The 144179-nt window shown below is 38.2% G+C and overlaps 1 pseudogene; it reads left to right on the top strand.

Moving 5' to 3' along the window:
* The first annotated feature begins 80334 nt into the window (after window positions 1–80334).
* Window positions 80335–134969, top strand: LOC116277557 (mitochondrial intermediate peptidase-like; annotated as a pseudogene).
* Window positions 134970–144179: the final 9210 nt, after the last annotated feature.

Genomic DNA, 144179 nt, shown 5'->3' with positions numbered 1-144179 from the left:
GGGAATGATACTCAAATTGTCAAATCAGTATTGTCGACATGAGAGTACTTAATGAAAACAAGGAAGGGGAAATACAGGGAAAATTATCTCTGTCAAGAGGGAAAAATGTAATTTTGCAATGTTCTAATGCATTAATCAAATAGATTTCACGTTTGCTTTTCATTTCCCGGTGGTATACTAGTTGGAGATAATTAGTGCTGTGTAAAATATATTATTTAAGTAATTGAAGGTTCTGGGAATATTTTTTACCTATTTCTATTACAGTCTGGATTTTGTATTAACACAGTGAAACATGGTTTCTAGGAATATAAAATTCTAATAAAAATTTTTTATTGTGTTGTCAGGTGTAAAGTAAAAATTAGTTGTTATTTTAAATAATACTTACTTAGAAATATATTTTTTCATTGTTTAGCTGAATGAAAAGTTATCTAATACAGGTTTTCCTCTTTCTTCTAATGTGTAAGAGAAATGGAATGACCAAGGTTTATAGTAACAGTCATTAAAAATGAGAATCGTTTAAAATGTAAAATTTCAAATTTTAAAAGGAATGAATGATTTCAGAAAAATCTGCATTCATTTTAGTATTACATCTATTTTTAGAAACACTTTCCCTGCTGTTTTAAGCAGAAATAATTCAGTGCCTTCTCAATATTAACCTTTCTTTACAGTTTTATTCAATCTGTTTTTTGATTTGAGATTGTGAATTGAGCAAATCACTTAACACAAAAAATTTGCATAAACTCAGAGCTGAGACATTGGAAGCGCTTTGTTATTTTGAAGCTTTTAATTGTCAGTGAACAGAAACGCTAGACCCAGTATTAACGGCTGGGTCATTGAATCAGTTCCATCAATGTTCACGTGCTGTTACATGGTAAGCACAGTGCTAGGTCTTAGGGGGTTGAACAAGGATAACTTCTTGACATCAGGAAACTCGCAGCCCAACTGCAAAGAGAATAAGAAAGAAATTCTCTATAGCACTATAATTATATGTAGCTAATGAAAGAAACTAAATCTGTTTACCTTTAACAGAAACAGTGTTCATGGGAATAGTGTTGGAGGGGACAGAGGCGGGAGCCGAGCTGGAGGACCTCGATTGGTAAAACCCAAAGGAGCCAAGGCGTGGTGGCCCTGGTGATGGGAATGGGGAGCTGTCGCTGGCTGGCAGGGTTACATGTGATAACTGGGTCCCCAAGGCTGGACTCCTGCTGGAGACACTTCTGCTGCTTGATGACCTCTCATCTTCCCCTGCAACGCTGTGTCCCTCGCTCAAGATTCAGACTCGAGTGGAGTACAAGTTTGACTGGATTCGGTGCTGTGTCCCACGCCCTGTCTGACACAGAGAAGGGAGAATTAACCTCCCCTCGTGGGCCCGCGGTGGGACCCCAGGCTGAAGTCCTCATCCTAGGGACCAGGAGGAGCCTGGGCTGACAGTGCAGCCTGAAGGAGCAGTGAAGTCTCTGGGAGTTCCTGCTGATTTGAGGTAAGCCCAGCTCCCGTGCATATTAGTTTGACAATAAAAGAAGAAAAATGTGACTTTTCAGTACCTACTTCAGCCCTGTCCCACCACTCATCCTTTGTAACAACTATTTTTTGTTTCTTCTGTGTCTGCCTAGAATTTCTTTTTCTATAATCAAATAAATATGAATATAGAGTCTTAATTCCAAAAACATATTAAAACACTGCTCCACACCTTGCTTTTTGTATTTAATGTATCTTGGCTCGCTCTTACCAGTGTATTTTTTCTTCCCCCCCTTTTTTTTTTCACAGTTCCGTATGTCATTATGGATTAGCATAATTTATCTTTACATTGCATAAAATTTAAAATAAACTGATGTAAATTATTGTAATTTAAATTATCACAAGATAAATCAATATATCACTAATGTCTATTTAAATTTTTCCTTCAACTTTTTGCCATCACAACTTTTGCAGTGAATATTGAAAAGTCGTTTTACAAGTGTGTGTATACATGTGTATCTGTATCAATGTAGATATGATGAACTGTCATATATGAAGCTCCTTGATTGGAAGATACATGTATTTGTTATTCAGAAAAACATTTACAAACTTTTCTCCATTTGGATTGAACTTTTGCTCCACCAGCAGTAAATGAGAGTACCCATTTTAAACCGGCAACTTCACAAAACAACATGACACGAGCTTCTGTACTTTTGCCCATCTATTGCAGTTTCAAATTTTTTCTTGACGTTTTTGTTTATGTTTGTCTGTCAAATTTTTCCAGTTTGAAGTTGGCGTTTTAAGTATTCGTGGTTGCTGCCTTTTAATGCAGTCTCATGTATTTTTCCCTTATCATTTCTAAATGGGGAGTCAGTAAGAAAGACATTCTGACCACACACACAATTATATAATGGACTCTCTCACATTATCTTCCAGAGACTTTACACTGTTAGTTTTACATTTAAATCTGATCCACTTGGTTATAATTTAGCATAACGTGTATGATGGAACTCCTGATCCATCTTTTTCATGTAAATACCCAGGCTCCATTTATTCAAGTCTATAATGTGCAAACTGTCTTCGGTGTCACTTTTATTCTACACTAAATGGCCATACAATTTTCGCTTGTTTCCAGATTTTTAATCATACTACATTGGTCCATTTGCCTGTCTTTCTGAAAAATGAATTTCTTACCCACCGGGGTTATGATTTACTTCTTAGAACGCAAAGGAAAACCTCAATGCAAACTGTTGCACTGTATTTAATTTTAGCAACTGAAAAATAACTGGTACTGTGAAAGCAGAAGGCTTGGGGAAAGGTAATAACGGTGAAAGTTTCTTTTTCTGCCAAAAATCTCTCCCCTTCCAGTCTTTCCGTAATTCTTGAAATTATCACACAATGCATTTTTAGGGTTACAGTGTGGGCAGCTCCTTTTCAAGTGAAGATATTAAACTGCTTAAAATATTTTTTAAACAAAATAATATGTATCTAGAAATAAACCTTAGATACTGCAGCCAAAATCCACGGTAAATTACATTATATCAGAGGCACTGGAAAAGTCTTCAAAGAAGTAATCCATTTTCAAAGATTTTATACGTTTCTGTTTGCTGTCCATTTATTTTCATAAAACCATATTAAATTAATCCTGTAGTCAGCTGTCTGCTGAGTACTGTGTCAGGAGTGTAGTAAAATCTCAATGTATGGTTCTAAAAGGAGGAATTTTTTAGCCAGAGTAAAGATTGATGTTTACTGCTGCCAGGGAGGGTTTGAAGATTGTTATGTTAGTATTTTCCCTTCATCATCCTTACATGTTACAGATGCAACCTGAACTTCATACCCCAAACTTGAAAAACATTCCGTAGAGCAGGGGCGCAAACTAGGTCCTTTTGATGGCAAAACATGAACTTCTTGATTGCAGCTGTTACAGGGACTTCTAAGTGTGCTGGGATATAGGAGCAGTGCACTTACTGCACGCTGCATCTCAAACGCAACAGACGCAAAAGACAAAGCCATCTGCTCATTGGTCACTTGTTATGATACAAACAGTATCTAAATCCTTACAAGAACAACTCAAGGGCATCCTTACTGAAAATAGATTGTTTTTTCTCTTTTTTTCTCCCTACCATTTATTATATTTTGCTATAGTTTTCTGCACACTTCCTATTGAGTTATAATTTACACAACAAAACACAACTACATTTTACTTTAAAGTTAGTTTTGTTAATATGTAATGTCATGAAATAAAATACACTCATTTTAAGAGCGCTTTGTAATGAGTTTTGACAAATACATACACCACGTAATTCTCCTCCCCCCAATACATGCACATTCAAAGCCAAGGAAGAGAATATTTCCACCCCCCTCAAAATAGTCTCCTGCTCCTTGGTCCTCCTGTAGCTGATTGTGCACTGCCCTCCAGGTCCCCAAGCCCAGGAAAGCACTAATCCGTCTGCCAGCATAGATCAGCTTTGCTTTACTTGAATCACATATTAATGGAAGTCAAGGAATATGCACTCTTCCGTGCCTTGCTTTTTTCTCTCAACAAAATGTTTTTGAAGTTCACCCATGTGGCTCATTGTCAACTTATAAATCTCTTGAAAGGTGCTTAGTTATATCTCTTGTGCATTCATATGTAAAATTGCTATCTTATTAAGTTGTAGCCATTGTATATTCTGGGCACCAATCCTTTGTCAGATATACGTACTGAAATATTTTCTCTAGTCCATAACATGCCTTTGCACCAGAAATCAGAAGTTTTCATTTTTGATAAAGTCCAGTTCATCATTTCTTCTTTTTATATGTCCCAAATAAGATATCTCTGCCTATCTTAAATTTAAAAAAAAATAATCATTTCTCTTATGTTTCCTGCTGGAAGTTTTACAGGTATAGTTTTTAGTTTCAGTGATCCACTTTTGGTTAATTTCTCTGGCAGTGGGGCTGAACGCAGGCTCAGTGACCCAAAAAGGGTGCTGAATGTTTGCTGCAGATGCATAAAAGTGCAGAGAGTAATGCTTAACCTAGGGGTTTACATGTAAATTCCCTGATCATTGAGCACACCCAAGTGAGAAAAGCACAAGACACAGAACTTGTACAGCTCATGTTTGGGTGAAACCATAATGAGCTTCCCCTGCCACGTGGAGGTGATCCACAGCAAAAAAGAGCAGACTGTTCCTAAACCAAAAGAGGAGGTTGCACAGAAGAAAGCTATCCCGGAAGAAACTGAAGAAATGAAAACTTATGGCCCGTGAATAAATTCAGCATAAAATAAATGCAAATAAAAGTAGACAACAACACCAAACTAACCTTTTATCCTATTTCCTTACTAAATTATTACTAGTAGTAGCATTTTATAGATCCCTTAGAATAATCAACGTATCTGGTGGGGTCGTCTACAAATAACTGTCTTGCTTCTTCCTTTTCAATTGATATGATTGTTATTTATTTTTCTGATTTGTTGTACTGGTTAGGATCTTAAGTATGATGCTGAAGAGCAGGGTTCAGAGGAGGCATCCTTAACTTGTAGTATCTTAGAGGAAAGCTTTCAGAAGTTCATCATTAAGACTACCAAGAGTATTCATTGATGGGTATTGAATCCCATCAAATTATTTTTTCAACTATTGATACAAGCATATGGTTTTACCTCTTTTTTTCTCTTAATTCACCTTTCCATCTTAAACCCAGTCTGGTCATGTTGTATTTACTCTGTATGTTTTGTTGCATTCTAATATTTTGTTAAGGCTCTCGCATTTATGTTTAGCAGTGTATTACTATACAGACTCAGGGGCTTTCCACCCCCACCCCATAGATATATAAAGTTTTATTTTGATTTGTTTTGGAAAATTGTATATACCCATGAAACAACTACTAAAGAAAAAATAGGACATTTCAGTTGCACCAGAAAGTTCTCTTACGCCTCATCGCCCCACGAGTAACCATTGTCTTGGTTTCAATCACCATAACTAGGTTTTGTTTGTTCCAGAACTTTGTATAAATAGAATCGTAGTGAATTCTTATACCTCTGTTACTCAACCTGATATTTTTGTGACTCATTCATGTATTTCCCATGCAGCAGATTTTTTCTCTTTACTGGTGAATAGTAGTTCATTTGGTGAATATACTGCAATTGTTTAAAAACATCCCCTTCTTGAAGGGCATTTGGCTTGGTTCCAGTTTTTGATAACTAGATAAGGCTCCTAGGAAGATGCCTGTAGAAGAATTTTGGGGACATACGTTTCTATTTTTCTTGGGAAAATACCTAGACGTAGAACTACTGGATAATAAGATATATGTATATTTAAATTTAAAAGAAACTGCCAGAGTGTTTCAAAGTGGTTATAAATTTTTTTCTTACTAGCAATGAATGAACATTCAAGTTACTCCACATCCTCATCAACATTTTGTATTTTCAGTTGTTGTGATTTAAGTCCCTTTACTGGGTGTTAGAAGGTGTTTTAATATTGTTTTAATTTGCATTTCCATGATAAGTGATGAAGTTAAAAATATTTCTGTACTTATTTGTTATTCACTTACATTTCTTTTTGTCAGTTTGTGTTCTTAACCCATTTTAGTTGTTTTCTTTTAATAGTTTAGTATTTCTTCACGTTTTATAAATATTAGGCTTTTTCCTGGCTTTGGTCTACTGATTCATTTTCTTAATTATAATTTTGATAAGCAGAAAATTTTACTTCTCATGAAGCCTGATCATTTTTCTCCTTTTTAATTAGGGATTTTTATGTCTTATACTGCAAAATCTTTGTACCCAGTTTGCAAAGGTACCATCTTATGTTTTTCTTAAAAACTGAAGATTAATTAAGTGTATAAGTGTGATTCTGTTCCTAGATGCTTGATTCTGTTCCAGTGGTTTGCTTAGCTAGCCAATGCTGCAACTGATCATTGAAGCTTTATAGTAGGTCTTGAATTCAGATACTAAGAGTCCTACAACTTTGTTTTTAGTCTTAAGCTTTTTTCTTTTTTGGAGACTCTAGATCCTTTACATTTCAATATTAATTTGAGAAACAACTTGCTAATATATTTTTAAACACCTGTAGGATTTTAATTGAAATTGCATTGAATCTGTAGATGACTTCCATGAACATTGTGTATGTTTCTATTTATTCAGGTTTCCTTTAATTTTTCCTCAGCAGCGTCTCATAGTATATCTTTTGTGAAGTTTACCCATAGGTACTTGATGGGATATATCTGATTATTTTAAAATTCATTTAATTTTAAATTTAATTTCAAATTGTTTCTTACCACTGTAGAGATATAAAATTCATTTTACATTGACCTTGATATATAATTTAATAATAACGATAGGTTTTTATAGATTTTATAGTGTGCCCTACATATATAATTGTGTTAGCTAAGAATAATGACATTTTTGCTGATTTCTTTACATGTCGTTTTTTCTTGCTAGTATCTTCAAGAACCACCATATTAAGCCCTCCAAATGTTATTTTTTAACTTCTGTTTTGATTAAAACAAATTTTTATCTTTTTAAAACAGCTTTAATAAGATATAATTGACTAAAACAAACTGTACATATTTAAATTAGACAGTTTGATGCCTTTTGACATGTCTCTGTGAGATCATTGCCACAATGAAGGAAGTTAACAAATTATTACCAAAAGTTCCCCCTTGCCCTTTGTAACTGCTCCATACTCATCCCCTAGTCCCTCCTTACAACCAGGCTGCTTTCTGTCACCCCCAATTAGTTAACATTTTCTAGAGCATTATATCAGCAGACATACATTACTCACTATTTTTCGTCTGACTTATTTTGCTCAGCATAATTAAGATTCATCCATATTGCTGTCTTTATAAATAGTTTATTCTTTTTATTGCTGAGTGCTGTCTCATTGTATAGATATGTGACAGTTTGTTTACCATTTACCTGTTGCTGGGCATTTGGATTGTTTTCAGCTTTTGGCTAATAGAATAGTGTTGCTGTGAACATGTGTATACAGTCTTGGTAAAGACCTGGTCTTTCTCCTGGGCAAATACACAGTAGTAGAATGGCTAGACCACATGGAAGATACAGAGTTCCAAACTGCTCTCCAGAGTTGACCTTTTATATTCCAGAAGTGTAGGAGAAATCGAGTTGTCTCAAATACTTATCATATTTGGTGTAGTTAGTCTTGTTGACCTAAAACAAACAGACTGCTGGATATGTCTCCAGCAAGATGGGTCTATTCAGGATCAGCAGAGACCTGCAACCCTGGAAGTCCTGTGCAAGTCCCCTCACAGCAAAGGAAGGTGAATTCTTTTAGGGAGACAGAAGGGAAGTCGGAGAGCTGAGTAAACAAAGGGTGCATGGCTTTTTGTTGGCTGCGTCCTTGCCAGGAAAAAAGAGGCGTCTTTCTTCTTCCTGTCGGGCTCTGCTATCTCCTAGGGCGTGAGAGCCTGCTGCTTCTGGTGTCCAGACTCTATTTAATTGAGGTTTCTGTTTATTAATATTTAATGGTCTTTTTAAAATGTTATATATTCTAATATATGTATAGTGGTTATTCATTCTAGTTTGAATTTGCATTTCTCAAATGGCTCATACTGCTCACATCTGTGTATATGTTTATGTATGTCATGAAAATAAAAATAAAACAGATAGTTAAAAATGACACACATTTGCAAGAAAAAGAAATAAAGTAACAAGAAAACACAGATTTACTTACGCTTTAACAGTTATGAGTAAAATAATTATTCTATAGGAATTATAATTGTAGTATCCTGGCACTGATATTATCTGATTTTTATACTGTCCCAAGCTTAAAATATATTTGGATATTAAAAACTAAGAATGATCATGTATTTTAAATACTTTTTTCACTAGAATATTTCTTTTTGAATATTCCTCTAGTTTTACAGTGCACACATGTGCATGCTTTGAAAAAATAAAATTAAGGTGCTATAAATAGAAAACAATATCATACTGAGACAAATTCTTAATGTACTATTCTTCTGATATGGCATCTGATGCAGCTCCCAGGTGACTTACTATGCTTAGTACATTTCTCATTAGTGAATAATTTCTGTTATTTCATGTGATCCATCCTATGACAAAAATCAACTTAGTTTAGTGGTACTGTTAAAAACCCTGTTGTGTATGGTCTATGAGAAGTCTTTAGAGAAATTAAATCCACAACTTTAACTAAGTTGTTGATAATTTCTAACCAAATGAGTTGACTTAATAGGACTAGATTCTGTACATGGTTGGATATATAGAATAATGGCAAATACTCATGAATTTTGGACTCAGATAACCTGAGTTTGATTTTGAGGTCTGGTATTTATTAAGTATATAATTTTGCTCAGATAATGTAATCTTACTGAGCCACCATTTCAGAATTTATATGATTGCATTAATTTTTTTATATGTCAGAAACAATAAATGTAAATTTATAGACATAAACTAACAAGAAATATCTCAATAGTTCTATCAATACTTATGTTTTTGATTGTCTCTAATGTGCCAGTCATAGAGTTAAAACCAGAGATTTCGATATGATTAAGTCACATGTGGTTCTTGCCTTCAAGGGAGTTATAGTAGAGAAGATAATGCTAAAGAAGTGATAATTCAATAAAAATAAGAATAAAAGAGTCAAACAGACAAATGAGGAAAGGAGATGATATACCAAGTAGAGAAACCTTCATAGGCAAAAGCCAGCAATCAAGAGAAAATGGTATTAAAATTTTATAGTATGGCTAATGTTGAGAAAGTAACAAGAGAGAATGATGCAGGTGATGCATCCTGAAGACAGCTGAACAATTAGATTGAACTATACTAAACTGCTAATTCCTGTAGATCAAAACAACTATTTGGTTCAAGCTCAATAAATAATAATAGACCATAAAACAGGGTTAATAATCATACCTAATGTGTAAGAAAAGAGATTTACATGGTCCAGTACATTTAAAGTGTTAAGAACAATGCTATACTGTATACATGTTAGCCAGACTTGAACAAGGGCGATGGCGACAGTGATGGGACAAGATGGCCAAGAAGAGATCACATTAGAAATGTGAGCTATTTGGAAACATATTGGTTATAAAGGAGATGGAATGGATTTGAGGTTTTAAGGATGATCTTCGGGTTCCTGGCTTGATGAAAAGATTGTACCACTTCTTGTGAGCATGGACAGTGTTAAGATTCCACATCTCGGAGCTCAGTTGTGGACCTGAGGAGCTGGGAGGGGCAAGGGAATGTGGGCAAAGAGGTGTTTGGTGCGAAGGCTGGGGGTGAGCGCTGTCAGGAAATAGCAGTGTAAGAGCCGTTAATGTGGGGATGGTTTTCGGAGGTATAGGAAGGATGAGCCAGGGACGTCCCGGGAGAGTGTGGGCAGCAGACAGACTGAGGGTGCTGTGCTGTAGTCCTGAAACACACTTTTAAAGGGTAGATGGGAAGAGGGAGAAACAGTGAGACTAAATGGAAGAAATTTGAAAGCTGGAGAGTGCATTGTCTTGGAAGTCAAAGGAGGAAGTACTTTGTGGAGAAATCATCCCATGTGGAAAGCAACCAGTTTAGTGGGGCCAGTTCTTGTACCCCGTGAGTGAGTATTGTGTATTGCTGCTTTTCCTCCATGCACATTTTATTTTCTTGCTTTTCTCTGCAAAATAATGTGCTGCTTGTGTCACTCAAAGGGAGCACGGGGTGCAGAAACCAAGGAAAGAAGACTGTTACTCGTAATATCCTTCTTGATAAAATCCAAGAATGACAGTTTCAATATATTCCAAAGTAGACACATGTAGTCAGACTACAGTACTGACTAAGATAAATGCATAAGAAAAGGAAGAAAGTTTGAAAATGAAAATTTAATGATTTGAAAACTTGAATTAAAGCCATTAACATTCATTGAGAATGAAGAGGGAAAGAATGTCAGTCTTTTAATTCACAACTAAACAAGTAAAAGAAATATCACAGTTCCTGGATTTAAAAAAGTGTTTTGTAAGGGGTTGGAACACTGCAGACTATGGATGGACTATAAGGACCATCCGTAGTATAAGGATATCGATCTGAACCTGACATTGGCCTGATTATGTGTTTATAATTGTATAATCCACAGATTATTTTTGGAGATTGTGTTATTCCTAATCGTTTTAATTAAGAAATAATTAATGAAATATTTTCAGTTTCATAAGTGATGCCTATCATGGAAGCTATTTATAATCTAGTTTTATAGACCTTTTAAGGCTATGAAATAGCAAATATATATTTGTCCCAGTAATTCTAATAAAATTAAGTGTAAGGGTAATAGAAAATTGACAGTGATGGAAACTTATATTACAAATTAATTTGTGCAACAGTCTGAACACTAATGATTCAATGTTATTTATGTTTGTAGGATGAGAGGGTTGAAGGAGGGGGTCATTGATGATATGCTAATAAAATCACTACTTATTCTTTAGCTTATATACCATTTAATTCTGACACCTAACATTGGAACATCAGTGTTATTGTACTTGGAGACCAGGAAGATGGTCTGAGATAATGTGTTTTCATCAATAAATGCAGATGAGCTGGGCAGGGGTTAGCAGGGCATGTCCTTGGAGTTTCCTTGCAGAGTCAGCCTGTTTCATTATTGACCGTTAAAAAATTGATGTCCTGGTTTAACAGGCTGACCAAGCACTTTATGTCTCCTGGATGACTTTAAAGAGGCTGCAGAGGATGGGAGGGGGTTAGGGCCATCCGTTGTTGGCAAAAAGCAGAGTACAGAGTACATAGCAGCAAGCTAAGTGGAGCAGCTGAAAGATAAAAACCATTAGAGACTTGCAGTTTATCAGGAGGTTAATTGGAGAAAGAAGAAAATAAATCACTAGCTTAGAGGAGGAAATTAACCAAGTAAGTGCAGAACACAAGAAACAGGGAAAATGTTATCCTGCTCACCTGGAGGTAGAGAATAGTGAATTTAGAAAAGCCCACCAGAACCGATGAAATTACCATTTCTGCATACAGACTCTTAATGATTTGTTTAAATATCTTATATAAGAGCAGCACATAGACGTGCAGGTGAAATAATGCTGAGCATTTGAAAGATCTACAGCTTTAATGAAATGAAAATAATGTTGGGGTGGGGATGTTTAAATACTCTATTAATTTATAGTTTTGTCTTATCCTGTGCAGTGATGTGAATGATTACTAATGTTAGTTATTATTTTCCAATTCACAGATTTCTACATTGCTTTCATTAAACTGTCATTGCAAATGTATCAGTGACATTTTTTTCTCCAAGATCTAGTTGGAATCTGTTTAAATAAGTGAGCTGATTGTCCTCTTAATTTTGGGTGATACTAAGATCAAATCAATACCTAAGGATGAGAATGCATTTTCATTAAGAAAAAATAACAATAAAAGAAAAAATCTAATACATTACTATCTTATTTGGTGGGCTTTAGGATGAAGCCTCTTTCTGTAGTTCTCTTTCAGTCAGAACAATATCATGTATTTTTTACTTCTCATGCAAACTCTTTTAAAGTAGCCTTCAGCACTTACCTAGATAACCTTACTACTAGCTGAAAACTTAATTTCTCTGAACCTTCTCAAATTCTGCTAAAGTAAACATTTCTATTATAATATTAAACTTTAAAAATATTCCTTAGAAAATCTAGGATAACTGGCAATTTTGATTTTTGTTGATTATTTCATCCTCCGTGGTACATCAAATATATTATTTCTGATGTTTGTGTTAGGAATTTTCCAGAAGATATACAGAAATTTGAAATAATTGTCCAACTTAGTGAAAAAAAGAAGAAGAAAAGAATTGGGACACTTGATAGGACAGCATAGGAAAGTGGTCAACTAATAGGTCAGATCTTGGGCATTTCATTCACCAGCTGTGTGATTCTGGACGGCTCCCTACTTCAGTTTCCTCCTGTGGAAATGGGAATGTATTAGTATGTAATTCATGGAGTTGTGAGGATTTGATAAGTACCATATGCAAAGTACATAGAACAGCACTCTTCCTATGTAAGTGCATATATGTGTTTTCTCATTATTGCCTAAGGTAAGCCAGGGATTGATGGCCAAATTATATCTATAAATGATAAAAAGCAAAAAAGACTAATTTGTAGTTCAGAGACCCATGGTAGGCTATTAACCAAATTTAGCATTGTCTTCTAGCTTAGGAATACAATTTTCCTGTTCTTTTTGGTCTGCTATAACAAAAATGCCATAGACCAGGTAGCTTAGAAACAACAGAAATGTATTGCTCACAGATCTTGAGGTCCAGGGTCCAGGTACCAGCACACTTGGTGTCTGTTCAAAGCCCGCTTCCTGGTCACAGGTGCCTATCTTTTCTCTAGGTCCTCCCACGACAGCAGGGGCTGGAGAACTCTATAAGGGCTATTTATAAGGGCACTGCCCACTCTTATGGTGTAGTCACCTTCCAAAGGTCCCACCTTTAAATATAATCACATTGGGAATTGGATTTCAACATAAGAACTATGGAGGGATGCATTCAGTCTACAGAGGCAATCCAGAAAATATGTCTGAATGCAAAGACTGTCTCCTACAACCGTGATCTGGAGATTGTTCGCTCAATGGGATGTCCTGTGATGACTGGCATGTCTAATCTCGGCTGTCCAGTGTGGCAGCCACTAGCCTCATGTGCTCTGAGCCCTTGCAAAGTGGCTAGTTTAAATGATGAACTAAACTTTTAGCTATATTTAAGTAGCCACATGTATATCATGGCTACCATACTGAACTTCATGGGTCTAGAAGCTATGATGGGGAACTTAGAAATCTATTTTTAATTGTATTTTATGTTGTTTACAGGTTATGAAAAGACTGTCACAGTCTTTTCAACAAATTTGCATGCTATATAAACGTAGTAAAGGAAAAATTACCTACAGCTTCAAAATGTATAAGAAGTAATCTCTTATAACACCTAAGTAGATTTTCTCACAGATTTAATAATGCAAACTAATAAAAATTCTTTTTTTAGTGTACTTTTGTACCTTATTTTTTGAATAGTTGGTAATAACGTGTAAAAATCAGGAAATTTTGAAAAATAGGTGCTTATCACATTCAATGTTTTTTGAGATCATTGGGCCCCTCTAAAAAAGGAGGCAAACTTGTTTTATATTTCAAAAAAATTATTACCAATATTAGACAAATTCAGATCGACAGACATCCCACATAATAATTGATCAGTACTCATCAGAATTGTTAAGGTCCTGAAGAGCTGGAGTGTGTGGAACACAATGTGGAATTCTAGATTGGGTCCTGGACCAGAAGGACAGAAAAAGTACAATAAGAGGGAAAAATGGCTTGTAGCTTAGTTCATAGCATTTTGGATGATAATTGTTCTGTTACATAAATTGCTAACATTAGGGGAAGCTGAGCAAGGGAAGTATGTGAATTCTGTAGTATTTAACAACTTCTTTTAAATCTAAAATTATTTTAAAATAAAAAAGTATCACCAAAATACATAGTTTTAAACATAGGCATTCAGTAAGTTTTCTTGAATTGAATCAAACTTTAGTGGCAGCAAGTACCTACATCCCTTGTGTTCCTCCTGCCCGTCCCCTTCAGCTTAAGGATAATGGGAACGTATCTTGCAAGTTGTGTGTACTCAGGAAAACTGCTAATCTGTCTGAGGTTTTGTTTCTTCACTAAAAGATCAAAATAAAACAGGTTGCCTATCTGACTCATAGAATGGTTGTCGGACTCAGATGAGGTTTGGGAAAGTAAACTTTAACCAACGCTTTTCCTTCCTTACTGGACCTGAAACTCTGAACTTCATTGATTTATTCTGTAAATATTTAATGAGTATCCAGTACAGCTTATAATATCATAGCTTTCAAAGTGTGCTAATCTAGTGGGGAAGACAAAGTTAGCAGATAAACAAATCCTTTAGGGACTTCTTGTTAGGAGAATCTAATGCCAAATTTCGGATATCACAAAGTTTTCTCAAAGGTGAACGTGATTTTGAGATCTAAATAATTAATAGATGTCAGATGGAATATGACTTTCCCAAGTAAAAGATGAAAACAATCCAAAGACACATAGTGAAACCTATTTAGGAAATAGACTTCAGCATGACTAGACAGTAGTGAAGTGAACAGTGGGAGCTTTAATTGTGACTGTTTAAGACAGAGATTATATCATGAAGCCTCTTGAACATTGTGCTGAAGGATTGTCATTTTATCTTTAAGGTTTTGGGGAGGAAAGAAGGATTTTAAGCAGAGGTTTTGGAGGCCTGGCATCATGATTACATTTTGGAAAAATCGTTCTATCAAAATGTGGAAAAAGATTAATGAACTTATATAATTTATCCAGGAAGACTGAAAAACAAGCTTTGGTAGGAAATTGTAAAAATAATTACAGGTGCTACTGCTATTGCTACAAGGAAGAGAGGATTCCTTAGGATTAAGGAAAGGTTATTGGCATGCTTTATGAATTGGCTGGATATTTGGAATGAGAGTAGTAATTGTGGACGAACTAAGGACAAACTACAAGGCTTCTGACTTGAATGAGCAATGGGGATGGTCATCGAAGAAGAAAGTTAAGCTGGTGATACAAAGGTTAGACCTGTCCGAATCAAGTGGCCATAAACTAAAAAAAAAAAAAAAAAATCCAGTGGTCAGTTAATTATGCAGGATTGCATACATCAGGAATAAGTTGTGTATGAAAATGGGGATTTCGAAGTCGTCAGTAAGTATACTGTCAGTGAAATGAAACAGCAGAAGAAAAGAATCGTTGTTGGAGCGTTTACACCCCAAAAGGAGAGCAGGACCGGAGGATGAAAGAAAACTGAGTACAGAGGAGCGCTAAGTCAGAGTAGGAGAGACTAAAGAAGCATCCAACAGGGAGGGGGATTCACCAGAAATTCGTTAATGACATCAGATACGGAAGAGTGGCCAAGACGCGGACATGGCACCCAGTAGTTCACTGGGGACCTGGAAAACGGATTTGGTAGAGCGGCAGGAGTCCAGAACACAGTGAGAGAGAGAGTACACGGGAAACAGTAAAACTGGAAAGGCAGCTGTGGTTAATCCTCACAGGAAGCCAGTCTGTGTCTCTAGTTACACAGAACTGTTGGATTCAACTATCTTGAGGAACTCTTAGCAGCTCTAAAGTGCCATGTGAGCAACGCTGGATGGAGGCAGTGCGTTCCCTTCTCTGCAAGCTGTCAATCTGGACTGGGTGATCGGAATACTTAGGTGGCATGATCTTATAAGAATCATGTTCTGTTCGAATTCTCTAATCAATGTATGTATTAATGATGGTACACAATCAAGGAGGCTATTAACATTCCATATTTTAGTTTTGTCTGTGAATTTGATAAATCGCTTTTTTTTGATAAAGAATAAAAATACAGCAGTTCCTCTTTTCTCTACCGAAATGGTAATGATCATACTTCTGAGCTTCCACTTGTTCCTGTGTTGAAATATAGATGAAATATAGTGTTAAGTTCTAGTCCCCTTGGTTTATATAATTTATTTTAATTTATCTTCAAAGTAAAAGTATTAAAGATTATTTTGAGAGCCTCAGATTTCTGCTGAAAGTTTTATCATAAAATAGTGTAAACTGTGCAGATCTCATGGCAGAAAATATTTCTCCAGCCCAAGTGAAAATTCTTCCCTGTGTGTTCCTTGGCATGTTAATCACTCATGAACATGAAGGAACAGCTGGTACCAACCAGTCTCATTGACAAGGATGTGCTAGCTTCCTGAAATAGATGCTCCAAGATTCCCTTATGTTGATTTCTTTAACCCTCTCTCTCCCCTGCCTCCCTTTTTTCCTCCCTATCCCCTTTACACACACACACACACACACACACACACACACACACACACACGGCAAAATGAACAGGCATTTTGATCAGCTAATTCATGTCGTCATGACTCTTGTAAAGAGTCATAGAGTTAAAAAACATAGCCTGGGAAACACTGGGATTTATTACTCTTGCTTATTACTAACGATGTGCTTATTTTCCTTCATTCTGAGTGAATTTTTTTTCAGAAACGAGATTATCTTACTCAAACACTTATTAATACAGGCCCCATTCTTGTGTCTACTTAAAAAAGTCCACTCTAAAGTCATAGACTTACTGCGCTGTACCTACATTTGAAAAATGATTGTTGCTTTTTATTTACTCAAGTATTTTTCTACAGGCTTAGACATCCTAGTTTATAAAGTACTGATGCTGATGATGACAGTGATGATGATGGTGATGCTGCTGCTGCTGCTGCTGCTGATGATGATGATGGTGGTGGTGGTGGTGGTTGTGGTGGTGATAGTGATGCTGATGGTGATGCTGCTGCTGCTGCTACTGATGGTGATGATGATGATTATGATGCTGATGCTGATGATAACAGTGACAAGTATTAGCACATTAGCCACAGGGGAAAAAACTCCCAGAAGTGCCTGAATTAAAAGGGACATAGACTAAGACCACATTTGAAGTATCTTTTAAAGCCACTTTCGTACTTGAAAAACATTGATAAACATTGACTGATGATCAGTCTTATGTGGAGTGGTCCAGGGACCACATGTGAAGATCCACTGCTTTCTATGTACTTCTCATTTCTTACTGTTACACTCTCTGCAAGAACCACACTGGGTTTCTTGAAGGTCTTCTATTATCCTACAGGTTTTTCCTCTGAGGCCTTCTCAGAGGCTGCTTGTTCTCCTTGAAGCACTGTTATCACCCACCCCTCTGTCACCTCCTTCCTAATCCCCATCCTTCAGTTCTTTGGTTTATTCTGTTTCCTCATTAGTGAATGTGCTGTCCTCCTCATATGCCCCCAACAGAACATTCTGTCTTTAATCTTAGCATTTATATTGCATTAAAATTACTTCTCTGTCTCCCCAACCGGACTGCAGATTCCACGAGGACAGGAGTCTGTGCTGGATGTCATCAACTACCCAGCCTAATGCTTGGTACTTAGTTTTGAGATCAGTGTATATTTACTGAGTGACTGTTTAAAAATCCCAAATTTACTCTTAATGAATAGTCATATTTTAAAATGTTATTCTGCACTTTTTATAATTTCTGTTAGGCCTTCAATTTTAGAGATGATTTTTAAATTTTATTATTGCCCTAACACATTGAACAAATATGATTATCAGTCTTGAGTATAATGTATGTGTTATTTCCTCTTGAATTCCTGATGCCATTTTTATTTCACTCCTTGTTATGCATACTACACATGAAAATCCTCAGCAAATATTTCAATATGCGTTTGGAAAAACTGGCACTAACTCTAGATTTGCAGGTTGCTGCATCACTCCATTCAAACTGGTGGACCCCAGTCATTTGTTTGAAAACTGTAATTGTATATTACAGTAAATTTGTTTTAGGTGCTGTTTTAGAATGAACTCAAGGGACGATATCTATTATAGTTCATAAAAAGTGCCTAACAAAATGTAAAATTCCTAGAACTAAATAAAAATTGTCTTAAAGAGACAGAAATTATCATAATGTCATAGTGAACTGGAAAATGAATATGTGTCATCTTGGCAAAACCACCTTTGTTCTTCTAAACAGGAGGGAAAAAATGGAGTGATAAATTATATGAAAAGTTTTCCACTATACGAAACATACATGAGGGGAAAAAATGGGTTTAAAGGGGAAAGGACCAGATTCTGTTCAGCTTAGAGATTTTGCCAATGAGGAAAATGAAGATGAGGGAGATTAAAATATTTGCTCTGAACCATAAAGCTGTTTACTTCATGGCACAGAAAGGAAAGCAGTAGCATTTTCTTTAACTCATAATTATAACTAGCTTTTCATTAAAATGCATTTCACTTGCATTATCATGCTTCCAAATTATGATTCTATTTATAATAATTCATCTTGTCTAAATAAATATACTTAGTTTAATCTGAATATTTTCAGGTGAAATAGGATTGTGATACTCTCGTTAGTTAGAGATTTAAATGTCATTTGTGTCTAACAAGCAACAAAACTAAAGTTTTAAGAAAACCCAGTAGGCTATTACTGCAAATAATTAATACACTGAGTAGATGCCAACTCCAGAGTAAATACACTGCATTGTTTTGTACTGTACAACTCTATGATCCTTTGAGTAGATGATCCTTGAAAGCATACTTACATTCACTGATATTTCAGAGTTTAAGCTTAATTTTCCCTTCTGTAAGATGGAGGCATTAGATTATTTGTCCTTTACGATTTCATCAGATTTTTAAAACTTTTCTCACAGTTACCTCTGGTAATAAATAGTGTCAATTTTATGACAAAGCATTAAGTAATGGAACAAAATGTCTTTACAGTAGGATTGTGGAACTAATTTCTTCCAGCTCTTGTCTCTCTCTCACTGGTTTCTACTTCTAGGACTACCTTCCACACTCTCAGATTTGTAATATTTTAGTAAGGAAACAAGAAGCACAACGCAAAATTCTCAATCAACCTTCCTTTAAAAAATGTACAGGAACCTAAAATGGGGGGAAGAAATGATATCAACACTTGAAAACTCATGCCTTGAGGTCCCAGGCATCTCCGAAGGCAGGGATGAGGCTTAGGTCTAAAAATGGAGGGATTGTTCAGACTTGCCCTGAGGGGGCAGCTGAACTCCTGCATCCCCTCCAGAAGCTCTCGGAATCAGCCAGATGGTGTCCCTTCTACCTACAGCACTCCTGGAGACTGCATTTCTTCTCCAAAGAATTAAACGCTGGGAAATTGCAGACTGAGGACTTCTGGGTACAGAGAAGTTAAGTGTTGCAGTTCAGGAATGCAAATGTTAAAGGAAAATCAAGACAGAAAGGAAGTACTCCAAGCCCTCTTGCTCCAGGAGAATCCTCTCCAGAGAGCGCGTTCCTCCAGGTGCTGACCTTTGGGGGTTCCCCGTAGTTAGCTCACTACGTGCCATCCCCCACGGAAGCACGGATGCTAGTAGAGTAAGTCCTGCCCCTGCGCACATACTTCCATTCAACCCCGTTAGTTCGTAAAAAGCTGAAGGAATTCTACTTGAGGGAATACAGCTAAGGTTCCTTCCACCGGAAACATAGACATTCTTGATTGAATATATTTCGTGTTAAATTTTACTACATTGTTCTTGCTAATACGTTTATATTTTATTAGAAAATCAACCAACGTCTTCAGCTTCAAATACAGAGAAAGGAAACATTTGTAGCATTAAGTTGGTGCTGATGTCAAGTAACCCAGATGGTTTGGGTTCTGCTTCCAACTTCTTGTGACCGTGGAGGCAGACATGGGACTTTATTCACAGATAGCATCACATACAGTGTAGTCCACTGTAAACATTTATTCATAATAAAAATATGTAACAATGAGCCTTCTTGACCTAGTATAGTACTGTGTTACTATAATTAACATGATCTTGACTCTAGTGATGTACCTAGGGAGTTACTTTCAGCAAAGAGTCATGTCTCATAACACTGTTTTTCTTCCATATCAAGGAAAAAAGTGAGAAATATCATCTCTGTATAAACTGTTATACTAACCTCTAGTTACTTCTTTGTTTAACTTTTAGCCTATCTGGTCAATTGTTTTGACAAACCTCTTGGTACAAGGCCTGTAAAGAATTTACCAGAGTAACACCAAATTATTGTAATTATGATGTAGAGAAAATAATTCTGTTTTTTTAACCTAGAAAAATATATTACCATAAATAAATATTTTGCAAACCATTAGAAGACTGAATTTAGAAATATTAAATTACTAATTTCAGGGAACTATAAGATTTAGTACTCTGAATCATCTATTATTTTTCTTGATGTAATCAGCTTGTTAAATGGCAGGACTCAAAGGGCATATAAATGCCTTAATTTTTCTCCAGCTGCTGACATCTGGAGATCAGCCAGTGTCAGACTCTCACATCCTCCCACTCTTGGTGACGTCTCCGGCACACACCCTATTTTTTCAGAAGTTGAGGAAATGAAGGAGTCAAGAGAGGAAAGGGACATGTTGTTTGTTTGTTTGTTCATGTTGTTGTTTATTCACATTTAATTGCCCTGCTGTCGCAGGTCTTTCTTGTTTGGCCATAAATGCTCAAGATGTAGCCATCATCCCAAGTCTTATTTGAGATACATGCATACGTTCTTCAAGGCGCCTTGGGAGAAGTACTAGCACATTTCATGATGTGGGCAGCACACATTCTAACTGTCTGCCACCTGTCCCTATTTTTGCTCCTTTGCAAGAAATAGAATCCATACCCTCTAAATAGTTGGGGTCCCCCAGGCTTGGCACTGTGCCTACTTTGGAGAAATACTTTCAAGATGCCTGAATTCAGCTATCATCCAAACATCCATGGACCAATGGATTCCCACGTCCTTGAACGTCATCCTGATGTTTCCTGGCTGCTGTCTCTACTCACTGTCTTGAGGAGTCCCTGCAGGTCATTTCATGTCTTCATAATAAGGCAGGGAGGTTGACTCTAGTTTCTGTGTTTTCATCTGTCTTCAGACTCCAGTGGATACGTCACCACCCCCAACAACTTTCTAACCACACTCCATTTACATGGTGGGCCTCGGAGTATACTTACGAGTCTCTAAACCTCAGTCTCCTCCACTGTCAGGCAGCTCAGTCTCTACAAAAGTTATCCGTGAAGCCCTGCTGACCTGGCATAACTGTGACATTATGTAAAGCCTGATAGTCTGTGAGCCAATCATCTTCATTACTTACCTTCCAAATTACTTTGTTATTTTTAGTAACTTGTTCTTCAGTGTGACTTTTATGAGAAATACCCCAGTGTCATTGTAAAACACTTCTGAGATTATTAGAATTACATTTAATTTGTACATTATTATGAAGAAAATTGGCATAAGATACTGAATTTATGAACATGGTTTCATTCTATAATTAGGTTCTCAGTTTATTTCAGTAGAAACTGTAATTTTTTTAAATCTCTTGTAAATTTGAATTTAATTATTCAGTATTTTGAGCAGTTGATGCCATAGCTTGTAAAAACTGTTTTTATTGTAGTAAACTATATATATCTTAAAACTGACCATTTAATAGATTTTTAAGTTTAGTGGCATTAAGTACATTCACACTGTTGTGCAACCATCACCACTATCCATCTCCGGAATTTTTCATAATCCCAAACTAAACTCAATCCTTCTTTTTTTTTAGTAGAACAAAAATCATTTAATCATTCACTAGACACACTGATGCAGACAAAAAAATTGACAGAACTCACCACCTAAACTATTCTTTTAAGTTAGAATTACCTAATTAATTTTTGCTTCTATAAAGAAAAACTATTAATTTTGTGTAGTTACTTCATATGTGAAAAACTATCAAGAGCCTATTATTTATCCTAATAGTTTATCTCTAGATTATTTTGGACTTGCTGTATAAAAATTCCTGTTGTTCTAAAACACCAACTGTGTTGTTACCCGATATTTTCATGTAAGATAATCTCTCATATTCACATCAGGCACCTCTCTCTATTCCAGATCTTGGGTATTTTCCTCACATCTTTCCTAAGTTTCTGCTGATTTCCTTTTCAGCTGGTTGCAATTAGATATTTAACTCATCGCTGAGGTTTTCAGTTCCAGACCTTGCTGCTTCTCGGATCTGCTTGATCTTTTGTTCATAGCATTGACTCTTTTCATTGTAGCTTCTTCTCTTCATAAATGGAGAGTCTGAATGGTTTTTACATCACTTTCAAATTGCTCTGTAGTATCTCTTGGTGTTAATCTTCACGTATGTCATTCTCGTGTTCTCTTCTTTATGGTGAAATGTTTACCGTTGAATTATTATTTTTTGCTACTAGTTCATCTTCAGTTCCTGCCTCCGACTCTGGGGTCTTCCCATAGGCTTTAATACTCCTGTTCCTCGAGAGTTATTTCAGGTTTGTCCCAGCAGGTGCTCAACGGATTTCAAAGGTGGCCTTGTTTGTTCCTTTATGTTAATTACTGGCTTATGGAATCTAAACAAAGGAACTTCGACAGTTTTGAGCTCAGTACTTGCCCTGGGTAGAGGCTATCGCTTTTTCCACATAGTGAGTTCAAGTTAAAGCCAGATTTCCTATTGCATCTTGAGGTGCAGGTGGTTCTTTTCCATCCCCTGTCCTGGGGGGACACCTGCCAGGCTTCCTGCACTGTGTAGACATCTCAGTTCCAGAGTCTGACTTTCCTTGGACCTGGGGAAGAGCCGTATACCCCTTATCGTGGGATAAACAGACACCCAGTCGTTACGTCCTGTTTCTGGACCTAGTTCTTTTCAGACTGCATACCGCTGTTGTGTCAAGTTCACTCTGGTTTTGCACACTGACAAATTTTTTTTTCAGTTTTTAAAAAAAAATTTTTTTGCTACATTTAAAAATTTATCCTGTTATTTTTAATCCAGGATTTCTATGGGTAGAAGGAAGGCTATTAGGTTTATTACATTTTGTTTCATGTTGCTAGCTCAGGAAAAAATTAAATGGTAAATATATGGCAATTTGGGCTCAGGGAGAAAGCATGATTCTGCAGCAATATGGAAATGAAGACCACCTGGTTTGGGAAGTTAGTTAGAAACATCAGTATGATAATTGCTGTGTAGTTCTCTGCACGAGAAGGCAAGGTGATTAAAAAACGAGGATCAGGGTCAGTCTAGCTCTCAGAGGCTGCCTGCACTCAAACATGCTGTCTAAAGCTGACGATAGAGAGACTGGTATTTCCATGAGCCAGTCAGGCCTCAGAGACTCCTATTTCTGTCTCTTCTCTTTTAGGGAGAATATTTTCCTGCATATCCACATGTGGAATTTTAACTGCACAACCAAAATCCAAATATGTCTGAACTTTCGGCAATTAACTTTCAAAATCCGCATTTTATCAAACGTCTTGGCAGAACTCCCTTTATAAGAGATAGTGTTGTAAGCTCTTTTGCCTTTCATGAATTATAACATTATAGACAATTGTAACATTATAAATAGTATCATTTGCCTATGAATTTCTCATAACTGTACAAGGAGATACTACTTTTATTTATTAAGAATATAGAGTATAATTTTAAAAGGTGTTCATCCCTTAATTCAAATCCTGAAAACAGTTGTTGAAAGTCCTGAATCGTGAAGTTTGATTATAACCACATTTTAATAAAAAGATAGATGCTGAAAGAAATTGAGAGATCTTCATTTTAGTGGGAATCTTATTTATGCAGATTTGGCTACTGGCCAAATTGAATGCCTCTTATCCCCTGCTTTTAAAAGGAACAAGTCTCAAAATAATTTGACTAAAGCATAATAACTTGATCTGCTTCTATTCTGCTTCAATACTAAACATTGCAGAATATATATATATATATTGAATTTTGAGTACTGATGCTTTACTAAGAAAGGCCAGAGTAGCAAAAAGGCAAGGAAGAAAGAGAAATGAAGAGGTAGCACGTTACACAGAGCTCCTTTCTTCTTGAAGAAACACACTCCGTCCCTCTGTGCCTGCAGCATCTGCAGACAGGCTGAGAGGAATCACCCTGCTCCAGAATGGACACAGATGGGGACACAAAGAGGGACTCAGGGTGTCTGCTTCCACCATCTGCCCTCGGTCAGTGTTGGGCCGTGGGGCGTCCCAGTTTCCATCTGGCCGGTCGCTTGGTGGAAGTGCCCAGACGTGCATGGGAAGTGGGTCTCCTCAGCCTCAGCTTGAGCTGAGCAAGGAGTCAAGGGCTCCAGAAACAGGTGACTGAGAATCTGAAACAGTGCCCGCGGGTGTCGAATGGTCCATCTGTGGCCCTCACATCTTTTTGCATCAGATTCACTTGAGAGTCAGGCGGCACCACGGTCCCTTTCTCCCCCCTTTAAGCTCTTACTGTTGGATTTTAGCAGATGTGGAGGATAGAGGACTCTCAGCAGCAGCAGCAGTAGCAGTGTCCATGCAGACTGTCCCAGTACGTTGTGAAGCGTGCAGCGCCAGGGACGCTGCACATCAGAATTAGGTGCTGGTCTTCCAGGCTAGCTGCCCAGGCTTGAGCTGGGCCCAGCTTCCCAGCTCTGGGCAGTGGGTTCCAGGCCGCACCCCTGGTAACACAGGGCTGTAGGCTCAGCCTGAACCTTCAAAAGATGTTTATGGTCAATAGAAATTGGATTTTTTTTTCTTTAGAGGCATTCTTTTTAGTTATGAAAATATCTTCTTAGAACACAGAGAACCTGGGGAGATAAATATTACAGACAGCTTAAGAAGTGGTTCTAATTACACAGTGAACTATTGGCTGGTCACTATTGAAGGCAGATAAGAATTCCTTTATGTTCGTTCTCTCTGTGAGTTGTCCTAATTGAGGATGTTCTCTGAACTGTAACTTAATTATTTTAATATGCTTTAAATGAATAGATTTCAGAAATCACCTGAAAATATGTTGAGTCATATTTGAGTCTCTCCTTGGATTTCTTTTAGGTTTTATCTATGTCTTACGAAAATAAACCTGGTTAAGTTTTAAATGTCCTTCCACAGTGTCTCAGAAGAGGAATCACAAACAGTTCCTCATACTTGCTGCTGACTTGCAGAAATAAACCCCATAAACCAGATGGAGCTCTTTGGATAAAATATGCTGGTGTATCTTGCATTTCAATTCTTGAGAAAGGATTACAGCTTCAAGAATTAGAGACAGAATTTCTTACTGTAATTTAAACTTTAAAGGTAATCACCTCAATTGTCTTTTTCTTTCATGTACAAGTCATGGTCTTCCAGTAGCGAAAGTAAAGCGCGTATCCTGTCACGCTTTCTGTGAGTGAAATGAAGCCGTGTGCCCTGCAGAGTCCTCGGGAGACTCTTTTCTCTATTTTTACTTCCAGTGCTTCTGTGCTTCTGAACCTCTTCCCTGTGATGGCACACACAGCAAGTGAAAGTATTCTGGAGAGCACTGAATATAGCAGATGGAGAAGGCGTTCGTGCCTGATGTTTCGGAATCATTATTCAGGATTGCAGTAGTCCTGTCTCTTCCAGTACGGTCTGGGCGATGTAGCATTTCAGGCACAACCAAGTGGCTGTCTTTGCCAACCCCACGGCCAGGAAAATGGACAGTTCTTAATGTTAGTCAATGTTTCTTTTACAAATCTGGGGCCACATTCTCTATGTTGGAATTATATTCTGGATAAATATATAACATTTCCAATATTTTTTTTATCTTAAGCAGTCTTTATAAATGAAGGTGAAAATATGATTTATTTTCCATAATGACCTTCCAGTACCTTCCCCGTGGAATCTTCAGTGTTTTACTTTGTACCTCAGTATTTATTATAGGCACTTCCACTGGAGTGGAAGTGGATTTTTCTTCTAAAAATCCTCCAATGAGTCTTCATTTTTATAGGCCAACAATAGTCATTTAAAATTACTTAATTGGGTTTGAAGAAATGCTTGGTTGGTTATCAGTAATACAGTGTGATCAACACATTCATTGACATGACCAGGCCAATGCCTGCGGGAGTCCCTACCACTGTTTGTGCTGCTGTCACAGGCATGAACAAGGAGGGCAAGCTCATGGGCCCGGAGAAGTACTCATATAGGAGAAGAGTTCCTGATGCTTACCATCCTGGAGAGGCGAAACCCTGAATGCACATCTTATTTTTACAAACAAATAAGAAAAAATAAAAATTTTAAAAGTTTCAGGTAGAGAGGTTATTGAGGACATAAACAATTAAGAATAAACAATGGATGGCTAACTCAGCTTTGAGGTTCCCAGGAAGGGTTTCTTCACCCTCTGGTGGGTTTGTGAAGGGTTGGAGGTTCACAGCCTGCAGTGTTCTGTAGTCTTCAAACCCTTTCAGTTTTCTCTGGATGGTGCTTTGGGTGTTTCTTGAGCCATTATTGCTGTTTCTTGGCTAGAATATGCCCTCAAGTATAGCGATCAGAACCTAAATAATATACATGACAAAATTCTAATTTTTTTGTTTGAAACTGGAGACCTACGGCCAGCCACAGGTTTCTTTACGAGATATACCGAGTTCTCCAGGGAGCTTTCAGAGCAGACGCACAAGAGGTCATCCACTGAGTGAGTGAGAGGTGACGGTCTTGGAAATGTTATGTCCTCTGTATCACTAAGTCCTGAAGGAAACATGAGTGACCTCTGTGGAGGCATTACCATCTCAGATTTTACCATCTGTCGGTCATTCCAACAGCAGTTAGTTTATAAAGCAAGCAGAACAAAATAAAAGCACAGTCATAAACAGGCTGATTTGTGAGAGCCTCAGTGTGCATACGCTCTCTGGGAGCCACAGGCGCATTTCCACAGTGCTCTGCTTGCTTTATTTCGTTATCTGCTTTGTATGGGCAGGTGTTTTATGCTGAAGTCAGTCTCTCCCTTGCCAGATTGCTGGAAGAATTTTTCACTGAATCTGGCATTTGACAGTGACACTAGCTGGCTGTTTCACTCTTTCTGCCTTTTGCTATTCTAGGAGTTGGTACCCCAAAAAGGATGCCCACATACACACCACTCTCAGAACACAGCACATGAACATGGGGCATAAGGTATCCTGTGGTGCTTTTACGCCCATGAACTCTTTCTCAAAGTGAGTCCTAATAGAGGAGAGGAGAGGGTGCACAAGGGGTGGAACTGGCTGAAGAGAAGAGACCGATGATACGACCCCTTTCCTTCCTCTGGTCCACCCAACCGTTGAGACTTCAGCCTTTCTCAGGAGCCTAATGCAGAAAGGGCATCTCACCGATGGCTTTACATGACTTCCGAATCAGTCAGGTTAAGCTAACTGCTGTAAAAAAATCAGCCACAAAATCAGATTGATTTATTCAGTGGAAGTTTGTTTCTTGTTTGCATGAAGTCCCAACGAGGGTGAAGGAAGGGAAAGGGCTCTGCTCCACACGGTCATCTGGGACCCATTCTGGATGTTGGTGCTCAGAGAAAAGGCCTCAGATGAGGGAGCAGAGAGTGCACAGAGCATCACAGGAGAGGCTTTTCACAGGGGCTGGTTCCCAGACCACACGCCGCTGCGTCTGCAGCACAGTCACAGCGACCTGCAAGGGCCGGGAAGCGGGCTCAGCTCCAGCCCAGGAGGAGGAGGGCGTGTGCTCTGCTGAGCGGAGACCTCTGCTCAAAGTTCTGTAGCATCGTACTTTCTTAAAGCTCCCTCCAGCTAATGGTCACTCCTCCCGCGTGTTCTCTGACGGCGGCTTCTTTTCACAACCTACTTCTCAACGTCATTGCCAGAGGACAGCCTGGACCCTCTGCTCTTCACTATAGCTTTTGTTTACTTTTTATAAAAAAAATTTTTGTTGTTGAAGCAGAGTTGATTTCCAGTGTTGTGTTGGTTTCTGGTATACAGCATAGTGATTCAGTTTACACACACACATACACATATATATTTCAGATTCTTTTTCATTGTAGGTTATTAGAAGATATTGAATATAGTTCCCACTATAGCTTTTAATTACAGTTTTGACATTTTCTTTTGAATCACCCATCCTGCCTTTTCCTCCTCCCTCCACTCCTCTCTCTACCTCTCCATTCCTCCCCCCCTTCCTTTCTCTCTTTCTTTTCTATTCTTTTTTTCAATCTCTGTCTTACTTGTACAAGGTTTCCTCAAATATTTGGTCATTTTTGTCTGCCAATTCATTCTTCAGGATGTTACCGAAGGCCAGCTGGATTCCGTATATGCATGGACTATCTGGGAGCCTGTCCTTAAGGTAGTCAGAAAACAAACAGTCGTGTGCGCATGCGTGTGTGCGTGTGTGTCTGTGTGCACACAGCATATGCACACGTGCATTTAGGAAAGAGGGTGTGTGGGCTTCCGTTGGACTTGGAAAAAGTGGAGCACATGCGGCAGGAACGGGCATGCCAGCATCCTTCACACAGACGTGCTCTAAACCTTCTCTCTCAAATGCGGCCTCCTCTCGTCGACTACCTCTGTAAGGAAAGCCACTCTGGCCATTTAACCTGGAGGAATTTAATACAAGTGGTTTTGTGTTTAGAGAACTACATTCAGATGGTTGGAGAAGTAGTTCCAGGTAGAATTTTCAAAATTATCCCCAGAAAAACACTCCAGAACTGGCCTGTGAATGGACCCACACTGTCGCTATCAAGAAAGTCAGGAACCAGGCAGTTGTCACTGGCTCCATTGCTGCCAGGAATATCCTCTCTTACCAGCATTGCTGGGATCAGGAAGCCAGAGCCCAGAATGTTTAACTCAAAGGATACATGGCATCATCGAGACGCTGGAATCAAGAGGCCACCTCACTGTTGACTCTAAAATCAGCCAAACCTGCTAAACAAACACGGCGGATATGAGTGCTCTGCCCCTTGTCTCTGGACGCTCGAATGACTCGTGATGGACATGGGACCTCGCTGGCAGTCGTGGAGACTCCCTGCCCCTCCTCGCCGACGGGTGTCGTCAGAGGTGAAGAGGAAATGCAAGCCTGGCTCTGCAAGGAAGCCCAGCAGGGGAAGCTTTGAGTTTCTGGCATGTGCAGGGCACTAACCAAACCCTTCTTCAGCTCTCCCTGGTTTGGACGGCGTCCTGCTTAATGTCCTCTGGAGCAGGCTGAGGAAGCGGATGTGGAGTTCTGCCTGCGCTCCTGCGTGGGAACCACCCGTCTTCCTAACCTTGGCTCCCTGCCTCGTCCGTACTGCTTGCACTAAAAATCCACCTGGTAGTGCAGCCATCCTAGAGTTTTATAGAGGAATAAATTGTTCTGACTGACCTCCCCCTCCAGGCACCTAGTAATCAGCTTCCAGCCCTCCTCACCCCTTCGTGTGCTTCCTATTTTTCAGAAGTGACTGACCACACTTGCACTTGCTGCTTGCTCTTTTAAGTCTGGGAGCTTTGTCCTAGCTGGGAGGGAGAGTTTTAATTACATTACACTCATTTAGTGGGTCTCCAAGAGGAAACAGAGATGAATGTGTTCAACAAAACAAGTTTAAGCTAAAATGTACTTGCACGTTTTTCTAACTCTAGTTTTTCCAAGGTGATCTATCCTGTCATTCCACTGGTCGGAAATACCATACCACATGCCAGTAACTCCTAAATTTGTATTTTCACCCTTGATTTCACTGCAGAATTCCAGATTCATGTAGCCCATTGCTTACTTGGCATGCCCTCTTGAATATTTAACAGACACCATGGGTATAACTGTGCAAAAACAGAATTTTTTACCATGTTCTCTTCTTGTCTGGGTTACTTCCCAGCATCTAAAAGACTCACAGACAGACAAATAAGGAGGTGCGAGTTCCAGGTTGTTTGATAAAACAAAAATGCACTCATTATTACAATAGGAATCTTCCTGTTTCCAGAGGGAGCAATTTTCATTGTCTTGGAACTTCAGCCATCGATTTTAGTGTTTCAAGGGTCCTCAAATTCACTCTTTTCAAAGCGAACACACACACACACACATACATACATGCACACACCATGAACATTTTGACTTTGCTTTTCTTAGGATAAAAGAAGTCTTCCATATTTATCAAAGAAGTCACTATCCTGTAGATAACTCAGTCTTTACAAGTTATTATTATGCTTTTTAAGTAAAGTCTAATTTTAAAATAAGTTTGTTTTTTATCTCCTGTTCAGTGTTGCAGAATGATCTCTAGATTTATAGTGAGTACATGTGTTTTATTGCTCCAATTTATTCTGGTTCTGATTTCCTTGGGAATGAGACTTTGTGTTACAAGCCTCAAGTAAATATTGCATAATTATTTTTTATCACATAAAGCCACACCATCATTAAACGATATTCACATTTTTAAAAGATGCCTGGATTCAGTAAAAAGAATCCAAAAAATATAAATTTTGGAGGTTGCGTATGCTTTCTGTAATCAAAGTAGGAATTTAATACTGTAAATATAATGTGGTGAATATATTAAGGAACATAACAAAGTCATATTTTAGAAAGAATATTTCAATCAGGTGTTAAAATTACCTACGTTTTAAGGATACTATATAAATAAGTCTGGTTAGAATTTCTTGATGCTATTATAAAACAAAATAAAGAGTACTAGAAATATGATAGGAAGAAAATCAAGTCAAATCAACAGTCAGGGTTATAACATGTTTAATATTTTATCCGAAAATGATGGCTATCTGGTTCAAATGGTGTGTGTTTAGCAGTGCCATATCCATTCTCCCTAAAATTCTAATTACAGTTCTTCTAAATACATGGGAGGAGGGAGAGAACATTTTGAAACTATGGAAAGTAAAGACTGGCAAAACGCCTACCGGTGAGATCTTGGGAGATTTGTCATTTGATGAGGCAGACAGATGTAGACGGAGAGTCGTCTTCCTAGACTTGAGCACAAAGTGCACCTTGAGTCTGCTTCACGAAACCAAGTCCACCTGAAACAGGTAGAAGGGTGTTGCGTACATCCTTCCTCATGTATTATCAGGCTTAGATATGCAGGGTGAGTACCCGCCTGTGTTTCTCACCTGTGGAAATATTAAGTCCAGGCAAAGAATACGGGACCCATTAGATAACTAAGGAGAGAGTCAAGTAAACTGGTGGTTTATTCTGGGAGCACAGCCTCTTGAGAAGAGGCAGGCACGTGCCTTCAGGAAAACCTGGATAGGACTGCATGCTGGGAAGTTGTAGGTGTTCATTTATTGCATCCGTGCAGAGGCCTGGGGTGCCATGCAGTGAGGCATGAGGCTCGTTGGAGGTGAGACCATCAGAAGTGCTGTTAGAGCAGGATCTGCCTTCGTCATCCTCACTGCTGCAACCCGCTGCCTCAAACGGTGCCTGGTGCATAGTGGTCACTGAATATATGGGCACGGAGAACCTTCAGGAAGTGTGGTCTGCAGCTTCATCCTGCTGTAACTCTTAGGGTAAATCTAGAGGGTATGGGGCAAACCACATGCTCATTGTCATCACTATTATAAGCAGCTTGATCTAGTATAATTATACCTGATATTTATAGAGCTCTGTACTTCATGCCAGACACTCTGCTCACATTATCTTATGTTATGTTATTCATACAACAACCCTGAGTTGTAGGCAACAGCATCAACCTCATTTGAAACAAACCTGCCAGAGGTCACTGGAAGCAGTAGATACAGGCTGTGAACTCAGGCATTGGCTCCACCACCTAGGGTCTAATTTGGGCAAAAAAAAAAAAAAAAAAGTCACCTGGTGGTAGACACTGCCCTTTGAATATTTTTCCTCCTCTTTGATAGTGTAATCACTACCCCTCCCCCAGCCTTTCTTCGGGCATTTGGCTGCCAAAAATAAAGCCACATTGGACAGGCTCTGTTCACAGTGGGAGTAGTCAGTATGTTCTCTCCAATGTAACGAAATGGAAGTGATTGTACAGCACTAGAAACCTGAAGGGAAGAGGCTGCAGAGAATGTTCCTGGCTCTTCTTTTCTTCCCAAGACCAAGTTAGTATGTTGTGTTTCTACCCAAGACTCTTTTCTTGGCAATAAATGATGTAGCTTCTTTGAAAATACAAAATGGGATGAGAAGAGTTTAGGAACCAGTATGTATAAGATCTAAGCTTAAAAACTGCCTAGGCAAAAATACTTGGCTGTGGTTTATTGTACGTGGAACCAAGCAGAAGCATCACAGGGCTTCTAAAAGGACATTGAAGTTAGCAAAGAATTACAGAGATTTGTGAAAATTAATCCTTTAAAGTCAGCCTCCCAAGTCTGTGCCACATGTAACTCTGGACACTCTAAGGACGTCCTGGGGTGGGACCATGGAAGGCAATGGACTGGGAACACTTCCCAAAGAGACTGTGACTACAGACAACAAAAGATTTTTTCCCAGAAAGTAGAATCTGGGACTGCCAGCTAGACAAACTTGAGAACTTAACTCCACCACCAGTCTGCTAATTGTTTATTATTTAGGAAATTTTATTATGATTCCTCTTACGATTTTCCACCATTTGTAAGTGACCAGTCCACCAGAAGTCATAGCTCAGATCGATGGAAAGAATGAACATCGCTAGGCATCCTGAACTTGAAGTTTAGGTGCAGGAATTGGATGCAGCTTCGCAACTGCCTGTTTGGGGGTGAAAACAGGTACGTTCCATGAGCAAGGATGCGTGTTCATGGATATATTGTGGCAGAGACTGATGGGTCCTCCCCAGTTCCTGTTTATTCTTCTTCACTAATAGGATCTTTGAATGTAAGTTGGGCACCTGATTACCTAGTATAAAGCTGGCATTTTCAAACATACCTTGAAGCTAAGTGTTGCAGTGTAGCAGTGGTTATGGTCACTGTCAGGTAAGTGCAGGAGGTGTGTGTACCTTCCGACAAGTCTTAACAAAGACAGTGTCCCAGTGTTGTCTTTTTGTTGGGTTGAATGCCAGTGTGGTAGTTGGAGTTAGCGCAGCGATGTTAGACTATGAAGTAGAAACCTGGTGTGGGAGTGTTAGGTCCCTGCTGACACTAAGGCCACCACACCTGTCCTAGCATGACCTGTCCTTATGTGAGAGAGAGAAACTTCTGTCTTTTTTTAAGTCTGTTAATACCACTGTTACTTGGATTTTTTTTTTCAATTTGTGCCTATACTTTATCCTTACCAGTTCTTGTTGAATGCCAGTTTAATTAAAGAGACTCATCTTGATAAATCCTGGGAAAATGTGAAGTAAATACTTAGGAAAAACATAAAAAGAAAAATATATGAGAGATTTTTGATACAAAGTTCTAAATTATTTTAAGATACTGTGTACTAAATGATAACAGAAACCTCTTTTAGGGACACACGCCTAGATATGCTAGTGGTGAAATAAAATTTTACCTTTCTAAATACAGGACCAGGCTGGTACAAAAGAAAGATTCTTCAGAAGTGACAAACTTTGTATCCATCAGGGCAAAGAGAATCTTGGGGTTATTGTTTGCCTGTAGCACATTTGCTCATTCCGGTTGACACAGAATCTAGATGTCAGGGGACAATTAATTAGAGAACTGGCGGGCAATTGGCAGATCTGTTTAATGATGTTGGAAGTACTGAAAGTCCACATTCACAGAGGGCTGGCAAGATAAAAAAAAAACTATTACAAAGGGCAAAGGTGTCATCTATAATTATCTTGGCCTTGAATAGAGAGGAAGAAAGTTTCACTTGAAAACTTCGAAACAGAAGTCTCCTCTTACTTAGATTTAGGGCAATTTATATAACCTATGTGGCCAGAAAAAGTCCAAACTAAAATGTATATTTTAATTGTTCTTGTGTTTAAATGCTTTTAGGAAATTAGCAAAAGAAAACTAACATCTTCTTCGGGGATGCATTTTAATTACAAACCTCAAACATTTTCCAAATAAAATGGTATAAAACATAAACTCACAATCAGAAATCATTAAATAGATAAGGGGAAAATGATCATTAACAAAACTAACGAAATATACAATCTCAGATAAGAAAATGTTTATGTAATGAATGTAAGTGACTTTTGTTGATAAAATAAACTCCATTAACAAAATAAAATCAAAAAATAAATATCTATCAATGTGGCCAGGCATATTTGATGAAAATCAAATAAAACTTTAAGAAATTAAAAATGTAAGAACTGATTTTTAAAAATCAATCAGTGGGATGGAGTAAGCAGAGCATAAGGAAGAGAGAGTGAACTGGATGACAAACTTGGAGAGAAAAAAATCGCAAAATAAGAGGCAGAGACAAGAGCTGGGAAGTGAGAAGGAGAGTAAATCTGGAAGAGAGCAAGAGATACCCTGATAGAAAATCCAAAATTTGCATGCATGTGTAAGAGATACTCAGAAGCCATGAGAGGACAGAGAGAATGGAAGAGGTGGAAGTTTGAAAATACAGAGCAGCTGATTCTGTCCCAGTGTTAATGAAAGGTCCAGGTCCTTATCGGAAGCCCAATGATTTCCAAACAGGAATAACATGCACAGATCTACACCAAGAGACGTAATAGTGAAACTCAGAAGATAGCCACATGAAAGAGAAGATGCTGAAAGTCGCCAAAAAAAGGGGCTAAACTGCCTACAAAGGAAAGGCAATGTGTGTGGTAATTTATTTCTTAGTAATAACAACAGTGATGGGAGGGTAACTGCATTGTGAGAGGAAGCTGTCCTCCACTTACCCAGGGAGACTCTCTCTCAGAAACAAATGAAGACTTTCATGAAAGAGTTTATTATTAAAAGATCAACCAATATCCTATATAAAGGATATTTGCTTAAAAAATGAGAAAATTTTAAAGAAGGAAAGTGTAGAATGAAAGCTGATGAAATGCTATTCTCTGTGTAAATCTAAAAATGCGATGGTTTCAGTTTTTGGTGAATCCATTTCTTAAAATTAGTAGAGGCACACTAATAAAGTTTAAAGAAAAAGAATAACATTCAAGGGTTTAATCACACTTTCATATATGAAGCAATAGAAAGGTCTTCTAATATACAACAGTTAATATCCTACCAAAAAAAAGTTTAGCAAGTATAAGAATGAGAAAGCCAGTATATAAAATCAAATCAATGCATGATGTTACATTATTGCTTTTATGAAACTGGGAACCTAGACTAAATTTAGTAGTCCAGTTCCTCTCATATAATTTACTCAAATAAATACTGGATGGACTAAATACTTACTAAATGTAAAGAGAGAAATTGTAAACGTGTAGAGAGACTTATAAGTGAGGTAGGGAAGAACTAATGAAACATGAACTCAAAGGCAGAAAACGTTGAAAATACTTGTGTACATTAGACTGCGCTAAGTGAAAAGCTTCAAAATTGTCACTCTTTTGCCACATACAAATTCAAATACGTGGTAAAATTAAGAAAATTCTAAAGCATTGTCTAATGAAAGGAAATTGATGTATTTCTTGAATACATAAAAAGCTTTAACAGACAGTAATAAAGAAAGCCACAAATGAAAAATAAGAAAGTAAATGATTCATAATTACATGGAGATGTTCCAATTCACAAGTAATCAAAGGGTAAATTTAAATCTTAAATGGGATTTTAGCAGAAATGGAAAATACTGATACTATCTGTATCTGAAATATATCTGAGAGAATATATAAAATCCTTTCAACTACATGTGTGTATATATATGCATATACAGATATATACTTTGAGGAAATTGTAATGTTTATATTTTAGCAATTTGATAATTAAAGTCAAAATACTTTGGCAGCAAATGTGATTTGACTTTTGATTGCCACTTTCTCTTACTAGCTGTAACTAGCCACACTTCTGTTGTCCATCACATGAGTAATGACTATTTTCCTTTTATATACTGTACTTAGTAACTTGTAAAATGAGAAAATATTACCTAATTGTGTATATACAGGTTCACATTTAGGTAGAGTAATCAATATGGAAAGTGGATGGAATATAAACAGAAGTTATCCCTGATGAATTTGATTACATGATTGTGTTTACTACAATGAACTCATTAATTGTGTAATTACATATAAAATGAAACCAAAAATTGCAGAAATATTTAAACAGAAATTGTACTTCCCCACTGTTAATTGAGTATTGAATGATGCCTTATGCTAATGAACTTCATAACACTTTCCTCATTTTATCTTTTCATTTTGAGATTACTCTCAGTCCCTTTTATGGCTGTAAGTGAATCCAGGCGTGGTGACATTTCTCCTTTTCTGTCTGCATGCTCCTCTGACCTGAGCTTTATTCTACTGGAGTTGATGTCCCCTGTAGTTTATTGGCCTTCAAGTGTGACGTGAACCCCAGTGATCACCTTCCAGAGAAGGTGTGACTTTCTCTGTTCATTTATTCTCCCTTTTCTAACTTCTCACCGATGCAGGAAAAGTGGATGTGGGGCACTAGGAGGGCTGTGTCCCAGCCTTCGGTTGAGCCCCGGGACATGCCCCACCAAGTGTGGGTCCTTTGCTTCACGCAGGAAAGAATTCAAGAGTGAGCCACAGTTGAGTAAAGGTAGATTTATTCAGAGAGATACATTGAAAGGCAAGAGAAAGGCCACGAGGTATGGGGGTTGGGTGCTCAGATTAAAAGTAGGTACACATTCCACAGACAGAGTGCAGGCTGTCTCTGAAGAGGGGGAGAGAGAGGGCGGCCTCAGGGTGCAGTTTTGCCAGTTTTTATGGGCTCAGTGGCTTCATATGCTAATAAGTGGAAGGACCAGTCTGACTACCCTGGGGAAGGGGCTGGCATTCCCAGCAAGTTGGCCATTTCCCACCCTTTGACCTTTTGTGGCTAGCTTTGGGACTGCCATGGTGCCTGTGGGCATGTTATTTACCATGTTAATAGACTACAGTGGGCGTTATCAAGGTTTACTAGAAGTCAGATCTCCCACCGTCTTGACCTCAAGGCCTTCAGGGAGCTGAATCTTCCACCATTTTGATGTAAATTGCTGTAGCATTCCTTGAGTGGCTGTGCCTGCCCCCTTCCTGTCTCATTACATGTTTTCACATTTCCCTGAACTCTTGGTTGTTCTCTGCTCAGACACTAATAAATTTAGTGGCAGCTTCCTTGTTCCAGCTCATCCATGAACAAACCAAACAACAGTCTCATATTAGAGGGTTTAGATGTCTTTCACCAGCTGGGTTGTCAGTGATAAAGGTGTTCAGACAGATAAAGAGAATTTTGGTGATCATGTCTTGAGTCTTTCTAGCTGCAGGATTTAAAATACCATGTCTCCTTGGTGAAAAACAATGTATTATGTGTTCAGGACAGTTGTAATATATGTGTGATATTGTCGGTTGCAATTCTATCCACATTACGTGTAAAAGAAAACAGTTATCAATTAAGAGTCTTGTCGAGTAGCTGCAACAGCTGTTACCTGTCATTCATTAAAAGTGTTTAATAAACGTGAAGCTTTACAACTGTAGTGAAACAATACATAGAACATAGAGCTAGTCAAGTTTTATATTGTGCATTATGTCTTAACATTTGACTTTCAACTATATAAAAATATATCTGTCATTTGATGTCTAATAAAACTTAGAATACTAATACTTAACAGAATTTCTATCAAGTTCCTTATGGTTAGATAGTCATATATTTCGTCAAAAATTTTTGTGCAGATGGCCTGATATTTGGGATAGTTTTTACGACAATGTAGGAATAACATTTTAAATATAAAACGTTGTTGCTTGAAAATTGGCAAGATAGGATCTAGGATTTTTTTCAACTAGAGAAGAAAAATGTAATAATGAAATCAGAGTACAGCCACAAAAGGAACTCAATTTTTTGACTATGTGGGGCAATCTCTTCAATTTCCGACTAGTAAAGTGAAAGAGTTGCAGCATGAACCATTATCAGAATGCTTGCTGAGATTTTTCTTTTTTAATGAACCCTTTGGATTCACGTTGCTGCGAAGGGTGAGAAAAATAAGTTGGGTTAAGCACATTTCAGCTTTCTGCTCCTATTTCTTTATAGATGCCTGCTTACATTCCTGGTTTGGGTCTCAAGGGATGATTCTACATTTACTTCTAAAGGAAGGTGTCACCAGCAATTCCACGTTTCTGAGCTGCACTGTCATTGCACCGAGACCTCGGCACCATTTTGTTAGTGTAGCCATTCAGTGTGCAAGGCAATGGCCTTAAAAGAAAAACTCCAAGTCCTCATTTAGCTACTGTGAATGGCAGTTAGGAAACATTTGACAAGAGGCAACCATCAAGTTTAAACTCCTAGACCACGGCCTACTAGGTCTTCATGTTTTGTCTGCCTAACTTTAGTAGAAATCCTTTCTGAAGATGGAAGTAATTTTGTAAAAATAATATTCTTTGGGAATAATTTAATTTTGAAGACAAAATTATATCTGTCCATTGAATTTCTTGTTGAGTTGATTTAATTCACAATTTATGAATTATCCACCTGTTTTAATTATTTCTTTTCTAAATAGTTTACCTACCTTAAAAACTCTAAGTTTAAAACCTTAAATTTTGCCTTACCAATGGGTATGTAGAGACTTAAAACTTTATGTTTGCTTCCTTACCTTTAACTAGAGCCTGTCTGAATTTAATATGGTAAAGATCTTCAAATTAATAGTAGATTCTCTAACAGAAATTATAATAGTAATTTCTAACTACCTGTATTTAATGTCAACCAAATATTATCCGTGGGTATTAAATGGATACCAAAATCTGCACACAATACAAAAAGCTCTTATTTTTAATATATTTGCATAATTTCTAGTTCATTGGCTCTCAAAGCTGTAAGAAAAGGGGAAATCCGTATTTTAGGCTCAATATTGTATATCATATTTTAATTCAGAAAGTGTGTCATCAGCTTATTTGTATCATCTGCATTCTAGAAGATAAAACACATAAAATGACTCTAATTTTATGTGAAGAAAAAAGTTCATTTTTTTCTTCATGTCAATATTGTCTGAATTTTCCACAATCAAGTTACATATAAAATAATATACCTATGTATATGTTTTTTAATTTGCATTTTGCTTTGTTTTTGTGTTTTTTTCTCAATAAATTATACCTGGCCAGCTTGTTTAGACAAATTTTCATAGTTTTTACTGTAAGTGTTGCACATTATTACTCAGTGATTCTATGACTCTGGAACAACGCATCAAGGGCACAGTCCCAGCCTTTCAAAGGCAAACACTCTAACTACACTGGAATAATGAAAAAAATGGAAACATCAAGAATGATAATGATATCTGACATTCATTGTGAAAAGATCTCCAGAGTCTTCAATTAGCTAAACGTGAGCTGTACTTTCAGTGAACTGTTTTATTGTGAGTCTAACATGTTCCAGTAACTATGCTAGGAACTTGAACTTTAGTAAGTACTTTAAACTTCATAGCAATGCCATGAGAAATATACTATTGTTATTCTCCTACACGGTTATTATTTTTTCCTGCTCTGGTGGCTGAAGGATCACTCCACTAAGCAACCCTTGTTGAAATCAGGCAGGCCCAGCAGGTCACCAAGATAGACATTTCCCTCCTGAGTAGCGGGCCACCCCGGCTGCCTTCTCCCTCCCTCCCTCCCTCCCTGTGTGTCCTCTTGTGTCTTCCCTCCTTCTTCTCTTTCTCTTTCCCATCTTTCCCCTCTTCTGTATCTTTTAGGAAGGTGAGTCTGAGCCGTTATGCCCTTCAGAAATACAGAAGTAGCCAAATTAGTGCTCAAGTTGACTTGGTCTCTCTCCAGAGTAGGTTTTCTTCTTGCCGTTTATGTCAGGGAGTACGCTGTCTGACATCGTGGAACAGAGCCATCCTCTCTGGTATCTTCTGTAAGCATTTCATTGTTGCCTTTGTTTTTCATGATGAGCAAATTTAGATTCTAGGCCAGATTGTACCATTAGCTGTGGATTATTTTTTCATTTGAATATTGTTTCAACTTACATTATGAGCACCTAATATTTTCTAAGCACAGCGCTGGTCTCTGCTCACTGGAGAGGCCACGGTGCAAAATGCAGTAACGTTGTTTCCTGCACAGGGAAACATCCTAGAACTGGGAGAAACAGTGGGAAGAAAGGAGCACCTAACAAAGCATGTTAACCCAGGCTAAGGAATTTAGGGGGCTCCTTGTTTTTGAGCTGAGATCTGATGAAGGAACTCAGAAAAGCTTTCCAGACAACTGGAAAAAGTATTTGCATTTTCAATACCTGCAACCTCTCTTAAAGTAAGTATTAATCCAGCCTTTCAGACCCCCCCAGGTTGCAAGTTAGTTCGTCAGAGCTAGTATGAATATGTGTGAAGCATGGTAGCATCAACTCTGTTCACAGCCATCTCTCAGACTTCAGCTCCAAAATCCTAGCGACTCAGCTCTGTAGGTGAAACACAAAATACACACATACACACACTCAAAGAAAATACTGGAGCTACTTCCAAGGGAGAAGTAAAGGGTGGGCTAAACAATCAGGTTACGACGCAGAACAAGCTGTTACTTCCTGTGTTCTGTTTTTATTGTTTTAAATCAAGAACTGTGGTTATTTTGGGGTAGAAATATTGAATTGTCTCATCGAGAATATAAATCCCCCAAGAGAAATAGATGCGACAGTTTTCTTAATAGCTATGTGTTATTAAATTGTAAGGTATTTATCACTCATGCTCGTTCTTTGTGTCTTTGCTGATTGCATTAATCGTGGATTTCAGCTTTTTCTTTTACATACTCTCTCTGTCATACTCTATACTTCTAAATCTGAGACATGAAAATCAGGATTTTGCAGGACAAAATCATTTCAGGAAAATAGATCCATAAACATATTAACAAAGAAAGGTTGTACTTTCTGTTGCTTAATCTCTGTCTCATACTCTGGAAGTGCAAAAATGGAATAGAAAAGAGACATTGTCTTCTCCCAAGGTGACCCCCGACAACCGCTCCATGAAACAGAGCCTTGTGAATGTCGACAGGTGAGGGTGAGCACACAGTGTATAAAAGCACTTCTCGCAATCAGTGGGCAAACCAGTTTTAAACTGGGACTGAAGCCAACACACATGTCTCTTTTTTCTTGCTCTTTAAATGTTTGACAAGTGAAGTGCTGTAATGTCATGAGAGAGTTGGTTCTTGTCATATTTCCAAATTGGCTATGTAGAGAAAGCACTTCTCGAAGTTTTAATTCTACCAAGATCCCGCTCTAAGTTCAAGACCGAGATGACCCAACTTGTCCCTCTGCTTTTCTGTTGTGTTGTTATTGGTTTTCGTTTTTATGTTGGCCAAAACATCCCTGACAGACTTGATAATTTGGGGAAAAAGCATTTTAAGTTGGCCATAAAAGCAGTTTGTGTCTTGCCCTTGGCATCAGCGACAAGCACCACCACATCTGACCTTAAACCCTGCATGCCCTTTGATAGGATTCGCACAGGTTTAAGTAAATGAGCTGTACACAGGGGTGTAAAAATAAGATGTTATCTTTCCTTAAAACAAAAAAAGCTGAGTTTTGAAAGAAAGAGAAAGATACGTGAATTGTGAAGAGAAGCAGAGAAATTTGGTATAAAGAATAAAGGCGGTAGGCAGATCTGGGCTCAGATGTTTTCTCTGCCACTTACGAGCTACGTGACTTAGAAACAATTTTAAAGTTTCTTGGGGCTTCAGCTTCCATGTTTAAACTGAGACTCAATAACATCGGCTTCTGCATGTTCTGTGCTGGAGAAGGTTAGACACGCACACACGCACCCATGACGTGCTGCCGATGTGGGCTTGGTTCGGGTCGTGTCCTTTTTGCTGCTGCTGCTCTTGTCACTCTCTGTGGGGCCACCCCAGGTTTAAGGTGCAAGTGTCACCTCCACTTTCTGAATAGCGATTATCCTGGAATGTCCAACATCTTTCTGTCAAATTGCATTTCAGATTGTGTGAACGTTAGGACAACAAAAGGAATGAGACACTAAAGAGCAGAAAACCATGGAACAGAGGACAGACCATGGCCAAATTTGTACTGCGTAGGGTCTGCCCTCATCAGAAGAGAATATGTTATATGCATCCTGTGGTCTCTGGGCCAAGGAGAGAAATACAACTTGTATTATTTTGACTACCTCCCCTGCAATATGAATTTTACTATTATGGATAAAAGCATTCCAAAATCGCCCTTAAATGAAGTCTAAGTTCATTTTGGCAGTATGTTTGACTAATAGAAAAGTAGGAATCAAACTCTTGGTTAAATTGGAAAAATGGACCCTCCTCATCTCCTGCCTGTATCTGTTAGGGTCTGGTAAGTGACATGGAATAAACAATTTACACAGCCTTGAGACCTTACACAGTCATGGTGGAAGTAGAGGAAATCAAGCCCTGAATGGAGTGGCTGGTGGATCAGAGAGCATTCATCAACCAGGGATGACAGAGGTAGCTGGGGACCGGCTGTGCTCTCTGCTTTTGCTGATGGGTAGCCCTGAATTAAATTCCTCAAGGCAGGCTATTTCCAGGCAGCACACAGGAGGAAATCAGGAACAAACTGAGACCTGCAAATGTAAACCATGATCTTCAGGACCATCAGGAGCCCACAGGCAGTAATTGGGACCCTTGTCTCTCACAGCATCTAAACCCAACCACATAGGTGACCTGCGGAAGAAGTGCGGCCTTCCTGGTAAGGCTGCGTGCACCTGGCCCAAGGCTCTGGAAAGCGTCATAAGGCTATCTAAAGGGAAGTAGAGGAATGAGGGCGTGGCTGTCCCGTGTCTCCGAGGGGAGCCAGCCCAGCAGGGACAGCCTGTGGGGCTTCCCTGGCAAAGTGTAAGACCCATGGCTTCACTCCTGCCTTCCACTCCTCCTGCTGATTTCTCTTGTGGGCAACACAGGCCCAGAACCACAGGTCGAAAGGAATCTGGAAAACGTAGCTTCAGCTTAGCAAAATTGACACAGTGAAAAACCACATCAGTGCCTTAAAATTAAAGCAGGTAAAGTCTGTTGACTTTGCTGTAGCAAATTGAGCAAATCAATTAAGAAAAGACACTTTCATCATAAGAGCTGTACTTGAATAAATCTGGCACATACTTCAGGTCCTTATGCGTTCTTGCTGATCATCCTTGTTTCTCCTGCACTGTCCTCATGTCAGACACTTCCTTAAGGCCTTCTTTTGGCTCTGTTCCATCAAATATAATCTCTTTTACTCCAGGCTGAGAGTGAAAGTCAGAGATACTGGGACATTAGAAGCACACAGGGCTGGAATCTCTGAGCTCACCTTTGTGTGTGTAACGTTAGGTGCATTGGTGGTTTCAGTGTCCTAATCTGTACAACAAAAATATAGTATCCCTTGGCTCTTCAAAATGTTGTGTGATGTTTACTTTCATCACCGCTGAGCAGATGCAATCTCTGCTTCCCGGACCCCACGCCCCGTCTCCTTCCTCATCCCTGTGCTGGAGCCAGCACTCCGTCCCCCACATCTCTCAGCTTCAGGTTGGATCGTTACATGTCTCACGAAACTACAAATTCTCGTGGGAAGAAACCCGCTTTGACGAGTCCGCGTCTGACCTTCTACGTATATGGAGACGGGCGGAATGTTCTCTTCACAGAGGCTTATGGAAGGAAGAAGAGGACTAGCAGGGGCCTCCGTGGGAATCTCTGTCTTGCGCTTCATTGGCAAATACACACATAGTTGGTTTCTGCTGTGATGCGTGCTTGCTTGCAGCTTTGCAAGTGTTTCAGAATCTTCTGCCAGGATGTCATTGTTTGTAAGGATCTTTGGGTCCTTCCAGTAGTGTCAGTAATTTCTTGAACTTTTGAACAGTGTCTTCTAATTTTATTTTCTGTTTCCATTTTGATTTCCTTTGATGTCACATTGATACAGAGTGAATGGTTGACAAACTTCAGTCTTTCTCTTTTTTTTACTTCAAATACTAGTTGTATGCAACCAAAGAGCTGATTTTCTAGGAGGATAGTGTCATATTTTTAACAATTCCCAGCACTTTCTCCATTTTACGAGTGTTCTTTGCTACGCAGTGTTCTCTGATTCTTTCACAGAAATAGACATAGAGAAATGTTTTTCAAGTTTTGCTCAAATTAGTCATGTTTATTTAAACTTGGCATTTAGAAAGACTATTAAGGACTTCTTTTCAATTATAAAAAGAATCAAATTTAAAATATTCAATGATTTAAAAATAATCCTTCAATTTGAGCAGTTGGTAGTAATGTCCCCTTGGTTATGTAGATCTTCTGAATGCTCATTTCAGCCTTTCGTTGGCATGTGTAGCATAGTCAGCAGTTCTTTTTGTCTCCAGACTAAACTAAATTGGAAGAAGAGTTAGAAGATAAAGCTATATGGTAAACCTGATGAAGTCAAGAAAGTCTTAATTTGTATTGATTTTACACCATTCCCTTTTATACTGCTTATTTTAGTAGCTTTAGCTCTTTTAAATGAATATTACAGAAATTGGTCCTTGATTTTATTTAGTTTTTTTTAAAGCACAGCTCCAAAGAAAAGTACTGTCTTGTTATTCTCAGTAGTAATCTGACAATATAAAAAAAAGAATATTTGAAACAAAACTACAGCGTAAATTACTTGATGATTCAACTATCATATGATATATACTTAGAATAAAATTTTCCATTGCTGAATCTCACAGGGCAAAGAAAGAAGGTTTGCTTAAAATGGAATTTCAAAAGATACGAAATTATGTAGTTCATACATTTTAAACTAACCAATCCTATAGTTGGGAAAATATACCTCTCAGAATAGACTAAAGAATTTCTCTAAGGCACTTATGATCAGGGCCTTAAATAAAATACAAAATCTGAAACATGAGTGATTTTTTCCAGTTATAATTAAATTGACCTTAACAGTGCCACTATGACTCTTTATTTAAATTAATCAGAATTTAGTATGTACATCTCTACATTAATGACCCTTTATGAATAATACTTAAAACTTCTCATCTGCATCCTATGATTAAAATGGTTTAATCTCTAGGGATACATTCTACTTTATTTGATTCATTTTCTCCCCTTTCTCAACTCTTATTCACCAAAAATCAAAAGTTTGGAGTCTTAGTGGTTATAGGAAAAAAAAAAGTTAAAGTAAATGAAGTAGCAGAATGAATGATGATGTGTGTGAAGATCTTTCTCTCACATCCCTCTGCTGCTTCATTAAAAACCACATTTATGCCCATGGCTTGAACCGTGATCTCTATGTGAGTGAACCAACCTCAGACACCTGCCTGTGACTGTGGGTGTCTCTGCCTCGATCTGTACCTGAGTGATCATGAGCTTTACTATCTGATGGAGCTGCAGACACTGCGTCCTTGTTCCCACAACAAAGCCCCTCCCAGGTGTCTCTGGGAGGCCCCACAGACTGTCACATGTGGTTTCGGACGAGCCTCCTCCTGGTCATCAGTGCCCCTCAGACTCGCCATCAGACTGTCTCATCCCTCTGGTGCCAGTGCCAGCTTCTCCTTAAGACACTCAGCCAAGTGATACAGGAAAGTGGGGTGAGAGGATGGCCATGTCCCAGGTCCCAGGCAAGTCCCTGGGACACGCCTCACGAAGTGAGGGTCCTTGGCTTCACGCAGGAAAGAATTCAAGAGTGAGCCACAGTTGAGGAGGGTAGATTTATTCAGGGACATACACACTCCATAGACAAGTGTGGGCCATCTCAGAAGGCAGGAGAGAAGTGTGGGGTTGTTAGTTTTTACGGCCTCAGTAACTTCACGTGCTAATAAGTAGGTGGGTTGTTCTAACTACTTTGGGGCAGGGGCGAGGATTCCCAGAAGCGGGGGCGCACCCTCTCTTTGACCGTTTACGGTCAGCCTGGGAACTGTCATGGCACCTGTGGGAGTGTCACTCACCAGGCTAGCACATTACAGTGCGTGTAGCAAAGCTCAGGGTCCACTGGAGGGTGAATCTCCCGCCATCTTGGGCTTCCAGGTGTATTGGGAGTTGAGTTTTCTGCTACTTTGGTGCCAACTGCTGTGTCATTCCTTTAATGCTGTGCCCTGCCCTCTTCCCTCCTGTCTCACAAGCACTCCTGCTCTGCCTTTGGGGTGCCTCACTGCACTGTGGCTCCAGGGCAAGGGACAGCGGCGGGAGGAAGGGACTCCAGTCAATCCATGTGCTGCTTATGCCCAGAAGAGCTGTGGTATCTGGATGTTCAGACGCACATGGAAACGGCTCCTGTGGTTTTGATGGTTTTTTGTTAAGCAAATTCATCAGTCTTGTAATTAATCTTCTTATACCTCTCTCATTCTACACAAAAAATTAATTTCTTGCATCTAAACAATAATAACATAAAAAGAAACCAATGACTTAGGAAAAACTGATCCCACAGATTTTACCAGGAGGCAAAAATCCGCCTCTCCCATGGACTCAGATTTTGGATTCTCCTGCTTGTTGTGTTAATGTCCTTGCAGTCTCTTGGCCTTAAATTCTGAGGTCTTTGACTCCTTTTCAAATCAGCTGTCAGTGCAGTGAGTCGTTTTCATTGCAGGGCCTTCTTCTGGCCCCCTCTCATCAAGGTGCCGCCCTGTGCAAGTCTAGCTTCCTGCCGACTAATACGTTCCTTCTCTGGAGTGTCTCTGTGTGACGCTATGGCAGTGGTTTAAAAGCAGAGGAGGAGGCGACAGATAGAGAAGATGTTAACAGGTCTAGAGAGGAAACAGCCTGAGGGGTGGGGAAGGAGGCCTCTGAAGAACTAGCGCGTGGAGCTAGTCTAATGTACAGTTTCTCACAGACCCAGGTAGATGAAAACAAAATGATGCCAAAGTGTCGCCTTGTGTAAAGGATAACGTGAGGAATGGTGTAGCTTATACCACAAGGCAAAATAAGCCTGTGCAGTTCTCAGAACAGTCCACCTGAAAGAGTGGATTCGCTTAATGCAGTCAGGTGTTACTGCTTTATGCAGACGGTTGGAAATAAGAGATCATTCGTTCATGTGTTCAGAGCTGAATAGAATTTTAACATTAAGCTTAGGGTATCACTGTACGGCAGTGATTTACAGAGTAGGGGTCAGGAAGGTTGATGCGATGTGGAAGCAAACATTAGAACTCCTGTTAATACTTGTTTCAATCTGAAGGATAAAGAAATCAAGGTCCACTCATATTTAAATGCATCTTTAATTTACAAATCAACCTCACCCCACTCTCCTGGTCTGAAGCCAGGTGGTCTCACCTCATATGTTAAAAGACGATATTGTCCCAACATGGAGATGAGAGACTCTCTCCTTCCTTCATGTATATTTTCTAGACTCAGCTAATTTAAATTTCACACATAAAAATTCAAAGATTTTCTTCGCACAAAGAGCTTCCTCACACATAAATCCAGTTCACACATATTCTTACATTTTACAGTACTTTATCAGCTTTTCTGATGGGATACTACTGTTACTTAAAAGTTCAGCCTGTGTGTTAAATGATTAACATGCACGTCTATGCCAAATATATTTTGAAGATAAAGCACTAAAGAAGAATTTTTAAGAAATGGATAAACAATATTTTGAACTAGCTTGATCACTGCAGTGACTTCATGCTTTTATTAGCTTATATCTTAAAGGCAAACTGTTCATCCTTAAGAGGAATGGTTGCAAATCAAAATTTCAAGTAGTTTGGGAAATGTCCAGATGTTTTATGGTAATTTATTGCCATGTCGTATTAGATCCCCATTGTGTTTTCCTCCTACAAGCGTGGGGAGGTGTCAGGTCTGCCTTTATGTCCTGGGCAGGCTTCATCATTGTCATAATGTTCAGCCCATGGTACATTCAGAGAAAGTGTGTTTAAGGTCCTAGTGTGAGGCGTAAGTTAGCTAATATATGATAACGTGACCCGTGAAGCTCCTAGATCTCACTCTGGAAATATTTGGCACTTTATAACAACTTCTTGATTTAAAAAAATTGTCAAATTAAAATTCATAGTTTTCTACCAGATTTATAAAGAAGCCCTCGACCTGGCGTCTGGGCCTTGGGTAGCTCCATCATTGGTGCAACACTGTAACTTGGCCGCTCAGCACCGTCCTTCAGGCCCTCTGCCTCACCTGCAGCAGATCTCATCGTTCCTTGCCTGCCTTTCTGCTTCGACTCCTGTTCAAAGAATTCTTTATCCCTCGAAGGCCTTCCCCACACTCAGAACCCTGAGTGCTGAAATCCTGTTATCTTTCTAGACTCCCTCAGACTGACCGTGTCAGGCCTTCTTTGATCACACCAGTGAGGAGTGAGCTCCCTGTCCTCCCACCACACTCAGTGTGTCTTGCACAGCAGCTATGACTGTCTGCTAGAAGTTGTGCTGCATTTGAAGATTCTCTAACTCGCGCATACCCTTCCTCTCTGCAGAATCCTCTCTCAGTGAAGGAGTGTTAGCAAAATGAATAAATAAAACAAGTATCCATGTTATCATTTAAAAATGATGATTTAAAAGCAAAATTTCTTTTTTTTTGAAGTATAATCAGTTACAATGTGTCAATTTCTGGTATGCAGCACAATGTCCCAGTCATGAATATGTATACATATATTCATTTTCATTTTCTTTTTCATTAAATGTTACTACAAGATTTTGAGTATAGTTCCCTGTGCTATACAGAAGAAATTTTTTAATCTATTTATATATATATTTATATATAATCTATTTATATATATCTATATCTATATATATATATATAGGCTAACATTAACAAATCTCGAACTGCCGAATTTATCCCTTCCCACCCCCTTTCCCTGGTAACCATAAGATTGTTTACTATGTCTGTGAGTCTGTTTCTGTCTTGTAGATGACTTCATTAATATCCTTATTTTTACTTTCTTTTTTTAGATTCCACATATGAGTGATATCATATGGTATTTTTCTTTCTCTTTCTGTCTTATTCCACTTAGAATGATGATCTCCACGTCCGTCCTTGTTGCTGCAAATGGCATTATTTTATTCTTTTTATGGCTGAGTAGTACTCCATTATATAAATATACCACAACTTCTTTATCAAGTCATCTGTCAATGGACATTTAGGTTGCTTCCATGTCTTGGCTGTTGTAAATAGTGTTGCTGTGAACATTGGAGTGTAGGTGTCTTTTTGAGTTAGAGTTCCCTCCAGATATATGCCCAAGAGTGGGATTGCTAGGTCATATAGTATGTCTGTTTTCAGTCTTTTGAGGAATCTCCATACTGTTCTCCACAATGGCTGCACCAAACTGCATTCCTACCAGCAGTGGAGGAGGGCTCCCTTTTCTCCACAGCCTCTCCAGCATTTGTCATTTGTGGACTTTTGAATGATGGCCATTCTGACTGGTGTGATACCTCATCGTAGTTTTGATTTGCATTTTTCTGATATTCATGATATTGAGCATTTTTTCATGTGCTTGTTGGCCATTTATATGTCTTCATCGGAGAATTGCTTGTTTTAGTCTTTTGTCCATTTTTGTTTGGGTTGTTCATTTTTTTGTTGTAGTTGTTATTAAGTTGTATGAGATATATATAGAGGTTGGATCTAAAACATCTTAATAAGATCAAATGTAACCAATACCCTTTTGGAGAGGAATAATTTGGAGAATAGGTACCTGCCCTTTGTCATACAAAGAATTCTTTTCTGTCGGTTTTTTGGGGGGAGGTAATTAGGCTTGTTTATTTATTATTTATTAATAGAGGTCCTGGGGATTGAACTCAGGACATCGTGCATACTGAGCACACACTCTACCGTTGCACTGTACCCTCCTCCCAAAGAATTATATTTAAATCCATGGTAATTAAAGTAGTGTAACAAGGATAGTGAATGACCAGGCAGACAGAATAGAGGCCCCAAATAGATCCAGTAACATAATATATAAAATAGGGTATCCCTTTTTGGTTGGAAAAGGTTAGACTGCTCAGTAAATGCACCAAGACAACTGATTTACATATAGAAATGATGACTTCTATTATTTTTGGAAAAAATATACTAATTGATTAAATCATGCTTTTATTAAGTGTGTATTAATTGTATACAATGGTCCAAGTTCTGTGAGTAGTTCCAGAGATTCCTCAAAGATGAAGGAATGAGGAGAGGATGGAGAAATACATGCAGTGACACATAAAATTATTTACTAATTCTCTGTGTGAGAATTACAGGACGCCGAGGTTTCACACCTACTTGTGGCATTTTAACAAAAAACTTGCTTAATCTCATGGTAAATACAGGTAGAACCTGTGTTCTTCTCCAAGAATCATTTTCTCCTACTCTTGGTTTTGCAAGTCGACTGTGTTTTAAGATCCTGGGCAGCTGGGTGTGGCCATTTGACTCTGTTATGGCCAGCGGGACATGAGTGTTCTGAGGTGTTCCACTGTCGTGCCTGGTCTGCTGGGCCCCTCTTCTGTCTCTTCCCTCCTTGGTATGGGAGAGGCAGACGACGGTGATGTCCTGGAGGATGGAGACCCAGGTCTCTGCAGGACCATGGATGGAGCTCCCCAACAGACCTAGCACCCTCCGGGACTCTAACAGTAACCACATGTACACTTGTATGTTACTACGCCACTGAAGTTTTGGCGTCTGAATCAGCAGATCCAGTCCACATGGTCTGGGTTTTTCAGATGTAAGCATACTAAGCTGGTATCAGAAGAGAGTGTGAATTTGGATAATTAGAAGAAAAGGAGACAAACAAAACCTCTATATCCTTCACAAAATAAAAGGATAAGGACAGAACACAAGATTGATTAATGGCCCATGGACAGGGAGAGATTGCGCACATTATCTATTGTTGTATGATAAACTATTTGAAACTTGGAAACTTAAAGCAATAATGATTTTGTTCTGTGTCCTTATAGCTTAAGATTTTTGAGGGTCAGGAATTCAGGGCCAGCTTAGCTGAGTGATTTTTCTGCCCCGTGTGCCGTTGAGAGACTGTTGGTAGATGAGTGGGTCTGGACCACCCAAGATTCCTTCCTTCCTACCTTGCGCGTTGGTGGGAACAGCCAGATGGCTGAGCTTACCTGGGGCAATGGACCAGGGGCCAGCATGTGATTTCTTTCCAGTCTCAGGGTAATCTAACCTCTTACGTAAGTGCCTCAGGCCTCCCAGAAGGAATGTTCTAAGAAACTTCGTGTGAATCTGTCGGCAGCATGCGATCTGGTCATAACAGCATAAAACTGCGATTCTACCACTCGCTGAAAAATGTAGCAAATGATTTGTAGTCATCTTTAACCCAAGGGAGAAGATCGGCTCTTTTTTTAATCATCTGGAGGAAAGAACTAATTGATAAGAATGTAAGTTTTCTTTGAGCATCTATGGAGAAAAAGTTACTGTCTGTTGACTCTGTCAGGTTAGACAGTGAGACAGCATTTTTGAGAGTTTTTGGAAAGGGCATTGTTCGCTAGACATGCTGTTTCAAGTCCTCCTGGAAGCAGACACCAGGACGGAACTGGATGTGCAAAAGGTTTATTTGGCGCAGAGTCGATGAAGGACAGAGGGCAGATGGAACAGCAGTAAGCAGGGGGAGTTTTTAGACCAAGCGCAGGTCTGACAGCTATTAAGGAGACAGGAAAAGAAGGACGAGTGAACAAGAGGAGTCCCAGACTGCAGTGCCCTCTGGGAAACTCTGTCTGATGGGGGTCCCAGAGCAAAGAGTGCACACTTGAAGAATCCTTAGTCAGACGGAAACAGTGGTCTCTTCCCTCTTCCAGGCACAGTCTTTGGCTGGGAGCAGCCCCGGGAGAAACAGATCCTGTGTGTGAACGCTGTGATGGATCCAAAGTTTTGGAATCTGGGGTTGGTAAACCAGCCACGTTGATCCCAGTGGATCTCTCTTGAGGGGCGATCTGAGTAATACATACTCCGGGCTGCTACATCAGGCTTGAGAAGCATTGAGAAGGTGTGGAAAATCGTTGTGGAGAATGAGAGTTGGTTCAGGAAACATAGTAATGGAGTCTATAAATGATAAAGGTTAGCTCATTGTTCACGGATTCTGAGCACAATAGACTTCCTGGGAATTTCTGTCAAGTTTCAACATTAAACTCGTGTTCCTTATTTTTCTCCATCCGTTAGGGCTCTGTCTTTTGTGAATTATTACACCATCCACACAACTGACCTGATCTATAAGAGAAATCTGAATTATTTTAAAGCACACATTCAGATGATTTTTAAAAAGCACTTTCTAGTTTTGCAGACCAATCAGATTGATTCTGCTAAAAGTATTCATACACATGTCCCTTGAAACAAATGGCCACCAGGTGAAGATACACCTATGAGTGAAATTTTTCAGGTCACAGAAAATGTGTGTGGTCAAGTTTGGAAGATCAAGGAAAGTATTTTCTAAAATATTGTACTAATTCCCAACCCTGGCTGCAGAGTCTAAAACGCCTAAACGTTGCTAACCTTGTTGGCTAATTCTTGCTGTTGTCATTTGTTTCTTTTTTTTTTTTTCCTTGCCATTCTGGGGAATATAATGTATAATGGAATTAAATTATGTTTTAATGGGTATTTTTCTGATTACTGATAATGAAAATAATCTTGATGGGTTTTTATTGGAGACTTGGGTGTCTTCCATTGTACAGCACTTGTAGGTCTCTGTCATTTTATTATTTGGTTATCTGTCATTATTTATTGAATTCTAGGAATTCTTTATGTATTCTGGATGTGAGATCTCAGTCAATTTTATGTATTTCAAATACCTTCCGTGGTTTGTGGCTTGCATTTTCACATGTTTGATGATACCATTTAATACATGTGGCTCAATATTAAAATTGATAAATAAATGGTGGTAGGTTCATATAAGAGAATTCTATACAGCAAAAAAAAAGTGAATAATTAGTAGCTACTTACAAAAACTTACGGATTTTAGAAACACTGCATGTAAAGAAAATGGTCTAATAATAATATATCTGTCATGAGTCCACTGATGACAAGTTTCAAAACAAGCAGAGCTGATCTGTGCTGTTGGAGGCGGGGCTGCAGCCAGGCAGAGGCCTGGAGCGGGCTTCCCGAGTTCTGAAATCTGCTGGTCCTGGGCGTGTGTCGTGTCTGCGTCACCACTGCTTTGTCGGCCGTGGGTTGTATGAGTGTCCTCCCCGCCCCCTTTAGCACAGGATATGCTCTACACCACACCTTGAGGAAATGGTTGGAAATGGGAAATGTTAATTTTACCGAGAAAATGTGGAAATTACCAAGAAAAGAGAGAGTGTTCCTAACGCATGATGGATTTCAAAAGAGTCAGAGACAACGGATGTGAAAAAGCACAGATACTCAGAGAATGACGGAATGAGGCTTCGTAAGTGTTATCCTCTGTAATAATGCTGCAAAATTGTTTTCTAGCCAATAGGATTCTTCCAGTTACATGTGAAAGACTGAGATCAAACTTGTTTGAATGACAAAGAAACCTAGGGTCTCTACAAAGGAGCCCAGGGTTAGGGGAGCTCCTGACCACGTTGAATCCGTGTGTATGGACTGCGTGTTCACTTCCCTGGAATCCACACCTTGAAACCCCAGTTCCCAGTGGAACAGTATGTGGAGATGGGGACCTTGGGAGGGAATTAGTTCAGGAGACTGTAGCCCCCTTGATGGGATTTTTAGGAAGTGCCCTTTTTGGGAAGAGACAGGAAAACATTTGTTTCATTCTCTCTCTCTCTGTGCCATGGAAAGATACACAGGAAGGTGACTGTCTCCAAACCAGGAAGAGGGCCCTCCCCAGACTTGACTTGTAGCCTCCAGAACTCTGAGAAATAAATGTTTGTCATCACCCAGACTATGGTGTCTGTGAGAGCAGCCCAACCCGACTGAGATGTCATGGTTCAGTAATGGCTTCAGGAGCCCAGCTTTTCGACATCTTTTTCTTCGGTAGCTTATGTTAAATTATCCTAGGTGGGTTCAGATATCTCACTTACTGTGTCAAAATACCTCACTTAGTCCCTACAACATCCAGGGTTATAAAAGGGACTCTCCCAGCTCAGTAAGAGCAAGGACACATTACTTTTTTCTTTTCTTTTTTTTTTAGAAGTTTCGCTTTGTCTCATGAGCCAGAATCGTGACCTAGAGCATGCTTTAAACCAGCACTAATAAGGGGAACGGGATCCTTGTGATTGACTTAAGTCAGTCACAGCCCATTCCTGGACTCGGGTGGGCGTAGCTACTGTGAGCTGTAAAGGCCAAAGGAGGCAGGAAACCAGGTTTCATTCAGAAAAAGAGAGATTAAAAAAAGAAAAGAAAGAAAGAAAAAAATCAGTGGTTGTAAAGTGGAAGGAAAGGAGGAGGGAAAGGGAAGGTAAGACCATGGACACAATGCATCAGATACATGTTGTGAATTTCACAATCCAAGAAGAGGACATAAGACATTTTTTAAAGGACGGAAATAGGGTAAATACACCGTTTGTATTTCTTACATCGTGCTGAATTGGGGCAATAAACGTCATTATCAGACAGACTACGTGGAGAGCATCTCATGGTGTACTGTGAGTGCAGAGTGTCTCCCCGAGAGCTCCGTCATGGCTTTGTAGCTTGCTTCTGCCTTATGCATACTGTGTCTTAGTCTCCCTTTGAAATATGGGTTTCTTTTCTAGCTACTTGTATTTTATTTATAAAATTTAAAATTCAATCAGAATACATTAAGCCGCTATCTTGTTGTCTTTAAAATATTGGCTGTATTATCAACCATTACACAGATTTATGGCTGTTTTTCTTTTTCAAAGAAAAGCTTTTCTCATTTTTCATAACATGACAGTCAGATATTTTTAAATTTCCATTATTCAGTTTCAGAAAGTAAAATTACACTATATTTTTATTATAGTATGTATAATAGCAACATCACTCAAATGCTGCATAATTTTCAACATATATTTTATAATAGTTTGCTGAATTTATGTAAATTTAACTCTTTGAAGATGGAACCCAAAGGAATCATTCTTGAGAGTTTTTAAACATAGGTCATGTATAATCATGTAATAAAACAATGCTGAACAATGTAATAAACAGCAGAAGATAATGTAGTAAATTTAGAAAAAATTATAACCATTTATAATAGTAAAAAAGACTCTAAGAAGTCTAAGTTACATATTAATATTTCTTTCAACAGAGCTACTGTGTATTAGTTCTCTAATAGGTGTTTAGCACATTTGAAGCCCAAAGAATACAAAAATGAAGAGGCAATTAGTATTAAAGAACCCCAGTCTAACGGAGAGACAGCCAACCCCGCTGCAGTACCCCAGAATGCAGGCTTTATTTAGGAAGAGCAAGGGACACACGAGGAGGAAGCAATTCTATTTTGAGGCTTAGGAGAAAGGCTTGATTGGGTTCCTGGCCATTGGCCCTATGTGGTAAGATTTTGTAGGTATAAATAATAGTGTAAACATCTTAAAGATGTAGAAGTTTATAGTTTCCTATTACAACTACTTTTTCCGTTATTTAAAATAATCTATACTACATTGCAAAGGTACCTGGAATTCCTTCCAGTTAGTATGCATGCACGCATATATTTTGATATCAGAATTTTACAGTTTTTAAAAATTGCTTTCAAATTTTCCTAATGTTTGCCAAAGCAAAGATGTATAATTTGATGACTTACCTATGTAGAATACATTCTGCACAATGTACTTTATGACTCATAAAGTCAGACCGTGAAAGACATATACTTCTATGAATTAATAAAAGCAGTAATTTAAGGTAGCATTACTCACAGAGGAAATCAAAAAGCAACTTACTTTTGTCTTCCATGTTTCTTTAAAACACATTCAGTAGAACTCAAGTGGTGTCAGGATTTTTCTAATCACATGTCATATTTTTTACATTATAAATTAAGACGTCATCTCATTTTACAAATTAAATTGTCTGGCACCATACTATAATGAAAGCGTTCAAATTAATTTTGAGTATATCTGCCATCCCCAGGTAGGTACTGCAGGAAAGGAGTATTTGATCAGCAAAGGTCTCCTCTTTGACTTCTGGCTGTGTCTTTCTTTCCTTGTTTTTTCCTCTCCAGCTTGTTAACTGTAGTTTCTGAGAAAGTGAGGGAAGGGAGAAATAAAGGAGGGAATGGGAAAGCTCTACCTTGCACTGGTGTTTAATTGCCACTGTGGACTTTAATTTACTTGCTTTTTAAAGGCATTCTGAAGCCTCTGACATCCTCATTTATTTTATAGCAGAACCCTTTACTAAAAGTTCTTACACGTCCACCAGTGTGACTGATAATTCCCTCGGTCTTTTCCAAATCAGCCATAACATTAGTGTAAAGTTATCAGTTGTGTCTCTCTCTTCCATTCTATTTACATCTCTTTTTTTTAATGTCTTAGAGTGTAATGTAAGAACTGCAGGCAAATGTTGAATATTACAGAAGATACTGAGCAGCCGTGTGTTGTTCTTGACTTTGCTATAAATGTTTCTGACCTTTTATTATTTGGCATCATGTTTGCTATTATTTGGTATAAAGTTTGCTGTACTTTTTGAAGATTTCTGAAGCTATCTCTTCGTCTCTTCTCCAATTATATAAAAAATATAAAAATTATATATATATAAATAATTTTTGAAATAAGTTCTGATTTGTCTTCTCTTATTAGTGTGAAAGCTTATCAGGGGAAATGGAATCAGGAAGGAAGAGGAGGTTGTCAGGGGCGGTCCCTGTAAAATTGGGAGGAGGTGAGCGTTGTCCCTCTGCAGCCCAGGCGGGGATGTGTAGGAGGGACCTGGCCGTATGACAGTGAGTAATATGCCAGGATCTGATTTCCTCTGCCTGCTCCTTCAGACCAGTCACTGCTGAGGATGGCTTTAAACACTCCTGAACAGATGAAGAACATTGCAGAGCCTGGAGGCAAACTCCTGACCGCACTGACCTTCCCTGATGTAGGGGATTCCAAAGTCTCTGTGGACCCCAGTGGGAAATGCACAAGGTCTGAGAGGGCCTGTGTCACCCAGAGGGCCAGTCAGAGAGAAGAGGACTGGCCAGGGCGTTCACCCCGAGACTGTATCCTAAGGTAACTCAAATTTCCCAGTGGAATCTATCACACTTGAGAGCTGCCAACCCAGGTAACAGGCCAGATGGGAGCGGCAGCAGAAAGTGAATTTGTAAGACACCATACAGATCCCCTTCTCTGCTTTCATAAAAACAGAGTGGACATCCTCGCACCCCAGACGCTCCTAGGAAAGGAGAAAGGAGAAGTGGCATTCTGAGAACACTCAACTCAGGAGAGAGACTCTCTGAAAAGACTTCAAAGCTCAGCAATCCGTAGGAATCTGAACCTTGGATACTACATATATTGACTATTTGAATGAAGGAAAAGACCATTAAACTTGAAAGGATCAAATCATTTTTGATTTGAAAGTGTGAACTTTCAGATTATTCAGTCAGGTAAAAACTTTTCCTTTACACATCTGAGTATAGTTTGAATAAATCTGTGATTATTATTGAGTCTTTCCTGTTTATTTCTTTACTGGAAAAATCTGTTTAATTTTATAAGATGAATTTAATTTTAGTAGATGCATCATCTATTGAGAAGATTAATTTCTCAGTTTAAATCTGTTACAGTAAAATGATACTCCATTTTTTTTTGACTCATGACTCCTTTACAGTCTTATTTGTTATTGAGCACTTCAAAGAGGATTTGTTTATATGGGTTATTTCTACTAGTATTTACCACATTACAAGTTAAAACTGAAAGAAATTTTAAGTATTTATTAATTCACTTAAGGTAGCAGTAATACATCCATTATATGTTAGCATATTTTTTAAATAACTATTTTAAGATGGCTAACAGACCCATGAGAAGACACCCCACCTCACTAATCATCAGGGAAACGCAGATCTAAACCACAGTGAGGTGTCACCTCACACATGTCGGAGCGGCTGTTTTCAAAAAGACAACAGATAACAAATGCTGGAAAAGATGTCAAGAAAAGGGAACCCTCATGCACTGTTGGTGGGATTGTAAATTGGTGCAGCCACTATGGAAAACAGCATCAAAGTTCCTCAAAAATTAAAAACAGAACTACTATACCATCCAGCAGTTCCACTGCTGGATATTTATCTGAAGAAAATGAAAGCACTAATCAGAAAAGATACATGCACCGCTGTGTTCATTGCAGCACTATTTACAGCAGTCAAGATATGGAAGCAACCTAAGTGTCTATCGAATGGATAAAGAAGATGTGGTATATATACAATGGAATATTACTCCACCGTGAAAAAGAATGAAACCCTGCCATTTGCAACAACATAGATGGACCTAGAGTGTACTTTATGCTAAGTGAAGTAAGTCAGACAGAGAAAGACAAATATATAATGTCACTTATATGTGAAATCTAAAAAACAGGTGAATAAGCACAATAAAACAGAAACACAGTCAGTGATACAGAGGAAAAACAGGTGGTTGCCTGAAGCAGGGAGAGACTGGGAGGAGAAAAATAGGTGAAGCAGATGAATAAGTACAAAATAAATGTCACTGGTGTAAAATGTTCAGGGTGGGGAATCTTGTTGATAATTATGGAATACCTTTGCATAGTGGTAGATGGTAACTAGACATCATGGTGATCATCTCGGAATGTTTAGGAATATTGTCACTCTGTTGTGTAATGGGAACTAACATTGAATTGTAGGTCAATTATGCTTCAAAAACAAACTCACAGAAAAAGAAATCAGAGTTGTGGTTACCAGTGGCAGGGGATAGGGGGCCATGGTAATGGGAGGAAGGTGATCAAAAAGTACAAACTTCCAGTTATGAGATAAATAAGTACTAGGGATGCAATGTACAACACGATAAATAAAATTAATGCTGCTGTATGTTTTTATATGAAAGTCATTTAGAGAATAAATCCTAAGCGTTCTCGTCCCAAGAAAAATTTTTTTCTGTTTCTTTAATGTTGTGTCTGTGTGAGACAATGGATACAATCTAAACTTACTCTGATAACCTTTTCACAGTGTATGTCAATCAAATCACTCTGCACACCTTAGCCTTGTACAGTGCTATTCCGTTATATCTAAATAAAGCCGGAAGGAAAAATAAACGTTAACGAATTAAAAATTGACAGCTGTATTGGAAAAGAAGAATAACTGTGAGAAGAATGGCACTGTTTTACATTGTTGCAAATGTCTGTAATATCTGGCTAAATTTTTGTATTTGCTCCTAAATTCATGCATCACACTATGTATTTCATTTATTTATTTATCATTTTTTACACTTCATACAGCCTCTGGAAACTCCACTCTACACTTACAAGAGAATGGCAATGAAAAAAAATACAAAATCTTGGTATTATTAGGAAAATAATTTTGATGTCTCTGAGCCGCTGAAATGGTCTGAATTCATGACGTATGGTCAGGGTTTATGGCTTTGCTGTAGAGATTTTTAAATATCAAAAAAATCTCTGAGGTTTGGAACATATCCACTGTCCTGATTCTCTTGGTATCCGCCTCATTTTCTAGACCAGGCTGTTGTCTCTGGACTCCCGTTACTCATGGGTGCTGCACCAGCGAGGGTGTCTCCTGGCCGCCGCTCTTAGGGCTCCACCCCGGCCCAGCCAGGACAGTGCCCCTCTGAGACCCTGAGGCATGAGACTCAGCCGGCGCCCTGCACGTGCCACCACTTATGTGGCCGCCGGCTGCTTCCCTCCAGTCCTGCTATAACTGGGGCCATCGTTACATTACGGGACTAACTGAGAAAATCAAATATCCAATGATTTACTAATAAACACAGTATCTGCTGTTCAGATTTTTGAAATAATTGAGCTGAGCTTTGACTGTTTTGTTGTGTTGACATAGACATGAGAGGAAATAGGACTATGAATTTTATTTTCAAAAGTGGTTCAGTTTCTCTAAAATTATGGGCCATTTTCTGTTTCAGGGTTGTGTGTTGAGACCATACTATGTTTGGGGATAAATTTGTGAACTGAGTGCTTCCCAGTCGAATCTGGCTCCTGCAATAGGAAAGTCACTGTTTCACGTCCTAAATCTGCAGAGGCAGGGCAGGAAGTTGTTTTATTTTTATAGACCTAAGGCATGTTTTGCTCTGTCTTAGCTTATGTGCCTGAAGTTAATGATGCCTGAGAACACCAAAAAGGAAGTTTTCTTTGGATAAAATTTGATGACTGCCATCATATGAATAATTTAACTGAATTTTGCCAACTTCGACATAACAACTACTCTTCCACTGCCAGTAGCAGATACTCAGAATGTGTCAGTTATGATTTAAACCATATAAAGTTGCTATAATTTTCAGCTTCAGAAAGCAGCCCCTGACCTCTGCACCCCTGGCCCGGAGGATTTCCTCTCCCTCAGTATTTCCAGTTAGTTTCTTAAAACTCAGAAACAAAACAAAACAAAATTTAGAGCAGACTAAACTGAAGAAATTTACACACAGTCTTTGTGTCAGCCAAAAAGAAGTCACAGTACTGGAAAGAAATTAAACTAGCTCTCATGTAGGAAATCAGACGTTTTTATCTTGAGCCCTTCAGGAGACTGATGAAGTCTTTGACTTCTCTCCTTAGGAAAGAAAAATGAACCAATCCACAAAATGTTCCTTAACATTTCGCTGAATTCATGATCTCCATCTATAAACTTTGAAAGTTTTTATGGATCTCAGACAGTTTAAGAAAATTTACAAAGGAAAACACGTATAAATTTTAATGAAATGGAAATTACCAGCTGTACTAATTTTGATAAATGTTTCAGTCTTTTACATTTAATGATTATTATTGGTGTAGCCAGAACTGAAAATTCCAAAAAATTATTATTCCCGACAACTCTCATGCATGCTGCTTTGGAATTAAAAATTTGACAGGCTCACAACGGTGCTTCCTGACTTGTCTCTTCTCAGTGCCAAAACTCAAAGAAAAATTCAGTTTGTTGGAAAAAAAATCAGTTGAATGATGTCCTTAAGCTAAAAAATGTGTATTTCAGTGAATTTATCACATAAGTCGTTAGATGAACCATTACCATAGTACTGATAAAAGTGGGGCTGACCAGGAGTTTTGTGCTGTTTTCTTCCAGAGAAGCTGTCCAGAATAGATACAAGAAGAGCCACGTATGCAGTCTTCAGTGCTTGCTGTCTTCCTTCATAGTTTTGCCTTTTCCAGAATGTCATTTAGTCGGAATCATACAGTATGCAGCCTTTCCAGATCGGCATCTTTCACTTAGAAACACGCATTTAAGGTCGTATAAGTCTTTTCGTGGCTTAATAGCTCATTTCCTCTTAGTGTTAAAAACATTTCACTGCCTGTACGTACCTCAGTTTATTTATCCGTTCACCTATTGAAGGCATCCAAGTTCTGGCCATTAAGAACAAAGTATTATAAATATCTGAGTGTAGGTTTCTATGTGAAATTCAGTTTTCAACTAAATTACTGGATTGCATAGTAAAAGAATGTTTAGATTGTAAGAAACTGCCAAACCTTCTTCCAAAGGGCTGTACCATTTTGCATCCCCACCAGCAATGAATGAGAGTTTCCCCTTCTCCACATCTCGTTAGCATTTGGTGGTGTCAGTGTGTTAGATTTTAGCCAATCTATTACTTATATAGTGATATCTTATTGTTTAATTGCAATTTCCTAATGACATATGATGTAGAGCATCTTTTCATGTGCTTATTTGCCATCTGTGTATCTTCTTCGATGAAGTGCTCAGGTCTTTGGCCTATTTTTATGGAGTTTGGTTTCTTTATTGTTGAGTTTTAAGAGTTCTTTTTATATTTTGGTTAACAGTTCTTTTTCAGCTATGTTTTTTGCCAGTATTTTCTCCTAGTCGATGGCTTTTCTTCTCATTCTCTTGACACTGTCTTTTGCAGAACAGAAGTGTTTACTTTTGAAGAAGCCAGCTTACCCGTTCTTGCATGGATCACGCCTTTGGTGCTGTGTTTAAGAAGCCCTCACATACCTGAGGGCATCTCGGTTTCTCATATGCTGTCTTCTAGCAGTTGTACAGTTCTGCCTTTTACTTTTAGGCCTGTGATCCATTTTGTGTCAGTTTTTGTGAATGGTGTAAGGTCTGTGTCTATATTCATTGTTTTGCATGAGAATGTCCAATTGTCCCAGTACCCTTTGTTGAAAACACTGTCTTTTCTATTGTATTGCCTTTGTTCCTTGACAAAGGTCAGCTGACTACACATACGTGTGCCTATTTCTGGGCTGTCTATTCTGTTCCGTTAATCCGCTTATGTATATTTTTCACCAGTAGCGCACTGTCTTGATGACTGTAGTTTTACTGTAAGTCTTGAAGTCAGGTATTGTCAGCCCCCAGCTTTGTTCTTTGCAATACAGTTTTGGTCTTTTGGATCGTCTGCCTAATTTTTAACCTGTCTGAATCTTATATTTAAAGTGTTGGGTTCTTATTTTTGTTTCTGTAGACAAAGTATAGTTGAGTCTTGCTTTTCTACCCATTTGAAAATTTCTTTTATAATTGATATTTTTAGATCATTTTCAGTTAAAGTGTTGATTCACAAAATTGGGCTAGTGTTTACCATGTTTGTTGCTCATTTTATTGGTTGCCTTTGTTCTTTTTTTCCCTCCCTTTTTTTCCCCAGCAGCTCATGTTAACTGAGCATTTCCTGTGATTCTATTTTACCTTCTCTTATGCATATATACTTTGTATGAATAGAATATATATTTATAACCTGTATGTTTTTAAAAAACCCTTTATTTTATTTCTATTTATTCCTTTTCCAGCACTCTTATTTTCCTTATATAGACCCAAATGTCTTTCCTAAATTGTTTTCCTTTTTTTCTGAAAACTTTTAAGATTTCTTGAAGAGTAGTGCTCCTAGCAGTGCACTGTTTTAATTTATTTGTTTTTGAAATTATTTATATATCCTGCATTTTGAAGGATAATTTCATGGGATATAGGATTCCATGTTGGTAAAATTTTCTTTCTACATTCTAAATACATCACTCTATTGTCTTTTGTTTGCATGGTTTCTGACTGGAAGTCCACTGTACTTCTGACTCTTGTTCCACTATAGGTAACAGATTTTTGTCCCTCTGTCTTCTTCCATCATTTTGTTTGTCTTTGGTTTCTGCATTTGGAACATAATACAGCTAGATACGGCATTTTTGGTATTTGTCTTACTTTGAATTCTTTGAGCTTCCTGTATTTCTGATTTTGCGTCTGTCATTAATTTTGAAACATTCTTGGCCATTTTTATTTCTAATGTTGTCTGCACCGTCTTGCTTACATCTTCTCCTAACATTCCAGTCACGTGTGGTAACACCTTTGAAATAGCCCTTTTGTTTGGGATGCTTTGCTCTGTTTTCACTCAGTTTGAGGAGAATCTGTTTCCTAGTATTTAAGTGAACAGTTCTTTCATTAATCGTGTTCAGTCTGTTGTTGAGCCAATAGGAGATATTCTTCATTTCCGTTACCATTCATTGGTATCTCAGATTTCACTTGATTTGTTTTCTTAGACTTTACGTTTCTCAACTGACATTACCCAACATCTCTTGAATGTTTCTACCTTTTTTCTTCAGAGCCCTTTACCTATAAATCATAGTTCTTTTCCATTCTCTCCTGACAGTTGCAGTCGTGTCATATCTGAATCTGGTTTGCATGCTTGCTTTGTCTCTTCAGACTGTGATTACTCTTGCCTTTCATAAACCTTGTAATTTTTGTTGAAAACCTATGGCAATGTACTGAGAAATAGGAAATGAGGAAAATAGAATTTCTGTGAGATTTTATGTAAATTTGGATAGACATTGTGCTGTGTTTTATATTCTCTCTAACTGTAAGTCCCAGAGGCTTCGTATTCCTCTAATGCCCTTGTTTTTATTCCCCTATTGTCTTCAAACTTCCTCATTAAGTAGGCTTTTTGCCTGGCCATCCCTTCAGCTGTAATCCACAGTTACGAGGCTGTCGTCTTATTGCTGTGATGTTAAGGTGTGAGGGAGGGGAAGCAGCCTGTCATCCTATGGTTAGACCTCAGGACTCACTGGCCCTTTGTGCCTGTGCTGTGACCGTCACAAGCACTTCCTCTGCCTCCTGAGCTTAGGCAGGAAGGCTGCACGGGCGAGCGTCAGGCTGATAACCTTCTGCTGGGTGTGATGAAGCTTTGCGGAAGTCTTCCTTCTTGGAGAGTAGGCTTCTACTTTAAGAAATGTGCTGGTTAATTCAGGGGGTTAATTTTTTCCTCCTCTGTCAGAGCTATGAGGTAATCTTTTAGGATTTTCATTATAAGAACCTGGTGGTTCCCTTGAGGCAAAATTCATAAAATTGTGGGGAACCCCTAAGACTGTGGCTCCCAGAACTTTCTCTCTTGAACTAGCTCCCACGCAGCCTCGAGCAATCTTCAGAATTACCATTTAAGTGTTCCCACCTGCATCCTGCTCCTGTGCCTTCTCCTCTGAGTAAGCCAATCACAGCTGTAACTCTCGAGATTCACTTATGTCTCCAGATTTGGGGAGGGCAGATTTTCATGTTTCTTCAGTTATCTGATGGGTTCGAGAAAGTTTACTAAATTTTAGTTTGTTCAGCTTTTTTCTTACTGGAATGATGAGGATGGTTGAATTCAAATGCTTTACCTGTCAGAGCTGAAACCATCACTCCCTAACTCTCAGTCACATTTTTGTGGTAAATCACGTAAATGGAGGTAAAGAATAAAATATGCACAGAATTTTGCATAACATGTATTTTTATTTGTACGTCCGCTTTAAGGTTGTTGATGACACAAGACATGCACTCCTCCATGGGAGCACATCCACGTCTGTGTGGTGCCGGCCATTTGGTCTTGAAAGAAACTGAAGCTCCTGTACCTCTCAGGAATTTCAGTCCCATCCTTGTAATCACTGTGCTGTTAAAAGCATTCAGCAACCATGATTTGAGAATGTAGTCTCGCTGCTGATGAGATGAAATGTCATGAGTAGACCAAGTTAACATAAAATTCAAAGGCATTTAGTCACTGGCTTCTACTAAAATCATTCTTTGAACAAGCATATTCTTGAAAATTGCCAAGAAATTTGGGGATTTCAGCTGCTTCATAATTACTGTACCATGGTCAGCTTTACCAAGCATATTTTTTTGTGATTGACGGAAATCTTGTTGAGATTACATAGCCCATTTGTTAAAAAATGTTCAAATTATCAGGGGCATTGGGTATACTAGCCAAAGCTTTCTCTCTCTCTCTCTGTCTCTTTAACATCAATGATTTAATTACAGACAGACTTTGTGGTGTATAATATTTTAATATGAAAGAGGAACTACTGAATAAGAAATACTTAATGTCTGGTATAGCTGATGCATAGATGAAAAATAACTAATAAAATAATGCATTGTACGTGTGTGTGTGTGTGTGCGCAGTGTGGCATAGGGAATGAGAAATTTTATGTCTGGACCTCAAAAGCAAAACTTCGTGGCAAGAACTAAGAGAAAGTCAGACTGTTTTCTTTGAAAAATGTGTCTTGTATAACCAAGCACATTTATTACTTGAGAGACACATGGCAATATCATTTTCACCCTTTGAAAATGAGAAAAAGAACTGTGTATTGCAGAACATTTAAAAATTTGTGCCATTACCCCCTACCCTATTTTCATTATAAAGATAGCATCTGAAAGGAACTCCATATTCAGATTACCTCAATATTTTAGATTCAGAGAAAGTTTGGAATTCTGAACAATTCTGGCAAGAGGCAATGACTTGACAAGCCTATGTGTTTTAATCATATTAAAATTTCTGAGAAAGCCTATCTAAATAACATGAAGAGCATTTACAAGGTCTAATTTAAATAAATGTATAATTTCAGATTAGTGGATGTAGAAAAGTCCATTTTTAATATTTATGCCAATCAGTACATTTTCTCCACACATACACTGCTTTATGAAAATAAAAGCTATAAATTGCCATTAGAAAAATAAATTTTATTTCTCATATATTAGAGGAATTTATGCTACACTTTAATAATTTGGACTAAGCATTTCACAGTATATGGGCTCTGAAGGGTCTCCTCAAAAGCTATGATAAGCTTGCCCTTGATGAATGGACAATCAGAATGATTTAATGTTACATTAGACCTTTTGCAGCACTTAGATAAAAGGCTCATTTTGTAAGATGTTATGTATTAGAAAACATTCTTTACACATCCTGAATGCAAAAAATTCATTTCAGTTACACATGGCTTTACTGGTGCATTCTACAAAACATTTTTAAAAAATTTATCTTATCAAAATACAGAAACAGGAGTACTGTACAATTAGTTTCATGAAGCATCATAATCCTAAAACCAAAACCTGACAAAAGCATTAATAAGATGAAAAATCATCAATATTGCTAACAGTAAACTATAGTAAAGTATGAGTGACTCAAATCCAACACCATGTAAAAGCAATTGTTCACTATGACCCAGTGCGATTTATTCCAACAACACAATGTCAGTTCAACAGTCAGATATCACGAGTGCAATTCTCCATATTTTAAAACAAAATAAATAAAAGCAAAAAACACCTTATGATCATGTCAGGAGGAGATGAAAAATGATTTGTCAAGAGTCAACATTTTTTCACTGTATAAATTCTCAAGAAACTAGCAATTAAAGGTAACTTCTTCTTCCTGATAAAGGGCATCTATAAAAACAAGACAAACAAACAAAACCTAATAAAAATGTATGTCCTATAAAAAGTTAGCACTTTTCCCCAAAGACTGAGAACAAATCAGGGATGCCCATTCTCACATCTCTGTCCAACTTCATACCGACTGTCCTAGTTACTACAAGGAAAAGGCAGATGGCATGGTTGTCTACATAGAAAAACCTAAGAAACTGGTAAAACAACTGCTAGAACTGATAGACGAACTTAATAAGCTTGTAAGATACAAATTTAGGATATGACATCAAGTGTAACTTAAAAGTTTTCAATAAATGATGCCTACTGTATATTTTTTTCTGTTCTAAAATAAAAATATCTTCCCAGATGGCCTCACAGTTTGTTGAAATAACGAAATGATATAAGAAATATGAAATGGCTTTTTGTATTATGAAAGGCTAGTTAAATAAAGAGTGTTATTTGTCAACAATTTCCAAATAATATTCAATTACTAATAACCGTAACTGAAGATGAAATTTTAAGAAACATTTTATAATTGTGGCAAAAATCATGGAATACTTAGGGATAAATAGTGTGCAAGACCTCTTCACTAAAACCACTGAAAATTACTGAGAGATATAAAAGAAGACTAAATAAATGATGAAATTTGTTGTGCTTATGAATCGGAAGACTTAATATTTTCAAGATGTCATTTAATTCCAAATTTATCTGTAAATTCCAAACATTTCCCACAGTAATTCCAACAGGAATCTTTTAGAAATTGTTAGATTTATTATAAAATTTATATAGAAATATTAATCATACAGAAAAGTCAAACTAAACAAAGTTGGAGAAAAATACCATTGATTTAACACTTAAATTCCAATGCTAGCCAGAGGAGTAATTGGAAGAGATTTACCCTCCAGCCTTAAAAACTGATTAAAAAAAAAAGAAATAAAGAAGAAAAGAGAAAGGAAAAGGAGGAGGGGGAGAAGGGAGAGAAGAAGGGAGGGAGAAAGAAAGAAAAGAAAAAGAAAAAATACGTGGCTTCAGATTTTCATTATATCTTATTCTATCACGTTTTACACTGGTTCACGTACTGTCTCCCAAAGTAAACTATTTACACCTTGCGAGACAGAACCATGTCTTACAGTCTCCCTCTTGCACACACTCAGCCCTCTATCTGCAGGCTCCACAGCTGCAGATTGAGGCAACTATGGTTAGAAAATATTCAAAAAAAAATTCCACAAAGTTCCAAAAAGCAAAACTTAAATTTGTCATGCACTGGCAACTATTTGTATAGCGTTTGCATTGCGTTGGGAACTGACCCCACATGGACATCAAGGGCTGACTGTACTTTGACATCCATAGAACCTATAAACCACCTGTGAACTTGAACGAGCTGATGTAGAGCAAGTTGAAAGTACAAGTTGGAAGATGGCTGTTATAAAACCACATGAGGTACAGAGACTCTTAGGAAAAACTGTGTTTTGAAGTTATTCAGACTTGGCTTTGAATTCAGCTCTGCCACTGGCTAACTGATTATCCTTATGCAAGTCTACAATACTTTATTTTCTTACTAAAATGGCCTTTGAAATGCCTGCCCTTAATTTGTTGTGAGGATTCAATGGATCCTACAAGTAAATCCCTTTGCACGGAGTGGACACACACTGCCCACTGTAGGTGAGTTTTCTGGTTTCCTCTTCCTCTACCTCCATATTTTACCTAGAGAAAACCATGGTACAAAAAGTGTCCGGACTTTCCTGCACATTGTTGCTGCTGCATAGGAATTTGAAAGGCTGAGAGGGGAGGGAAAGTCCTCAGGGGCCCCTGGACACACACACTTATTTTCTCTGATATGGAGTCACTGGTAGTTCTTAGGCTCAAGCTCTGTAATTCCTGCCTTCATTCTCCCCTCAGACAGGGGTGATTTAGGACAAAACCCAGGGGAGAATGAAAAAGAAATAGGTAATCAAAACAAAGTAACTTCCCTTAAGGGGAAAGAAAGAGGACACTCTAGGAATCTAGATATCATTCCAAATCCTGAGAGAGAGAAATCACTTTTAGGGAACAGATGGTCGCAATCAAATAAATGATCACCAGTCTTTACACTGAGTCAGATACCATATCATTGGAGATAAGACAAAATATAAGCTTTCATGAGTGAAGAATCAACCAAGGACTCACACAGTATATATTATCGTCTTTTCCAAAAAAGGTGACTCATTTGAAATTGCTGCTGCATTTAACATTTTTACTACATGTAATACTATGTTTTTTTCCCCATAATTAAGACGTATGATACTAGAGATGTTGGAAAAGATACAGCAAATACATGGGATTTTTTCAATAATAACTGATTGTAAGAATAGTCGTCTTGTTTTCTTTTTTCCCATACATACTTGTTTCATATATTTTATAGTTGCAGCCATCTTGACTTTTTCTTAAAACATTGTTAGAAATGAGTGCCTATACTTCAAGTATAGTGGGTACTTTATTTTTGAATTCATGTAGTAAATGTAGTAAGTGTGAACTGATATGCCATGTATTAATTGGATATTTACTAAATGCTTGTTAAGAGACTGCTAGGTTTTTTCTGGTCCTTTCAGGCTGCTGTGACAAAACGCCACCGACTGGGTGGCTGATAAACAACAGAAATGTGCTCATCACAGTTCTGTCAATATTATGGAAGACGTCTAGTCTAAATGGAGTTTTGAAAAATACATAGGAGCCAGGTTTGGCAGGGAAAATTACAAAGAATTTAAAGAGCAAAAAACCAAATGTACAGATTATTAGAAGCCAAAGAGGACAAAATGTTTTAGTAAGTGCAAAAAACTCCATTTACTTTGTGAGAGAGAAAGAGAGCAAGAGAAAAAAATATGTTGGAGAGGAGGCCATATGCAGAGAAAAATGACTGGATAATGAAACCATGAGTGGTGGTAAGGATTTTATTCCGAAGAATGAAACCACCAACATGTTTTAAGCAGAAGATAGACTTGGCTAAGTTGTGCTTCAGAAAAACTATTCTAACTGCATTGTTGAAATTGATTTCAAAAATTTCAAGACTGGAGCTGTGGATATTATCTAAGGGAATTTCCATACATTCATCTGTAAACTGAGTAAGCGTGGAGCTACGTTGTGGCTCCATCTTGAGCCAGTGTAGCATTTAAAGACGTACTCGAATGGCATCCAAAAATAACTACTAAGCAATTTAACATCCTTCCAGTACTTTCTAAGGACACGCCAATCAGTTGAATGACAGAGTTAAATTTATAATTAGGAACAAAACTCAAATCTCTTCTCCCTTTCTCCCAGTTCTCACTATCTTGCTGTTTCTCAGTTCTTCCCAATGTCCTCTCTCAGCTCTGAAACTTGGTCCCTAAATTCTCTAGAAAGGCTCTTTAGCCCTTTTCTCCCTTTTAAAACCTTATCTGTTAAACATAGCTATCTTTCAGCCATTTCTAATATAAATTAAGCTAGACTCTAAGCCCTAGGGAACCTCTGGTCCTAGCTTAATCCATTACCTTGATCTACAAAATAAAGCCTAAGATTAGATTAGATAAAACAGAATTTATTCTGTTATTCGTTCATTCAGCAAAAATCATGAAGCATAGCTCCATGCTGGATGCTGTTAAAATCCAGTGAAGTCATTGTAATTCAGAGAGAGGTAATGATGATGATAAAATTAAAATATGAATTCCAGAAATAAACATCGTTTTTATCCATTCATCTATCAATGGGCATTTAGGTTATTTCCACATCTTGGCTATTGTAAATAGTGCCACCATGAACACAAGGGTTTATGTATCTTTTCTTATTAGTGTTTTCATTTTGGAGGGTAAGTACTCAGAAGTGGGGTAACTGGATCATACGCTAGATCTATTTTTAAGTTTTTGAAATACCTTCATAATGTTTCCCACAGTGGTTGCACCGGTTTATATTCCAGCCAACAGTGCATGAGGGTTCCCTTTTCCACACATTCTTGCCAACACATTTTATTTCTTGTCTTTTTGATGATAACCATTCTGACAAGTGTGAGGTGATACCTCATTGTGGTTTGAATCTACACTTCCCTGATAATTAGTGATACTAAGCGTCTTTTGATGTGCCTGTCGGCCATCTGCATGTCCTCTTCGGAATGAAATGTCTACTCAGGTTCTCTGCCCATTTTTGAATTGGATTGTTTGGGGTTTTTTATATTGGGTTGTATGATTTTGTTATATAATTTGGGTATTAGCTCCTATTGAATATTTCATTTCCAAATATCTTCTGTCACTTAAAAAAGTTGACTTTTCTTTTATGATGGTTTCCTTCACTGTGCAAAAGCTTTTTAGTTTGATGTAGTCCTATTTGTTTTGTATTTATTTTTGTTTTTGTTGACCTTGCCTGAGGAGACAGATCCAAAACAATGTTAAGACAGTGTCAAAGGGCACAATATGTTTTTTTCTATGAATTTTATGTTTTCAGGTTTTACATTTAATTCTTGAATACATTTTGAACTTATTTTTGTATATGATGTAAGAAAATGGTTCCGTTTCATTCTATCTGTACAGTTCTCCCAATACCATTTATTGAAGAGCCTGTCTTTCCCTCATTATATATTCTTGCCTCCTTTGTCAAAAATTAATTGACCATATATGCATGGATTTATTTTGGGGCTCTCAATTCTGTTCCATTAATCTATATGTCTGCTTGTCCACCAGTACCATACTGTTTGATTCCTGTAGCTTTGAGGTATAGTTTGAAATCAGGGCGCATTGTACCTCCAGCTTTGTTCTTTCTCAAGGTTGCTTGGGCTGTTTAAGGTTTTTGTGGTTCTACACAAATTCTAAGATACTTCTTTCTAGTTCTGTGAAAAATTCTATGGGTGTTTTGATACAGTTTGCATTGAATCTTTAGATTGTTTCAGGTGAGATGGGCACTTTAACAATATTACTTATTCCAATTCATGAGCAAGATATATTTTTCCACTTATTTGTTTCATTTTCAATTTTTAAAGTAGTTTTCAGGGCACAAGTCTTATACCTACTTGGTAAAATTTATTCCCAGGTGTTTTATAATTTTTGATGCACTTGTAAATGGAAATGTTTTCTTAATTTCTTTTTCTGATAGTTAATTATTAGTGTATAGAAATACTACAGAGTTTTGTATATTTTGTGTACTGCAGCTTTACTGAATTAATTTAATATTTCTAATAGTTTTTTGGTGTGGTCTATAGGATTTTCTAGATATAATATGTCATTTACAAATAGTGACAGTTTTATTTCTTCCTTTCCAATCTGGATGCTTTCATTTCTTTTACTTCTCTGATTTTGGGGGCTAGGACTTCCAGCACTATGTTGAATAAAAGTGGTGAGAGTGGGCATCCTTGTCCTGTATTGCTGTAAACTTCTCTCTTAGCATTGTCTTTGCTAAGTCCCATAGATTTTGGAGCATTGTGTTTTCATTTTCATTTGTTTCCAGGTATTTTTTATTTCCTCTTTGATTTCTTCAATGACCCATTGTTTGTTTAGTAATATGTTGTTTTGACTCCATTTTGTGGGGTTTTTTCTGTTTTTTTTTTTTTCTGATACCTGATACCCAGTTTTACACCATTATGGTGAAAAAAGAAGCTTGATATGATTTCAGTATTCTTCAGTGTGTTGAGTCTTGTTTTGTGACCTAGCATATGATCCATCCTGGAGAGTATTCCATTTGCACTTGAAAAGACTATATATTCTGCCATTTTGGGGTGGAATATCCTGCACACGTTTATTAAGTCTATCTGTTCCATTGTGTCCTTTAAGGCCAGAGTTTCCTGAACGATTTTCTGTCTGGACAATCTACCCATTCATGTTAATGTGATGTTAAAGTCCCCTGCTGTTACTGTGGCGTCCAGTTCTCTGTGTGTCAGGGCCAGGCTCTAGGATTGTCTTCCTGTTAAGGCTGGGCTGTGCTTGCTGCAGGCACACTAGTGTGCAGGGGTGGCCCCTGGTGCAACTGGCTGTAAGGCTTGGCTTCTGCTGTTACGGGCACTCTGTTGTGTGGGGCCAGTGCCTAGGGAGGAGCCACTTTGGGCGGATTCTGGTGCTGGCCAAGGTGACTCACTGGGATTGGCAGAACACTGGTGGAGCTCTGACTGTGTCAGGTCCGCAAGTGAGCCTGGTGAGGTGAGCGGTGCTCATGGTCGGATGGAGAGTCAGGAAGGATGGCACCTGCCAGCACTGGTAGAAGGGGTGTCACAAACAGAAATGGCAACAAAAAGGCAGTGCTCACCTGCTCTCCGTCCCAGAGAAGGACCCAAATTTCCTTAAATCAGTCAGTGAAGCTCCATGTGTGATCCAGGCACTTTTGAGGCTGCTGCCTCCGTGCCAGGACTCAAGGAGAGCGAATTTTGTGTGCACTGTTCCAGCGTGGACTCTCAGTTACCTACAGCCCTCTGGCTCTCCCAGACGTAAGCCCTGCTGGTTTTCAAAGTCAGACGTGATGTCATCTTCCTGGTGCAGACCCCCTAGTTGGGGGGCCTCGACCCTCAGGGGAAACATCTGTGGCTGTGACACCCCTGCCTCTCAGGGCTCCCGACACTGGAGGTGTGAGTCCAGCCAGACTGCACCTCTGCCCCCCACCTGTCTCACTGCAGCTTTTCCTTTTCACCTGTAGGCGTGGGCGGTCCCTTCTGCTAGTCTTCAGATCCCTCTCAGAGACGGTTCCTCTATGCATAGTTGTAATTTTGGTTTGTCCATGGGAGGAGGTGATCCCAGGGTCTTTCTACTGTTCCATCTTATCCCATCAGTTAACTTCCTATTATAACATGTGATTTTTGCAGCCTATGTAATAAATCTTGGCCAAACCCTAAAACCTCTAAAATTTTCTCTCATATTTTCTTCTAGAAGTTTTGTAAGCTTACAAACTACATTCAGGACTTTTGACAGTCATTTTTGTATATGGTTAAAGGTAAGAGCCAAGGATTATTATTTTTTTGTGGCATATGAATATCCAACAGCAGCAACAAAATGTGTTGAAAACATTGTATTTTTTTCTCCACTCAGTTCTCTGGGACTTCTGTCAAAAATCAAGTGATTGGAGTGGCTCTTTTTCCAGACTCGATATTCAGGACCATTTATCTATGTATTCATTTGTATGCAAATTCCACACTTGCTTGATTATTGTAACTTTAAAATAATCTTAAATTCAAGTGGTAATGGTGTCCTACTCTTTTTTTTCTTTTCAAATTTGTTTTTGGCTGTTTTAGGTCTTGACTTCCCATACTATTTTTAAATGAGCCTGTTTCTTTCTACCCTTTCTACCGAAAGCAGTCTGAGATTGAGACTGTCATTGCGTTGAACCTGTAACTCAGTTAGGGCAAGAACAGACATGTTAACAGTACTGACTTTCTAAGTCCGTGAATGGGATCTGTCTCTCCACTTACTATTTTATTCTTCAATCTCTCTGCAATATTTAGAGTTTTCAGTGTGTAGATCTTGTGCATATTTTGATAAACCTACTTGTGAATATTTTATACTTTTTGATGCTATTGTAAATAATACGTTTTAGATTTAAATTTTACATTTCCCTTTTCTAGTATATAGACATCCAATTGACTTTTGTATATTGACTTTACAGTCTGCAAATATTGAAAATTCAAGTATTAATTTCAGTAGCTTTTTTGTAGAGTCTTTCAGATTTTCTGCAGATGGGACCACATCAGGTATGAATGAGGGCTGTTTTAATTTTTTCCCTCCAGTCTCTATAGACTTGACTGTTGTGAGCAGCGTATTTGTGTTGATCTGGCTAAGATTACTGGTGCATAAATGGATAAGTATCTTTAACTCAGGCATTTAATATATTTTACAAAATCTTATTATCACATACAGAGCAGGAAAAGCTCTCCTTCACTTCTGTAAGGATATATATATCCACATTTCCTATGACCATAAATCGACGTGCATGGAATGTCAGAGAATAGGTCTGAGAGTTGAACAGAGAGTGTTCTGACAGCGTTTGAGTCTCTGGATCCAACTAGTCCGGCCTCTGGCTACTCTCACCATTCCAGTACGGAAGACAGTATATTCCTCTTCCCTTTTCGTTTTTGCTCAACTTGGTTTAGTTTGGCTTTACATCATTTGCAAGTGAAATGAACTTGAATAATACAATAACAATGAATTGTGAGGCATAGAACCCTTGCAGAAGCAATATGAATGCCAAAAACAGCTGATGGGGGAATGATTGACAGCCGCAAAGGTAAGTGCGCATTTAGGCACCGGCAACAACCACCCATCGTGAGGGGTTTTGTTCTGGGTAAGCTAAATATAAACACAGGCACATTCCACATAAGCCACATTATTAACAAATTAGAAAGCAGAGCTATGTAGCTCAATAAAAAATAATGTAGCAGAACCTCTGTCAGGATGTGTTAGAATAATGAAACACATGAGCACAAATTCACTCCTAATTGAGAATCATAACAGGATAGAATCTGCTCTGTAAGCAGGTGTATAACAAAACACTTTTCTTAATCGTGAAGAAATAATGATTTTTCTAGGCAAAAATAATTTACTGAAAAAAAATCAAATGCTGGTTTCCAGTTTCACATGTAAGGAACTTGGAAGTTGCTCCTCTGTCCTAACAAAAAGTAGAAAGTGGAACAGACTGAGACGTGTACAATTCTTGGATCTACAAGAGAGGTGGGTACAAAGGGCAAATCCTGCGGCCAAGACTAGAGAAACAGACAGGTAGGCACAGGGAGTCACGCCTTATGCAGCAGAGACTCAGGAGTGGAACCCACTGCAGGGACTAGGGCCAGAACAGGACAACGCGAACTGTCATGGATGAATTTCTGGATGCTCAGCGTGGACAAGTCTGAGAGTGAAACACAGGGGCACCCAGTCAGAGTGGAACCCCAGCCAGGTTGGCATAGTAAATACTAGAGAAAAATCCCCTCATAATTCCAGCAAGGCGGGGGTGGGGAAAGGAAACATCTTTGAATACGCCAGGGCACTCTGTTCTTCTTATCAAGGCCTGCCCTCTGATAAGCTAGGTAACTAGCGTCTAACCTGCAAAAGGTGTTACAAAAGTCTAACTGACATCGGAGAAGGGAGTACCCACTCCAGCCCACGCAAGCCCTCCTGTCCCGCGCAAGGGGGAGAAAACCAGAGAAATATTCGTGAAGTTCATGGTCCAGAGGTGTAGGCTCCCTAAAAGACCAACCTACTCATCCGACACCAGAGCGCTTCTCTTCCCCTGCACCTCACCTTCACAGTACTAAATTTCCGTGTCCTGCAGTTCTCTTCACCTCATTGTGCTGGCTCTAAGAAAAAAGTACAAGGCACACCGAACAGCAAGAAACACACTTTGAAGTGGTAGAGCCATCGTCAGAACCAGACATAGGTGGGGTAGGGGAATTATCAAACAGGGAATTTAAAGCAACTGTGGTTGATATGCTAAATGTTGTAAGTGTTAAAGTGGACAGCATGCAGAACAGGTAGGTCATGTAAACAGAGAGACTGAAACCCTAAGAAAGAGTGGAAAAGAAATGCTAGAGACGGAAACAACAGTAATAGAAGTGAAGAATGACTTTCATGGGCTATTAGTACACTGGACGCAGGCAGGAAAGAGTACCTGAACTTGAAGATGTATTGATAGAATCCTTGAAATCCGAAAAGCAGAGAGAACAAAGGCTGGGGGTGGGGGGGAGGGGGAATGCTGAATAACCAAGGACTGTGGGGTAAGGGAAAAAAACGTGTAAAACCACATAATGAGCATACCAGAAGGAAAAGAAAGAAAGAACAGAACTAGTATTTGAAACAGTAAGGGAGAATTTGCCCCTAATAATGTCAGACACCAAACCATATATTCAGGAAGCTCAGAGAACACCAAGCAAGCTAAATGCCAAAACTTGTACCTCAGTATATCATTTTCAAACTCCAAAAAAGTCCAAGGGGGAAAACACCTTACCTATAGGAACAAAAATAAGAATCACATTGACTTCTCCCCAGAAATCCTGCGAGCATGATGAGAGTGGGATGAAATATTTAAAGTGTTGAGAGAAAAAAAAAATCACCAAACTATAATTCTGTACCCTGTGAAATTATTTTTCAAAAGTGAGGGCAAAATAAAGATCCTCCAGGGAAACAAAAATTGAGGAAACTTTTTAAAGAAGTTCCTTTAAAGAAGGAAAATGATATGGATAAGAAACTCAGAAGGAAAGGCGTTTAAAAAGCATATGTGAAGGTAAAATAAAAACTTTTTTGCTTACTCTTATTGATCTAACAGATATCATATGTTGTTCATAGTAATAATAGCAATCATATATTCGATCATGCATGCATATATATTCGTATATCCTTATGGATGCTTATATGTAAGTGAAACAGATGTCAGAAATGATAGAAGGGACAGGAGGGGGGAATTAGATTTTATGTGTGTTGTTATAAGGTAGCATAATTGTCCATGTAATGCACGAATATGCATATTAGTTTTCTCAATTTATTTGAAGAAGATAAAATAGCTCTAAAAATACAACGCAGAGAGATCCCATTTACAGAACATGATTGTTACCCCCCAAAGCCTTGCTCCTCTGTCAGGGAGCAACTTTCTGTGCTGAGTCCATCTGCATGCCATCTGATAGAATTCCTCGCAAGTTATGTGTTTTGACTATTTTGGCTGCTCTGTCCTTTAGTGTTCACTATTCACGTTTGCTTTTCCTCGTTTTTATATTTCTCCGCTTATTTTAGAATCTTGGTAAGAAATGAAAGTTTGCCACTAAGCTTCCATTACTCATGTATAAACACTCTAGCTTGTCAAAGCACAGAATTAGGGGAAACTCATAGATTGTTGAGATGATAAAGGAGGTGGGAAGTAATGATCAATTTATTCCCCTGGCATCTGTTTAGTTCCCATTTCAATATCTGGTACTGCAGTTGCCCCGATTAACTTGAAATTTTCTGTTGAGAGGAACTTCCTAACTTTTTAGATGATCCATTTTGCTTTGAAGTAGCTCCAATCATAAGAAATAAAGGAAAGAGAAAATGTATGTTAAGCAGTCAGCCTTTTTATTTGTAGGCTTATTTGGATGCGCGGGTATTATGTGTGGGAATTGAGGTTTGGATCCGAGTTTGCAGCCTGTTAAAACCACGGATTGCTATTGGGCTGTGTTTTTTCACAACGTTCCTTTTACATATGTGAATTTCAAGATGGGGCTCTGTGCCAAGCGTGTCCCTTAAAAGCAGGTGTGAAGAAGTCTGAGGAGAAGCCAAGGAAATGAGTATGTCCCCAACATATCAGTTGGCTCTAAAGAACCACTGTTAAAGTTTTGTATTCTTTTAATATCTAACTACTTACCCTGATGTGGCAAAATTCTTCTTTCTGACTTTGATTCAATCGATATTATAGAGGTGATCTTGGAAATGTTCTCAATTCTCTCTGCAACGTGAGAATACTAGCAATATCAGTGACAATATTAATAAAAACATTAACGTTGTGAATGTACTGTATGCTGTTAAATGGTAAGAAATTTCTATTCAAAGTGAAAAACCAAAGACCAGTTATTCGTTATGCAAATTAGCAGCAGCAGTCGTCCTTCATATGTATTCACGGGTAGTCACCGCTCGGTTGTGGCTCCGTCTTCCTCTCAGCCAGCTTTTCGTCCTGACACTTTGTTTTAAAATGGAGCAACATGTTTTTCTCTCCATTTTCTCTTGCATGAACACGTATGAAGCAACCGGTCTATAATTATCCATTCACAAACAAGAGCTAATTGATCTTTGTAATTTTCTACTCTGTCATCTACCTGCAGAGAAAATTAAGCACAAATGAGGAAATTATGTGCTCACTTTTGGTGCAGTGAAGCCTATAGCTTCATTTTCCCTTTGGAAATGCTGATTAGAATTTTGGCTTGTGAGTTGGACTCTAAGAATTTGTTTGCCTAGGCTAAGGTGCTTATAAAAGAGGGCTAATTTAATGCAACACGGCCTCAGATCTTGCAGTAAAGCAAAATAGGCCTATACAGTAAATATAAAATGATAAAAGTTACACCTGTTTAAAGACAAAATATTAAGAGTTGATTTTGTAGAGCATCTCTGTCAATTCTTAGTTTATACCATCTGAAGATGGACAGGTGGAGTAAGCTTTTCTGTGGGATAAGTGACAAAGCGACCGAAAAGTACTGTTTGCATCTCTTTTTTTCCTTTGGGGTCTGTGGCAACTTGGGTTCCACGTATGCCAGAATCTTTCTCTGTCTCTGTAAATGGAAGACTTGTGGCAAATCCTTCTTTTGGACAATTTGAGGAAGTTGGTTTTTTTCGATCTCTGAGAGAGTTTTTAATTAGAAATGCAAATCAGTATTTTAAAATGAAATATATCTCATAGTATCATTTTCTGGTCCAAAGGCCCTAGAAACTGGGTTAGCATCTGTATCAGTGGAGCATTGTTCTGTAATTAGTCTCCAGACTAATTACATCATGTCACATTATCGCATTGCTCAAGAATGACACATTAGAAGTTTCTTTTCATAGCCTCAATGGTTCTTGATATTTTCAGACTTTTAAAATTTTTTATATCTATTGCTGAGGAATGGGATCCTACTTTAATTTGCATTTCCCTGAATATTACAAAGTTTTAGCATCTTTTCAGATATTAACCATTCAGTTTCTTTTTCTGTGAATTGGCCCTTTTCTCTATTGAGTTATCTTTCTTCTCTTCATTTTCAACGAGAATGCATCTGGGTATTTATTTCAATCCTTAATATGCTCCCTTGATTGTTCATTCATATTTTAAAAATCATTTCTTTTTCTGTGGCTTGTCTTTTAACTCTCCTTAAGTTGTCATTCTAGGAGCAGAAGTTTTACATTTTAGTGTAGTCAAATTTATTAAACTTTACTTTTATGGTTTGTACATTTTCTACCTATATAAATTCTAACCTACCAAGGCTAATGACAAGTTCTCTGACATCTTTTCCTAAATGATGTAAAAAATGGCTTATTTGTATATTTACGCTAAGTTGAGTTTACATTTGTTTTTGTAGGAGGTAATTGTTTTTTAAATGAACAACCAATTGCTCAAAACCAAATATGAAGAGTTTATAGTGTCATTATTGTCCTGTGGAGCCACCTGTGTCATATGTCAGGTCTCTGTGTGGCTTGTTCTGTACAGATCTTCTTGCTCTGCTTAGGTTGCATGATGGCTGAACAACTTTGCTGATAGTGACAGGTGTAAAAGACATTGTAGTTACCTTAGTCCCTTTGGCCCGCTATAACAAAATACCATAGACTGGGTGGTTTATAAACAAAAGGAATTGATCTTTTACAGTTCTGGAGGCTAGAAAGGTCCAGATACTGGCACCACTTATTCTACAATATGAAGACACTGGCGAGAAACCCGTAGCATCCTGTAGTGCAGACCCTGAGAGTTGTTCTGTCTTCCTCTTGTCGGACAGGTGCCTGACCTGAGCTGTGCTTGCAGAGGCACCATGTCAAAAGGGCTGCCCCGAGCAGATGAGCATCCAGCCGCAGAACTGGATGAAGAGCCAGGGCCTCCCGCTGAAGCTCCTTTGTTTTAGAGACCTTGGTTGGTTTTTATAACTGACCATTTGGGCCACTTGTGTTTTCTCTTCTCTTGGTTTAAATGCCCCTTCTTATGCTTTAAACTTACCAGTATGAGGCCCCTAAATCCAAGGCTGCACCCTCAGCACCAGTAAAAGCCAGGGCACTCTCTCTTTCTCCCTACAGCCTCGCAGTGTGGCCCCAGGTGTGCTGCGTAATTTCCAGTCTAGGGGTTAATAAAGGATTTTCTTTCAAAGTTTCCTAATGGTTATTGGTGTCTTGGAATCATGACAACCACAGGGGCCAGTTCAGTCATGACACTGGTTACTGATAGGCTGAGACCAGCACAGAATAAATTTTCTAATACAACCATGGTTTCTTACCTACATTTATAATCGAAGTTTATAATTTTTCTTGGTGAAAATCAAGATACATGTTAGCTTGTCTTTCCCCCATTCCAAGTTTATGAGCTGTGTGAATGCTACCACGGACATCGGGGTGCCAGGTTGAAGCTCCTATGGATAGGAGACTGGATGCTTAGTTCATCTCTAGCAACAGGCAGGGAGTCTGAATAGCCTGTGTGGATGCCCGTGTTTGCAGGTGCATGGATGCGGAGCTGGAAGTCTTCATACTATGATTTTAATCTTCTCAGTTGGAAAGAAAGCGAAGTCTTTCAGACTGAAGATGTGGATGAGGTGCTGGAAATAGGAAGATAGAAGAAAAACTGTGGAATAGGTATTTCAGGTCTTCAAGAGTGAATAAACTAGGGAAGCAGGCTTAAGTATCCGATTCTCACTGGTCATGAATTCAAAGTGCATCCGGGTATCTATCTGCAGCCATGTTTACCAGCTCATCTGCTCGTTCAGAAATCCGAATTCACCCAGTGTTGGGGTTTTGCTGCGGGAGCACAGTGAGTATGCAAGTGAGCGAGGTCTATCAGGAGTGCTCACGACGTAAGTATAATCATTGGAAGGACATTTAGTAAGTTTCATAATACATAATCATAGGGTTATATAAAACACACAGTGGCATGTGGTATTGTCTTTGTTTGGGTGGCTGTAACAAAATATTATGGACTAAGTGGTTTATAAGAAATAGAAATTTATTTCTCATGGTTCTAGGGGCTAGAAAGTCCAAAATCCAAGCCTCAAGGAGGTGGAAGACTTGGTGTCTGGTGAGATTCAGTCTTTTCACTGTCACCGCACATGGAGGGAGGGTGGGGGGGTCCCCATGGGGTCTCTTTTATAAGGGCACTACTCCCACTCATGAGGGCTTTGCCCTCCTGACGTCATCACCTCCCAGAGGCCCCACCTCCAAACAGCATCACACTCGGGACTAGGTTTCCACGTATGAAGTTGACCCGATCTGTCCGTAGCAAATGTATGATGTTGATGTACAATTTAATGGCACATGCACATTATACAGTGCATGAAATGACAACATTTAACCATGATGTAATGGTTATAAGGGTGACAATAATAATACTACACTCTGAACACAACCAGCCAGTGTGCTGCTGGGCGGCTGAAGTTTTCCTTTGTCTTCTGCCTCTTCACAGTGATGACGTCACATGGTGAGCGGTGAGGTAGCGGTGTTGTTTTCCCACTTGACTGAAACATAGATGCTTATAACCTCCTCAGTAGCACCACTAAAGGTGGCACCAGGCTGCTCCTCTGTCATAACTTTACAGCCCTTTTCAGGAGCTTTGCTGATATATGGAGCCATGAGCACACTGAATTTTATTTAAGAAAGCGTGTCCCACAACATGGAAAAAATATGCCCTGTATTTCTACCTTCCTTTTTCCCCACTGTATTTCATATTTGTCAAAAATGCAAAATTTAGAAATAATTTTTCTTTCAGCACAAAAGACATTAAGATCTTCCAAATGGTTCTGTCTTCTTCTCCCTGTATCACACACAAATAACTTTTCCCCCCAAATTCAAAATAGCCAGGGAGATGGATCAGATTTTATAATTCCTGTTTATCTGTATGTATATTACAAATTTATTTTCAGTAAGCAGAATTATCATATTATGTTTAATTTTCTTGTTAGCCAAAGTTTTAAAATAAAATTTGGAGAGCTAAAGTCTAATTTAAAATATATGCTAACCCGTTGAATACATATACAGATGATCATGTGACTCTTCAATCAAGCCATACATTTTATAGCACAGTGAAGCCTCTTAATAATCCTGTGAAAAAAAATTTAAATTTATATAGTAAATATACTGGAAACTGGTGGTTTTAGAAAGACTTAAAGATCACTCTTCTATTATGTTACACTAATATCAAAAATGGCATTTTATGGCCCCATACAGTTAGATTATAATTATCTTATTTTGTCTCTAATGTGAGCAGGTTTGTGCTATCACAGTAAATGTTAAGAGATGATGTAAAAAAAAAAAGTATGTACACTTTTTGAAGAAGCTCACAGTAGTTGAAACTCTTATCTTTTTTTTTTTCCCCACAACCACAGAGATAGAAAGTTTAAAAAGTGGTTAGGTATGTGGGACAAATTTCAGAGCAACTCATATAAACCCCACATGGGTCAATTTATGGGACACTTCTATTTAAATAAACATTTAGATTAAATACTGACTTTGTACAGAGAAGCCATCAGCCATTAGCCATTATTTTAAGTCAGAGCAATTGCACTTCACTAAATAAAACAGGCCACTTTGAAAGCAAAATCTATTTAATTCTGATGGTTTTAGCATATTTTAAGGAAATATATCAAATATAATAATATTTTGAAACAGAGAATCACTGTGCAAAGTAACTTCATAAATCTGAAATTATTCAGTATTGCACACATGTTGTAGGTAATTCCATTACTCTCCTAATTAACATCTAGTCTTAATTTAATTGGTGTGTTTGCTTCTTGTTACTGTTCATTTGTTGTTTTTTAAAAAATACATTTACTGGGCCACATAATATGTCAGACTGTATTAAGCACTCATGGAAATTATAATTTCGTAAGGGAGTAAAAAGTAATAAAGTAAGCAGGACATGAATACATAATTGCCAGTTGTGAGCAGTCCCAGAATACGGAAGCAAAAACAGGCTCTGCAAACAGAGCTTGTCCTGATCACAAAGCTTCAGGAGGGCGGCTCAATGTGGGGGAAGGTGGAAGGCAGGTGTGGGACCCCTGGGCTGTGACAGGCTCTCAGATTTTATCCCGAGTGGTTGCAAGTCACTGAAATGTTTGAAGGCTGAGGCAGTCCTGCATTGTTGACATTTGAAGTCCCTGATTACAGCTACTAAAGCAACAGCTAAACCCAAATTCAGCTCAGCAGCTTATGAGACTGATTCAATCCACAGTCACATTGTAGGAGACAGGGAAGAGGTGTGCTCATTTCAGGGCAGGAAAACTATCTTGGACTCTCATGTCCAGAAATCATTAAAAAATTTATGAGACACAAAGAAGCAGTAGAACCAACTGACTGATGAAAGAAGAAACAGTCACGTGAGGAAAACCCAGATACAGGTGTGTGAGGTACCTGAGTAGCATCTTCAAGGTTCTGGAAGAAAAGGCAGGCAATTTGAAAACAATAAAATAAGGAGGTTTAACTCATAAGCAGGTAGTGGGGATAAACTGAAATAGAATGAATAGTCTAAACAGTTGGAAGGAAGGGAGATAAAGAAGGAAAATCAAAGATTATATGGGAGAAATGAAAAACAGCAGGATATTTATATACAACCATATTCATCACTGCATTAAACTTCGGTGGTCTATATACTCCAGTTAAAGTAGAAATAGATTGAGTTTAGTAATAAGACTGAATTGAGTGCTATGTATAAGAAAGTCACATTAAATGCAAAGACATAAATAAGTTAAAGGTAAAGAGACAAACACTTAAAAAAAGAAAGCTGGAGTGGCTATTTTAATTTCAGATAAAGGAGATGTCAGACTTGGGAGACAATTCAGCGGGAAAACATGACAATTCTAAATGCATACACATCCAACAACAGAGATTCAAGGTTCAGGAAGCAAAACCCGACTGAATTGAAATGGCGAAAACCAAAAAATCCAAAACTGTAGTTGGAAACTCTATGCTCTTCTCTCAGTAAGTGATGGAACAAGTGGAGACAAATGAGCACAGTTACAGAAGACTGAAACAGCTCTGGCTGTCAACTTGCCCCAAATCAAATGCATAGAGTAATCTATTCATAAAGGGCAGAACCAACATTCTGGGGGTCTTAAACTATTCTTTACTTCAATTTGGAGGACTTTTTTTTCTGATTATAAAATTAATATATGTTTATTATAGAAAATTAGGAAAATACAAAAAATATATAAAGAAAAGCATTTTAAAACTTCCTTCCTTAGAACCACTACTTTGATTTTGATATACGTATTGTTAAAGAAGAAAACGTTCGGTGACACTTGTGAAAGATGGTAAGGCTGACTTTATTCAGAAACATGGCCATACATGTGAGCATCAGGACCACTGCTGTCAATTCTACATTGTGGATGAGAGATTGGGTTCAACTCTGGATATAGAATAGGCAAGTGGGGATTTATAGCCACGGAGGAGGGTCAGTAAATGGAAAGTGACAAGGAGGAAACATCAGGGGTAAACGGGGTTCTGGCTAGATCCACCTAACAGGATCTTTGGCTGAGACAGACCAGGGTGATCAGACATCATCTGTGGGAGGTCGTGGGGGAGTTGGTGGAGGATGAGGAACCTGATCAGACAGTGAAGGTGATCAGATATCGAGAGTAGGAGTTCTGGTTAATGCTGACTTAACAGGGTTCTTACTAAAACTGGATTTTATAAGGAAGTGCACTACGGGCAGAGGAGAAGCTTCGGGAACCTGACTTTACACTGTTAGAAAAGACATTAATCAGTACACACGTATCTGTTGTTGATACAAAATTAAAATTATCGAGTAGATACAGTCTTACAACTTGCTTTACACACTTGTTTCTTACACCATTCAAATATATGCATATGTTTATTCCATAAAAAGAGTTTATTTTGCTAGCTGTCTATATTTGCGCATTTATGTGGCTTCCTTTTTGTAGTTTTGCGCACATAAATCTCATTAGCTCATTTTATTTTCTAACAATGGAAATGTTAAACATACCGTAACATGATTATATTTGGTGTCAAATCTCTAGAAACAAATGCATGCATAGAAGGGTAGGAAGGCTGTTAAAAACACTCTTGCTATAAAGTGTCAAAATGTTCTCCAGAAGATTTGTTTGTTTTGTTTTGTTTTTTTTGCATTGGAATTAAGTTTATTTTTTTAACATTTTTTATTGATTTATAATCATTTTACAATGTTGTGTCAAATTCCAGTGTTCAGCATAATTTTTCAGTTATACATAACATATATATATTCATTGTCACATTTTTTTCTCTGTGAGCTACCAAAAGATTTTGTGTATATTTCCCTGTGCTATACAGTATAATCTTGTTTATCTGTTCTACAATTTTGAAATCCCGTCTAACCCTTCCCACCCTCCGCCCCCTTGGCAACCACAAGTTTGTATCCTATGTCTGTGAGTCTTTCTGTTTTGTATTTTTTTGTTTTTTGTTTTTTTTTTAGATTCCACATATAAGCGATCTCATATGGTATTTTACTTTCTCTTTCTGGCTTGCTGCACTTAGAATGACATTCTCCAGGAGCATCCATGTTGCTGCAAATGGCGTTATGTTGTCGGTTTTTATGGCTGAGTAGTATTCCATTGTATAAATATACCACATCTTCTTTATCCAGTCACCTGTTGATGGACATTTAGGCTGTTTCCATGTCTTGGCTATTGTAAATAGTGCTGCTATGAACATTGGGGTGCAGGTGTCATCCTGAAGTAGGGTTCCTTCTGGATATAAGCCCAGGAGTGGGATTCCTGGGTCATATGGTAAGTCTATTCCTAGTCTTTTGAATTTGTTTTAATGTATAATGACATTATCAGTTTAGGAGGATCTATTTCCTGCACATTAATACTTTAAAAAACTAAACTGTTATTTTAAAAAATTTAGATAACTGTACATTCACATACAGTGGTGTGATATAAGGTGGAGAAAGCCTAGGTACTGTTGACTCAGTATCAAACAGTGGTAACATCTTGTCCTGCCAGAGTAAAAGATCACTCCCAGCATACGGCATTCACATAGTCAAGACACAGAACGCTGCATTCACCACACGGTCACCTCATTATTAACCCCCTTTTATAGTTACAGCCCAGCTCTCCTCTGCCTCCACTTCTCATCACTGGGCAACCACTAATCAGTCCTCCATTTCTAAAATTTTTGTCACTGCAAGAATGTTATTTTGCCTTATGTAACCTCTCTGGATTGGAACTTTTTCATTAGACATAATTCTCTGGAGAGTCGTCCAGGTTATTATGTGTATTAACAGCCTTTTCCACTTTTTTTTTCTGAGTAATATTTCATGATTTGGATGTACCAGTTTGTTCAACCACTAACCAACCCATTGGAAGACATTTGGGTTGTTCCCAGTGTTTGGCTATTACAAATAAAGATACTGTAACAACCATGCAGAGATTTTTACATAAACATAAATTGTCATAATTCTGGGATGTGTTGCCCAGAGGGCAGGTGCTGGGTCCCGCAGTAGGTGCAGGTTAGACACTGCCACATTGTCTTCCGAAGTGGCTGTACCATCTTACCTTCCCATGAGCAACGTACGAGTGGTCCAGTTTCTCTGACTCTTTGTCTGTGTTTAGCATTACCATTATTTTTTTCTCATTTTAGCCATTCTGATAGACAAGCAGTGATATCTCTTTGTGGTTTTAATTTGTGTTTCTTAATAGCCTTTAATGTGCTTATTTGTCATCAGTATACCCTCTATGGTGAAATGTCTGTTCATTGCTTTTGCCCATTTTCTATTTGGATTTTTTTTAATGTTGAATTTTGACAACTTTTTGAAAAATGATATATTCTGGATTCTGTCTCTTTGTCAGATATATGGCATATGTGTGGTTTGAAAATGTATTCTTTCAATGCATAAATTTTATTTTCATTCTTGTCACAGGGTCTTTCATAGAACAAACATTTTTAATTTTGATGATGTCCAATCCACCAGTTTTTCCTTTAATGCATCCCAGTTTGGTGTCAAGTCTAAGAACGCTTTGCCTCTTCCTAGATTCTGAAGATTTTCTCCTATTTTTTACATAAAAATTTCATTTTGCATTTAAGTCTGTGATACATTCTGATTTACTTGTTGTGTAAGTTGAGAAATGTAGGTTGAGTGTCAGTGTCTCGCCTCGGGATGTATAATTGATCCAGCACCACTTGCTGAAAGGCTGTCTTTCCCCCACTCAATTGTTTTCGAATTTTTGTCAGAACTGAGTTGGGCATAATTGCGTGGGTCTGTTTCTGAGTTCTCTGTCCTGCTGTATTGATCTGTGTGTCTGTCCCCCACCAGTATCACAAATTCTTGATTACTATAGCTCCATGATCAGTCTTTAATCAGGTGGGTTATTCCATCCCTCTTAATTCTTATTTTTCACAATTTTTGAAACTGTTCTAATTCCTTTGCCTTTCCATATAAATTTTTTGAATTAGCTTGTCTATCTTTACCAAAAGCCTTGCTGGCATCTTGTCAGGAATTGCATTAAAACTTTGTATTACAGTGTGAAGAACTGAGGTCCTTACCATGTTGAACCTCGTAACAATGAACACAGTGCGCCTCTCCATTTATTTAGCTCTCCTTTGATTTCTTCTGTCAGCATTTTGTAGATTTCAGCATACAGGTTCTATATGTGTTTCATTAGATCTAGACCTATGTATTTCATATTTTTTTCTGAGTGATTTTAAAAGGTATTTGTGTTTGCTGTGGCTCTCCAGAAAAGCACAACCGATGTAACACTTCACTTTATAAAATGAATTTTAAAATCAAAAGAGTGTTCCCTTCTCTTCCCACTTCTGGAAGAGATTGTGTGGAATTTATACTCATTCTTTTCCAATGGTTTGGTAAAACTCCAGTGAAACTATCTGGGTCTGAAAATTACTCTGGGGGCAGTTTTTAAATTATGAATTTGTTTTTCTGAATAATTATAGGACTCTGCAGATTATCTGTTCTGTATTCAGTGAGTTGTGGTAGTTTGTGGTTTTGAAGGGATTGGTGCATTCTGTGTGAGCTGTCGAGTACATGTGTGCACAGTGGTTCTTAGTAGTCCCCCACTATCCTCCAAGTGTTTGCAGGGTCTGTGGTGACACCTGCTTCATTCTTGACATTGGTAATTTGTGTCATCTCTCCTTGTTTCTTTGTCACTATTGCTAGAAGTCTGACGATTTTACTGATATTTTTAAAGGACCAGAAAATATATTCTTTTAAATTTGCGGGTAAAATTTCATCCAAGTAGATCATATTCTGGATCAGAACAAGAACCTCAACAACTTCAAAATGTTTAAAATCAAGTGTGTTTTCTGACCACAACACGATCAATATCAGATATTTCAAAAATACCAGCATATCTGAAAATTAAACACCATACCTTAGAATAACCAATGAGTCAGAGGAAAGAGTCTAGAGCAACTAGGAAATATTTTGAAGTTGATGAAGAATGAAACTGAGCATGTAAACTTTGTGGAGTGCAGCTACAAAGGTGCTTAGGTAGAAGTTTTTTAAAGTGATGTTTTATATTAGAATATATTACAAAGAAAAAAAAGGTTTTAGCCAAATGATCCTAACTTGCACTTTAAGAAGGTAGAAGTATAGTGGCAAATTATAACCAAAGCTAGCAGGAGAAAGAAAAGAATAAAGAGTGGAATTCCAGGCTGGGGCTGCAGCGCTGAGGCCAGGGCCCTTGCAGCTGGGGGAGGGTCTGCTCGGACAGGATGCTGAGCTCCTGAGGGCTTGGTAGCCTTGAAGCCAGGGTCCCAGCCAGATGGGTCAGCCCAGCTCGTCCCTGGTGGGCACTGTCTTCAACATCTAGCTCCAGGGTCGCTGCCTGGGCCTGCTTGGGAAGCACCAGTATCTTGTGGAGCCCCTGAGCTCAGTGCCCCAGAAGGATTTCACATCGCACACAGAAGACAGAGCTGCTGGGGAACATGTGTTTCCTGTGTGCTACTCTGGGACCCACTCTTGGAGTCCTTGTGCAGAGTGACTGAATTTGTGAAAACTGCTCTCCCAAAGCACAGGGACCTTGTAGATGTCCTGGTGCCACGGTAGAAAAGTTGTCGACAGATGTAGAATTCTGTCCAAGTTGGTGAAAACTAATAGCTGATTTAAAAACTTGTGGATTCCTTTGATCCAAGTGCACGGCCAAACTATGTCTTTGAAATCAGCGGAATTCATAGACAAGGAAAGACATATAAGAGCAGTGGATCTTAATGTTAAAATGTTGGATTTGAGTGGTGCATTTCTTATGGGGAACAGTGTCCCCAAGGTTGATAAGGATTCCTTATCAGAACACATTTGTCATGACTTCAGACCTGATGGAGTTCGTGTAATAACTGACTTTCCACATGCAGAAGCACCAGATGCCTTGTGTGAGAAGCTGCTTTATCCCAATGCAGGCCAATTGAAATGTTCAAAAAAGCTGCTCTTTTTTGGCAGAGATCTTACAGCAAAGCTAGTGGGATATTTTACACTTTGTCACACGGGCATCCAAAGGACACCAACTAACATTTCAGACACCGATGTGCGATTCCTTGAGCAGCAGTCTGACAATTTTCTGAATCATAAAAGGTTTTTGGAAGATATGAGGAATAAAAATAAATCTAAATCCTCAAGACTCTGACTTGATGCCTTGGGATTCGCCTGCCTCAGTGGTGTGATTCGTGCAAAGGTGAAACAGGAAGCCCAGGTTACGTTGCCCGTTTTTCTCCCTTGGAGCACGAACAGCGGGTCTGAATATTTTGTTCAACAAACTTACACATTTTGTTATGTGCAGAGCTGCCTGAGAAAGGTGAGACGTAGTGTGAAGATGTTAAAAAAAAAAAAGGCTATGGTTCATAAATCCACAGGATTGTTGGGGTACATTTACTGTGAATTTTTTTTTCAGCAAATAAACAAACTACATTAAAATTGCTGTTTTACAATCTGCGGAGGCTGATTAAAAGGAGATGGAGGCTATTAACTCCCAGCTGTAGGCCTGAAGCTGAATCTCCCCCATTTCTCAAGGAATTCAGCGATTTTATTAACTCCTGGAATGATGGACGTCTTCTCCGTGAAATGAGACGTACCATGCCTTCTCTGCTGGGAGTTATCCATTACCACCGTGTTAGTGGGACCAGACGTCCCACGGACTCTGCTGAGGTTTCTTCTTTACCGATGGAGTATTTTGAAAATGATTATCCAGTGGTTAAGTCATTTGCCAGACGTTATCAAACTGGGCAGCAAATGCCAAAGATATGTCTCGTCTTTGTGAGTTGAAAAAGATACGCGCCTTCAGGTCTTTGATGCCACCCTGGATCCAGTCGACCAGGGGACGTATCCCCTGATGAGGTCAACCCTCAAGGAAACCCAGAATAAACTGTACAGCTCACAGGTATTGCAAATACCGCCTGGCTGCTACGATCCAGCCTCCTTGTGGGCCACAGTGCCTAATGTTACCCTTACCTGATGTCCAGGGTGCTGTACTAGCTTCCGTAGTTTAGAAGGAGTGCTTTCTGCGGACTCCTGTAAACAGGGTACAGGTGAGCACATTTACACGGAGATGCTGGCACGTGGTAGCATCAAAGAGCCCATACTCATGGTTCCATGAACTCCAAAGGGGTCTGTTGTTCAGTGTGTTTGGGAAATGCCAAGTAAGCCTTGAAGGTTCCCGTGCCCATTAGAAAACCTACAATCACAAAGCGTATGTAGTTTTGAATATGTAACTCGATATTTCATAAAACCATTCGACAGCAGGACCCACTCCCTCTTTTGGAGTACCTGTTGATGACATTTTCAGAACACTGGGAAATAAATGCTGTAAGCATTCAGATATTAACAACAGGCTTACACATGAAGGGTTAAAAATTAATGTGATCACAGAAAACAACTGTTCCTCACCATCAAAAGCCGAAGACAATGAAAAAAAAGGAACTTGACTGATAAAGGCTGAGATGCAAAAGGATGTTGCCAGATCTGCAAAGTACACAGAAAACGTCTCAACTTTGTACTTTTCTTTAAATGCTTAAAAAAATAAGTAATTTTGACCAACACTCAAAGTAAAGGAAATATTTAAGGAACTTCTGAGAATTGGAGGTCGCTTTCTCTTTCATAATAACATCTGGATAAGCTATCAGAGCAAATTACTTAATTATGAATGTTTTCCTCCTGATTGGAACAAGCAGATAAGCACACAAGCAATTTCTCCAGGAAAAAGTCTCTCCTGAGAGGGTATAATCACCAGCATCCAAAGATCCAATTTGAAGGACTTATGATTACATAAACACTAACAGGTTACCTGAGGAAGAGCTGGAGGAAAAGAAACAAAGTGTCACTGCAGCTACCAGAGAAGTCAAGGGAGTCCAGGACACATAGGGTGGTGGGACCAGAAACTGGTTCTTTGAAAAGACCAATAAAACTGATACAGCTTTACAGCCAGACTGACAGAAAAAAATTAGAAAAGACAAAAAATTACAACATAAAGAACAAAGAAAGGAGAGAAAGGGAACACTCACTACAGATTCCATACACATTACAAGTACAATAAAAAATATGCAAAGGTTTATGCCATAAATTCTGTAACTTAAGTGAAATGGTCGTATTTCCTAAAGTACCTGAACTAACAAAGATCACGAAGATCAGTACTGAAGAAGCGCGCTACCTGAAGCAGTGCCTACACCACATGTGTGTGTGTTTGTGTGTGATATCATACATAGTATAACATGTGTGGTAATTCCAGGGTCCGAGCCAGATGGCTCACTGGCACGGTTATTACCACCGTTTAAGGAAGAAATCATACCAACTGTGTACGATTCAAGCAGAAAGTTGAGGGAAACCTCCCACCCCATTTTACCAGGCCAGCTTCCCTCAGCACCCAAACCAAAGGTATCACGAGGACAGAAAGCTGTCAGCCAGCACCCACGATGAATAGACAAAAGCTTTCTTAAGAAATTAGCAAATCAAGCCTACCAGTATTCTCAAAGAATGCTAAATTGTCACCCAGTAAAGATGTTTCTAGAAATCAGTGTTAGAATATTTAAAACTCAGTCAATGCAATTCATTATGTCTACACAGAAGCTTATTTTAAAATGTATGCAAATGCAAAGGCCCTAGAATGGCCAAATAATTCTGGAAAAGAACTAATTATGTGAATAACAGATACTTAATGCACTTAACTACATGCTTAATATGAAGCTGTAATAATCAAAATAATGTGGTTTGGGGGAAGGGTAGCTATATAGGTAAACTGAACGGAATAAATAGTCCGGAGGTGGACCACACATGCCCACATTCCAGCCATTGTTCCAGAGAGAAAGACAGATCAACTGAGTAAAAATAAGTCATTTCAACAATTGATGCTGGGCAAACTGGAGGTCCTTAAACCAGTAAGAAGAAAAAGAAGAAGAAGAATTATTCCTAATTTGACTACTACCACATACCATGTAAAAATTAACTTAAAATGGATAATAAACATAAGTGTAAGTTAAAACCACACTCTTATAGAAGAAAGCATAAAAGGATATTTCTGTGATCCTGGAATAAGCAAATATGTGCTAATTAAGACCCACAAAAAACAAATAAAAAAATGCTAAGTTGAGCTTCATCAAAATTAAAATCTTCTGTTTTTTGAAATATGTTGTTAAGAAAACAAATAGGCAGACTGCATACTGGGAGAAAATATTTGCAAAATGTACATTTTATAACATACTTGTATTGGAAGTATACAAAGAACCCCTTATAATTCAATAATAAGAGATAAAGAAGCCACTTTACAAAATGAGGGAAAGGTTTGACCAAACATTTCATTGAAGCAGAAGTACAAATGGCCAGTAAGTACAGGAAAAGATTCTCAGCATTATTAGTCATTGGGAAAATGCAAATTAAAACCACAATATTATGGCAATCCATACTCAGTAAAATGGCAAAAATTAAAAGACTAACAAGCCCTCATCCTGGCAAAAATTGGAGCAACATGATGCATCGTATATTACTAGCGGGAGTGCAAAATTGTATAGCCACTTTGTAAAATTCCTTAGCAATTTCTTAGAAAGTTTGTTACGCGCTTGCCACACTCTGAGTCACATGCCTAGGTGTAAAATGGGACACGACCTGAAACAAAGAGTGAACTACAGATAAACGCAGACACATGAGTGAGCGTGAAGTGACTAATGCTAAATGAAAGAAGGCAGACGCAACGTGCTGCGTGAGGTACGGTCCCATTTAAGTGCCTTCGGCACAGGACTGGCGGAGCCGAAGCTGTGGTGGCTTTGGCTGATTGCCAAATGCCGTGAGGGAACTTAAGAAGCTGAAGAAATAGCCTGTGTCTTGACTGTTTTGGCGGTTACACGGCTTGGTTATTTATCCAAATTCATGGAACTATACAAGCTTTAAAAAAGTAAATTTCACTGTGTGTAAATTAAACGTCAGTACAACTCACTTAAAAATCTACCCTTAGGAGGAGGGTACAGCTCAGTGGCAGAGCCCATGCTTGGCGCGCAGGAGGTCCTATGTTCAATCCCCAGTCCCTCGGTTAGAAATTAAATAAATAAAAATAAATAAACCTAATCACTTCCCAGCCCCCAAAACAAAGCAAAACAAAACAAACAAACAAACAAAAACTACCCTTTTTTCTACTGTCTGGTCTACCTGCAGAACAAGCCACTGAAGCTGGAGGCCACTGTGGTTACTGCCACCTTGAATTTATTTGGTGATGGCTTTGGAGAGCTGAGGGTAGGGGTCGAAGGTCAGCAGCGTGGATGAAAACGGTGTGAACTATGTTGAATAACTGTTGCTTTGGGAGCTTTTAATTAAAATTGCAGGCCAAGAGTCTCTACTTAACTATACTGTAACCCTTGTTAAGAGATGAGCTGTTGTTTTGTTTGCTTGCTTTCAGACTTTTTTTGGTCCTTTAAAAAATATTCCTGTGGACTAATGGAGTAGCAAGTGCTTCATAAACTTTCCTTAAATGAATGAAGGAGTGTGAATGAATGCATCTAAGAATCACAAGCACAGGTGAATCGAGACTGTTAGAAATGAACGTTTCAGAAGACTGGTATGGCCTACGAGAGAAAGTCTGGATACTTTAATGACTGCATTTCCGTAGTTTTCCAGTGCTGGGATACAGGGAGATGGCCATTCCACGCCTCACTGCAGATATTTTGCAAATGTCTGAGGACAGTTTAGGTCGTGGCGCTGATTAAGGAATGCCGCTGACATCCGTGGGTGTGGGCCAGGTACGAAGCACCCCCGCAGTGCCTGTGACAGCTGTGTGCAAGTAAATGCCATTCTGTGTGTCACGACTTTAGAATGTCGTGTAGGTGAAACACCTCTTTGTAATTACCTGAGCCTAGAAGTAACTCCATTTTATACATAAACAGACAACCTTTGTGCCTAGTTCTAGGTACCATAAACTTTCCAAGAATGCAAACGCCATGTAAATTGAGAGAAAAGTGTAATTTATTTCATTTGAACTTGAGAAGCATTCACCACTTAGAAAAATAATTTAATGCCATGACTGCTGAGTTGCCATCAAGATGTGTCTGTGTAAGAATGCATGTGCAGTTGCTGTGACGTGTTCTGTAAGTGCAAGCGTCTGTGATCTTCGTCATAATTTCTTGTGTGGTACGTGTGTCCAGCACGTACATATTGAAAATACAATCCTTTTATAAATTATTCTTCTTCTTTTCTCCTTCATACTACAATTTGGGCATTATATTGATTATCTTAAAATTACAAATATAAACGCATTTCATTCTATATACATTTTCTTTTGGCCAAAGGAGCATTAAGTCTGATGGAGCTGAGAGCAACTTATAGGCGATCCCTGAGCTGCTTAATATTTCTCTCCCGTTTATAAATATGGCACAATTCCACTCATCCCACATTTTATTCTCTTGTTTTGGTTTTATTATGCTTTTAAGATATTTTTCCAGCTGTACTGAGGTATAATGGAGAAATACAACTGTAGCTATTTAAAGTGTACAACATGGTGATTTGATATATGTAGACATTGTGAAAAAAATCCGCACATCAAGTTAATTGACACACCCGTCACCTCACATATTTCCTTTTTTGTTTTTTCTGTGAGAACATGTAAAGTCCACTGTCTTAGCAGATTTCACGTACACAGTTCAGTTCTGCCCACAGAGTCTCCACGTTCTACGGTACATCTTCTGACCTGAGTCATGTTAAAACTGGAAGTCCGTGTTCTTTTATCTCCCATTTTAGTTTTTAATTTGAAGTAGTCTCCATCCACATCAAACGTTTTATTCGTCGTATTTACCTGTAAAAATGGTTAATAGAAAGAATGCAACCTTTCCAAAGGGAATAAGCCACACGTTTCAGATAATTATGATTTATACTTCAGGTGACTTTAAATATATTAGAATATCTTATGTCTTAAGTTCAACAGTAGAAAAGTCATTTCAACCATGTAATAAGAGAAAAAAATAATAACAAAGGAAAATATGGACAACAGATTTGGAGAAGAAGAAATTAAGTCGACTAATAATTAACCTAGTAATGTTAGGTTAACATAGTGTTAATAGACATGGTAAATAATGGGGGCAAACCTAAGACAAATTTCAAACGTTCTACTAAAAATAAAAGTCCTTTTTTTTCACCTTTCTAATCTTCTTTGCTACCTGTTATGGACTGAATTGCGTCTCCCCAGAATTCACATGTTGAAATCCTAGCCTCCAGTGTGACTGTCTTTGGGGCTCAGGGCCCTAGAGGGTAATTAAGGTTGTACGAGTTTATACAAGGACGGGGTCCTTATCCCACAGGACTGGTGTCTTCATAAGAAGAGGCAGACGCTCCAGATCTCTCCCCCTCCTCTCTCTCTGTCTGTCTCATTCTCTCTGTGCTCACAGAGAAAAGACCCTGTAGGATCACAGAAGGAAGAGCCCTCTTGGAAGACAAGCTCCCCAGCACCTTGTCTGGCCGTCTAGCCTGCAGAGAAACAAATTTCTGCTGCTTGAGCCACCCAGGCGGTGGCCGACCGAGACACGACCTGCTGTCCCCACGAACCATTTCTAGCCCCCAGAGCAGGGCACACTGCCCCTGTTACCTACTCAGAGATCCCCAGATGTGTTCTGTTTGTAGGGCGTCGTCTCGGGTACTAGGGATGTAGCTTTGTACTAAACCTAAAACTAGAACTGAAATTCTAGGAGGACAGAGGAAGGAAAAGAGATCGGTACTTCCGTCACCAATACAGGATCAATCAGATGCGAGGCCAGTGACGGTAAAGAGTAAGAAGGAAATGGTGGTGGGTGTTGCTACCGAGAAGAGTCAAGGGAGCCTTTTCAGAGAAGGAGGTCAGACAGAAACACGAAAGAAAGGAGTGAGGGGCCACAAGATGTGGGTGGCAGACAGACCCACAGCAAGTTCAAGAGCCTAGAGCAGTGACATGCTTGGTACATCTGAAGCATCACCCAGGGGCTGGAGTCTGGAGCTGCTTGAGCAGGTAAGAGCGTGAGAACCACAGTTAGGAGACTGTCGGGCTTTGGAAGGAACTTTGGAGACAGTATTGGAAGAGGGTTGACCATGATCTGATACAGTTTTAAAGGGCTATTTGGGCAACAGTTTGAATACCTGAAGTTAAGGAGGGGGAAAGGGGGAATGAAGAAAACAGCCAGGGTATCATTAAAAAGAAACACTCATCCTATATTTTCTCATTTTTAATCTTTCAACCCCCACTCCACCCCCAGCCAATGGAGGCTGGCCCCTCAAAGGCTGCAGCTGAAGAATAGGAAGGAAATGAAGCAGCATGAGTTAATTCTCAGGTTAATATAAACTGTTCTCAGGGAGTCTGACGAGGTGAATTGTCTCATAAGCAAGTTTACTCTAATCCCTCAAAGATTTAGTGAGGGCAGCATCAAAAGTTTGCCTAAATTAAATCCTTGATCTACTAAGAAACTGTGATTCTGAAATGAGTAGCTGCACATATGCATTTTAAAAATACACATGCATACTTTAGTAGCCTTTGGTTGTTCATGGAAAAAAGCCAATTATCTAAGATTATTAGCAAGTTTAACAGTCATATGAAGTACAGTCACCTGAGTTCTGCCTAACATCAAAAAAGAAATTCCACCTTGCAAAAGGAATGAAACAGCATCCTGTTCTTCAAACAACTGGGAAGAAGCAGTGTCTTTAATATAACATAAACATTACGTTTTTATGTGTATGTGTTGTATGTATGTCTGAGTTGAAAGGAATTTCTTTCATATACTGAAAAGAAATTTTTGCAGTCAAGTAACCTAGAATGTACACTTCTGAAGTAACTGTTAGGGAATGAAATGTCGTGAATCATGGTCATTTTTGTAGCTATCTTGTATTAAGTGATTAAACAATTAAGTGTCTAAATGGTACAATTGCACCTGTATTTCCAAAACCAATTTCATTGCCTTTTCTTAAAAATGCTTCATTAAGTGTCCTTGATAGCTCATATTTTGCCAAACCAAAAATTATGAGAGATACAGTATTTTGTTTTTTCTTTTTTTTTTTTTTGAGAGATACAGTATTTTCTTAATAATAATAGTCAACATTCTTTCTGGCTTTGCCTGAATCTACCAGATTTCCTGAAGAATTTCCAACCTCTGAGCACTGTTCGCATATAGTGCCATCTGTAATTGCATTTCTTTCCTTTCTTCCTATCAGCAGCGATCACGTGGATCTCTCGTTTCTGATGCAAAACTTTTCCTTTGTTATCCAGTAGGTTTCAGCAGTGTCTGCACTGGAAAATACTGCCCATCAAAACCCTTTTGACGCTTTAATTCATTCTCTCAGTGTTGTCAGTGCCCAGAGTCTTAAAGACACTGGTGTTTGGACCCTTTTCTTTCAGAGGCCTCCTGTGTTTTGAGAAAACTGTGCTAATGCATTCTCCACCTCAATATGTACTCTGTGTATCCAGATGCACACTCTTCCCTCAGGGTGTTTAAACATGACGTGCCAAGCCTCTGCACATCACTTCTCTGTTAGAACGGTTTTCTTACCGTGCAAATCCTCAGCCTTCATATCTCTGAATGAGTCAAAACGATTGGATTGTAACTCAGAGTGGGTCCGTTTGGTTGCACCTCAAGCACCCCAAGTTATAAATCTAAGCACCCAGGTCACCCAGGTAAACCATGAGTGAGTGGATTCGTGATGTGGATATGACAGAATCCTGACCGATTAGACATGAACATCAATCTAAGGAGGAGATTCTGGAAAACTGTATTTCTTTCCAAAATGAAACAAATAGCTCCTCTTCTGTGGATTTATCAAGTCAGTATAATTCCTGAAACTGCTGCACCCACCTGTGACCACAGGGAACCCACAAGGGAGACACTTCCCTGAAGACGGTCGAGGTGGGGGTGAGGGCAGCGAGAAATGGGAAATACTGGTGGCAGCAGTAAGCAAGCTGGCTATTAAAGCTCAGAACCAGTGTTACCCTTACCTCTCCCAGCACGATCATGAAATGGGAACATATAATTATAAGAGAAGCAGGTAATGTTTACCAAAAAAGCTATTTTTATTTATTAATAGTTATTGAAGAATCATTAATTGAGCATAAATTCCATGATACAATAGCTAGTCTCAAAGAGCTTTGCATAGAGTAGAATGTGTTAATAATGTTTATCTTCAAGGAACTCAGCAGCTAAGAAACCAAGAACATTGGCAATTTTAGTGATAAGTGTTTAAGGACAAAATCTATTCAAGACTGAAGACATTGTAATATAAACACATTTTTCTCCCCAGATGGAAAGAGTCTAATATTTCTATGTAGTTTGTTCAGCTCTCTGTCTTCCATATTGGTTTCTGAAAATTCCCACAGTTAGACTCTTAGTATTCTTTGAATTCTGAGTAGCCCCCCAATATTTGATCTAAAATAGGCATTAATAAATCCCTGATAAATGAGGAGTGAATAAAGCTCTTGAACATGAATTAGTAGAAAGAAAACAAAACATAGCTACTACAACCTAATTCAATACTTTAATTGGTGATAAAATTGATTATTTCTGTTCATTTATTAATAAGGTGCTTATGGGATCAGGATAAAGTATATCTTATATTGCTTTTGAGCTTTTTTAAAAATAGCCACATTTTATTTTCATTACCAAAAAAAAATTTGTTTAGAGATCTATCTAAAAATGAAGTAGTAGCTTTCTTGTTTGCAACAAAATCATTATTTCATATCTGTTCTTATATTGTCCTAGGGTTATGCCTATTTAAACTGACATTTGATTTGTTAAATTGGTCATCCTATGTTTTTGTTTCCTAAAATGAGCTTGCTAAAAATTTAATGATACATACATTAATGTCAACTTTTTTTTAGCAAATCAATATATGGTTGAGTTTTTTTTAATTTTGTGGGTGATAGTGATTTGCAAATTTCAATTAGTAGGCACAGTCAGGTGTCCCTTGATAGTTAAATCAGATTTCAGCGGTAACATTCTACCTGGCATCTATGCAGAGATTCTTGGCATTGACATACAGTCCGCCGTGGCAATCTAGACATTCTTCCTTTGTTTTCTCTGGGAATTGGCTCTGCTCTTATTGTCTGCTACCATCCCAGTGAGACATTCAGAGAAACAGCCAGATGGCTCCTCCTGTGAAGAACTCCATGTAATCAGGAAGAATTTTGAAATAAAGCAAACCTTGGCAGAAACCAGTGAGCAGAAATCATCATTATCGCTGTTTGAGGATCTGTTGTCCTGTTCTGAAGGTGAAAGAGCAGTAGCTGGAGACCCCAATTTCCACAGCGTTAGACACACCCTAAGTATTTCATTTCACAGGAAGCTTTACTAATGATCCTGTATACAAGGTTGGTCCCTCGCACATACAGAGAAGAAACGTCCAGTTCAAACTGTCGGCTGAAATAAACACACAACCTAAAAGCTAAGAGTCACGTTTTATTCGGTGGACAATTCTGAGGACTCAGCCCGGGATGACAGCCCCTCAGGTGGCTCTGAGGGACGGCTCCGAAGAGGCAGGGGAGGAGCCAGGCCACACAGGAGCTTTACAACAAAGACCAGGTAGTTGGAACATTAAAAGCTTACTTGTTAACTTAAGAGAACCAGGCATCTCAAGTTAAAGAATTTTGCTCTTTTCTATGTATTGGGAGGAAGCAAACATTTGGGCTCATTGAATTCATTCCTTTGACAAGCGCCTAGCCCTCTAGGGCCAGTGTCCTGTCCTTTCTTGTTCTGAGTCCCCTCAAATGGCACCACTGTGAGGGGCTGCAGGCTGGTCTTCACTCGGGGGTGGGTGGCAGCCGCTGATGACTTGATGACTTTAGGATTCTTTGTTTATTGATATGGTTTGCAGTATTTTTTGTTCACAAAACCAAAGAAGGAAGCTTTCAACTGGTCTCTGTGTTCAATACTTAATTTATGAAGGCAGTCAATCATCAGAAACTCTGATAATTAAACAGGTACCGTAATTTTTGTTTCATTTTGTGTCATATCATTTTGTCTATAAGGACCTGTATTTTGCTTAATTAGTTATTTACCACGTCAGATATAAACTCTGAAACTTGAGCTGCTTCTTATTCTTTATTCATCCTGGTTTCAACTCCTAACACACCCCTGTGGCTACTATCAACTCAACAAAGCTTCTGGGTTCCCATGCCCTGTTTCTTCCGTTATTGGAATATACTTTCTCCTTAATGCTCAGATCCTATGCTTACTTCATAATTAATTTTTCCAGTAAGACTTTCAAGTACACAACCACCAAAAATGACTATTGTTTTGAAGTCTGAATTCCTTACATAACTGTGTAAATGCTGCTCAATATTTGCTGAAATTCTCCCTTGAAATAATCCTTAACAATTCTTAAACAGAGCAGAAGAGTCACAAGCTCCGCCCTACCCGTCTCCCCCATGTTTTTATTTATTCTCTCAACCAAACACCCACGTTATTAACAGTCCAGAAGCAACCAAGACTGTGGATCTTTCTTCCTCTAAATCATTCCCTCATTCTTCAAAGTGTGTAGAAAAAATCCCAGAGTTCTGAGTTGAGGATCTCTAGGTCTGCTTTTTAAAATAATTACTCACGTGTATACTGTAGGGGATGAAATTTGTCACCCCAAAATGTCACTTTGGTGTATGGATTATTTCAAGCTGAAAACAATCAAGGTCCAGAAGACTCAGGAAGAATTTTGACCTTCCCCCTAACTGCTTAAAAACATGTAGACGTAGGACCTGTTTCAGGAAGCACACAGCGCCACAGGTAACTGTGGTGTGAGCCAGGTGTGCGGACAGGGAGGGACCTGCAGAGTGCTGGTTAAAATTGCTGCGTCCCATTGTCTCTACAAGCCCAGCAAACGTTTGCCTGCCAAACGTTAGCCTTTCCCTCTGCATGTGAATTGCCCTTCTCCCCTCTGAAGCCCCAGACCACTCCCCCTGACACCCTCTTTCATCTTCAGCTGAAGATGATGTTTAAGGTGAGGGTTTCGGCCATTTTGGTGAGTTACCGTCTTCTCCTGGGTCACTCCCATACGTACATGTTATTCAGCTTCTGTTTGATGTTCTCTCGTGAATCTGTCTCGTGTCAGGCAGTTTAATTCTTAGACCAGCCAGAAGAACCTAGTGTTACTGAACCAGGTCCATTTGTCTTACGTGCAGGAAGCCAAATGCCGAGAGGCTGAGCTTTACAGCCAATGTACAGTTTATTCACCAGGCAGCCAAGTGAGGAGACTGGAGAACGATTCTCAGATCTCCTTCCCAAAGGCAAGGGCTGGGCTATTTAGAGGAAGTGGCGGGAAAGGTGATTGGAAGTAGGGAAACAGGAGAGGAATCGGTGTTCTGCACAGGGGCATCTGGGTCACATGCTTCTGCATGTTTCTTCCTCCCTGACACCTGCTAAGAGGGTCACTTTGAAGCAAATGAAATATTTTGCTTTTTGTTACTTTGTTTTCATTTTTGTTTCTGGAAAAACTTTAAGTCCTTGAATTAATTAATTTCAATGTCAGCGATTGCACTGTTATAAGAGTAAATTTTAAAAAAAAACCCACATAATGATATGAAAAAAATATTTAAAAATATAATGACCTCTTTGGGAAGTTATTAATTTGGAAATTATACTAAATAGATTTTTTAAAGGCATACAGCTTTGCCAGGTATAAAACTATACAGTAGTAATGTTCAACATTTTTATATTTTCAAATATGTGAACCACTTATTTAATGTGTTAGATCTCTGTCATTCCTTTTAAGTAATTCCCTTGCCAGATCAGAGAGCTTTAGCAAGGTCATCTACAAAACAATTAGTAATTGAAATAACTACATGCATAATTTTTGAAGTTAAATTCAGAAAAATATACTGAGCTATAAAGCTATACTTTTATTTTTAATGTTTTATTTGATCTCACCTAGACACCTTCAATTCATTTTTTTCTGTGAAAAATAACTTTATCGTCTCAAGGATTTTGGGAACATTTTGTTTGTGTGAAGCTAAGCATTTTATATGTCTATTTTGCATAAAACAATTTACATTAAATATAACCTATCAAAGTGATATTTGTATTGATTTCCTATAAATATACATCCCTTAGAACAATGTATTCTGATGAAAAGTAAATCAGTCACATTTTTATTTCTAATTGCTGAATTTTACTCCGTCATATAGTAGAAAGAAAAAAGAACTCTTTGTAGCACTATCACATAAATGTATAAGCATCATGTTAAAATAGGAAGAACATATTTTTATCTGTATTGTTTTGAATCATTTCAAAATATCCATGAATGATAGACCTAGAATTTGTTTCTCCTCTGTTAGTGCCAACTTGTTTAATTCAATGTCCTTTAGATAAGAGGTCACTTACACTTAGTTTACTCATTCTTTTCCCAGCTGGGCACACACCTGACTTGCCGCACTGTGGGAGGTACGTGTCACGTTGTGTGGGGATGTACTGCAACAGGGTATTAGGTATTATTATTATATTAGAGATCTACAGTATGGACTGTGGCTTCAAATTATTACCCACAGTTTCTACACTTACTAAGTGAAAATGTGTTGATAACTTTGTATCTTGTTTGCCGTGCTTTTCCTGGTAACCCTCCATAGCTGACTCTCCCCAGCCCCAGACCCTGCTGTCCTTAGTGGAAGGTGGTGTTCAAGGTGAGGGTTTCCAGCATTCGGGGGGTTACTCAGGTTTTCTAGGTCTCTCCCATGTATACACGTTATTAAACTTTTGATTGATTTTCTCCAGTTAATCTGTCTCATGTCAATTTAATTCTTAGACCAAGCAGAAGACCCTGGAAAGGTAGAGGAAAATGCCTTCCCCCCTGACAAGATTTATAGAAGAACTAACTCACACAGTCCTTAACATTTGTCGCAGATTTAACTTCCTATGTGTGTTGCATAATCTAAAGAGAAACTTGCGTTGTTTGCAACTACTACATGTCTTAGTTTATGTGTTCAGGCAGTCTGCCCTAACCTAACAAATACACGAATGAACACTAATACTGTGGCAAACTTACCTTCTGTTGCTGAGAGCTTTGGTGACGCCCTCAGGGTCTTCACTCAACAGTGAGTTCAAACACATTCTAGGATTTCTTACTCAAATACAAATTGTAAAAGCTAAAGGCTGCCATTAGGATTTCTGCCTATGCTCTTGTGGCCAGGGCCCCTGATTATTCTGGGGTGCCCAGATCCAAGTCTGTCCTTTGCAAGTGAACCACACAGAAGAAGAGCACAGCACATGGCCTTCATTTAATTCGGTCTTGGATCCTGGCCACGGCAGAGTTGTTCTAGGTCTGGCAGGTGGTTTCCTAGGTCAGTGCCTTTCTGATCGTAGGAGAGGCGCTACCGCTGTGTGGGTATCGCCTGTTACCTACAGCCTCCTTTGAAATCCGTGTCGTAGGCTGGATTTCAACAATCGTGCCCTGAGATTTAGCTTAGAAACAGTTTTCAGCCTACTCCTTATGTCCTAACTGATCTCCTTCTGCTCAGTACAGTGGATTACCTTCTAAAATAAGAGCTCTCACCAATGCAGGGACCTGTATTCCTAGACGCACTGTTCAGCTCAGTCTCTTCCATGATCTCCAGCACTGTCTGTACCTTCTCTGCTTCATCTGTTCTCATTGAATGTCACAGTTGGCAGTGGTGGAAATGCAACGGACTTGGCTGGGAAGGAAATTACCGGTGTAGAAGACATTGACCCCTAAGCCAGTGTTTACTGAACATCCATGTTTTGCTCTATTTTGTTCAGAATGTAATTGTGCCTCCAGACTTTGCCTCTATTTCCTATTGCACTAGCTTTTCTTTATGGGGGTCATAGACTTTTAGAACCAGTCAAATATTCTCTGGCTCTTAATTTATTGTAACGTCATGGAGCCATTTGTTTTGATAAGACAGATGTAGTTCAAAATTAGAGAAAATATACAATCTTTTAAAAAAAGGAAAATAACTTCACCTGGATATTTTAATTTATATTTTTATTTAAAAATGAGTAAACTTTACTGGGATAATTTACAAATAAAAAGCAACCATTTAAAGTGTATATTTTGATGAGTTTTTTCAGTGAATTTGCCCACATAACTACCATCACCATCAAGACAGAGAACATTTTCATCATAAAAGAGTGATTTCCACTCATCCACTGGCCAAGACAAAAACAGATCACCTTTTTCCCTCCAGTTATTAGATAAGTCCTTATCAGAGTTTCACACAAATCTATTATTCACTCTCCCTGTTTTTCTATTTCTTTGAGTTTTTCTTTAGTGTTTATTTTTCCCTTTCTTATACTTATTTTAAATTTAATTTTCCCTCCAATTTCCAGTTTATTAAAGTGAAAGCTTAGATCATTTATTTGAGACCTTTATTCTTTCCTAGAATAAGGATATGATGCCACAAATTTCCCTCTAAGTATTGTTTTGGTTGGTTGCATCCCCCAAATTTTAATATATTGTGTTTTCATTATCATCCAGTTCATTTCCTAATATCCTTGTGATTTCTTCTTTGACACATGCATAATTTAGAATTGAGTTTTTAAATTCCCAGTTACCTGTAGATTGTTTTCTAGAAATCTTTGTGCTGTTGACTTCCAATTTAATGCTTTTGGGATCAGAGAACTGCTGTGAATGAGTTCCATTTTTTAAAGTTTACTGAGCACATTTTCATGTCATAGCACGTGGTCTATCACGATGACTCTTCCATGTGTGTCTGAAAAGAATGTGGTGCATTCTGTTGTTGTTGGGTCAAGTGTTCTAACGTGGCAATTAGAAAAGTTGGTTGATAATGTTTTTTGAGTTTTTAAATATATTTTGTTGATTTTCAGTCCAACTGATCTACCAATTACTGAGACATAACTGGTGATATGTCCAAGCATACATGTCAGTTGCCCTGTTTCTCCCAGTAGGCCTATGTGTTTTTGATACTCAGCTGTTAGGGGTGTTCCCATTAGAGCTTTCATGCCTTCTCAGTGAGTTTACCCTCCATCATTCGGAAACGTCCTTCTTGATTCTACTTAATGTTCCTTCTTCTGACATTCACAGCGACTGGTATGACCACAGCCACCTCAGTTTTCCTGTGATTAGTGTTTGTTGGTGCGGCTTCTTCCATCCTACTTATTTTAGTGTAAACAGAGTGGAAAATGAGTTGCTTGTAAATAGTAGGGTTGGGTCTTTCTTGTTCATCCAGTCTGACTGTGTCTCTCTTTCACTTCGCTTTTCAGATCATTTTCATTAATAGAAGTACCAGTTTGGTTTAAGTCTACTATCTCGCTGATTTTCTTCTTTTTTTCTGCATCTGTTCTTTGTTCCTTACTTCCTTCGGTTTTGCATTCATTTGAATTAAATGAAATTTGTATGACTTTTTTTGTCTCCTGTTGGTTTGTTTGCTACAGTTTTTGTTTTGTGATTTTTAACAGTTTCTCCAGGGTTTCTAATGCACATCTTTAGTTTACCATGCTCTCCGTTTAGACGACTGTATTATACCATTCGCGCCAAATATAAACTCACAGCTCTGTTCTTCACAGCCTCCTCTTCCTGCCTGGTGCTAGTGTTGCCACACAGTTTGGTCCTCTGTGTTATAAACGCATCGTTTTTCACTTTGCCAATTCTCTGTTAAATAAAAGTTTAAAATGGAGAAACTGTGCTACATATTCACCTACATAATTGCCAGCTCTCATGCTTTCCTTTCCTTTGTGCAGAGCCACATGAAGAACTATTTTTAACATTTCTTATAATGCAAGTTTACGGGCAACGGACTCTCACTTTGCTTGTCTGGAAGTAAAGTTATCATTTTTATTTCATATTTGAATGAATTTTTTACTTGAAATAGAATTCTAAATTCAGAGGTTTTTTTCCCCTGAAAATTTGTGATGATGTATTTTGGTCTGATTTATTTCTATATGTGTTTTTCTCTTGGCTTGTGGTTTGTTGAGCTTCTTAAATATGTTGGTTTATGATTTACATAAAATTTTGGAAATTTCCAGACATTGTTTCTTTAACTATGTTTCAGCCCAACCTTTTCTCGTAATGTTAGAACTACTTGTACATTTAGACACTTGAGATTGTCCCGCATATTACTGAGGTGCTGTGCTTCTGTTTGCAGTTTTTTTCTCTATTTCACTTTTTAAAAGGCAGTATTCCTAAGATTTTAAGTCATCATTTTTCTGCATTGTCTAGTATGTTATTAATTCTCCACTGCCCTGTTGTACTGCAGAAATTTTATTTTAAAAGACAACTTCCATCTCTCTTCTCATCCATCATCTTTGGCATTCCTGGGTCTATTTCTATGGACTCATTTTTCTTTTGGTTTGACTCACATTTCTACGCCTCTGTTTCTCCTAAGTGCTCAATAATGAGTGTCCTCTCTAACTGAGACAAACCTAAATGTCTTCCACGACGATCTTACAGAGCTTGTCAATTCCTTTTTCCCTGCTTGGTCTCCTGGAGGTTTGTCCTACATCTTGGAGTCCAGTATGCAGGGAACAGCAAAATCCCAGTGCACGGGGATTCCTGTGAAGATTCTGAGAGACCCTTCTGTCAATGGATTATGCTTCTCTTCTGTCCTTTACTGCCCTGTGTAGCTGCCTGAAGCTTCCTGAATGGCGTCGCCACCTCTCAACTCACTGAGAACTTCAGGCTCTGTTGTGCCCTCCCCCAACTCCCAGACACCCATTACATTTAGGAACTGGCCTCCACATAGAAAGCCATGGTGGTCGTAGGCACATGTAAGTCAGTGGCCTGGGGTCACAGGGGTCACAGGTGTCTACTTCCTGTTGTCCAATGGATATTTTCTATAGTTGTTCAGTTTTCTAGTTGCTTATCATGGAAAGAAATTCTGGAGCCTGAAACTTCCTCAGGGCTGATGCTTTTGTCCAATTTTAATTTACTTTGACATTTTGCATTGTAGAAACTGTGAAGAGGAAGAAAAGCAGTAATTTATGGAAAAACATTTATGGGATTAGGTAACATTAATCTTATACTTGCAACATAGGGATTGCTAGGCTGAAAAACAACCGTAAATATAATATATGGTGGTATACCTTACATGTGCCTGTTTAGTCTCCCAGAGCTAGTCGACTTCTATGATATGAATGTTATTTATTTACTAATTTATAAAAGTGTCTCTAAAATAAATACCATATGGGTCATACACAAGGGTATTAATTTTATATAAATGAATTTTTTATGTAATTCGCTTTATGATGTTATTCTGCACGTAACTTATACTTACAAGGTACCCATCTAAGACTTTGCTGAGCACTTACATAACTGCTTACACAGCAAAATAGTGAAGTAGTTATAGTGGCACTTAACCTCTCCTCCTCAAATATTTTTTATTACTTTTGGAAAATGTCACTTTAAGACACTTTTATTCTTATGTCACTGATGTGTACTTCTCAAGAATTTTGGAGGGTGCCTAGAATTACAAGGACAGACTGAATCTTTGGTATCATCACCTCAGTGTCTCTCCTGCTGTAAAACATATATATATATACTGACATTAAAGTAGCTGCTCATTATGATGTCAGTACCAGTACTCAGCTGCAAAGTTCAAGGCACATAAAAATTCCTCTAAGTGAGTAAGTGAGTAATTGAGTAGTTTTCTGTGAATTTAAAGGACAACTGGTGTTGATGATTTCCTTGTAAGTGGATGGGTACTGAAAACTCAGTTTGCCACAGAGCTTTCTGGTTATTAACACAGGACTATAGAATGCCTCAAGTGATTTTAAGTGCAGTATAGAACTATTGTGTTACACAGCCAGTAAACATTTTAAATTAATTTCAGAAACAATTTTTCTGAAATTAAAAAATGTGCTTTTAGATCCACTGTTTAACACGGTAAGTGTGTCATCTCAATTCAGTAGGGATATCAAACACTCCTGTTAACTTCTGCCCGTATGTCCAACTGCTGTGTGCTAAATGACCCCAAACTTAGTGGCTTAAAGTAACAACGGTTCTTATTTTGGCAATGAATCTACAAGTTGGATAAACTCATCATGGAAAGCTGTTCTGTTAACTACAGAGCATTACCTATGGTCAAACTGGAGGTTAGGATGTCACGACAGCTGAGGGATGGAATCAGCTGAAAACTTTTCACTTCACAATTCTGATCACAATGGCTGACTATTAGAGGGGACTCCCCCCCGGGGCTGTCTGACAAAACACCTTTAGGATGTCTTTCTATTCAAGTGTTTGGCTTTCTCACAACACGTTGGCTGGGTCCCAAGAACAGAGATTCCCCAGAAAAGGTGGAGTGCATGGCATTTTATGACCTGGCCTAAAAGTTCAAGACCTGTACCATCACATCTGCTGTACTCTGTTGCTCAGGAGAGTCATAGAAGTGAACTCGGTTTCAAGATGGAGTAACTTTCATGCCACTACTTAAGGAGTGCGAATACCACACTTTGAGAAGTATGTGTAGGTGTATGAATAGTGTGTTGTGATGGGAATCTTTGGAAAGTAGAATTTGCTCTCTAGCCAAATCAGTTCACATCCCTCTCACATGAAAAGGAAAACACAAAAACAAAACAAAACAAACAAGTGAAAAATGCTCAAAGCCCCCAGTTGCATCCTGTCACTCACTGCAGCTTGTTAGAGTCCGGGCTCCCACCCCTACAACAGGTCCATGTGCTAATGAGGTTTGTTGGGTGTATCACCAGACCCGGACCTCTGAGTCCCAGTTCACTTCATTTAAAATGTGTGAACTAGATGTAGGAGTTATCCAACATAAAATGGCGGGGCAGACACAGAGGAACCGCGAGAGACACTGCTAGGTGAAGGCAGTGTGGGAAGGGAGTGTAAAGCTGACAGCAATTACTGGTCCATAGCAATTCTGAAATCCAGCCAAGCGCTCATTGCCCTTTTCTGGGTCAGGGCTCACAAGCTTGGGAGTGGGTCTTCGTGGCCCCGAGCTCTGGCCTCTGGGCTCTTAGTCTTTCTTTTCCACAAGATATCGCACATGTTTGCGGGGGAGAACTTTGACATTCCAAAGGCATCTTTTTATTTTGTACTAACACTATTCCTTCCAGTCAAAGCTGGCAAAATTAATTTAAAAACCTTAAGAGCATTATGGAAATCAATGGAAATTTATTCCAGTAATCAAAAGGCATGTGGGATAATAGTTTTAAGATTATCTGAAGCCCTGTTACTTATCAGAGAAGATCTAGAGGGCTCATCCTTCAGGTTTTTAGGCCTTTTTTGTTTCCAAGTTACCACCATCCTTGCAAATATTTTATTAAATTCATTCCTAAATATTTCCTTTGATGGCAATTATGAATGTTACTGTTTTATTAATATTTCATTTCTCAAATACAGAAATGCAATTGATTTTTGTCTAATCATCTTATACATACAATCTTGATCAGTTCACATGTTACTTCCAGTGGCTGTTTTTAGACTTTGGGACATAATCGTGTTTTCTGCAGATGGACGTGGTACATGCAGTCACACGTTTTTGTTGGTATTCTTAGGATAGTTTTTAATACTTCATCATTAAATATGATGTTAGCTGTAGTGTTCTATAGAAGCCCTTAAGAAAGCTAAAGAAATTTTCTTTCATTCCTAATTTTCTTACAGTTTTTATCTGAAATGGGCTTGGAATTGGTTAATTTTTTTCCTCCACATATTTGTTGCTTTTGATTTTCTCCCTTATTTTGTCAACATGATAAATGCCAGTAAGTCTCATTGTCCAATGTTAAGCTTTCATTTGGGAACACTCGACTTGATCACAATAAAGTATCATCTGTATTTGTGTTGAGTTTAGTTTGCTAAAATATTTTAAGGAGTCATGGCTGACATTGGTCTGTAATTATATCTTTATTTTTAATAGCAGGGTAATATTGACCTCATAAATAATTTGCAGACTATTTACTCTTCTTCTTTTCTAAAAAACTTTTTTTATATTTGGTATTATGTCTTATTTAAATAATTAAAAGAATTCACCAGTGAAGCCATATGGTCCTTATGTATACTTTTAGACAGAATTTAATTATTAATTAAATATCTTTAATTAAAATTTTATATTAATTATAATTTAGTTTATATAAACTCTTCATATTGTTTATTTCTATTTCATCTTAATCAATTTTAGTAATTTTTCTGTCTTCCAATAAATTGGTTCATTTTACATAATTTGTCAAAATTAATTCCATTAAAATGTTTACAGTACTTTCTTATTATACTATTACTATCTGTAACATCTACAGACATATCCCTTCCTTCATTCCTGATATTTGGTGGTTTGTGACTTTGTCCTTTGTTCATGATCAGGAGTTCATCAATTTTACTAATATTTAGGAAAAAGCTTTTGGTTTCATTGGTTTTCTCTATTCATGTCCTTTTCCTATTTCATTAAATTCTACTCTTAGTTCTATCATTTTCTTTCTTCTACTTACGTTACGTTTGATATACACTATTTTTTCTACTTTCTCGTGTTGGAAATACTGACGTTAGACCTTTCTACGCTAGTGAAATATAAACATTGAAAATTGCAAAATTTCCTCTAAGCTCTGCTTGAGCTGTATCTCATGATTTTGATCTTTTGCGTTATTGGTATTCAATTTTAGTTCAAATTATTTTCTAATTACACTTGTGTCTTGTTCTTTGGCCACAGTCTATTTAGGAGTGCATTCTTTTTTCTCTGCTTCCAGTTTTACTGAGTTACAATTGACGTATAGCACTGTGTAAGTTTAAGGTGCACAGCATAATGATTTGACTGACATACATCCTGAAATGATTATCACAGTTAGTTTAGTGAACATCCATCATCATACACAGATGTAAAATGAAAGAAGGAAAGCAAATTTTCTCTTGTAATGAGAACTTGTAGGACTTACTATCATAGTAACTTTATATGTAGTATACAGCAGTGTTAATTACATTAATCACACTTTACACTACATTCCTAGTACTTATTTATCTTATAACTGGAACACTGGAAAACATACTGTTTGTGATTTAAATCTTCTTGCATTTATGAAGCTGTGTTATTGCCCGGAGTGTGATCTTTTGTGTGTGTGAATGTTTTCTATGCGTCCGAAAAGGATGTGCATTCTGATGTTACTGGGGGGATAAACATCAGTTACTACTAGTATTGTTCAAAGCTTCTACAAGCTTTGTAAGTTTCACTTTAGTCATACTATCAAATGCTAGGAAGAGTGTTAAATGTTCACATCTAACTTTGGATTTGTCCATTTTTTTCCTTCAATTCTTGTTGTTTCAAATGTTTTAAAGTTTAGTTATTAGGTGCATATATACATATTTAGAATAGTTCTGTGATCAGAATGAACTGAGCCTTTATTATCAGGAAATATCTGTTTATATCCCCGGCAATACTACTTGTTTAAAGACCATTTTTTCCTGAAATTAATATAGGAACTGTCATTTTTATGATTTTTCTCATGAAACTACTTATTCCGTTATTTTACTTCTAACATTTAACATTTTTACGTTTAACTTTTAGCTCTGTATCATTATATTTGGAGTGAGTTCCTTGTAGACAACATATGTCTTGTGTCTTTATCCTGTCTGATAGTCCCTGCTATGTCTTTTGAGTGTTTAGTACGTTTACATGTAATAAAGTTATCAGTGCAATGTTATAGACTTTAAATCTTGCTATTTGTTTTTTTAAAGCATTAAACTCTAAAACTTCCAATTTTTTTTTGTCTCCTCTAATCTCTTTTTCCTCTTTGCTGAATTTTTAGTTGAACTGAGTTTATAATCAATTTTTCATCTCTCTTTCCTACTGGCATATTGGTTATAACCTTCGTTTGAAGTTTTTATTCATTACTCAGCGGCGCCGGGTGGTAACGATGGCCTTGAGATGGCAGTGTGGTTTGCAGATTAACTTTTACTGCAACGCAGGCAAACCCACTAATTTACATATTGTCTGTGTGGTTTCCTAAGGAGTCTTTTGTGCTTGAGTAGTTGAGTAGATAAGACAGAAAGTGAGTGGCCTGCAAGCCTAAAACACTTACTACCTAGCCCTGTAACGGGTTTCAATGTGCATCGTTAATTTGTCATCCTCTACCTCCTGTAACATGTCAGTTCAGGTACAATGTAACAGGCTTTCGCCTGCACACACCTCACCCTGTTCCTACTGCTGTTTTGTCAAATATCTTCTTTCTATGTGTGTTAAAATATTATGGTGTATTTTCATTGAAATTATTTTTCTTTTAACAGCAAGTATTTCTTTAAGGAATTTTTTTTTAATGAGGAAAACAATCTTTTTATTGTATCCAAATGCATGTTACTCCCAGCATTCTTCATGTATTTCTGCAGATCCGAATTTCCACTGGGTATTGCTTTCTTTTCCCTTAGCAAAATTCTTGCTTAATTTCTTGTAGTTCAGATCTACTGCTGACTCTTTCTCTAAACTTTTGTTTGAATCCCAGTGTCTTTATTTCACCTCTAATTCTGAAGGCTATGTTCTGTCAGTATGGAATGTTGAGGTAACAAATCTTTTTTCAGCACTTTAAAAATATTGTCCCATTGTATTTTGACTTGTTTTGCTTCTTGTAGAAAGATTGTGGTATTCTTATATTTCTTTCTCTATGAATTGTAGTCTTTATTCCCTGCCTATTTTTTCGGTTGTTTTTACACAATTTGATTATGATGTGCCATGGTCTGTTTTTCTTTGTTTTCATCTGTTTTGTGGTCATTGACTTGTAGTTTTCTAATTTTCATCCAATTTGATAAAAATTGCTAATATTTCTTAAAATATTTTTTCTAACACTCCACTCAATTATATGAGCAATGTGACTCACATTGCTCGTATAATTTACTGCCTAATATGAGGTTATTGAGAACTTAATTCTTTCAGTCTTTCTTGCTCTTTGTAATTCAGTATGGATATTTTCCATGGAAACATCATCAGGCTCAAATATCTTCTTTTCTTACTCAGTGTCTAATCTGCCATTAACTCCATCAAGTACATTTTTCTTTTGAGAGACTGTATTTTTCATCAGTCATAGGATTTTTTTGAAATGTTCTATTTGCCTTTTCAATATGGTGGACCTTTGAACAACACAGGTTTGAATTCTTCAGGTCCACTTATACTCAGAGTGTTTTCAGTTGTAAAGACTAAAGTTCTACATGCATGATGTGTGGTTGGTTGAATGCACAAATGTGAACCACAGAAACAGAGGAACCACAGAGATGTAGGCAGTGCATACACTGAGGGCAAACTGTAAGCTATCTGCGGCTTTTCAGCTCTAGAGGGTCAGTGCTCCTAACCCCCAAGTTGTTCAGGGTCAACTATATATTAATTTTTTTCTAGATCCTGGTGCATGTTTATTATACTAGTTCTTTTAGAACTATCCAATTCCATCAACTCCATCCTCTCTGCATCTGTTTCTATAAGCTTTTTTTTTTTTTTTTTGGTTATTGATTGCAAGTTTCACTTCCTTTCCTGCCTGTAATTTTGATCAAATGCTGAACACTGTGATTATAACATTGTTGTGTGCTTGGATTTTGTTGTATTCTGTTAAAGAGTATTGGATTTGTTTCAGCAAGAAGTTAATTAACTTACAAATCAATTCAGGATTTTTAACCTTTTTTAAAATCTTTGTTAAAGCAGATTTAAAGTAGCCTTTGTATTCTAGGGCTAGTCGAGCCCTCCTACGCAGAGATGGGCTATCTGGACCCCTAGTGTACAGCCTGGGTATTTCACGATGTCTCTCCTCTAGTTTGTCGGACTCAGCAGTCTCAGGCTGGGAAGCTCTTGGAATTGTTTAGCTTACAGATCCTCAGAAGTCCTTTCCCTGACCTGCTGCATTTCACCCAACATATGTGCAGATCATTCTTCAGTAGCAGATTCACAGGGAGTCTTCTGCAGATATCTGGGGACGTTTCTCAGATGAACGTCCTCCTTGCCTGTATTCCTCCCTGTCAGTTCCAGCCGACCCACCGTTCATAAACTCCAGCCTGTTGTGCTAACTTGTGCAATCCCAGCATGCTCTACTTGGTCCCGCCTGCCCACTCTACAGTCTAGAACACTTACAGAAAGGAAAAGCCAGGTGCATCCTAAATGTTACTTCATTTGATTCCATTTTATTTTGTAATTACAGTCTTACACTGCTTGTAATCTAATGCCTGAAAACTACTGTCTCATATACAGGGTCCAGCTTTTCAGTTCTTTATGATGAAAAGGCAGTAACATGGCCAGCAGTAGAAATTATAGTTCACCAATTATTCATCTCCATTATAAAAAAATGCTCTTATTTTTCTAATCTCTTGAGTAAAAACTAGGTTGATTTTAAACTTCCTGATTTTCTAATACATGTATTTATAAGATATAAATTTCCCTTTCGTCAATTCTTTTAGCTTAATCCCAAAATTCTATCATGTCGTATTTTTATTATCATATAGATTCAAAATAGTTTCTATTTCTCTTCTACTTCTAGACTCAAATTATTTTATGTTTGTTGTTTGCTTTCCACATACTTAGGCATTTGTCTAGTTAAGTTTTCAATATTGATTTCTACTTTAAATACTATGAAACCAGAGGAAATACTTGAATGATTTCAATCTTTTCTAGTTATTTATGCATGCTTTGGAGCCCAAGATGTGGTCTATTTTTGTAAATGTTCCACAGACACTTGAAAAGGATCTATATTCTACAGTATTCAATGTGCATTCTAAAAATATCAACTGTGTCAAATTTATTAAGAATCACTGCAAATCTCCCATATTTTAACTGATTTTTTTTTGGTCATCTTGTCAACTCAGTAACTAAAACAGGTGTTTAAAAAGCTTCACACAGGATTATGAATCTGTCTACTCTTCCTTTCACTTGGTCAAGAATTACTTCATATTTTTTACATGTATCATTAAGTGTATACAATTGAGGATTGCTGTTTTACTGTATTGATTCATCATTTAAAATTTTGTATTGTATTTTTCATACCCACAAAATTTTAGTGAGTGAAAAAAGCCAATGTCAAATGTTATCATTTGTATAATTTTATTTATAGACTTTCATGAACTAACAAAGGTTTAGAAATGGAGTACCGATTATTGGTTACTAGTGAAGGTGTGGGGAGGGATGGAAGTGGATGTCGGTTAAAGGGGAACGTGAGGGACTCTGGTTGTGACACTGCACTGCAGTTTTGCAAGATGTCACCGTTGGGGGAGATGAGTGAAGCATATCTGAGATCTCTCTGTATTATTTCTTACAAGTGCATGCAAACCTATAATTATGTCAAAATAAAAACTTTAATTAAAAAATCCCTCCTAACATTTTAAAATAATAACAGTGCCCTCCATATTTTAGAAAATTCTATGTTTATATATTTTATTTGCCATTTGTTTCATCAAGAAGAATTTTTTTAATTATGTAGTTTATACTTACGTTGATTTTTTTGAAGACGGCAATTCATAGTTCTTCCTTTTTGTGGCTTTTTATATTTAAGAATAGGAATTATTCCAGAACAAAAATAGAAATATCCTTCTACTCCCTAGCTCTTAAGTCTGTTGCTGGATTAGAATTCAGCATGCTGTGAATCGAAAGTAATACATGTGATTACTAGAGACTGGCAGTTGGTCATAGGGAAGAGCAATTTGTTGATGTTTAACTGCCATTTGGGTAGCTAATAACTTCTGATTTTGAAGTGGAAGTTAGCCTTTGTCATATACAATATATCTTTACGTTACTTCTTACAGTCTCTCTAATGCAAAAACTAACTGGGTGGCACTTAGGCACTAAAGGAAGGAAAGTAAATAATTGCTTTGCCGTGTCTCTGTCTTGAGGTTGTGCACATAGTGCTGTTGAGATGTGAGAAATATTTTCAGTACATTGTAAGTACAAATGCATTATGGGATATGTTTTTTTCCCCAGTCTTTGACTTGCATCTTCATTTCTTAAAAGTATTTTCAATAGAACAAAAGTTCCTAATTTTGATGAGGCCCTTATGAATACTTCTTATATAAATCCAGTTTATATCTTACCAGAGACATCTTTGCCTAACCTAAAATTGCTAAGATTTCCCCTTATGTTGCCTTTAAAGGCTTTACAGTTTTAATGCCTACGTTCAGATATATGACCTACTTGAATTCATTTTTGTATATGGTGTGAGGTTGGTTGGTTGTCTGTATGGGGAAATTCAAGTATGCCACCTCCTGCTGAAAAGTTTCTTCTTTCCCCAGTGAATTTGCATTTGCAGCTATTTATAAATGAGATATTTCTGGACTTTCTGTTCAGTTCCATTTACCTGTAAATTTCTTTCTTATCATTTTGCCAGTACTGCACTGTGCTGATGACTGCAGTTTTATAGTATGCTGGAAATTGAGTGATGTAAGCGCTTGGCTTTATTTTCCAATTTAAAGTGGTTTTGTTTATTCTATTGTATCTATCTATCTATCTATCTACCTATCTACCTACCTATCATCTATCTACCTACCTACCTATCTATATCTTCTACCACAACTTCATTATTTGACAAATGAGGAAAAAGAGACACAAATGTTACAAATAAGCTAGATTTTTCTTCCTCTAATTGAGAGTTTTCCTCCCTTGTTTTCTTCTAATTTTTCTCCTTCTCTCACAGCAGATTTTAACTATTATTTACACAACACTCTAATGTTATTTTTCTTAAATAATGTCTTAGATTATTGATTTTTCTCTCTGCATTTTGTGTGTGTGATCAGGAAGTAACCATTCCTCAGTTTTCCTAAGAATGCCTTTTGGGGACAGAAGCCGAGTGAGAGATGATGACTCTGGCATGTCAAACAGTGGAAATCACTAGGGTTTATCAATGCAAACCTGCTTTTATAATTTCATTCAGATTGAAATGTTCTTATCTGCATCTACATAATTCTGTAATTTTCCACACAGATCTAATTGCAACCCCAGATACGATCTGATCAAAAATCGATTTATATTTAGCCTGAAGAAACAAAACATTCAGACTATGTAAATCACAGGAGTGCTAGTATACTGTATGTTTTAGGAGTGATTTTGGTCAATGACAATTATAAATTCAAATTTCCATGAATAAACTTAAGTGTCAGGCTATGAATAACACAGCATCAAATTTCTGTTCTAAGGAAACAAATGCTCCCCCTGCTAGAACATTCTTTCGCTTAAAGACCCTATCATATCCCCATTTTAGGTTTTTCCCCCAAGAGATTCATACCGTAAATGTTAAGAACTTCGATGGAATGAACAATTGTCTAGAAAAATATGGGGAAAGAGAAATGTAATATCACTTACTCATTAAGTAAGTTGCATTAATAGTTAAAATTATTCAACAAGATAATTCAAAATATAAACTTGTCCTCAGATGTTTTATGGGTCAATTCTGCCAAACCTTTAAAGGATAGAAATAAGTAGAAGAAAGAGGATAGGTAAAATATTAAATTTATGAAATTATTATCTTGACATCAAAGTCAGGCAAGAAAGGTACTAAAAATATATTTAAAGGGCAATTTCCCTTATCAGTGTTGGTGGAGATATCCTAAACAATATGTTAGTAAACCAAATACAACAAAATTATACGGGAAAAAAAAACTTGGAGCACTTGAAACACACACACACATGCACTGATTCTCTGAAACACTAGTAGTGGAAATGTGTGGTAAAAACACTTTTGAAAAATATGTCCAAGAAAATTTATAGCAACAGTATTAAAAATTAAATTGCCAAAATGTTAAACAAACAGAATATATGAATGATAATTGTAGTGTATTCAAATAATAGACTATATGACAGTGGAAAAATAATGAACTTAAATCTATGAATACACATGTGACTCCCAAAGGAAAAGAGTGAAACAAAGGACACAGAAGGGTACATGCTGCATAACTCACTTTACAAAATGTGCAAAGGCAGGTAAAACTGAACTGCATTTGGAAAAGGATAGTGGCTCCCTTGTGGAGGTGATGCCGGAGGTGGGTCTCACGGAGGCACCTGAAGTGCTGGCCACTTTCCATCTCTTGATCTGGTCACACAGGTGGGCAGGTTCATGGAGCGATACGTGTAGGATACGCACAGTTAACAGTGTGTATGTCATAGGTTGTACTTCAACAAAAACCCTTAAAGAAAATATAAAGAAAAGAGAAACAAATGAGGAAGAAAATATAAACAAGTATATAGAACAAATGACAGGCGGGGAGAAAATGTGCTATATTCACGTACCCAGATTATGTTATTAAAAACAAAGCAAAAAAAAGAATCCTGCAAACTAGCAAAAAAAAGAAAAAGCCCTCTCACATTAAATAGAAAATGGACAGTTTACAAAAAAAGGCATTGCATAGACAAACAGAACCTGACAGTTTGTGGATAAATTTACTCAGTCCACTAGAAATCAGAAAAACGCAAATTTAAAAAGGACACATCCACTAGATTATTAAAACTAAGCGCAGACTAAGTCTGGCAGCAGCACATGGCCAGAGAGTAAATCGGCGTTGCTTTGAGGAAAAATTTAGCAATACCTTATAAAACGGCAAATGTATGTGCCCCTTGGCCCAGCAATTCCATTTCTATATCTAGAGATATGCTCAGAATAATATTCAAGAGAATATTTATAAGGATATTTGCTGCAGCATTATTCAAATCAGAAAAGAAATCGGAGACATATTAAGTGTCAGTTTGGAAATCTGTAGATAAAACACATTTTTCCCAAGTGCAATTTGATACAGCAATAAAAGAATTTTAATAGATTGATTTGAAAAATTTTGGGTTCATTTCCAAAATTATTTGTGAAAAAGGTAAAAGCCAAATGAAATTCATAACACACTCGTGTAATTTTTTTACATGTTAAAGTAAATTTAAACAGACACGTAAAACCACACAGAATGAAATTACCTATTTTTGTAGATATCCATCAATATGAAAATATATTTGAGGAATATCTGAAAGACAAACACTGAAAGTCTGGCCAGCTGCATGTGGAGGCATGTGCATGTGGATAGGAGGTTAGAGGACAGAACTGGGGGATCAGATCAGGGAAAACCTGCCACAGTAGGATTAAACAAGAAAGCAGTGGCGTTGGAGACTTCCCATCCCTCAAGGTGGAGGTGTACCCCCTTCCTCCCAGGACCTCCCTTCTCCAACTAAAAAAGCTTTAGTTTTTACCTTGAAATCAGCACAACACAAGCATATGGACACCCTGACAGGGAGAAAGAAGAAAGCAGACCACTTACGGAATCTGGGGACTTTTCTTGTTGGATTTCTGACTGAATCTTCCTGGATTTTCTTACAACTCCCGTATGTCCCACACAGGGTTTTGCAATAGTCCCCAACATCAAACCATCCAAAAGGCATAGACAGAATTCCAAAAAGAGTCTGTCTCCCCTGTCCCCAGCCCTGCCAACCCCCACCCTGACAACATAAAATCATTTTGGCAATACTCACTGAATTCCAGTCTTTGCCAGTGGAAAACCTGCATTACCTCCTCTGAGGCTTCATTCAGCCAAGTGAGTTGATCTTCCGTCTGCAGTGAGGCAGCGCGAGCCAGGGCCCCATCTTCCCGGGGGCTGGTGGCAGTTTCCACGGGAAGCTAACACACACACCCTTGAGGCTTTCGCCTGCACATAATAGAGGACTGACCCACTGGAAAATAAGGTAAAATAGGGTCCTGGGTCTCCTAGTAAAATACACAAAATGCCCAGGATAGAATAAAACTAACCACTCTTCATACCATGAACCAAAAACTCCCAGGAGGAATATGAAAAGACAACTGAGGCCAAACTCCACCGTCAGCAGGTGTTTGGAATCCTCGGACAAGGGCTCTAGTGTGGTCAGCAAAAAATGGTTCAACAAGCAACTGTGGATTCTTCCGGAAAAATGGAAAATTTTCGTAATGAAATAGAAGTTTAAGAAAAAGAACCCAATGAAAATTACAGAGTTGAAAAATACAGAAACCAAAATAAAACTCTCAATTTGCTCAGTAGCAGGGCAGATATGCCGGATGTTAGGATCTGTGAAACTGACAATAGATCAATAGAACTTGGCCGATTTGAAAAGAGAAAAAAAAATGAGAACTTTAAGGAACAGAGTTGTAGGGGACACTGGGGTAATGATAAAAGCGCTAGTATTTGTGTCATCAGAGCCACTGAAGGAGAGGCGAGGGAAAGTGGAACTGAAATGTATTTGAAGAAATAACGGTTAAAAACTTCCCAAAGTTGATGAAAACAAAACTTAATCTAAACTCACACTTTACACAAAAATTAACTTAAAATGGATCACAGATCTATGTAGAAACTATAAAACTAAACATTTTTACAAAAAAAATGTTAAAAGAAGATATTCGGGATATAGATTTAGGCAAAAGGTCTTATATTTGGCACCAAACTCTACTGAGAGAAAAATTGTTAAGTTTTATCTTATTAGATTAAAAACTGAAAGCCCACGTGAAAGTAAGGAACAGGCAGGTAACAGACTGAGAGCAAACATTTGCAAACCGAATATCCAACAAAGCACATGTATCTAGAATACAGAAAGAACTTCCAAACTGCAGCCAAAAAAAAAAAAAATCAATTAGAAAATAGTCAAAAGCCATGCTGAGACATGTCACCAGGGAGGACAGACAGACATCACAATACACACCAGTAACACTGACGTGAAAAGGAGCAACAGCAGATGCTGCCAAGGGTGAGGAGGTGCTGGATGAGGAGCACACACTCACGGACGTGGTTAGAGAGAGAAGAATGCTGTAGTCACTGTGGAAAATCACTCGGCACTTCCATGAAAAACTAAACTAACCATATGACCTAGCAGTGGTACTCATGAGCATTTATCCCAGAAGAGTGAACACTTATGCTCACACAGAAACCTGTACCCAAGTGTTCACAGCAGTTTTATTCAGAATGGCTCCAAACGAGAACCCCCAAACCAGAACCAGCCTTCAGTGGATAAATGGTTAAACAAATGTGGTACCTCCAGTCCATGCAATTCTGCTAACACGTTCCATGGAGATGGGTGTGGCTATAAAAGACCAAGATGAAGGATGCTTTTGGTGAGGGAATTGTTCTGTTCCTTGACTGTATCAAAGCCAATATCCTAGCTGTGATGTTGCACCGTAGTTTTACAAGGTGCTACCACTGGGGAAACTGAACACAGGGTATATGGGCTCTACCAGTATTATTTCTTCAAAGTCCATGTGAATCAACAATTTTCTAAAAAAAAAAAAATAGTTCAAATAAAATCTGTGGCTTTATGTTCACAACCATGATCACCTGAGGTTTAAGGTCAATTAATTCTATGCCCTCAAGGTTTAAAAAAGGAATCATGGGTAGGGCAGGACCCCTTTTTCATTTGCACTAACTCCACTTAACATATTGGAAACATAAAGTAATCACTCAGTCTTCCATTTTATAACTTAAGGTCAATATCTTTCTCCCAATGGAAACAAAAAGAAAATAATAAGAAAACAAGGGCTGCATCAGTCCTCACGTCAAAGCTTGATTTTCTTGTAAGCTGCCAGGATTTGTTTTCCAGACTTAGATTCCCCATGTGGACCCCCTACTTGGGCCCCCGCCTAGCCAAAGCCCCCTGCCTCAGTGGGAAGGTTATTTTCCCATTTGGATTTGCAAAGCCAATATCAAGACCAGCGCTGAGACTGAAACAGCACAAGCCTTATCCAATGGCCAGAGAATGGAGAGGTGGGAACTGAGTTTGCAAACCACCTTGTCCTGGTGGGAGAGGGGATGAAGGCAAGATTTTAAAGGCAAGGCTAATGGGTGGCATATGAATTGGTTTTCAGGGAAAAGGTAGGTTCTTCCTGGAACTGGGTGCCACCTCTTTTCTGCCCTTGTGTGGTCATTGGCATCCGGGTTGGAACCAGGTCAGACCATCATGGCGTAGATAGGAAGGTGGAGATCTTACTATTACAACAAGATGATAATGAGCTGTAAGCCAACCATCATCCCACTTTTGGAGCTGAACCAGCTTGCACCAGTTTCCTCGTGGTTAGACTCTCTCTTTTGTTCCTGTGATGTACACACAGCTAGAGGATATGGTTAGTTTCTGTTTTCTGCAAGCTTACCCAGAGAGAGGGGCAGGCTTCTGGAGTGACAGCCTCGGTAACACTTCTTTAGGGCAGGGACACTGGTTTTTTCATCTTTATATTTCCACTTCAACTCAAACTCCAGTTCCAAGTGGAATGCGAGTAAAAATATATTGAATGTGAAACAAAGATCAGAGGAGTTGATATACTGTAAATTATTAATGTAACAGCCACAGAATGCATAATATGCAACAGCCATTAGTTTACTCTTTGCAGAAAAATCTACATGGGACTTAAATCAAAATGATAATAAAAATGTGTTAATTTAAAATGAAAATTAGTAACTACAGTGTCTTAAATATAAGAAAATCAGATTTTCTTTCAGAAGGTTGTAGGTTTTTAGTCTGTACTTCATCCACAGGCTTCAATGACTCACTAATCTTCTGAAAAATATTCTGTGAATATATATATAATTTCATATTTTTCTGGAAGATGTTTAATAGTTTTTGTTACATAATACAGGTCTTCATGCTGCCCCCAAATTGAGAATTACTGTGGAGAAAGACATATCGAAACCTATAATATTTCAGAGTTTTCTTTGAGTGTGAAATGGAGCAAGAATTCGTTGTAAATATGATGTAATGCCCTTGCACAGTATCGTAGTCCAAGGCTTGCGAAGTTTGCTGTTCCTGTGATAAGGCAAGCACTGATTAATGCGCGTGTCCCAGGGCTTCTCTACCTGCTTTGCCTTGCAGCTGTTTTCCCTCCCTTTCTTGAATTTCCTCTGCTTCCTGCACCTGCTCCACCAGACTCCCTGGGGGCTACTGGGCTGAGACTTGGCAGGAAATGGAGATAGGAGAAATCTGATGGGGACTTAGATAGGAGGCCAGGAGATTTTTCTTCAGTGCATTTAAAAAAGGGGCATCAGGCCGCACGGTGCGACACACATGTTGTTACTGATTTCTCTTCTGAGGGGAGAGACTCCTTCACTGTCACTTCTGAAGCAGGAAGGAAAGGCTACAGGTTTGTTCCTGTTTAAACCATAATCACTAGGAAGTACAGACAGTGCCTCAACTTACAGTGAGCCTTAGAGCAGCACAGTGAACGGTGAAATATTCACAAAATTTCTAAGCAGTTGTCTCTTTCACTAAAGATTTTACATGTGAATACACGGAACACTGTATACACGCATGTTCACACCCATAGTGTCATCAGTAATAATATGCCTGATGCCAAGTATGAAGGGAATATGTATGTGGCAAGTGCATGAATATAATTACACACTTACGGTGTATGTTAACCATACCAGACAGTATGCAATTTTGGTAGTAATTTTAAAATAAAATTATGTATAAAGTGTTTGTAGTATTATTTATTATGTATAAATTGTATATACATATAAATGTAATATATTTTAAGATAAGCCATAGCAGTGGTAAAAAAATGAAAAGAACTTGTCAGTGAGTTGGAATGGCATTTGGAATATACACAACCTAAGCTGGTACATTAAACAGAGGGAAGACCAGGGTAAATGAAGACGTAGGAAGGTTCTAGACTCCAGATATGCCCACCTCCACACACTGTCCAGATTGCAGTCTTTACATTCCCTCTAGGAGAGTTTCCACAATGGTGCCGCTGTCAAAGCCCCCTGACTACTCTGATTTTCAAGGAAGCATACAAAGAAAGTTAAGTATATATTATGTTATTCAACTTTTTTTTTTTACCAAAATAGTGTGGTACTTTTCTTCTTAAAACCTAGTCTTCACTCCAAGCTGGAGACCAGTTTTTCCAAGTTCATTTCTGCTGTGGTCCTCATCAAAGTGGGTTGCTATGGCAACCTGTGCAGCACCTAATTTAATTGGTTGGAAACTTTTTATTAGCTCATCATCTGTATCTCCTGAAGATCTATATCTATATATACATATATAGTTGATATTCCAGGTCACAAGTATAATTAACACAGTGTTACCTGCTATTTTCATTTTTTCCAGTTATTGGCACAGTGTTTTTCTTTCTCAGTGTCCCTCGTTTTATCTTAACTGCCTCCTCATTTTTCTACTTGGAGGCACTATGTTTTTCTATGGCGAGGTATACGAGAAGTCCTTGGAAAAAATTATTTTTTCTACCATTCACAGATTTTCTTTTTCTTTTTTTGTCTTTTTTTTTTTTCTGGGGCATTGGTATGGACAGGGGGACTTTTAAGGAGGTACAGCAAACAGACACATTAACTGCCACCTGTAGATGGTGTGGGCGCTGCTATGTGGTGAAGTAGTGAATCAGAGTAGCTAAATTAAGTGTCCTGTAATTTGCTCTTCCAGGCAATCCCCCGATGACTCACCCTGTTCTCAGGGTTGCGGTTACAGTTTCCGACAGATTAATGGTGGCCATGCCTTTGCCACCTGGGCTACTCTTTGAAGCCCTTTATTTCCATTGCCTTGTTCAAAACATTTTCTTGCCTACATCTCTCATGCTTCGAAAAATTAAGTAAACAAATCTTTTGATAATTTAAGGCTTTTGAAAGCTCTTATTTTAAAAGATGTGCAAACAATAACTTAAAGAACAGGAAAAATGACTACTTTCCTCTTTTTGTGTCTAATATGGAAGTACAAGCCACTTCTTTATATATATATATATATTTTTTTTATTGAAGTATAGTCAGTTTGCAATGTTGTATCCATTTCTGCTGTACATTATAATGCTTCGGTCATACATGAATGTACATATATTCATTTTTGTATTTTTCACCATAAGTTACTACAAGATATTGAACATAGTTCCCTGTGCTATACAGTATGAACTTGTTGTTTATCTATTTTGTATATATTAGTCAATATCTGCAGATCTCAGACTCCTAATTTATCCCTTCCCATCCCCTTCCCACCAGTAACCATGTTTGTTTTCTATGTCTGTGAGTCTGTTTCTGTTTTGTACATAAATTTGTCTTTTTGTTTTTTAGATTCCACATACAAGAGATAGCATGTGGCATTTTTCTTTCTCATTCTGGCTTACTTCACTTCGAATGACATTCTCTAGGTCCATCCATGTTGCTGCAAATGGCATTATTTTATTCTTTTTATGCCTGAGTAGTATTCCATTGTATGAATATACCACAACTAATGAGGAAAGGAATAGAATTGGGCTACTAGAATCATTTTAATCAAAGCCTAAATTTGGTAACAAAGACAAGATTGGGACAATTACATATTATTGTTATTAATTATACATTTAATGTCTGCTTATGATAAAATAGTAAATAATATACAAGATCCAAATGTGCAGTTAATAATGTACTTTTTTCTTCAATGTTAAATCTTTCTTATGTAAGCTACATGGAATTTTATAAACACATGCATAAAATAGATATTTAATATAAATTTTTGTATTTTGAATATTGTAATATAACCTGCCTATCCTCTGTATAATGTATCTTTATATAGTTTCACAATATCTGTTTTACATTGTATCCTAATTTGAAAAAGAAATTTGTATCAAGAGATATCTAGGTAGTTCCCAGTGCCTTTACTATTGATGAACACACTAGCAGATGGCTTTGTACGTGTACACACCGTTTCGCAATGTGTGAAGGTAATACTCAATTCTGAAGAGAGACTGTGAGCTGACATTTTTATTTACGGTGAAATGTTAATATCAACTGGTCATAACCATTTACTCTACCTATAGGAAAACGTCTCATCTCACTGTCTCTCTAAGTCATCAAACAGTACAGTTACATTACATCCAGTGAGATGCTTTCACCATAAGAAGCCCAAAGTAGCGTATACCCTTTGTGGCAGATAAGAGTGATGAAGACACTCCCTTTAACTTGGGAACGTACACTTATGGAGCAGAAAAGTGGTGGTTTCTCTATTAAAATACTCTCAGTTTGCATAAGAAAAGCAGAGTTCTGATATCAATTTATTACATACAACAACACTATATACAAGGTTGTTTTTTTTTTAATTATGACTAGTTTTTGGAGCAGTTGAAGGTTTGCAGCAACACTGAAGGGAGGATGCTGCAGTTTCCCATATACTCCCTTCCCCTGCACGTGCAGAAGCTGCTCATATCAGCACCCTTCTCCAGAGCCGTACACTCGGTACAGCTGGTCAACCTACACTGACACATCGTGATCGCCCCAAATCCATGGTTCTCGTTACTGTTACTGCTCACTTTTTATTCTCTTTACTGTTCACGTTTGGTGGTGTACATTCTGTGGGTTGGAACAAATGTTTAATGTATCCATCATTATGGTGGCTTTAAAAAAGTAGGCAAACACTAAAATGTCTAAAACAGAAGCATTTTAAAGCAATGAATTAGAAACAATAAATCCTTAGGGTCTGTTTTATTGGTAAAATCATTTTAACTAGGTTCTGTGTATATTTCTAATATAATTCAATTTACTTATTAATTTATCTTCTATTTTCTTATTAGGCAAGAAAATAAGTAATCAAACATCAGGCTTTTGGGAGACTCACTTGAAGGAAGGAAGAAGGAAGGAAGGGAGGAAGGAAGAAGGATGGGAGGAAGGAAGGGAGGAAGAAGGAAACAGCAGGAAGATGGCTCTGTGCTGAGTCCTTGCTCTCTGGTGCAAAGTCAGTGATCTGTCTGACAGCGTTTCTCTGACAGACGTCACGTGTCCTTGCTGATCATACGCACTTTTCCCAGCACTCTCAGTGACCCGGCCCTTGAACCCTCCTGACATTGTCCTCCAACTATGGAACCTCAGCTGTGGCTCATTCTAGATAATTGTGCAAAGACCTACAGGACGTGGGAAGAATCACAGCATTTCCTCAGCAGATTCCTGCATTACAGCGTAGGTTGGCCCCTCAGAACTTCTCAAGATCTTTGCAAGGGAGGTTGCTGAGTTTCACTTTTTCTTAAAAAGCACGGTCATTTAGTTCTTTAGATTGGGTTAGTCCATTTCAGGACATTTCAAATGAACCTTCCAAGGCTACCAAAGTGGATCTCTGACAGATTCTAAACAGATAATTGGGTGCTTCATCCATGATTTTATTTTATTGTTTAGCGTTATTAAAATTTCTGACCTACAGTCGTTCAAACCAAGGTATAAAACAAGGAGCTCTCTTAGTCTTATCTCTCCATGTAACTGAGAGCCCCAGATAACTGGAGGCCCAGATTTCAGCCCAAACGTCCAAGTTTTATTTCCCTTTCCTGTTTACAGGCTCCTGCTCAATCCATCATTGGCTGTTCCAACACTTCACTTTAAGTCTCCAACACAGAATGTATTTTATATTCAAAATGCTGAGGAGAAAGCAGGAAAAGGTTTAATCATAGACAGTCTGAGTCCCTCGTGACAGCATTGACATTTTGAAATGAGAGCTCTTCAGACTTTATTAAAATGCTAATGGCAATGACTATTGAGAAGGTCGGCCGTGAATTGCACTCATACCAATTCAGAGGTCCTTGGTGTCAACCTCCCAGGTTGGAGAAGTCAGGGAGGAAACAGGCCATCTGTTGTCAGTAGTCTGGCTTCCGTATTCTCTTGTGCGGAACGTGGCCCTCGGGTTGGCAGACGCAGAGCACGGTTTGACTTCTCCTGACTCGGCCTGCCGGGAGAGCCACGGGATGGCTGTGTGCCCAGTGGCTCTGCAGTAACTTGACTGCTTGAAGACTTTCCCTCCAGCTGTGAGGTGGAACAGTGGTTATAGAGGAAACTGAAAGATGTTTTTATAAATGATTTTCTCAATTTCTGTCATTCTGTTATCAAAAGACGTATCAGCAGTGTGTCACTTGCTCAATGTGCAAAGTAAGAAAACATCTAGGAAGTGGTGGAAACGTGGTGAAGCATCGAGCATAAGGTTCCCTGCAGCAGGCACATTAGGCTGCTGTGGTTTTATCTAAAGTGTGAGTCTGTGAGCAACATGCAAACGCCAGAGCATCCAGGACGGTCAGACAGCCTCGTAGATTGCAGCTCAGATTCATGCTCCTCACAGCAGAGCTTCTCAAGCTGACCTTGATGAAGAAACAGGGTTATTTTTAATTTCAAACCCTTCATGGAATAGTAAATCAGCAATTAGTAATTGCTAACAGACTCATTACTAACAGTAGTAAAAATTACTAGCTTAAGTCTATTCAGTGATTAGTAAATTTTTAATTAGTAATTAGTTAATGTGCTATAAGTGAATTGCTAGGAAAAAATACATGAAAAATAATATATAAAATAAAGTCCTAAATTTTTATTAGATCAATGGACACAAATCGCTTGGGTCAAACTGATATAAAGGTTTCTGATTGCTTCCTCTCAGTTTCTGAATTCATCTCCTTGTGGACCTGTAAGAAAAGTCTGTAGGTCGGAGCAGGACACGGAGCGCACTTTGCGTGGCACGACATCAGATCTCATTATCGCTAAGAGGCATCAGTGCTTTTCAACAGGGCCCTGGCGAAGTACAGAGAAGACTAGCCCCAGATTTCGTGTTAGGTGGAAGACCATGTTTGTATGTGAAAACGTACTATTCACAAAAACTAAGAGTCCCTAATGTTTCACTCTAATACCTGCATAGTAGCCACTGTTCTGCGAGGAATGTCACTTCATAAACTTACTCAATTATATTACAGGTAACAGTTTTTTCAGCTTTATTGAGGTATGATTATCAAATGAAACGATAAGCAAGGTAGAGTCTACAGCAGAATTATCTGCTGTACGTGTACACAGGGAAAGGATCCTCCCTTCGTCAAGTTAACGCATCCATCCACCTCACTTACTTGTGTGTGTGTGAGAGAGCATACTGTGTCAGCAAAGTTCAGCCCTACGATACAGTGTCATCAACTGTACTTACCAAGTTATGCACTAGATCCTTATGCACTTAAAACTGAAGTCCTGTGTCCTTTTACCAAACTACCCCTTTTCCCTCCATCCCCAACCACTGACAACTCTTTCTACACTCTGTTTCTGAGCTTTACCCTAGACTCCACATGGAAGTGCTCCATGCAGTATGTGTCTTTTTCCTGTCTAACTTATTTCACTTAGCATAATGTCCTCAAAGTGTATCCATGTTTTTACATATTCATATGCAAAAGAAAAAAATTGAACCTGTATTTTATAGCACTCACAAAAATTTACTTGAAATGGAATAAAAAAGTAAATGTAAGATCTGAAACCATAAAACTCCAAAAAGAAGACAGGGAGAACCTCACTGATGCTGGTCTTGGCAATGATTTTGGGGATTTGACACCAAAAGCATTAGCAAGAAAAGCAAAAGTGAACAAGTGGGACTATATCAAACTAAAAAACTTCTACATAGAAAAAGAAAGTCAACAGAATGACAAACCACAGAGTGAGAAAAAATATTTGCAAACCATATATTAAGCAAGGGTTTAAAATCCAAAATATATGAGAAACCCATACAACTCAATAGCAAAAGAAAAAAATCTGATTAAAGAATGGACAGAGGACCTGAATAGACATTTTTCCAAAGAGGACGTACATCAGGTACATGAAGAGGTGCTCAACATCACTAACCACCAGGGAAATTCAAGTAAAGCCACGATCAGGTGCTATTACTTCCCCTGTTAGAATGGCTGTTGTCAAAAGGCCAAGAGACAAAAAAGTGTTGACCAGGATGTGGAGAGACAGGAACCCCTGTGCACTGTTGGTGGTACAGTCACAGTGGAAAACTGTGTCTAAGAGGTGGAAGTAAGGGTGGGCCATTCCCTCCGGCAATCCCCGTGAAGCAATTGAGGAACTTGTACTTCTGAAATCTGTAACATTAGGCACTGCTGTTTTCAAATGGGGGGCTTTACCAACGTTGCTAAGTCTGAAGTGCTTCTTATGTAGCTGCTTTGGGGTGCCCATGCCAGTAGGCGGCAGGCAGAAAAAGGAATTACTGTACTCCAGGGTACTTCACCATGATGGAGTTCCTGCTGCACAGCAGGGACACAGGAGAATGTTCCTATGACATGAACAGGAAATTACAGCTACTATGTTTCTGCAGGCAGAACAGCCATGGGGTTAGACCACCAGGGAAGCTGGGAGGCTCCATTAGACAAGCAGCCTCAGGCAGCAGGAACCCCAAGGATGAAAGGTACACAGGATAGAAGGTAAAGGAGGACAGGTGCGAGTGTCACTTCTGGTCTCAGGACCACCTCACTAGTAGGGACTGAGCTTCTTCCACTCATCCAACTATTGGTTTTAATTGTCACGTGTTACACCTTGGAGAATCAGTGAGAGGACAGTGTCCTTTGCACGGGGCTCCAGTGTATCTGGTGGAGCACGGGGTGAGTTGAAGCAGACACTGTCAGTCAGCGTCCTGCCCCCTCCTTCCACCTTTACCTCCACCTGTCCAAGGCTGCTTACTCTGTCACGTGTCATTCACCACAGGATATTTATCTGGCTGCAGAGTGACGCATGGAAACTGCACAGAGCAACCTGAAATTGCCAACAGTGTAATGCTTTCTGGAGCATTGCCAAAGACAGGCAGGGCCTTGGTGACTAAGTCTGTGGGTTTCTCATCCTTTGGGTGAGGCTACTGCAAGCATGTTGCACACAGTCTCCCCGCACTGACCAGAGTGCCTGAGGCCCAGGGGCCAGGTGTGGCAGCTGTCTCCCCTCTCTCTCCGGCCTTGATTCCCACTGCATTCCCCGTGCTCCCGGCATGACCTCCTGAATACGTTTCCTGCACCCTAATTCTTACAGCCTATCCCTAAGTGGCCCCAGACTAAGGAAAATCTATCAGAGACTCCTTAAGTCTGTGATTAGAGCTGAAAAAGATTTTTTTCTTGCAGTTTCTCCTTTTTTCACATCCTATTTGTGGTAGGAACGGGAGGACAGTGCATTCCATTCTGTTTGCGCATTGTGATCTTGCACATAAGCACCTTTGGGCAATCATGCAAGTGACTACTCGGATATAAGTTATTTAAGCACAAAATTAGCCTTCATACAGACATCATGAAAGCTTTGTTTATAAAACTATGTTTTAAAATTTATTTTAAGCTATCCATGCTTATATGATTTAAGATATTAAAAACTAGCAGCCTGTAGCTACCCAAAACCTGAGCTCTCAACAGTCTCTCTCTCTATATATTATATATATAGCTCTGGTATCTTTCTACTTGCCTCAATATGGTAAGCTTTTTTCAGTTTACCCATGGTCAAATTGTATTGATTTCTAATCAAAGTCATAGTAAATAACTTAGGAGGTCTCCTTGAGAGTCGCTGTCAATTTGTGATAAATCACTGCTTACTGACAATTTTGATAGCATTATTACTTTTCTTAATAGTTCTGCTGCAGGTTTATTTTTTCATTAATGTTATCTGCTTAGAATCAGTTTGCTGATTTCTTCAATTTCCACTTTAACTATTTCACTATATGATTTCAAAGATTTTTTTTTAAAGTAGCAAAGCTTGAAATTTTAGATTCTAATCAGTATTTAGTTGACAAAATATAATTTGTTTCATTTAAGCAATGCCAGGACTGGACACACAAGACACAAAGTTCTCCTTTCAGAAGTGAGTACTGTGAAGCGTTCAGAACAGGACCTAGACACTGTGCCATAGCTGGCCCAGCCACATCTGCAGAATAAATTGCCCCTCCAGAGGCAGCACATCAGGGTGAGGGAGAGCAGATGGTGAGGGTCGGCGGTAACTAACGGGTCTGTCACCACACCTGTCAGAATTCTGAGCTTGAAAAACGCAAGTCGGCACCACACAGTAAAAGACAAATGAGTGTGAGAATGCTTGTCTCTGCTGCAGCTAGTCAGACCCTGGAGAATCCCCAGATCAGATAATGGAAAATATCACGAAGAAGGAAACAAGGACTTTACTTTTAGGAACCAACATGGAATGCACGCTGGTGGCAGGAGTGGGCAGAAGCCGCTAACACAAAGAAAAGGCGAGGCTGGACTCCACAGCTCAATGAAATAAGGCTGTTGGGTTCCTCCATGAGCTGGAGGGTGAACCCAGATCTCAGGGATAAGAAGCAGTTGCAGGTGAGAGACCTGTATGGACTGCAAGTGATTCAGAAACTTCGGTAAGAGACTGATTGCCATGTGGCTGTTACAACGCAGGCATTTTGACGGTAAATCCAGGATATCTCCCCGACATGATGCCTCTCTGTGCTCAGTATTGCTCAGCATCTGTGAGAAACTTGTCATCAACTATTTATTTCTTATATGTTTCATTTCCTCAGGAGACAGCAGGCAAGGGAGGTTATGTGGAGAAAGAAAGCACTGAAGTAGCCTGTGAAACATGGGGGTTTTTAGCAAGTATTTTCCATGACAAATATTGATCTTGGGAAAAGCTGATTTCTAAAAACATTTTTATGGATCTATATTTGCTTCAATTAAAATGCACAAAAGATAAAAGTACACCATGATTAATTTTCGCAAAGCAGCCCGTTCCCACTAAAATAACTGCCGAGCAAATAAAAGATCTGAATATTACTAGTGCCCTAGAGTTGCCCTCTGACTCATTTCCCTTTCTCTCTGTCCCAAAGGTAACAAGTATTCTGATATCAAACGCCATCAACTGATTTTGCCTGTTTGTTTTGTAATATAGAGAAATGGAGCTAAATGGTACATATTCCTTTCTGCTGATTTCTTTTTTTATAAGATGAACTATTTAATTTTTAATTTACATATATGTACTATTCCTTGTTTCTAAGAACGGTTTAGAGCTTTAGCTTTTTAAACCTAAATAGTTATCAAAGGAATAAAGCCAAGCACAAAATAAGAATCAACAGAATGCAGTGATCCAATCATTATGGACAGTCAGATCTGCTTACACATATTCAAGAGATCAGCCATCTAAGTTATGAATAATAAGTAGTTCATTTGTGTCTTTTTGTTTTTTTAGATTCTACATATGAGTGAGATGATACGGCATTTTTCTTTCTCTTTCTGGCTTACTTCACGTAGAATGACAATCTCTAGGTCCATCCATGTTGCTGCAAATGGCATTAGTTTATTATTTTTTATGACTGAGTAGTATTCTATTGTATAAATATACCACAGCTTCCTTAATCCACTGGACAAAAGTATCCAGTGGATAAAGGAAGATGTGGTGATTTCTTTTGCTCAGCATGATGCATGTCAGATTCATCTTTGTGTTCAGCAGTAGTTTGCTCATTTTCATGGCTCTGTAGTGTCTCATCATCCACTTAAATTATTCAAATAATGTTGCTATATACATCCTTGCCCATGTGTATTGGATCAAATATGTATGCATATCCATTGGATCCATGCCTAAGAGAAAATTGTAAAGTGTTCTTTCTAGTCTGCACATAACTGAATGAAAAAGCAAAGTAAAACATTTCCCCAAAATGTGAGTGTTAATTTGCACTTCTACTCATGTGAAAAATTTACAACTGCTCCACCACACCATGCGACATTGTAAGTAATTTTAATGTGTACCTACTCTGGAAGTAATAGAATCTATTGGAATAATTTTCATTTGTCTGATTACTCATGAGACTGAGAAAAAAAAGATCATCTTTTATAAAGCAGCTCTTCAGCGTCTTTGTCGATGTTTATACTGAGAAGTCTGTTCTTTCTTATTGATCTGTCACCAAACTTAACTGAAGGGCCAGGTCTGGCCAGCTGCCTCACTTTGTGTGTGTATGTGTGTGTGTCCATGTGTGTGTGTCCACTAAGCTAAAAATAGTTTTTACATTTTTAAATAGTTATATTTTAAATAGCTGAATAAGAACCTATATAATATCCAGATGTAACTTGGCCCCAAAGCATACAATATTTGCTATCTTGCCTATAAAAAAGTTTGCCAGTCCTGAATCTGAAAGATGGTATTATCCTGAAACTAAATTTTATTTTTTCCATATAGTTGTCCAATTGACCTAGCAAAATTTAGTGAAAGGACTATCATTTCCGTACTGCTTTGCACTGTCATGCTGTCAAAAATAAAATCTAGTCTCTATATATGTGCAGCTGTGTTTTTGAATTCTCTATTAAGTTCCACACTTTGTCTATATTTGTGCCAATATCACACTGTACTAACTGATGTCATTATAACAAATTAAAACATCTGGTAAAATAGTTCCTCAACTTCTAAATTTTTCTTCAAGTTTCTTTAGGTTGAATTGGTCCTTTTAATTTTCATAGCAAAAATTCATAATTAGTTTATAAATTTTTACAAATCCTGCTAGAATTTCAATTGGGATCATACTGAATCCATTAGTCAATTTGAGGAGTATTGGTACTTCTACAATATTGAAACATTCAATTTAGGTACATGATACACTGCGTTATTTGGAATTGTATTAATTTTCTCACTTTTTAAAAATTTTATGTTTTTGTTATGTTTTTCCCAACATAGTTCATATTTGATGCCTCTGTAAGTGATTTTTTAACATTCCTTTTCTAACGGTTTTCTAGTGGAGAATAGAAATATATTTATTTTGGGGTATAGATCTTCGTTTCAGTAAACTTGCTAAATCCATTCATTACATTTAATGTTTTATGTGTAGAGGCTTTTTACACTTCTACATATATAATTTCATTATCTGTGGAAATGACAGTATTAAATCTTCCTTTTCATTCTATTTTTTTTAATCTTTTCATTGCACTGGTGATTAGCTAAAGTAAAGTACTGACTGGAAATGGCAGTGTCTCTTCTCATCTGAATACTGAACTCAGACGTGAAACTTTTCATTTTTCAGTATTAAATGTGCCATTTACTTTATTTTTTGTGGATGACCTCTACTAAACCTAGGAAATTTCCTTCATCCATTCTCACACAGTTCGAATGATCAGTGAAAGTTGGGTTGAGATTTGTTCTCAAATCCACGGGGCACTAAGACACCACTCAGCACCCCTTTGTGCAGCTTTCAGAGGAGGGAGGGGGAGGCAGCACAGGTGTGTGGTGATGGCATAGCAGCCCGTTCTTGAGTCTCACGTGCAGCTTCCGGTGCCCCAGTTACATCCCTTGGGGCCCACGCCGTCAACAGAGCGGCCCTGAGTGGGCGTCAGCCGTCTCAGCTCAGGAAATACATCGGATCTGCAGTTTCTTCGGCTTTCATTCGTAACTATACCGAGCTGCACGCAGCTGTGTGACTTGTTTCCATTTTCTGTGCAGCCGCACCGAATCATTAACAGGTCACTCAGTAAACTATCCCAGTCAGCACATAGCGACTGCATCAGGATGCTCAGTTAACTTCGATCAACACATTTTTCTTTTTTTTTTTAACTGAAGTATAGTTGAGTTAAAATACTGTGTAAGCTTCAGGTGTACAGCAAAACTTGTTTTTCAGATTATTTCCCGTTATAGATTATTACAAGATAATGAATATAGCTCCCTGTGCTGTACAGTAAATCCTTGTTGCTGATCTATTTTGTGTAGAGTAGTTTGTATCTGTTGATCCCGTACTCCTAATCTACCCCTCCCCACCTCCCTTTCCCATCTGGTAAACGTAAGTTGGTTTTCTCTGTCTGTGAGTATGTTTCTGTTTTGCATATAGATTCATTTGTATTACTTTTTTAGATTCCACATATAAGTGATATCATATGGTATTTGTCTTTCTCTGTCTGAGTTACTTGACCTAGAATGATGATCTCCAAAATTCCATCCATATTGCTGCAAATGGCAATACTTCATTCTTATATGTGGCTGAGTGTGTTCCATTGTATAATGCACCACAACTTCTTTACCAGTTCACCTATTGATAGACATTTAGGTTGCTTCCATATCTTGGCTATTGTAAATAGTGCTGCTATGAATATTGAGGTGCATGTATCTTTTCAAATTAGAGTTTTCGTCTCTTCTGGATATATGCCCAGGATGGCTCACCTAATTTTTAAGTGCACTCCATATTAAGTCTGTTAGGTTTTTTTTTCCCTTAGAAATTGGTTGGTTTCACCTAATTTTTGAGATTTACTTGGCAAAACTGATTTCCTATTTTTCATTATTTTAATTCAACTGTGTCTATAATTTTGTGGCAACATTTTATTCCCAAACGTGTTTATTAGTTCTTGTCCCATATGCACTGCATTGTGTTTTTATTTTGGAATCAATGCTTTGAACCTCAATTTGTGGTCTCATGCATTTGAAATAGCACACCTGTCTTTCTACTTCATCAGCATCAAACATAGACGAGCCTTCAATAAATTATGTTTGATGATTATGTCACTAAGGAGAATAGCTTTCCCTGCTTTATGTGACTTAGGCTATTGATTGAGTGTGTACTTTTGAATATAAATTTCTTTGTCCTGTCAGCACAATTTCAGAAATATTGATCATCGAGTCAGAGGTGAATTTACAAAGCCCTTTGAGATATTTGATTGCTATAGTCAAATTATTCACAAAACATCATTTTTAATGTTATTATTTTTGAGTAGTTCAGCATTTTCAGAAATATTAATTAGACATAAGAAATCAAATACAATATTGATTACAGTTTTTTTTTTTAATCACTGATCACAGTGATTTATTCTTAACCTTCCTAAAACCTTTGATGTCTTGGAGTTTATTTAGAAAGTTCTAGAATTCTAGTATCATGATAATTTCTGGAAATTAAGTGTTACTCTACTCTGAACAGATTATAATATGTCATTAATATATCTAATTCCATTTTTTAAAGATACATGTGTTCAGTTTAAGTTCTACCGTAACAAATAAATACTTGACAGACTGTGTGTGTTCAGTCTGAGGACAGGAGAGGAACTGTCTCTTTATGTGTCTGGAGGGTTAATGAGTGAGTGTAATAGACAAGAGCTTGTTTTTATTATTATTATTCTTTCCACTGTTTTTGAAAGCCAATATAGAACCAATCTTACTATAGTTACAGATCATCTTCAACAGAATTTCCTCATAGTGCTTTCCAACAGGGATGTAGACCTTCTTGGATATTATATTCAATCTATATGTGTGTTTAATTAATGATGTGCTTGACAGCTCTGTGCCAGAATGTTGCTTACTAAGTAGAATCATGAACCCAAACAGCACGGCGTTCAGACTGCATCCTTCCGGTTGCTAGGAAGGTAGCCCAAGACCATGGGGGAACTAAAAGGAAGAGGTTGTTGAGGCTTTCGGCTTACATGCTGATTAAATTCAGATCAGCTCCATTATAATTGCTTTACATACTAGAATTCCACATAATATTTAGTGTGAACAATAGGAACTGAAACGAAGTCCGCCTAACACTGAGTTCCTCTGCCGAGTTTATGATTAACCTCTCTATTCAAAGCATTATTCCCTTTCTTGTCTGACACCTGCTCTCCTCAAAATTGAAGCACATCAAAGAAAAGGGGGGATTAAAACGGAGCAGGACCCTGTGGGGTCCTCCCTGGTACAAATGCTTTCTGAGTCCTCCATCTCTTGCTTGTAGGAAACAGGCTTCCTTCAGCCTCCTCGACCTTCCCTGAGTTCCAAAGGGCAGATTCAAACAGTTGCTTATCAGAGAAGGGAGAGGAGGCAGAGGCAAGGGAGGAAGAGTTAAGAAACAGGGACACAGCCTGGGGGCAGGGTCCTGATTCCTCCTCGAGGGATAAGCAGAACAGTATCTTCCTCTGCAGGAATGGAGAACCTCGCCCAGGTGGAGGACGGTAATGTCCAGCTGAGCACAGACTTCTGGAGCAGTGCCCTGGTACCGCCCCTCCAGCCAGCCAGAGGGAGGTCACTCACGCTGCAGTCCCTACCCCAGGTTTGCCTATAAACACTCTTCCCCTGTGAAGAAGAGTGTGAGGGCGAATATATGTTCATGTATGACTGGAAAACTGTGCTGTTCAGCAGAAATTGACACAACATTGTAAACTGACTATAACTCAGTAAAAAAAAAGCCATACTTGCATACGACACTATTTAAATGTAGAAATATCTAAGAATTCTTGATAATTCCTTTACAAATTTTCACTACTTTTCTAGCATCTGTGTGGATACAGGTGACTGACATGTATTAGGTGCCCAAGAAGTAGCTGTTGAATAAATGGTTAGCTTTGCAAAATAAATAAATAAATAAATAAACAAAATCTACTGAAAACTAAGGATTGTAAAGATCTTGGGAGTCACAGCATTGGACAGCAAACATCTTTTAAAAAGGCTTTTTGAAATGTATTTCATACTTAAAATATTGTGGCAATGAATATCTAAAGTATGAATTTAATACTACTTATGTAAATTTGAATTCTCAGTAGTATATCATATTAAACATTGTAATTTTGTTTCAAAATATTAAAAAAAAAAGAAAGAAAGAAAGAAACTCTTCCCCAAAAACTGTCAAGGAGTTGGGGTTTTTCGAGCATGAGCCACCCCTTCTCCTTGCGTGGTCCTGCAATAAACCTTCCTCTGCTCTGAGCTCTGAAGTTTCAGTTTGTTTGGTCTCATTGTGCATCAGGCACATAAGCTTTTGTTCAGTAACAGTAATATCTGAATCAAAAAGAAGATGCAATTCAATGTTAACAGTTTAAATAATAACTTCTGGAAATTTCCATTGCTGGGAAAGAAGATATTTTCCTCCAGCCTTCTAGGTTCTTCTGCCTGGTCTAAGAATTAAATTGACATGAGACAGGTTAACAGGAGAAAAATCAAACTTTAATAAGAGGTATACATGGAAAACAGATTGACTCACCAAAATGGCCAAAACCCTCACCTTAAATACCATCTTTGGCTAACGACAAAAGAGGATGTTGTGGGTAGTAGTTTGGGACCTCAAAGGGGAGGGAGGCAATTCACATGGAGATAGAAAAGCAAACGTTTGGTAAACAAATGTTTGCAGGGTCAGCAAAGACAGTGCGACACAGAGAGAAATTTTAACAGACACTTTGCTAGGTTCCACTCTGTGCACCTCTTCATATTATAATAATTATCTGTGGTGATGCTCCCTCCTGGAAAAGGTCCTCCACCTACACTCTTTAGGACGTTAGGGAGGAGGTCAAAGTTTCCGCCTAAGCCTTTGGGACTTAAAAGTAATCATCCTAAATTAACCCCCATGACAAAGAGGCATATTTTGGGGTAGCAGATTTTCTCCCCAGTGCTATTTACTTGTAGTCTTTCTATTTTAATTGAAATATTTGGAGAGATAGATCAAACCAGACTTTGATAAAAAATCAAATATGTTTATATAGTTTACTCTGTGACAGGGACGTTTCTGAATATTTTATATTTATTATATCATTGTAACCTGTGTAACAATCTTTTGATTAGAGATTATAGAGTCTTTTTGTTATCAACATTGGACCCGGTTAGGAAAACTGAAACCACACAAGTGTTTCAGGCAACAGATAGGAGTTAATACAGATAATTTGTTGTACTGGAGAACTAAAAAAGCAGCAAAGAAAAACAGAAATAATAAGTATAAGAAGCAGCTATTATTCCTAAATCTGTGAGAACCAAGGGAAGAGTTGGTATTAGCAGAACCTAGGAGCTTGGAGAAGAAGCCCTGTGGAGTTGGCAATATTCTAAAGTTACAAAATTAGAAATCTCATATTAGCTAATTTACATAGTTTATGGCATATTGATCCAAAGTCATTTGCATCCCTAGGTTTTAAATATACCACAAGTTTAGAGAGTAACACACAGAGTACTTATCTCTGCTGAATCCTAAAACTAGGGATAGGTAATATTCAGATACCATTTTTCTCATAAAAAAATGAATACATAAGTAAAGTTCTGTGATTAATCCTCCCTGATAAGATTTATCCTTTTTTCTTCCCAGAAGTAATGACATAGTAAGTTGGTATTTATTATTTCTATGAAGAATTTTATCATTAGGTATAAAAACCATATATTTTATAAATAGTATATGCTGTTTATATATGTGAATATATGATGCATACATGTATACATGTATATTCATGATTGATTCTTTATGCATAATCATAGTAGAAATATCTCAATAATATTCCCATATTTTGAACTTGACTTATTACGTTCATACTATGCAGCTTTTCTTATAACATGGCTTTTCGATCTAATCTTGGTTAGAATCAGATTTAAGTGTTTCCAGAAAACACTGCAGAAGTGATGCAACCACGTACTCTGTTACTCCTCACCATGAAGCAATGTCTGGCTGTCTTCTTTTTAATGATGGCAGTGTTCATGAATTGGTTGAGGTGTTGCCAGCTTTCTCTGCCCTTTACAAAGTTTACGATGTTCCCCATCAAGCTTTCAACCGGGGCTGTTTGGCAGTGCCTCTTGATGGTTGTCAAAGCCCCTTATCCCACTATCTTAGTAGTCTGGGTAGCCTCCTGCTCTCTGACTGGCTCGTTTTATATTTCCTGATCCAGATTTGTAATCAGCCATTTTTTTCCCAGAGAGGCTCCACTTCTTTTAGTGGGAAATGTCATTTAAAGATCACAGCCTTGGAGCTGTTGTTGCTCATTGTGACTACGTAGTTAATTGCTTCGTGTGTTTTTCAGTGACAGAAATAGGTAAAACAAATGATGTGTGTCAGAAAAATACATTGTTTCATACTGACATCTCCTATTCAGACAAGACTATGTGGCTTGTCATGCAACCTTTTGAAATTTTTCTATACCCACCCATAGTACGTGCACAAACATGGTGCATGGTGGTTGTTAAATATTGACATCAATATTAGTGCTGAAAACACATCTACTCAATACAGCTCAAGGTATTTGCCATTTTTTTTCTTTGGGTTAGCCTACTTAGTATTTACAATCAAAATACTCTATTTTAACGTCATCAAAATAGTTGTGAGTGGTAATACCACAGTGGGATATGCCATTGCTTTGTTTCCTTTTAGATATAATTAAGTCTTTTTTTAACTGTGTAAAACTTAGCATGGTTTAGAATGAAACCTATGCAACTAGTTACATCAAAAAACATCCTCTCACCTCTTTTTTATCCCTCCTCTTATATGTAAGGATTGGGGATATTTTTTGGTTGATGTCTTCATTGTTCTTTTCAGACAACAGAAATTTATATACACATATTTATGTATATCTTACATTTTACACTAGAGTTCACTAGGTCATCTTCTGATTGTATTGTTTTGGTTTTTTGGACAATACGTCCTGGAAACGATGTACAGCAGTGTTAAGTGACCTCTTATTTTTCCTTTAGGCAGCTGCGTGACGGTATATTACATACATGCATCACATCACTTCAACTGTTTCCCCACGGGTGTGTGGGTTGTTTCAAAATGAGGTATTACCAATGGTGTTGCAGAAAATGTCTTTCTTTGTTCACTAACCTTTTCATATTTGTTCCAGAGTAATTTTGGAATAGATTGCTGGAAGTGGTGTTTCTTGAACAAAGAGTAAACCCTTTGATAACGCTGCTAGAAAATGCTGAACTCCTCTCCAAAGGGGCTTTTACATTTTGCATTCTTACCAAAAATACATAAAGATGCGATCCAGTCACAGTCTCTTCTATAGTATATATTTTTAAAATTTCAGATTTTTAACAACCTGCTAAATAAGGAATTCTGTTTAATATTAATATTACCAATTGCTATTGGCAATATTAATTGCCTTACTATAAATGAAGCTGAACACTTTTTAGTATTTGTTTAAGCTTCATTTGTGTTCCTTTTTCTATGACTTGTTTGTTCATCTCCTTCTCTGTAGCTCTGTTGGGTTTTTGCTCTTCTCTATTTTTAGAAAACCTATCAGTGAAGGCACAGTCAGGAAAATATAAATGACCTCAGATGGTGCCCCAAAGGAAAACAGGCATAAGGAGATAGCTAAACCGAAGCTGAGCTAATGCAGCAAAAAGTCTACACTGACGTAATTCAAGGATTAAGCGCAGGGACTAGAGTTGGAGAAGCAAAGGGGACGTCTGGGGTTCTGTGACCAGGGAGGCTTGGGGGAGAGGCCACGCAGAGCAGATACGCAGGTCTCTGCTGGTGGCTTCGAGCTCCGAAGGGGAACCCGGGGGGGCTGTGGATGGGACCTGGCCCCCAGCTCCTGGTGCGCCCGCGGCTGTGCCCGAGGCTGGCCAGGGAGCGCCCGGGGTAGGGGCCTCGCCGCAGCCGGCCTGTCCGCGGGGACAAACTCGCAGGAACAGCCGGTAAACACCGAGGAGCACGTCCTTTCCCTCGCGTGTGCTCTGCTGGCGCAGCCTGTGGGAGACACACCCGGCACAGGTAGAGATGTGGTTTGCAGACTGTGAGTCCCGGCCTGAAGGGCACCGCACAGAGGAGTCCATTTACAGTTTGAAATAACAGCGTAAAAACCAGCATCATTTCTCCGTGTGAGGAGCATTGACTCTTTTCTGTGACTTAAATTTCAAGTATTTTCTTCCAGTCTACAATGTGTCCTTTTATTTCATCCAGCTACAATATAGGCTTGTCACCTTTTAATTCTTCAGAAATATCTATCAATATGTACCCTCTTTACTTCTGGATTTTTGTTTCATTGCCAGAAGGAAGTCTTCCCCCTACCAGATTACAGAGGAATTCACACGTGTTTATCTCCAATAGTTGCATGTTTTTTAAATCTAAATGTTTGATTCATTTGCAGTGTGGGAAAGGGATTAATTTTCTTATTTTGTATATTATTTTGCTGTCTTATTTCATAAGCTTTATTTCCCCATTCGAGCTACCATTTCATCAGGTATAAAATTTCTATTTATACTTTTATATACTTTTGGGTTCTTTCTAAATTGTTCCATCAGCCTTTCTACAGAGGTACCAATATCATACAATTTTAATGATAAAAGTTTTATAAAAAGTTTTTATTTCTGATAATGTTCAGTTTCCCCCTCACTCATCAATACTCTGTTTAGGGGATTTTTCTGGCTGCACTTTCTCATTTTACTTTAAAATAAACTATATTCAACTTGTGTAGCTCCTAGAAAATACTAACAAAATGTTAATGACATTTTTAATAGACTGCATGAAATTTTAAAATAACTAGTAAAAATAAGACATGTATAATGCTAAGACCTTTATGAAAAAGTATTTAGATTTTAATTTCCCTTATGAATTTCCAGCTGACCCAGAATTGTATATTGTAATGATGCATTAAGAGTTTTTCAAATAAATGTACATTTTTTGCTAACTGTGCTGTTCTCCACCCCCAGCCACAAACCTTCCATGCTTTACTGTTTAGAAGCGAGTCACTGTGAACATGCCACAACTGGAGGGTTATTCCACAGGTCATTGCTGGGGTACTATCTACATAAATTATTTGGAATTTTTCTGCTCAGGAAATTCTGTTCCCCCCTCTTTGTTTATTATGCTTTGGCTTATAATCCAATACTATATCATTTATTTTGTTGCTCGAATTGTTCCGGCTTTGGTTCCTGGGAGACCTTGTAGGTACCTGTTCCTTTGATATATCCCGTCCTCTTGTCGTATGGGTACTTCTTGCTTCTTGGCACTATACTGTGCTCCAGGCTTACCTAACATATTTCCTGCCCTCATGATAAAATCAAGGAATCCTTTCTCCAGTCACTGATTCCTCTTATAAAATGGTGATAGACACCAAGGTCTGGGAGTCGAGTGTGCTTGTGGCTAATGGTCCTGTCCCTACTCTAGACCCTCCCAGTGGACAGAGGTAGAGAAGATACACAACAAGCACACTTACCTCCCATATGGCATCTAGACGCGTGAGTGTGGGTGACTTTTCTGATGTCATACTCACAGGCTCTTGTTATTCGGTTGGTTATTATGATGAATTTCCTTAATTGATTATGACGCAGTTTCTTCTTACTTGATGAAACCTCACTTAGTCATAAGTTACTATCCTTTCTATATACTGCTGGATTTGATTTGCTAATATTTTGTTAAGGATTCTGAAGTCTGTGTGCATGAGAGATATGTGTCTGTAGTTTTATTTTCCTGCAATGTCTTCATTATTTTTGGTATTGTTGTGTGCCGGTTTCATAAGGTAAACTGTGAAGTGTTCACCCTTCTACTTTATGGAAAAGATGTGTATAACTGGCATTATTTACATCTTAAATGTCTGGTAGAATTTGCCACTTATACAGTCTGTGTCTGGTGGTTTATTTATAGAAAATATTTCATTTTATTCTATTTTATATTAAACACACTTTACCCTACATAGTACTCATAATAAATCTGGGTTAAATAGGAGACCAAAGCTCAGTAATATGAAGCGACTTCTCCCTCAAAGTCATACAAGCATTTTAATTTGATATAGTCCAGCTTGTCTGTTTTTCTTTTATTCTCATTTTCTATTATTTATTTATTTATTTATTTACTTATATTTTTAAATTGAAGTATAGTCAATTTACAATATCATATTAGTTTCAGCTGTACAAAATAGTGATTCTGAACTTTTATAGTTACTCTCTATTGAAAGTTAATTATAAAATATTGGCCGTATGCCTTGTGCTGTGCA

The sequence above is a fragment of the Vicugna pacos genome, chromosome 11, assembly GCF_048564905.1.
Source record: "Vicugna pacos chromosome 11, VicPac4, whole genome shotgun sequence".
Lineage (NCBI taxonomy): Eukaryota > Metazoa > Chordata > Mammalia > Artiodactyla > Camelidae > Vicugna > Vicugna pacos.
Note: the sequence above shows the minus strand (reverse complement) of the source record. Positions and strands in the feature narration are given on the sequence as shown.